The sequence below is a fragment of the Bos grunniens genome, chromosome 25 (genome assembly GCF_055505025.1).
Source record: "Bos grunniens cultivar Pamir isolate PY7600 chromosome 25, Bosgru_T2T1.0, whole genome shotgun sequence".
NCBI classification, from domain to species: domain Eukaryota; kingdom Metazoa; phylum Chordata; class Mammalia; order Artiodactyla; family Bovidae; genus Bos; species Bos grunniens.
Genome location: NC_141189.1, coordinates 11021005 through 11165183, shown reverse-complemented (window position 1 = coordinate 11165183; position 144179 = coordinate 11021005).

Here is a 144179-nt window from a genome sequence, read left to right as displayed (position 1 = left end):
TGGGATCTTCGTTTCCCCACCAGGGACTCAACCCATGCTCCCTGAAGTGGAAGGGTGGAGTCTTAACCACTGGACCACCAGGGAAGCCCCCCAGTCATAATTGTTGAATGAGTGAATGCTGGAAATAAGATAAGTGCTCTAAATATTCTGATTTCCTTAAAGGTCACATGACACATGTCCACGGTGGGGATATTAACAATAGCATCTTTTGTGTTTTAGTGCCAGGCATGGCACATATATTATTTCCAATCCTCATAATAATCCTTCAAAGTAGATTTTAAAAAAAGATGCCAGTAATAGCTCAGAATAGTTACCACATCTTTAATGCAGACACCAGACTGAGTGCTTGACATGCAATTTATTCAGTCGCTCAGTCGTGTCCAACTCTGGTGGCCCCGTGAACTGCAGCACGCCAGACTTCCCTGTCCTTCACTGTCTCCTGTGGTTTGCTCAAACTCATGTCCATTGAATCAGTTATGCCATCCAACCATCCTGCCTTTTGTCATCCCCTTCTCCTCCTACCTTCAATCTTTCCCAGCATCAGGGTCCTTTCCTAGTGAGTTGGCTCTTTGCATCAGGAGGCCAAAGTATTGGAAGTTCAGCTTCAGCATCAGTCCTTCTAATGAATATTCAGGGTTGAGTTCCTTTAGGATGGACTGGTTGGATCTCCTTGCAGTCCAAGGGACTCTCGGGAGTCTTCTCCTGCACCACAGTTTGAAAGCATCAGTTCTTTGGTGCTCAGCCTTCTTCATGCTGTTCATGGGGTTCTCAAGGCAAGAATGCTGAAGTGGTTTGCCATTCCCTTCTCCAGTGGATCACGCTCTGTCAGCATGCAATGCCTGGTTTAACTCTCACCACACTTCTAGGAGGCAGGTTCTGTTCTGAGTCCTGCTTTTCTAGATGAGGAAACTGAAGCTAAGCAAGATTTGGTGACTTGTTCAGAGTCACAGATGGGTAAGAAATTGCTCTGGATCTGCTCTGAGCATAATCATCTGGTGGATGGGGCTGCAGAAAATGTTGCTCACAATTTCCCAGGCCTCTGCTATGAAGCAGACGTCTGGGGACCTTCAATGATCCTTTAAGGTTTTGGTGGGCTATTTTATGTCCTTTTTTCCCCCTGTGGTTTTATATTTTCCCTGTAAATGGTTAAAGCCTCAGTGAGTACCAGACTTTGGAAGGAGACAGGATATTTGTTCTAATTATCTTAAATAATAAGGTCTGGATGTTTCTGTTCAGGTCATTGTTTTTTTCTCTGCTCCCTTAGGGAGATGGTCCAGGGTGATCCTTATGACAGCGAACACTGGAGTCAGACTATCTGGTTTCAAGTCTTGATTCTAATTTCATGACCTTGGGTACGTTACTTTCCTTCACTGTGCCTTAGTTTCCTCAAACACAATGTGAAGGGAAAAAAATAGTGCTTCTCTCCTAGGGTTGCAGTAAGGACGGTATTTTCAGGCGTGCGGAAGGCAGCTGTAAATTTGAACCTCTAGATGTATTGACTGTGGTAAGATATTGCTGAACTGGCCCGATTTGGCATCAGAAGCTGTATAGTGAATACTGACATTAAGATGGATTTTGTTTCCATTTCTCAGCATCAAAGGGAGACCTTGGGGCATCTTAGGTGTTCACTTTTCCTGTCAGAATCTTGAGTGCTTCCCTAAAATGGGTCAGGATCTCTATCAAAGTCATGAACCTTTGTTGTTGTTGTTTGCCCCTCAGGATCCACTCCTTTCTCTTCTTAGGGCATGAGTAGCCAGAACTTTCTTGGGGAACTTCTTAAAAATGCAAATTCTTGGATGCCATCTGGGTCTACTGCATCAGAAGTGTGGGGTGTAGGACCCAGCAATCTTCATGTTCTTACAAGATATTCCAGGTGATTCTGATACACAGAAGTCTCAGGATCACTAAGCTGGGGCCTTGCTACGCCAAGTGTGGTTGCTCAGATCAGTTGCTCCATCATGACCTAGCAACATGTTAAACATGCAGAATCCAAGGCTCTTTCCCAGACAGACTGAATAAAAGCCTATATCTTAATAATATCTCTAGAGGAGATATTATTTCATCCTCCGTCACCACCTTCTCCTTTTGCCTTCAGTCTTTCCCAGAATGAGGGTCTTTTCCAATCTGTTTGCACTAGGAGGCCAAAGTATTGGTGCTTCAGCTTCAGCGAAAGTGCTTCCAAAGAATATTCAGGGTTGATTTCCTTTAGGATTGACTGGCTTGATCTTCTTGCAGTCCAAGAGATTCTCAAAAGTCTTCTCCAGCATTACAATTCAAAAGCATCAATTCTTCAGTGCTCAGCCTTCTTTATGTCCAACTCACTGGTTCTCAAATGTGGCTGAAAATTGGAATTACCCATAGAGCTTAAAGAGCCTGGTGGGCTACAATCCATGGGGTCCTAAGAGTCAGACATGACTGAGCATGCATGAGAGAGACAGAGAAGAGCTTAGAAATCTACTGCCAGCCAGGACTCGTTCTCAGAGATGCTGGTATGATTGATCTGGGGAATAGTCTGGATAACAGGACTTTAGAAAAACAAAACAAAACTCTCCAAGTCACTCTCACTTGAAGCAAAGTCTGAGACCCTCTGACCTAGGGTGGGATTCTCAAAGTGTGGTCCCTGACCCAGCAGCACCTGTCTCACTTGGGAATCTGTTAGACATGGAAATTCCTGAGCCTTATCCCCAGACCTACTGAACCAGAAACTGTGGGTGTTGGGGCCCAGAAACCCATGTTTTATCCAGCCTTTCAGGTGATGCTGGTATAAGTGAAAGTTTGAGAACTGTGATCTATGGCTTGGGAGCCTCCGTATACAGCTGACAGGTGATAGTAGGGGTCAGAGGGGATCACTAGGATGACCTACCAGTCCTGTTTGCCAGAGACTAAAGGATTTCCCTGGTAGCTCAGTCAGTAAAGAATCCAACAGCAATTCAAGAGACTGCCTGCAATGCAGGAGACACTGGTTAGATCCCTGGGTTGGGAAGATCCCCCGGAGAAGGAAATGGCAACCCACTCCAGCATTCTTGCTGAGAAATCCCATGGACAGAGGAGCCTGGGGGGCTACCTTCCATGTCATCTCATGGCTTAGCGACTAAAACAACAAACCACCAACCAAAAGATTTCCTAGGATACAGGGCTTTCCGTGGTAAAATTGGGACAGTCCTCGAAAAATTAAGATAGTTGGTCACCCTAGATCATGGAAGACTATTTTTTTTTTTTTTGAGGACAGAAAAATTTTTTTTAATTGAGGTGTAATGGACATATAGCATCATTTTCTGGTGTACAACATGCTAATTCAATATTTGTAAACGCTGGGCTGGAAGAAGCACAAGCTGGAATCAAGATTGCCAGGAGAAATATCAATAACCTCAGATATGCAGATGACACCACCCTTATGGCAGAAAGTGAAGAGGAACTCAAAAGCCTCTTAATGAAAGTGAAAGTGGAGAGTAAAAAAGTTGTCTTAAAGCTCAACATTCAGGAAACGAAGATCATGGCATCTGGTCCCATCACTTCATGGGAAATAGATGGGGAAACAGTGGAAACAGTGTCAGACTTTATTTTTCTGGGCTCGAAAATCACTACAGATGGTGACTGCAGCCATGAAATTAAAAGACGCTTACTCCTTGGAAGGAAAGTTATGACCAACCTAGATAACATATTCAAAAGCAGAGACATTACTTTGCCAACAAAGGTTCGTCTAGTCAAGGCTATGGTTTTTCCTGTGGTCATGTATGGATGTGAGAGTTGGACTGTGAAGAAGGCTGAGCGCCGAAGAATTGATGCTTTTGAACTGTGGTGTTGGAGAAGACTCTTGAGAGTCCCTTGGATTGCAAGGAGATCCAACCAGTCCATTCTGAAGGAGATCAGCCCTGGGATTTCTTTGGAAGGAATGATGCTAAAGCTGAAACTCCAGTACTTTGGCCACCTCATGCGAAGAGCTGACTCATTGGAAAAGACTCTGATGCTGGGAGGGATTAGGGGCAGGAGGAGAAGGGGACGACAGAGGATGAGATGGCTGGATGGCATCACTGACTCAATGGACGTGAGTCTGAGTGAACTCCGGGAGTTGGTGATGGACAGGGAGGCCTGGCGTGCTGCAATTCATGGGGTCGCAAAGAGTCAGACACGACTGAGCGACTGATCTGATCTGATGTGATCTGATATATAGTAAAATGGTCACTGTAATAATTCCACTTAACACCTGGCACCATACACAGTTACATTTTTTTTTTCTTGTGACAAGAACTTGTAAGGTTGACTTTTTTTCAACTCTTAAATATACAGTACAGTTTTGTTAATTGTTGTCACCATGCTGTGCATAATATGCCCATGAATTTATCTATTTTATAACTGGAAGTTCACCTTTTATTCCCACCATACACACAGCAGTTTTAAAATGTCTTTATTTCCCACAGATTCTCACTTCAGCTTCTTTTCCTTGGGGGCTTTAGAGATTCTGTTATATCTGTCCATAGTCTCTTGCCACCATGGATCCATAGGTTTACAGTCTCCGTGCAGTGTTCACACACCACGATAGCCATCACTTCCTTCCATGGTTTCCACTCTTTCCTGTCTGACCTCCAAGTCAGGTGAGATTGAAACCTGTCTCCCACGAAGCCCACAGAGATGGTAGAACATTATAAAGAAGTTCTATTCAGCTCCTTTTATCCTCAGGGATGGAATCGAGAATTGAGCCCTTTCTTCCTGATCAGAAAGAGGATGGGACAAGGTAAGTAAAATCACTGAAAATGTTCTACATGGAAGGATATTTTTATAGAAATGTGCTTAGTCGCTCAGTTGTGTCCGACTCTTTTCGACCCCATGGACTGTAGCCCACCAGACTCCTCTGTCTCTGAAATTCTCCAGGCAAGAATAGTGGAGTGGGTTGCCATTTCCTTCTCCAGGGGATCTTCCTGACCCTAGTATTGAACCTGTGTTTCCTGCGTTGGCAAGCGGATTCTTTACCACTGAGCCACCAGGGAAGCTTGTTATATTGGAGTATATCCAGTTAACAATGCTGTAATAGTTTCAGATGGATGACAAAGGGACTCAGCCATACATACACAAGTATCCATTCTCCCCCACACTCCCACACTCCCCTCCCATCCCGGCTGCCACATCACATCGAGCAAAATTCCCTTTGCTCTACCGTAGGTCCTTGTTGATTATCCATTTAAAATATAGCCCTGTGTACCTGTCAGTCCCAAACTCCCTAACTATCCCTTCCCCCATCCTTTCCCCCCATTGCCCCTGAAATGGGAAAGTTTTAGAGGAAGAGCTAGCCAGTCTCTGCCACAGCTCTTCACGCTCAGCAGTGATCTCATCCTTTAAGCATGCACCAGGGATGCCAAAGTTTAAAGATGCCTCTAAAAAGTGCTTGTTAAGAAAGGATAGACTCTGGCTCTCTCTGGGGATGCTCTGCTCGCTGCTGACTTGTCTCTGCCAGTGCTCTGATTGTGACATCAGCATCTGATATTAGCAGTTCAACAGGAAGGAAAAAAAAAAAATACCCCAGCGCTTCCCCAGCAAATCTGCTTCCTTTTTGCAGGAGGGCTGCAGCTGGGATGTGACGGAGTGAGCATATGGCTTTAGGGAGGCCCATTTGGTTCACTTAGCAGAGTTCTGTGGCCTGTGAATGTTCAACACATTTTAACATTAAAGTCGTCAGGCAGCTGGCCCAGTTCCTGCCTCCCTGCGCTGGCTCCGTGCTGAAACAGAGGCGGAGGGCAGAGGATCTCCGGCGAGGCTGATGGACAGGAACAGAGCAAGGGGCTTTCTGAATGCATCACTCGCTCCAGAGCATCTCAATTCGGTCTTTATGCAAATGTCATGTCATTTGCTGAGGCGGAGAGGAGGTTGCACTCCTTTGAATAGGAGAACCAGCCTTCTTTGGTCAGGAGGGGCTTCTTTGAGGCAAAAAGAAATTAGGACACATGCCAGGAAAGCCTTGGCCTGCAATAAGGGAGAAAAGACAACCTCTGGGGTACTTTTGAGCAGGATTTGCAGATGGGAATGCAGTTGGATTTCTCTGGCTGGCAGGGTTTTAGGAAGAGTAATTTTTGTCTCCCCAGACAAAGCCCCCAAGAATCCTAGTCTTTCTGACCTGTAGACAAGGAGGCCTCATGGGTGGTGAACAGAGCGCTGGACAAGGACCAAGAAGACTTGGGCTCTAGCTATTGTTCCCCGCTTCCACACACTGGTTGGGAAGCCCTTTGAGTTACCTCGGCTTAGGCAGGAGCCGCTGGGGGAGAGATGGGGCGTAGTGAGTGTCAGATGCCTAGAAAGATGCAGAGGGGCCCTAAACCCAACAAAGCAGAGTTTCCAGGTGTCAGCAGAGCAATGGGAGTGTGCACACTTACATACAAAGTGTAAGGGCCAGAAGGTATGTGTGTGGGGGACGAGGGGAGGGAGGGCTGGAAGTCCTTGCCAGAATCTGATGAAATTGATGCACTATATTCTCATATGTGCTTCCCTGTAGCTCAGGTGGTAAAGAATCTGCCTGCAGTGCAGGAGACCCGGGTTTGATCCCTGGGTCAGGAAGATCGCCTGGAGAAGGAAACTGCAATCCACTTCAGTATTCTTGCCTGGAGAATCCCCATGGACAGAGAAGCACTGAAGTGGGCTTCAGTCCATGGAGTCGCAAAGAGTCGGACACAACTGAGCAGCTAACAACACAATACAATATATTCTCATATAGGAGTCCCTTTCCAAGGACAGTGAGCTCTACCTGGAGAGATGAAGCTTGGTCTCTCTGAAAAGATCTTTTCTCTTAGGCATTTTTAGGGAAGGTATTTCTTACTTTTTTCTAAATGTGAAAGAGAAATACTTTTGTCTTTTTCTTCTCCTTTATTCTTCCCATCTATATTCTTTTCCTGAGGCTGCTATTACAAATTACAACAAATGTAGCGGCTGAAAGCAATACACAGTTATTCTCCTACAGTTACAGAGGCCAGAAGTCCAAAATCAGTCTCACTGGGCTAAAGGTAAGGCGTGAGCAGCGCTGATTCCTGCTGCTGTCTATAGAGGAGAATTATTTTTCTTATCTCCTCAATTTCCCATGGCTGGCTGCATTCCTTGCCTCTTGATCCTTCCTTGAATCATTCCAGCCTCTTGCTTCCATCCTCACATCCCCTCTTTCCTCCTTGGACCTCCCTGCCTCCTCCTTATAAGCACTCTGTGGTCACACTGGGTTCACCTGGATGGCCCAGGAGCCTCTCCCCTCCTCAGGATCACTAGCTTAATCACATCTTCAAATCCCCTTCGCTAGACAAGGTAACATTCACAGGTTCTGGGGATTAGAATGTGGATAAGTCTTGGCAACCGTTGTTCAGCCTACCAGGCTTCCCTGGTGGCTCAGAGAATAAAGAATCCGCCTGCAGTTCAGCAGACCTGGGTTTGGTCCTTGGGTCTGTAAGATCCCCTGGAGAAGGACATGGCTACCCACTCCAGTATTCTTGCCTGGACAGAGAAGCATGGCGAGCTACAGCCCATGGGGTCACAAAGAGTTGGACATAACTGAAGCAGCTTGGCACGTGTGCACAAACACATCAGTGCACTTTGATATTAGCTAATTTAATTGAATATGAACTAAGGCTCCTGTGGCAACTGAGAGGGCGTCTGGGCACAGACAGCTCCATCCCCCACTGAGGCGCCCAGCTGTAGCATCTCTCGATGGAGCTCAGGAATGCCATAATCGAGAGCTGGTCTGGAAAAGAGTGGTCCAGTAGTCTGCATTGTTCAGGAGAGTAGGTCTTGGGGGAAGTAGGGGCTGTGGGAGAATGCAGTTGTCTAAAATAATTTCCCAGAGGACATCATGGTACTGAACATATATGACTAGCTAGGAATCATGTTCAGTTCACTTCAGTCGCTCAGTCCTGTCCGACTCTTTGAGACCCCATGAACTGCAGCACGCCAGGCCTCCCTGTCCATCACCAACTCCTGGAGCTTACCCAGACTCCTGTCCATTGAGTCTGTGATGCCATCCAACCATCTCATCCTCTGTCATCCCCTTCTCCTCCTGCCCTCAATCTTTCCCAGCATCAGGGTCTTTTCAAATGAGTCAGCTCCTCGCATGAGGTGGCCAAAGGATTGGAGTTTCAGCTTCAACATCAGTCCTTCCAATGAAAACCCAGGACTGATCTCTTTAGGATGGACTGGTTGGATCTCCTTGCAGTCCAAGGGACTCTCAAGAGTCTTCTCCAACACCACAGTTCAAAAGCATCAATTCTTCTGTGCTCAACTTTCTTTATAGCCCAACTCTCACATCCATACATGACCACTGGAAAAACCATAGCCTTGACTAGATGGACCTTTGTTGGCAAAGTAATGTCTCTGCTTTTTAATATGCTGTCTAGGTTGGTCATAAACTTTCCTTCCAAGGAGTAAGCGTCTTTTCATTTCATGGCTGCAGTCAACCATCTGCAGTTCAACGTCAGCATAATTTGAATGGGAAGTCCAGTAGATGTGAAGGGTAGATCCCATGAATGGACAGTCGTCAGACAGAGCCAGTGTGATGGGCATGATGGACAGCCCATCTATCAAGGTGTAGAAGGTGTAGTTGAAAGAAAAGGAGACCTTTACTCAAATATCTAAGAGGTTGCCACATAGAAGGAGAAAAAGACTTAATCTGTGTGACACCGGGGCATCACCTAAGACGGATGGATGAACAGAGTAAGATTTTAGGTCAAGAAGAGGAAGGACATTCTAAAAACTAACACTAATAATAGGATGAGCTAGGGGAGAGTCTTCAGAGAGAAACCAGATCACGTGTCAGAGTTATCCATTCAGATAATTGGGCTGCTGTTCTTGTTTAGTTGCTAGGTTGCATCTTGCTCTCTCACGACCCCACAGACTGTAGCCCACCAGGCTCCTCTGTCCGTGGGATTTCCCGGGCAAGAATACTGGAGTGGGTAGCCATTTCCTTCTCCAGGGGATCTTCCTGACCCAATAATGGAACCTGTGTCTCCTTTATTGGCAAGCAGATTTGGATTCTTTACCACTGAGTCACCAGGGAAGGCCAACTGGGCTCTTACTGTATACCAATCACTGTTGGGGACATAGAAGTGAGGAAGACATGGTTCCTGTCCTTTGGTAGGTAATTTTGGAATCCAAACAAGATCTCTGATCATAATCAGAGAAGACTGTTTTGCATAAAAAGGATTCCAACAAGATACTCTGAGACCCTTGAGGCATGGCAGTTGAATTAGCTTGACTTGGGGCTCAGGACATATCAATAAAAGGTGGGCACCAAGCTGGGTCTTGAGCATTGGAGGGAGCTTGAGAAAGGACATTCCTTGAAGGAAAGCAGGTCAGCAAAGGTCTGTGGGTGGGAACGTGCGGGAAGTGGTCGGCACCCTGTGAACTGTCTTCTATAGCCAAGGACCAAGAAAACTCAGGAAGACAGTGTGGGATGGCCTGCGTGTGGCATGTGAGTGGCTATAGCAAACCTTGTTTGATTCCCCCATCCTGCCATACCCCTCTTCTGGAAAAGGCTGTCTTCTGAGAGTTCAGTCTCAATAGCAACATGTAATGAATAAAAGAAAGATGTGTGTTCTCAAAAAGGCAGACTGTCTCCCAGGCCAGATTGAGACCTGACGGATTGCTTTAGCCCATCTAAATAAAGCGTCGCCCATTAGCCAGTCATGCGAGCATGATGGGCAGGTCGCTGAGCGAACACAGGCAAGGCTCCTGTAGGATAGTATAGTTCCATGGAGAGGGACCTTGACCTAAAGAGGAAATGGGTCTGTTATTGATGACATGGGCAGCTTTGCCATGGAGATCGTTCAGCTTATGGAACCCAATGTCTAGAAACATACTGATCCTAAAACAAGCAACCCTTGGTTTGGCCTCCGTCCTCCAACGTGTCTGTAGATGATTCAGGTTGCCTTACAGTTTTCATACAGGGAAATGATGTTCAGGCCTCTCCATGTCTCGTCAGCTAGATTGTTTCTCTGTTTTTTTTTGTTTTTTTTTTTAATAGCAGCTCATTAGATGAGTTTCATCAGAGTGAATATTTCTGGGGATCAGTAATATATGGTCAGAGGAAGACTCTGGGTCATATTGAGGGCCAGATGCTTCACCGTAATGAATTCGCTGAGGCTCTGTCACTCTTTGACCTCCTGGATGGACTCTTCCTAGTGACAGTAACCTTGCCTCATGGCCATCTGTGCCAGTCATTTGCTTATTTGACCCGCCCTTCTCTCACTCTGCAATGTATCAAAGCTACGGTTCTCAGGTCGGGAGACCACGTGGCTTCTAGCCGGGCTCAGCCAGCAGGGGGCGCCAGAGGGAGACTGGAGGGCATGGGGCAGGAGCGGCCGGGTAGCTGCTGCTGCTTCTCCGTCACTGTATTGCTGCCATCCTGGTCGCAGGCCCACCGTGGCTCCAGCTCCTGTCAATAGACCTGACTCTCGGGTTCTAATGTGTCTGCCTCTTCCCTTTGCTTCCTGCCCTGGGTGGTGGTGATAGCGGCGCTGCTTCCCGCTGGGACCGTGTCTTCCTTGTCTCACTGTCAGGGCGTGCCTCAGCTCTTCCATCCCCACTGTGATCAATTCCCTGCGTAAAATTCCTGGAGTGTCTTCTGTTTTCCTGAATCATCTTCCTCTCAATGTTCTAGATTGTCTCTGCACGGTGGACCCTCAAATCCTAGTCTGAGAGGTTTAGAATTTAACTCACGAATTCCTCCTTCTCAATTTAAAACGTTAAATAGCCACTGTACATTTTCTTTGGTCATCAATTTTCCCTGTAGACTGAGGATGAGCAAAATACCTGTGCTTTTTTTTAATACAAACATAGGTACATTGTAGCACAAAAGTCATATGATTTTAAGATAAACATGGTGATATCAAAGTATTTTTGCACTTGTAAGAAGCCAAGCATGAATGCTTTTTTTGGTTTGAAGTACTTTGGAGGAAAAGTGTTAAAAGCCCCACTTTAGACTGGAAAACTTTTCCTCTAAGGGGCCGGATGGAAAATATTTTATGCTTTGCAGGCCATGTGATCTCTGTTGCAACTATACAAAAATGCGGTGAAGCAAAAAAAAAAAAAAAAAGCCACAGACCCTACATAAATGAATGACAATGTCTGTGTGCTAATAAAACTTTATTACAAAAACAGGGGGCACACTGGACCTTGCCCTGATCCTTATACAAAGTAATGGCAGTGATGGGGTTAAAGGGTGTTAGAGATTCCACGTGACTGAATCTGTGATGTGGGAAGAGTGATAGCCGTGAGCGTGTTTACTTGGAGGCAGGAGGTCAGGTAAACAACCATCCTGATGTTCAAGTCTAGTGGTCACAGCAAATCTAAACCAAGTCCAGACAGTCTGTTTGGGATAGATGTCGACTCTGTTCCTCCCTGCCCTAATCATCACCCCAGTGTTCCCTCCTCTCTCTGAATTTTAGAAGCCCCTTTAGGCCGTTATTGGGCTTCCCTGGTGGTTCAGATGGTAAAGAATCTGTCTGCAATGCAGGGGACCCGGGTTCAATCCCTGGGTCCGGAAGATCCCCTCAGAAGGAAACGGCAACCCACTCCAGTATTCTTGCCCGGGAAATCCCATGGATGGAGGAACCTGGTGAGCTACAGTCCACGGGATCACAAAGAGTTGGACACAACTGAGCCACTAAGCACGAGCACAAGCATGAAGCCGTTATTATCCCATTCTTTTTCCCTTGGCCCCCAAAACTTTCGCCAGAACCACCTCTGTTGCCTCATTCTCTTCTCTGAGGTACCACGCGGAGCAGAGCTGGGCTCTGAGCCACTGACCTTCCTGTTCCATCAATAGAGTGGCTCAGGGCTTCTCTTTCGTTTCCAGTGACTGTCGCGTTCCGCATGGGGTATCCCGAATGAATGCAACTAATTAGTATTTGCAGAGTGATTCCTGTGGCTGAGGTGAGAGCCACCCAGAAGGGCCAGGTATAATCACTGTTATATCTGTGGTTTACATAATTCCTCGTCCACCCTGGAATGATTTTTTAAGCCGTGGTAATTGGCGAATTACAGTGTGAGTGCTGAAAACCAGCTGTGGTTTGAAGTGCCTTGTACGCTTCTGTAGGTGGTGTAGAGCTGGGCGTAAATGTTGACGGATGTGTTAGCAAAATTACAGCTCAGGTTCCCGTGCAGCTGCTTTGGGGCCATTTCTAAGCAGATGCGCAATCAGCAATTAGATGATTTAAAAAGTCATCTGATCAATATTTATGGCTGGGTAAAGAAAAGATATTCCTTGTACTTCTGTGATCTGAGTAAAATCAGAACATCAATTTGAACTGCCTGTAATAGGCTCCAGGGCTGGAAGTTAAAAGACCCAGAAGCAGCAAAGCAGAAGTCACAGTATTCTACATCTGATAGGTGCTTAATAAGAGTCTGTGAATGAATGAATGAATGAATGATGCTATTGAGCCCCTATCGATTTCAAAGGTCTATTACTTGAGAAAGAATTTTTCACTAAGAATTATTAGACAATAATGAAGCTCTTTCACTGAACAAATGTTCCCAGGTATACCTATTCCAATTGCTTGATACATTTAAAAGAGATCCACTTGCCTGGCTTGTTGGGGAATAAGTCCTCAGCTCTGACTGTCTGCCTAGTGAAAGTAAAGTCTCTGGGAGACTTCAGAGGGAAGGAACCCAACGCTTATTTGCTCCCCTGGGAGCCGGGCACTGTGCCAAGTGTTAGGTGCTCAGTTGTGTCCCACTCTGTGACCCCATGGACTGTGGGCCAGTGGGTTCCTCTCTCCATGGGATTTCCCAGGCAAGAATACTGCAGTGGGTAGCTGTTTCCTCTTCCAGGGAATCTTCCCGACCCCAGGCTCATTATGCAAGAGCACCTGTAACTTCCCAACCTTGCTATGACTCACGTCATGTCCCTTTCATAGCTGGGAAGTGGATGCTTAGAAGTGACATTTCCGCAATCAGGCAGCTACTAAGTGACCGAGTTGAGGACGGACACCCAGGTGTCTGTCACGCTAAGCCAGACACTTGCCACCTTCCAGGATTACAGACCAGTAGTCTCTAGACAGTGGTCCAAGGATGGATTTTTCAGAATAACAGTTCTTTTCCAGGTTGAATGTGTATGCTCTTTGGAAGGGTGTGTACTCCACATTTCCCCTGTGCCTCACCCTCCCTGTTATCTTACAAAGGCTAGTTTTCCACATCTGTCTTATCTGTCTGGCCCTGGAGGTATCCGAGTTTCCACTTCCTGTGGAAGATGACTTGTGGGCTCTTGGTTTTCCCTCCAGGGGTCACAGGGACCTCCCCCCCACCCCGCCCCGTGCCATCCTCACACCCCAGTGAAGGGATTCCTCTGTTCTCTTCTGCCACTTCCTGACACTTCTCCCAAAGGCAAAAAGGTCTAACAGCTCCATGAGCACCGGGTAGGAACTGTAACCATCCACACTTCATCTCTGCAAGAGAGAAATGATCACCCCTCAGATTAAATGGGCATGGTGTTCAATCTGGTGTGTAACAGGGGCTGCAATGCCAAGATATCCATCAATGCAAGAAATAAAACATTTGTTCGAGGAAAGCTGGCCAACCCAAGGGGAAGTGGGGGCTGAGGGTGGAGGTGGGGGCCAGGGACCTGACAAGGGTGAAAAAGGATGTTGATGGATGTGACCTGAAAAGACACGGAGAGGCAATGAGCCTGAGCTGCCAGCCAGGCTGTGCCAGACAGCTGCGCAGCTGACAGCACGGCCCCTGCCTCCTCTCTCCGTCCTCCCTTGGGCAGGGCGATTGGTGCCCAGAGCTTTGACAGGTGCAGTAGAGGGGCAATCAGGGCTGGACTTGGAGGAGAGAGCTGGTCCCTTTTTTTTGGCTCATTGTCAGTCAGTTGACACATGATGATGCTTGAACGTAATAAATAAGGCAGACTGGCACTTCTCATGGAACCAAAAGCCATTCATGACTCCCTCCTCTTGAAGGGACCCAGCAGGAGGAAGCAGTGGCAGTGGGAACAAGTGGACACTGTAACTGTAGGCCCTCAGCTCTGCTTGTCCTTGGAGGTTCCTTCCCCCAGGCTTGCACTTTGTTCACCTGCATTAGCAGCTCACCTCCAATAAAGCCATCTCGAGGATCATCAGCTTTGTTCTCTATGCAGACATTCTGGCTTAGGGCTGAACATGGACTAATGCCTAGAGCAGGAAAGAACAATGATGACATTCATGAGTCAGCGTTAGCTCAGTACTGCTGCTGTCACGGCTGATTATTTGTTGCTTTTAAGAGAGATGCTTTGCCTGCAGCAAAACCGCCAGCGTGCCTGTGCGTGCTAAGTCGCTTCCGTCCTGTCCGACTCTTTGCAACCCCATGGACTGTAGCCCATCAACCTTCTCTGTCCATGGGATCCTCCAGGCAAGACTACTGGAGTGGGTTGCCATGCCCTCTTCCAGGGGATCTTCCCGACCCAGTGGATCCGGAACCCATGTCTCTTTTGACTCCTGCATTGGCAGGCGGGTTCTTTACCACTAGCACCACCACCCACAGGTAAAGGACACGCATGTGAATTTGCCCTGGTGTGTTTGAATTTTACATCTTTCATTTCTTGGCGTTCTAGGCAGTAAGACTGAGGGGACTGGACCACAGTGCAGCCATCTGCTGGTGAGGAATGCACCCAATCCTGCCTGGATTGGGATCAGCTCATGCCTTCCTGCTGTTGCCCAGAAGGCTGCTTGGAGTTGAGGCAGAGAACTCCTAGTCTGGAGTCCACAGGTTCTTAGTTCCAGGAGAAATCATTAAGGAGGCATCCAGCAGCTTCAACAGGGAAAATCATTCCTGACCTTTTTGGCAAAACAGAGTTTCTATTGGTGCAGTCTTTCTAAGAAGAATTTTGTGCAATATGTCAGATGCATTTACAATGTCAGGGCCCTTTGATCCTTTAACTTTGTCTTGCTGCTCAGTTGCTAAGTCTTGTCTGACTCTTTTGTGACCCCATGGACTGTAGCCCATCAGGCTCCTCTGTCCGTGGGATTTCCCAGGCAAGAATACTGGAGTGGGTTGCCATGTCTTTCTCCAGGGGATCTTCCTGACCCAGGGATTGAACCCATGTCTCCCACATTGGCAAGTGGGTTCTTTACCACTCAGCCACCAGGGAAGCCCCAGTCTTATGTCTATTAGGTAGAAAGAAGTCAGAGTTCCTTGGAAGGTTATGATGAGAGGCAGGAGCTGAATGAGGCTTGCCCTCTTTCTTGGTGAAGCTGCCCACACTCGGGAGCTGTTGACAGCACAGCCAACCCCTCTGACCTGGGTACTGCATGAAAAGTACCTTTAACCAAAAATAAAAATATTTGTCCAAGTTGGACTTCAAAGGGTGCTTTAACTATTTGATCTTATAATTGCTCTTCCTGGTTAAAGACAACTTCTGGTATACAAGTCACCCATTCAGTAGACCAAATAAGTATTCGTCAAAACTGCCTGTTCAGTATTCTACTCAAGCTAGGAAAGCAAAAATAGGAGCAGAAATCAATATAGCTTGTTCCATTTTGATAGATGCCCCAGAACAGCATGTTCGTCGATGGATGTGCACACACCGAGTTCTTGAACATCTCCCTTTTGCAGAGTGAAACACTGAGGCAGAGGAATCTCAGTCGGTTCCCTGGGGGGCCCCAAACAAGGGAAAGAACAGCGGAAAAGAGACCGAAGTCAAGGCCTGCCCTGCTCCAGCTCCTGGCCAGCAGCTGTTTGTCAGGTGTTTACATTCTGCAGGGCCTGGAGAAACTTGAGCAATTAAAAACAAAAGCCTTCTATCCATCCATAGCATTCCCCGGGCCTAGCTGGGTTTGCAGCTTGTAATGTGTTATTTATTTTTGGTTTTAATTGCTGGCAGTCCCAGAAACATTAGTGTTATATATAGTGCTGGGCTCAGCAGGAGTAATTAAAAGGCGGGGGCCCTCGTGGTCGGTAGTAAAATACCAAGTGCAGGCTGTTTAAGAAAAATGTGCCATTGATTTGCCATCAGCAAAACACAGGGTGTAGCGAAAGGACAACCGAGTGATGCCAGGCAGGAAAAAATCACCCCGAACAGGAAAGGTTTATACACAGGCTCGTGTGTACCGAGCCTTAGGAAAGATATAACTGATTTGGATCTATCTTCTAAGCAACATCCAGCTAGAAAAGAACCTGTGTGTATTGAACGCAGTGCCAGGTACTTCAATCTGCATCGCTCTATCTTGCTCAAAAGGAAAGCACAGCACGGTGTTTTCATGGACCCTCTTGGGGAGGTGGATCATGGGTGGATTTTCTTCCTTCTCCTTTTGCTCTGATGCTCTGGGGGAGAGGTGGACAGAGAGAAGGAAAGCAGGGTGGTAAGGGTGACAGAAGAAAGAGAGTTTGTATAGAGACTTGGAAATAGGAGGGGAGAGAACAGGGAGACACACTAAAAGAGACTTGGAAATAGGAGGGGAGAGAACAGGGAGACACACCAACTGTGTTGTCTCATGTGGTTATTACTGGTTTTCATAAATATGGAGAATGAGGCTCCCAGTTTAAAAGAAGCTTTTCATAGCATGTGAAATGTGGTCCCATCTAGGTACCCATAAAACATACATTAATATGCACATGTATGAGGGGCTTCCCTGGTGGCTCAGATGGTAAAGAATCCACCTGCAATGCAGGAGACCTGGTTTCGATCCCTGGGTTGGGAAGGTCCCCTGGAGAAGGGAATGGCTACCCACTCCAGTGTTCTGGCCTGGATAATTCCATGAACTGTATAGTCAATGGGATTGCAAACAGTTGAATGTGACTGAGCAAATTTCACTTCACTTCATGTATGATACGGTCCTATTTATGCAAGATCTGATTCTTAGCTCTAAGGCCAAGTAGGAAGGGCTGACCCATATCCCTCACTTGAAATTATTTTGTGGCTTCCCAAAACTTTTTTATATGTTTTTATTTTTTATCATGGCTAAGGCTCAGATGCATATTTTTTAATTGCTTGTTTATTTATCTGTTTGGCTGTGTTGGGTCTTAGGCGTGGCACTTGGGAACTTCGTTGCCCCATACGGGATCTCTCATCGCAGCACACAGACTCTCTAGCTGTGGCATGCGGGCTTAAACCTTCTAAGCAGCATCCTAGCTAGAAAGAACCTAGGTGTTTTGAATGCAGTGCCAGGTACTTCAATCTGCATTGCTCTATCTTGCTCAAAAGGAAAGCAGAGCATGACAGCTTTATGGACCTTCTCGGGGAGGTGGATCATGGGTGAATAGTTGCTCCAAGACTCATGGGATCTCAGTTCCCCAACCAGGGAATCAAACCCATGTGTCCTGAAATGCAGGGCAGGTTCTCAACCACTGGACCACCAGGAAATTCCCCCAAATTTTATTTTGAACAGTTTTCAACCACGCAGGAATATTGAGGGCTCATAGTAGAACAGTTCATGGCATGTTATTATAAAAGACCTTCATGAGATAATCATAATAATAATAGCTACATGTTATGTATCATAGGGAGCAGGTTCTAGTCTTAGCGCACTTTGTGTGCTAACTCAGGGAATCCTCCTCCAGACTCTGTGAGGTTACTATTATTGTTCTCCCTTTGCAGGAGAGTTAACTAAGGCACAAATTGTATAAGAAACTTGCTCAAGCTTTCATGACTAAGAATGGATGGAGCAGGAACCGCAAGGTAGACAGCCTGACTGCAGAGCAAGGTTCTTGGTTTCTCCACTCTACTGGTGACAGTTATTCATAATCGTGGGCTTCCCAGGAGGTGAAGTGGTAAGGAGTCCACATGCCAGTGCAGGAGACATAAAAGATAAGGGTTCAATCCCAGGGTTAGGAAGATCCCCTGGCGGAAAAAATGGCAACCCTCTCAAGTATTCTTGCTTAGAAAATTTCATGGACAGAGGAGGCTGGTGGGCTATAGTCCATGAGGTCGTAGAGCATTGGACACGACTGAGCACACACACACACACACACACACACACATACATTAACAATCTTTCTAGGATCCTGAACGCTAGCCTCAGGGGACTGGAAGAAGGGCAGCCTGATGGGGTCAGGGGTCAGACAATGGTATCTAGTCCAGATAATGCCCCAGAGAAAGCAGAGGGTTACCGATGAACAGAAGTCCAGGTTATTTTGGAGGCTAGAGGCATCCTGTCAATGGACTTTTCAGCAGCAAGTGCCTTGGAAAGAGTCTAGGAAGGAGCCAAGAAGGGTCACCATTGCCTGAAACGGAGCCACCGCGTAGAACAGGTTGTGACCTGTGTAAAGACAATGGCTATGGAGCGGTGGGGTTGATGACAGTCCGGGTTCTATTTGCCAAAGAACCAGAGGCTCCCCAAGACCCCTGGAGCTCTACCTGCCTTGAGGGGCACCTTTTCTAACTTGCATAATGGAATTCTACAGACTAGCCCTACCAAACAGAGTAGGGTGCTCCCCTGCAATTCATGAAGATAACCAAGGCCTAGGGATTCTCTCTCCTTGATGTTGTCTCTTTGGCTCAATCCATCTCTAGAGGTTGCTTAAGGGCCTGGCCTGGGGCCAGTGATGGGTTCCTAACTGGAGCTGCTGAAATGAAAAAGCTAAAAAGAAAAAGACTTTAAGTTGACCTGCAATTAAAATCTCTATCCTACATTGGGTCTATCTAAAGACCCACATAGCAAGCTTAGAGTCTGCTCTGCCTGGATGAAATTGATGCCAAGTCATGGTTGGAGGCAAACATTAAGATGTTAGAACCAGCTCGGTGCATCAGCAAAACACGAATCAAGTGTGCAGGCTGTCACATGTCAGGAAACAGATCTCTCCAAGAAGTTCAAGAAATAGTTGGATACAGACTGGTAGTCAGAGCATCTCAAAAGCCAGTGGTCCCAACAACTTGGGAGAATGGAGACCAGGGTTTTAGAAGGCTGGGTGTACCACTCACTCCTGGCCCACGAGTTCTGTGTTGCTTTTGTCTTGTGACCTTCACTCCTCTTCTTTCTCAGCCAGTGCCTAGCACAGTACCTGGCATAGATGGGGCCTCCCTCGCCGTTTGCTGCCTGGGCTGTGTGTGCATCACTGGTCTGTAACAGTTCCATAACAGGCTCCATCCTGCTGGGCCCTTCCCCGTGCCCAGCCCCAGCAAGCGAGGGGTTGGAACACGAACATGACCCACCACTGAGTCTTCCAGGCTTGTCAGTCTGGGGCCTTTAACAACCCAGTGGGGAAAAGCAAATGCAATTTCTCCTCTCAGTTTTGCCTCAGATGCATCACAAATTGGAATCACTTCGTGTCCGAATGCTCATTAGAAAATGTTTCTGAAAGGCAGTGCAGCCCATTAAGGCTCATTCTGAAGAGTGATTTTATGTTCTTCACATTTGTGTCTATATTTGTTAAAGATCAAGTTCAATTTTTGAAATTGCCAGATGTCTTGGCTCAGCTACAGATCTAAGCCAGAACTCTTGGGGGATACCCTACTCGGTAATAATAAAGTTTCCCTCCCCTTCTGAAAGCCCGGCATTTTAGCCAAGGGAATCATTATTGCTGCTTAAAAACCAGAATTGCAGATTGAATTAATTTCATCAAAATCATTTTCTGTAAAATGACTGATCTCAAATTTCAGTGAATTTAATTGATCTCAGCTGTTTCATTCCATACCCATTGGTAACAGGGTAACTTTCTGGATGTAAATTCTTGGATTTATTGCTGGAATTCTCTTCTTCCTTCTTCTCACCTCTCTTTCTTTTCTTCATCATTTTCCATCACTAGCATTTTAATCTTGGGTTGTACATTTTAGAGACTTCCCTGGTGGCTCAGTGGTAAAGAATCCGCCTGACAATGCAGGAGACAAGGGTTCGATCTGTGGGTTGGGAAGATCCCTGGATCCTGAAGAAGTAAATGACAACCCACTCCAGTATTCTGGCCTGGGAAATCCCATGGGCAGAGAAACCTCGAAGGCTGTAGTCCATGGGATCGCAAAAGAGTCGGACATGACTCAGTGACTCAACAAAACATTTTAGAGTTTAATCTTTTAACATAAACTAGCATGGTGTATTGTGATCTCCAGTTTGCTAGGGGGAAACTAAAGCAAAGTTAACAAATGAGGCCAAGTCCTCCTGACGTCCATTAATTCCACATCCCTCTTGTAGTGAATCAGGTCAAGCTGTCTGAGACCACGGCCAAGGGTGTCCTGGGAGATTAAGCTTGAGTGGGTGGGTGGCTCCTTGGAGTGGCCAGATGCTTATGAAGCCGAGGACAAATGGAAATTGTGTGTGAGAAACAATTCTGAGAGTGAGAAATATAGAGGCCTAGTGCCTGCTCAGGACCAATGGCAAGCAAGGGCCTGAAGAACCATCACTGAGCCAAAAAAGGTCAAAAGACAAATACAAGCTGGGATGGGAGAGGGATGCAAAGGACGGTGGGGGAATGTTGCCATCTGAGGGCTGATGTTGGGCCACAGCTGTGCTGGGATTTCCACTGCTGTCTTCTGAGTCCTGGTCTGGCTAATGGGTCTGCCTGGGATCAATAGTCTTGTTAGACGCAGTGGCCTCACCGTGATAGCATTTATTAATAGACTAGAAAGGAGTTTTCAGGCCCTTAGAGTTTGCCATCTAGAAAGCAGTCCAGTGTTTTATCTGGTGGAAGTCTTTTTTTTTATTTCTTTAAAGATGTATTGAGGTACCATTTCACGCCAGTCAGAATGGCTGTGATCCAAAAGTCTACAAGCAATAAATGCTGAGGAGGGTGTGGAGAAAAAGGAACCCTCTTACACTGTTGGTGGGAATGCAAACTAGTACAGCCACTATGGAGAACAGTGTGGAGATTCCTTAAAAAACTGGAAATAGAACTGCCATATGACCTAGCAATCCCACTGCTGGGCATACACATCAAGGAACCAGAATTGATAGAGACACATGTATCCCAATGTTCATCGCAGCACTGTTTATAATAGCCAGGACATGGAAGCAACCTAGATGTCCATCAGCAGATGAATGGATGAGAAAGCTGTGGTACATATATACAATGGAGTATTACTCAGCCATTAAAAAGAATACATTTGAATCAGTTCTAATGAGGTGGATGAAACTAGAGCCTATTATACAGAGTGAAGTAAGCCAGAAAGAAAAACACTGATACAGTATACTAACACGTATTTATGGAATTTATCAAGATGGTAATGATAACCCTGTATATGAGACAGCAAAAGAGACACAGATGTACAGAACAGTCTTTTGGACTCTGTGGGAGAGGGTGAGGGCAGGATGATTTGAGAGAATGGCATTGAAACATCTATATTATCATATGTGAAACAAATCGCCAGTCCAGGTTTGATGCATGATACAGGGTGCTTGGGGCTGGTGCACTGGGATGACCCTGAGGGATGGGATGGGGAGGGAGGTGGGAAGGAGGTTCAGGATGGGGAACACGTGTACACCCGTGGTGTATTCATGTCAATATATGGCAAAACCAATATTGTAAAGTAATTAGCCTCCAATTAAAATAAATAAATTTATATTAAAAAATAAAAAAAGTAAACATTAAAAAATATGTATGTATTTATTTGACTGTGGTGGGTCTCTGTTGCTGTGCCTGGGCTTTCTCTAGTTGCAGCGAGTGGGGGCCACTCCTCATTGTGGTTCTTGGCTTCTCACTGCTGTGGAGCACAGGCTCTAGGTCTGTGGGCTTCCACAGCTGCAGTGTGTGGGCTTGATAGTTGTGGCACACAGGCTTGGTTGCTCCGAGGCATGTGGGATCTTCCCAGGCCAGGGATTGAACCCATGTCCCCTGCATTCAAGGCAGATTCTTAACCACAGGACTATCAGGGAAGTCCATGGTGGATGTTTTCATTCACTAGAAGCAGTTGATCACAGAAATTTTCCCAGGAAGGTAAGCCCAGAAGCCTTTGAATCCAACCAACCAAACAAATGAACAAGCAAATGAACAAAGAAAGGAATAAGCAGTATTGCAAGTTTAATAGATAATAGGAGTTCTGAAAACCATAGCGCTTAATGAGGCCTTTAGAAATTACTTCTTCCAATTAAGCTCATTTTACCCAACAAAAGGAACAAACTCCAGAGACCCCGTGACACCAGCTGGTTGATGATGCTTCCTGGACCTATGGCCAGTTTTCCCGCCTGTTTTAGATTTCTTGATTGCCACCTCTTTTAACAAAGTTTTATTCTTTTACCCTGTTTACATGCCAGTGGTGTTTGTTTCTAATATAGACCCAAACTCTCAGTGGAAACAGTCTTTAGAAGTCCTGCATGTTGGCAACATCACATTTTGCAACTGCCTGTGAATGTAGGCAGAGTCATTCTTTATACTCTTTAGAGGCAAGGTCTTAAAGAAAGGTCATCTGTATCGACATGCACCCTTTCTCCTTCTGACCTGGTTCTAGAAACGTTTGTCTCACCTTTTAAGAAACCAGAAGGAAACAGTGGTTCATGGTCTTGGAGATAGCTGTTTCTGGATTCGAAATGTGGCTGGCGCTTTCTAGACAGGGGAGCAGTGGGTGAGGTTCTTACCCTTTGTCTGTGCATGCTCAGTTGCTCGCTCATGTTCAATTCTTTGCGACCCCACAGGCCACAGCCTGCCAGACTTCTCTGTTCATGGAATTTTTCAGGCCAAGAAATACTGAAGCGGGTTGCCATTTCCTTCTCCAGGGGATCTTCCTGACCCAGGGATTGAACCCATGTCTCCTGTGTCTCCTGCATTGGCAGGCAGATTCTTTACCACAGAGCCACCCGGGAAGCCTGTTTTCTTAAACTGTAGCCCCTGCCAAATAACGAAACAGCAGGGCTCACATATTAGTGTTTGGGGGAGGTTTAAAGGTAAAACACATGCAGAAGCCCTCAGCTCTGTGTCTGGTCCATAATGGCATTTAAATGTATTGAGTAGTTCGTGTTTTTGTTTGTTCCTGTAGAAATTCAAATTTGAGGATTTAAGGTTGTTAATGAGGATATCCAAAAATTGTCTCAAAGTGGTTTCCTGAAGACAAAGACACAGTAACACCTGTTCACAAGTTGCTATCTGCATTTGTTATTTTTCAAACACGAAGTTGTGGCCAACTCTTTGCGACTCCATGGACTGCAGCACACCAGGCTTCCCTGTCCTTCATTGTCTCCCAGAGTTTGTTCAAACTCATGTCCATTGAGTCAGTGATGTCATCCAACCGTCTCATCCTCTGTTGCCCCCTTTGCTTCCGGCCCTCAATCTTTCCCAGTGTCAGGGTCTTTTCTACTTGCATAACTTGAAGCAAGTTTCTTATTGTTTGAAGCCTCAGTTTTCTCAATTGTCTAACACGATGCTCTCTCCACTTGTTGGGAAGTTTCAGTAAGGCCAATGCTTACTCCAGATATTCAAAAGTTCCCCTCCCCCTCCTACCTCCTTAACATCCCCAAATCATTCCCCGAGTGATTTGTTTTTTTGTTTTTTTCCTTTTATGACCTCGGACGTTCCCCCTTCTGGCAATATATCTTTCTCCCTCCCTATACACGGCCTGACTCCAGGACAATTTAGTTGGTCTAGCTCGTCATCCCTTGCATCCTGGGCAGGACTGGATGGTTCTCCTCTGGTCTGACCCAGGACCATTACTGTGGGGAGATGGAGGGAAGCATTGCTACTCCATTACTGAACGGGGCTGGGCCTTGGGCCTTGGGTAGACAGGGCCGACAGGGCTGGCCTCACGGGCATATAGTGCATGTAGTCTCACGGGGTCCAGAAAGGGCTTCCACTTGGTTTAATGCTCTAATGATGCTGTCCTGAAATTCTTTTTCTTTTCTGAGGGTACAACTCAGTACTGCATATTTATTTGGCTGTGCTGAATTTCAGTTACAGCATGTAGGATCTTTTATTTGCAGCATGCGAACTCTTAGTCACAGCACACGGGATCTGGTTCCCTGACCAGGGATCAAACACTGGTCCCCTGCCTTAGGAGTGTGGAGTCTTAGCCACTAGACCACCAGGCCTGTCTTGAAATTCTTAACGACTTTTAATTCGTATTAGATTCTCAATAATTTTTGAATGTGTGTGCGTGCGAGCTAACTTGCTTCAGTTATATTCCTTAAGACCCTATGGACTGTAGCTTGCCAGGCTCCTCTGTAGGATTCTCCAGGCAAGAATACTGGAATTGGTTGAATTGCCCTCCTCCAGGAGACCTTCCCAACCCAGGGATCAAACCCGCATCTCTTATATGTCTCCTACATTGGCAGGTGAATTCTTTACCACTAGCACCACCCGAAAAGCCCATTTTTTGAATAAGAGACCCCATATTTTCATTTTGCACTGGATCCCAAAAATTATGTAGCCCATCCTGAGAGTAGGTGTGATGTGAAGATGTGGTGAAGCTGGGTTTATTGATCTCTCCCTACTTGAATAGCCTATGCCTGGGGACAGGATTTGTTGGTGAGGTGGACCTGGAGAGGAAGGGTGCTTTGGAATCCACAGTGGAGGGTGTGCCTCAGTAGCCATTGCAGGGAATACTGGCCTTATTGTTTTTAACAGTTTTTAATTTTTGGCTATGCTCTGGCATGTGGAATCTTAGTTCCCTGACTAGGGATAGAAACTGTGCCCCCTGCGTTAGAAGCGTAGAGTCTTAATCACTGGATCACCAGGGAAGTCCATGATTGTTCTTTTATAAGGGACTTTTTTCTTTGGAGTCAGAAGACATCTGATTCTTCAGGGGATCAGTGTTCCTCTCAGAAGAGGCTTGTAGAAAACAGAGAAGAGGGCGGATTCTATATCCATGAGAACAGCCAAGTGTTTACAACACCTAGCCCCATGTTCTTTGGAGCAACTGGAAGGTTTCACTTAGGAAGATTTTAGGGCTTTGCTGGTGGCTCAGATGGTAAAGAATCTGGCTGCAGTGCAGGAGACCTGGGTTCGATCCCTGGGTTGGGAAGATCCCCTGGAGGAGGGCATGGCTACCCGCTCCAGAGAATCCCATTAGGAAAGTTTGATTATGGTCAACTCAGACACAAAGAAGCTTGCCCAATCAGGGCCTGCATGGTTTCTTGGACCTGGACAGGTTACAGATCTAAGGTTTGTCACAGGAGCCAAGGTGCTTGACCAGGAGTCAGATTCAGGATGCTGATGAGAACTCTAGGAATCTTGCACACTGCAGCCTTTCATTCTCCAAATTTCTGTTGCACATGGGTCTGTGTGCCTGGGAGGACTCCCTGAGCCCCTAGGGCATGTTGAGGACTATTGAGTAATCATCTAGGAAGACTAAATTTACTGATCACTCCCTCTTTAAATGGCTCAAAAGTGAAAGTGAAGGTGTTAGTCGCTCAATCCTGTCTGACTCTTTGTGACCCCATGGACTGTGGCTCACCAGGCTCCTCTGTCCATGGAATTCTCCAGGTAAGAATACTGGAGTGGGTAGCCATTTCCTTCAGGGGATCTTCCTGACCCAGGGATTGAACTCAGGTCTTCTGCATTGCAGGCAGCTTCTTTATCATCTGAGCTACCAGGAAAGCCCTTAAATGGCTCAAGGAGATGACAGATTTCTACCTTTCCTTGATAGGGAGGAAAGTTCCTCCTCCCTTAAAGTAACTGGTCTGCCATTGATCTCATTCCTGCAGCCACTCTCTGCAGTCAAACTATACATCTTTCCCTCCTGCTCAAGAGTCTTAGTCTCAGAACAAGATGATGTTACAAGAGAGCTATTGTGGAGATAGATCTTTATGTCTGAAAGCATGGTGTACTTAAATGCAATCAGCTATGCCAAGCAGATGGATCTTTCAAATCAGATTTGTTGGAGGAGGGTGTGTGTGTGCACAGAATGATGTTCACTTGACAAGTGGCTTTAGTGAAATTTCTTCATGCAGTTATTTTACCTGGCATATTTAAAATATATAGTTTCATTTATAAGAAAAATGAATTTATATTCCCTTCCTTGAGAAACCTTTTATTATTGCATGGGATAAAAAATCCATTTGTAGAGCAAAATGTGGTGGCTAAAGGACGGCTGGTGAACAAAAAGGGTTTTTTTTGTTTTTTTTTAACCAGGATTTCTCAATAGCTGGGCGTTGAAATGAAGTGAGGATAAAAAAATAATACTAATTACACAAGCACGCCACAAATATATGCGTGTGTGTGCCAAGTGGCTTTAGTTATGTCCGACTCTTTGAGACCCTACCGACTGTAGCCCACCAGGCTCCTCTGCCCATGGGATACTCCAGCCAAGAATACAGGAGTGGGTTGCCATGCCCTCCTCCAGGGGATTGTCCTGACCCAGGGATTGAACCCATGTTCCTGGGGCTCCTACACTACAGCTGGATTCTTTACTGCTGAGCCACCGGGGAATCTCGCCATGGATATATAGATCTATGTATGACATATCTATCTATCTTGTGTGCGTATATATATATATATAATATCAACAACACAGAACTCAGAGAGTACAACTGCTGAGTTTGTGCTCTCCCAGACCATTTGATATGCATTAGTCTGTCTGGAGGACATAAATCTCACCACACAAATTCAGATGTTGAAGAGATACTGTGTTTCTCACTTTCTATCACTCAGGGCAATATCTGTCTCCAAGCCTTTGCTCTGTCAAGCTGGCAGAAAATTTAATTGCCATCACTTTGGACTACCTGGTAGGTTTTATGTAGTTCTAAGGCTTGGCAAGTGCCCATGGGGTTTTGGTCATTGTTACTTCTCAGATGTCCCTTGTCCCTGCCCTTGTCGTTTCCCTAAATTATGGCCCTTTCTGCTGCCCCCCACTCCACACAGGGCTGGAAAGTCTGCAGGGATGACAGAAGCTGAGAGTAAGGACCAGCCCATCCCACCGTCTCCCCAAGTTTCTGCTGCATCCCCCACAGGACTGCTGAAATCGGGGACCTGCTTCCCAGTCCAGACCCTGCAGACTTCTCTCTTCCTCCTCAGCCTGGGCAGGGGATGGAGGTGTCCTTTCTCTAGAGATACACTGCTATTATCCTGCTCAAAGACCCCACATCATGGCCTCAATAAGGTTCCATCAGTCCTTTACACCATGAGACCCATCCTTGAACTGCAGACAGGCCTCCCTACACGGGTTCCTCCCATAGTTTTCCCCACCTCAGTTAATGGCCTCTTCATTCCTTCATGTACTTTGCAAAAAAGAAAGCCTCTTTTTCTGTACTCCATGTTCACGCCATTGTGAAATCCTATTGGCTTCACCTTCAAAATGCAGCCAGGATTCAACCAGTTCTTCCCAGTTCCCCTGCTGTCATTCCAGCCCAAGTCACCAGTGTTTCTTACAGGGTCATGTTTTAGGATCCTAACCAGTCTTCCATAAATCTCCATTCCTGCTCTCCAGTGATCTGTTCTCAACACAGTAGCTGGAGTGGCCTGGTTGAAGGTGAACTCAGATCATGCTTTGCCCCGTGGTTCAGTGGCTTGTTGATTCATTCAGGATGAAAGTTGAAGTCATCAGAATGGCCTCTGGGGACTTCCATGGTGGTTCAGCAGTTAAGAGTCCGAATTCCCAACGCAGGGGCCCTGGGTTCAATCCCTGGTCAGGGAACTAGATCCCACAGGCCACAGCTGAGAGGTCGCATGCTACTGCTAAGACCTGGTGCAGCCAAATAAGTAAATATTTTAAGAAAAAAAAAAAAAAAGAATGGCCTCTGAAGCTCTGTAGGAAGTACCCCTCCACCTCTCTGTCCCATCCCTTCCACTCCCCTCTTCCCTGACTCTGCCCCATCCCAGTCACTTTGCCCTTGGTAATTGTCGCTATTGTTCAGTCACTCAGTTGTGTCTGCCTCTTTGTGACCCCATGGACTGCAGCACACCAGTCTTCCCTGTCCTCCGCTATCTCCTGGAGTTTGCTCAAACTCATGTCCGTTGAGTCAATGATTCAATCCAACCATCTCATCCTCTGTTACCCCCTTCTCTTCCTACCCTCAATCTTTCCCAGCATCAGGGTGTTTTCCAATGAGTTGGCTCTTCACATCAGGTGGCCAAAGTATTGAAGCTTCAGCATCAATCCTTCCAATGAATATTCAGGGTTGATCTCCTTTAGGATTGACTGGTTTGATCTCCTTGCACTCCAAGGGGCTCTCAAGAGTCTTCACCAGCACCACATTGCCCTTGGCAATGGCTCTTCCTTTTGCCTGGAATACTCTCCCCCTAGATGGTCACAACACCCTCACCTCCTTCAGGTCTCTCTGCTCTCTCTGTCATTCTATTCAAATAGCAATGTCCCTGCCCCAGACACTCCTTCCCCTCTGCCCTTACCATCCCATGGTCTTATTTTTCTTCAGGCTTTTATTTTTCTTCAGGCTTCTTCCCATCATCTTACTTATTTGCTTCACGTCTGTGTCTTCCTCCTATGATGGAAACTCTGGGAGGGTAAGGATTTTTGCTATTTTTTTACTGTGGATTCTCCAGCACTCAGGACATTGCCTGGCACATAATAGGAGCTGACAGATAACTGTTGACTGGCTGACTGACTGAATGAATGGATTGCACAGAGATGGAGTATTTTCTGCCTCTGTGTTTTACACCAACTCCATCACACTATAGCAGTGTTTCTCCAACTTGCTATCTTTTTTTCTGTTTAATAATGGATTTTGATGGTCTTTCCATGACAGTACATAAAGAAACACACCATTCTTTTTTAATGGCTGCAATCGGATTCCACAGTACAGCTATAACAAAATGTGTTCAACCAGTCTTTTACTGATGGACTCGTTTGCAATTTTTCTCCATTACTAACAACACTGACTCTTTGTGCATTCAGAATATTTCTCTAGGATAAACACCCAGAAGTAGAATTGCTTGGGGGAAAGAAGTGAAGCAAATTTTGACAACCTCATTTGCATTTCTACTCTGTTTCCCTTCCTAGGTAAGAATGTTTATAGTCCTGTGCTTTCTTCTTCCTTCTGCCTTTTTTTTTCCAATCCCTTACACTGGGTGGGGAGAAAATTTCAATAATCTGCTGGTGGAAGTAGAATGGGTGGCAACACACCATTTTCAGCTGTTGTATACATAGGAGCCATGGTTGGAGTTTTTGCAGAATCAGCTGGGTTGCATTTTCCCCTTCTCTCCCTTCCTTGGGCATTTATAATCTATTCTGCCCAAATTGGGGCTTGATTGTACATTCTCTCATATTGTTCTATGGAATGAATCTTATTCCTCAACTAGACGACGGTTAACTCTTTGATGGAGAAGCATCTGTTTGTCCCTTAGATTTTTGCAATCCCCTCCGAGTTTGAGGGCCTTCCAGGTGGCTCAGTAGTAAAGAATCCATCTGTTAAGCAGGAGACATGGGTTTGGTCCCTTTGGGAGGATCCCCTGGAGAAAGAAATGGCAACCAGCTCCAGTATTCTTGCCTGGGAAATCCCGTGGACGGAGGAGACTGGTGAGCTACAGTCCATGGGATCACAAAGAGTCGAACATGACTTAGCAACTCAACAACGACAGTAACAACTGGGTTTGAGAGTGTTCACTGGATGCTGAGACAATTGTGTCTTCAACGCAAGTAAACCTGTGGATTTCAGCGTAGTTGGAGCTTTTGGGCTGGCCTTTGTGTTTGAGCAGAGCCTTTATAGAAGAACAGAAGTTTTCCAAATAGATCAGGGATTAATGTTTCAGAGAGAGGAGAAGGAGTATGCAAAGCTGTGGAATTGTGAACAGATATGGTGGGTTTGGGGAAACCCTAAGTGCTGCTCCAGGATTAGAGTTTAGACATCACTTTGCTGACAAAGATCCATAGAGTTAAAGCTGTGGTTTTTCCAGTAGTCATGTATGGATATGAGAGTAGAACCATCAGGAAAGCTGAGTGTCAAAGACTGATGCTTTTGAATTGTGCTGGAGAGGACTCTTGAGAGTCCCTTGGACTGTGAAATCAAACCAGTCAATCCTAAAGGAAACCAGCCCTGAATATTCATTGGAAGGACTGATACTGAAGTTGCAGCTCCAATACTTTGGACACCGATGCAAAATAGTTGACTCACTGGAGAAGACCCTGATGCTGGGAAAGACTGAGGGTGGGAGGAGAAAGGGGTGGCAGAGGATGAGGTGTTTGGGTGGCATCACTGACTCAATGGACATGAGTTTGGGCAAACTCCAGGAGATGGTGAAGGACAGGGAAGCCTGGTGTGCTGAAGTCCATGGGGTCATAAAAGGTCTCCCTTTGATGCTGAGAAATGGAAACAAAATCCATGTTAACATCAACATTCACTATAGAGCTTTTGATAAGGGCCAAACCAGGCCCGGTCAGAAATATCTCACCATTGTCAATACATCTGAAAAGTGAAAGTATTAGTCGCTCAGTCGTGATCCCATGGACTGTAGGCCACCAGGCTCCTCTGTCCATGGAATTCTCCAGGCAAGAACACTGGAGTGGGTTGCCATTCCCTTTTCCAGGGGATCTTCCCAACCCAGGAATCGAACCTGGATCTCCTGCACCCCTACTCAAAAGCATCCCAGCTACATGGTGACAGAGGAAGATCTCACACCATCTTTCTAGCTTTATGATCATCACATAAAAGCCCTGTCTCTTCTCAGATTCGGGTAAATGAATCATAGGGAAATAATTAACCTTGGACCAGGATCCTCTGTCTTTGATCATTGTCTGAGGAGGGGGACAGAGCCATGAAACTTCTATTTGAACTTTTTTTTTTTGGAGAAGTTCCTCAAATAAACCAAAACAAAGAAGGCAGCTCATGGAGCACCCTAATTTGTACTTGCTCTAATTGATGATTAAAGATTTGGCTTCTTTTCAACATTCTGAAATGAAGATGTAGAGGGACTTGAGTCCATTCTGTTCCCTAGTGTGTCCAAGCAGCTCTAGTCACCAATATTTGGCATACATGAAGCAATTCATTAAAGAGAAGCACCTCACTTTCCAAATCTTTGAAATTAAAACCCATTTAGTGTCATTTTAAGGATTATGAAGAGCCACTGCTGCCTTGAGATGTGGCTGCAGTCTTTTCTCCTTCAAGAAGGCCTGAGGCCATTCTCCTCCCCTCAGCCATGCCAATTTTGATGTAATAAGTTGGTAAGGAAAGGCAGACTCTTGGCTTTTTATTTCTTTGACCTCTTCCCTCTGGTATCTAGTTCTGTAAATGCGAGGGTGATTGAATACCTGTCTTGAGAAAACACAGAAGAGCTCCCCTAAAAAATTAAGGAGGGGCATAATTCTTTTTTTTTTTTTTAACTTTTTATTTTGTATTGGGGCATAGCCGATTAACAATGCTGAATATTTCAGGTGAACAGCGAAGGGACTCAGCCATCCATACACATGTATCCATTGAGGGGCATAATTCTTTATTACTTGATCTTGAGATAGGAAAAATACAACTGTATACTGACAATGAAGGTGATGAAATCACCTTTTAACTAATAGAACCTTGTAGGTTTGGAAAGAGTGCTAGAATATCCAAAGATCTTGGATTTTTGTCACAATCTCATTTTGTCTTGATTAACAGTCTTGGGTGGGAAGCAGAAAGCTTTTGTCCAAACTTGGTAGATCAGGCAGCCTCTGAGAATGGTTTGGGTACCTTGGAGATCATTTAGTTCTATCAATGCTCTTTTATATTTGATCTTCTCAAAAGTTGACTAAATGCTCCAAAGCAGCTGACCCCAACCTTCTTGGCACCAAGGACCGGTTTCGTGAAAGACAATTATTTTCCATGGACCAGGGGTCAGTGGGGGATGGTTTCAGGATGACTCAAGAGCATTACATTCATTGGGCACTTTATTTCTACTATTATTGCATCAGCTCTACCTCAAATCATTCAGCATTAGATCCCAGAGGTTGGGGTAAAAGTGAAAGTGATGGTGTCTCAGTCATCATGACTCTTTTGCGACCTGGAAGCCCACCAGGCTCCTCTGCCCATGGAATTCTCCAGGCAAGAAGACTGGAGTGGGTTGTCATTCCCTTCTCCAGGGGATCTTCCTGACCCAGGAATCGAACCCAGATCTCCTGGACCCTTGCTCAAAAGCATCCCAGCTACATGGTGACAAAACCAAGGCAGGAAGCCGGGTTCCTACCCTCACATCCGAGGGGCTGAGTCACAAACTGCTGCCTCCTTGCCAATGTCTTGAGTAAGAAGTCAATATAGAATAGAAGACCTTGGTCTTGGGCACCACAGAGGGACCCTGGGAGGTAGGTGGGGAGACGGCGGTGGCAACACAGCTGCCAGCCGCTGAGTTCGAGTAAAAATCAAAGATGAAATAAGAGAAGTGACAGCAGAGAACATAATGAAGTATATAAACCTGGATAAAGCAGCACACTGGGTAATAAAAAGTGAAATAGGGCGGAGGGGGTGACTGGATTGCAGTCACATATATCACGAGCGCATTAAGCAGAGCAGACAGGAAGGCAGGCAGGAGGAGGGAGCGGGCCATCTTGAGGAAGTCATTAAAAGAGTTTCCAAGTGCTCTTGACAGGAGCCCACTGTCTCTCTGGTTGACAGCTTAGGGTATTGGCCTTTCTGCTGTTTTCATAAAGCTCTCTGTGCCCTCAGAACTGGGAATAGTGCCCGATTTCCTACTAAGGGTCGTGTAGACTTGACTTCAGGTCAGGGTTCCTGCCAGTTTGTCTGAACTTGCTGTGTCTCTCAAGGAGACCCCAAGCTATCACCCACCCTGGACTTCTCAGGAACCCCAGGCATTTCCTGTGACATTAATTAGCACCAGCCCACCAGGTTTGAGTTTTTTGAATGCCTCAAATTTGGTACCACACAGAGTTCAACCAAAGGGCCATTTTTCAATAGTTATTTTTAATGTTATTTTGGGGGGAGGGGTATGGAAATAATCTTTAACCAAGAGACAAAGAGCTGGCACATAAATCTTCCTAAGCCAACCCGTGTAAAGTACTGATACACTTTATAAGCTGTAAACTAGGCTTTTATTAGCCATTTATGAGCCATTTTTTATGATGCAAGTTTAATATTAAACTATAAAGTTCACAACGCACTTATAAAGACAGATAGACTCATTCACTTTATAATTCTTGACGTGGCTGCCTGACAAAAGCCGAGCATATCATGTCATTTCAGGAAACTGGCCCAGATGGGACTTTGGAAACTGGTGTAGGATTAGGTCTGGGAATTGACAGGCACTGGGGTATGTTGGAGGCAGAGGTGGGAGGGAACAATCAACCATGGCCATAAAAATAAATGCGCAAGCTGGGAGGTAATTTTTCTTCTGACTTTTCTGGAGCGTGGGGCCTTTATAGTCATTTAGGAAGGGAGAATTCTCTAGAGTAGCAATTCTTTTTTAGAACAGCAGCAATATATTGCCGTTTGATTTTGTGCAACTTACCTTCTTCCTTGTAGATAAGCACAGGCTGGATTTTTTTTTTTTTTTTTTTTACTAAGTGTAATGAGAATTAAGTTTGTTGTGGGAGCTCAAGGCTGAGTCACTAATGTAATAGGAGATAGCTGGAAGTGTGATCAGTTTAGGATTACAAAGTTTATTTTCCCTAGGAAGGAAATATTTGGCATATAGAATGTAGATGGCCTTTGGTACACCTCATGCTGAATATATGAATTATCAATGGGGGATTATTCTAATCACAAGCCACACACTGCATTAAATCTCCAGCTTTCTGTCTTTGAACTAGACTTTTGAATGTGTGAGTGCTAAGTTGCTTCAGTCGTATCTGACTCTTTGCCATCCTGTTGACTATAGCCCACCAGGCTCTTCTGTCCATGGATTTCTCCTGGCAAGAATGCAGAAGTGGGTTGCCATGCTCTCCTCTAGGGGATTTACCCAACCAGGGATTGAATCCATGTCTCTTAGGTCTCCTGCATTGGCAGACAGGTTCTTTACCATTAGGGTCACCTGGGAAGCCCCAGACTTTTGAATACTAGGAGGGGTCTTCTGGAGGGAGTGTGGGGCACACTAGAAAGGATCAAAGACTCAAAATAAGGCCAAATCAATCAATGGTAGTTCATGGTACTTTCACTGCTGGAGAACCACACTATCCCATTGGACTATAGACACATTGCCCCTCAATACAGATGGTGGCCCTTCTCTGCTAGTGACTTTATGATGAGAGTTTATTCCTCCAACCTTTGTTTTGAGGCAAAATTTTCACATATTTCAGTAACTACTCCTGCAATTTTTTCCTACCTAAAAGATTAATTAAATAATGTACTTGTTATTTTTTTTTGTAAGGAACTATTTTTATTTTTCTGAAAACATTAGGAACTATGAAAAACAAGCTGAATATCTGGCCATATCAAAAGCAAAATACAAGTAAAAACAACATTGAGAAATCATGTTTAATCACAGAGAAATATGTTTAAAAAAAATCAAATTTAACATTTTCCTCCATAAAGCAAAACAAGTTTACTAAACCACAACACTGAAGTGGAGTTTAATGCATTTGTTCTTAAGGGTAAATTATATGCTAGATTATCTTCCGGGCACAAGAGACATATTGAGGAACTTCAGTTTTGTCTTTGTCACCATTTACTAGAAACTTTTACTCCTACAGGGCTCCCCTGGTGGCTCAGTCGGTAAAGAATCCACCTGCAATGTGGGAGACTTGGATTCAATCCCTGGGTCAGGAAGATTCCCTGGAGGAGGGCATGGAAACCCACTCCAGTATCCTTGGCTGGAGAATCCCAAGGACAGAGGAGCCTGGAGGGCTACAGTCCATGGGGTAGCAAAGAGTTGGACATGACTGAGCGAATTTCACTTTCTTCACTTTACTCATATAAAGTCCTATTCTACAGTTCTATGAAGATGTACAAGACCTAGAACTAACACCCCAAAAAGATGTCCTTTTCATTATAGGGGACTGGAATGCAAAAGTAGGAAGTCAAGAAACACCTGGAGTAACAGGCAAATTTGGCCTTGGAATACAGAATGAAGCAGGGTAAAGGCTAATAGAGTTTTGCCAAGAGAACACACTGGTCGTACCAAACACTCTTCCAACAATACAAGAGAAGACTCTACATATGGACATCACCAGATTGTCAATACTGAAATCAGATTAATTATATTCTTTGCAGCCAAAGATGGAGAAACTCTATGCACTCAGCAAAAACAAGACTGGGAGTTGACTATGGCTCAGATCACGAAATCTTTATTGCCAAATTCAGACTTAAATTGAAGAAAGTGGGAAAAACCACTAGACCATTCAGGTATGACCTAAATAAAATCTCTTACAACTATACAGTGGAGGTGAGAAATAGATTCAAGGGATTAGATCTTATAGACAGAGTGCCTGAAGAACTATGGACGGAGGTTCATGTCATTGTACAGGAGACAGGGATCAAGACCATCCCCAAGAAAAAGAAATGCAAAAAGGCAAAATGGTTGTCTGAGGAGGCCTTCCAAATAGCTGTGAAAAGAAGAGAAGCAAAAAGCAAAGGAGAAAAGGAAAGATATATCCGTTTGAATGCAGAGTTCCAAAGAATAGCAAGGAGAGATAAAAAAGCTTCCTGAGTGATCAATGCAAAGAAATAGAGGAAAACAATAGAATGGGAATGATTAGAGATCTCTTCAAAAAAATTAGAGATATGGAGGGAATATTTCATACAAAGATGGGCACAATAAAGGACAGAAATGGTATGGACCTAACAGAAACAGAAGATATTAAGAAGAGGTGGCAAGAATACACAGAAGAACTATTCAGAAAAGATCTTCATGACCCAGATAATCACGATGGTATAATCACTCACCTAGAGCCAGACATCTTGGAATGCAAAGTCAAGTGGGCCTTAGGAAGCATCACTACAAACAAAGCTAGTGGGGGTGATGGAATTCCAGTTGAACTATTTAAAATCCTAAAAGATGATGCTGTGAAACTGCTGCACTCAATATGCCAACAAATTTGGAAAACTCAGCAATGCCCACAAGACTGGAAAAGGTCAGTTTTCATTCCAGTCCCAAAGAAAGGCAAAGCCAAAGAATGCTCAAACTACTGCACAATTGTACTCATCTCACATGCTAGTAAATTAATGCTCAAAATTATCCAATCCAGGCTCCTACTGTATGTGAACTGTGAAATTCCAGATGTTCAAGCTGGATTTAGAAAAGAGGAACCAGAGATCAAATTGCCAACATCTGTCATATCATTGAAAAAGCAAGAGAGTTCCAGAAAAACATCTGTTTCTGCTTCATTGACTATGCCAAAGCTTTTGACTGTGTGGATCACAACAAACTGTGGAAAATTCTTAAAGAGATGGGAATACCAGACCACCTGACCTGCTTCCTGAGAAATCTGTATGTAGGTCAAGAAGCAACAGAACTGTTACATGGAACAACAGACTGGTTCCAAATAGGGAAAGGAGTATGTCAAGGCTGTATATTGTCACCCTGCTTATTTAACTTATATGCAGAGTACACCATAAGAAATATTGGACTGGATGAAGCATAAGTTGGAATCAAGATTGCCAGGATAAAGATCAATAACCTCAGATATGCAGATGACACCACCCTTTTGGCAGAAAGTGAAGAAGAACTAAAGAGCCTCTTGATGAAAGTGACACAGGGGATTGAAACAGTTGGCTTAAAGCTCAACATTCAGAAAACTAAGATCATGGCATATGGTCCCATCACTTCATGGCAAATAGGTGGGGAAACTGGAAACAGACTTCATTTTTGGGGGCTCCAAAATCACTGCAGATGGTGACTGCAGCCATGAAATTAAAAGATACTACTCCTTGGAAAAAATGTTATGTCCAACTTAGACAACATATTAAAAAGCAGAGACATTACTTTGCCAACAAATGTCCGTCTAGTCAAAGCTACAGTTTTTCCAGTAGTCATGTATGGATATGAGAGTTGGACTATAAAAAAGCTGAGCACTGAGGAATTGATGCTTTTGAACTGTAGTGTTGGAGAAGACTCTTGAGAGTCCTTTGGACTTCAAGAAGATCCAACCAGTCCATCCTAAAGGAAATCAGTCCCAAATATTCATTGGAAGGACTGATGTTGAAGCTGAAACTCCAATCCTTTGGCCACCTGATGGGAAGAACTGACTCATTTGAAAAGACCCTGATGCTGGGAAAGATTGAGGGCAGGAGGAGAAGGCGACGACAGAGGATGAGGTGGTTGGACGGCATCACCAACTCAATGGACATGAGTTTGAGTAAACTCTGGGGGTTGGTGATGGACAGGGAGGCCTGTCATGCTGCAGTCTATGGGGTCGCAAATAGTTGGATAGGACTGAGCGGCTGAACTGAACTGAATTATTCTGCTCAGTGTTGGACTCTCCAGTTAGCTCCAGCATCTTTCCAAAAGATTACTAGAATGGTTTACGTAGTCACCTGTGGGAAAACTAAATGATTATTTCCTTCCTTCTGCTTGTTTTGTGTTTTGTTTACTCTTGTCTAGTGTCATATGTTATATCAGGTTATTGATTTGATATTTTAATTTTTTTATAATATCCACATTTATAGTGACACATTTATCACTAACTAAGCCATGATTCAGATATGCAGATGATACCACCCTTATGGCACAAAGTGAAGAGGAACTCAAAAGCCTCTTGATGAAAGTGAAAGAGGAGAGTGAAAAAGTTGGCTTAAAGCTCAACATTCTGAAAACGAAGATCATGGCATCTGGTCCCATCACTTCATGGGAAATAGATGGGGAAAGAGTGGAAACAGTATCAAACTTTATTTTTTTCAGTTCCAAAATCACTGTAGATGGTGATTGCAGCCATGAAATTAAAAGATGCTTACTCCTTGGAAGGAAAGTTATGACTAACCTAGATAGCATATTCAAAAGCAAAGACATTACTTTGCCAACAAAGGTCCTCTAGTCAAGGTTATGGTTTTTCCAGTAGTCATGTATGGATGTGAGAGTTGGACTGTGAAGAAAGCTGAGTGCCGAAGAATTGACGCTTTTGAACTGTGGTGTTGGAGAAGACTCTTGAGAGTCCCTTGGACTGCAAGGAGATCCAACCAGTCCATTCTAAAGGAGATCAGCCCTGGGATTTCTTTGGAAGGAATGATGTTAAAGCTGAAACTCCAGTACTTTGGCCACCTCATCTGATGCTGGGAAGGATTGGAGACAGGAGGAGAAGGGGACGACAGAGGATGAGATGGCTGGATGGAATCACCGACTCAATGGACGTGAGTTTGAGTGAACTCTGGGAGTTGGTGATGGACAGGGAGGCCTGGCGTGCTGCGATTCATGGGGTCGCAAAGAGTCGGACACGTCTGAGTGACTGAACTGACCTGAAGCAGTGACTTGGCATCATCTAGTAAATTTTTGTATGTTGTGTCTTTATTTTCATTTATCTCAGTGTATTCTATATTTTCCCTTGTTTTCTTCTTTGACCCATTGGTTATTTAGGAGAGTGTTTTTTTAATGTCCATATATTTATAAAGTTCTCAAATTTCTTTGGGTTATTAATTTCTAATTCAATGTGATTAGAGAATATACTTTATACAATTTAACCCTTATCAATTAATTGAGGTTTGGTTCATGGCCAAGCATATGGTCTATTTTGCATCATGTTCCATGTGCAAAAAGAAGTGTATCTGCAGTTGGTGGGTAGAATGTTGTATAAAAGTAAATTAGGTCTAGTTGCTTTATGGTGTTGCAAAATCGTTGTTTCCTGGTTGATCTCCTGCCTAGTTGTTCTAGCCAATATGAAATTGGGAATTTTGATGTCTCCAATTATCACTGTTGAACTGTCTGTCTTTCCCTTCAATTCTATCGGTTTTTGCTTCATGTATTTTGGGGCTTAGTTATTAGGTACATGTGTGTTTTTAATAGTTATGTCTTCCTGATGAGTGATTCTTTTTAAGTTTAGAATAGCTACTCCAGATTTTTATGGTTATTGTTTAAATGATATATCTTTTCCCTTTATCTGTTTTAGTATCTCTGAATCTAAAATTAGTCACATATGCCTGTGTGCATACTAAGTCAGTTCAGTCATGTCTGACTCTGTGCGACTGTAGCCTGCCAGTCTCCTCTGTCCATGGGATTCTCCAGGCAGGAATACTGGGGTGGGTTGCCATGCCCTCCTCTAGGGGATCTTCACGACCTAGGGATCGGACCCAAGTCTCTTGCACTGGCAGGAGAGTTCTTTACCGCTAGCACCACCAGGGCCTAGTCATGTATTGGTAGCATGTAATTGGATCTTATTTGTTTATTCGAACTGACAATCTCTCCCTTTACGTTGGATTATTTATTCCTGTCAATTTAATGTTATTATTGATGCAGTTTGCTATGTATGCCATTATAACTTTTGTTTTCTATATGTCTCATTTCTCCTCTTCATTCCTTTCTTCCTTCTTTAGTTCTTCTATTTCTCTTATGTGACTATTTTAATGTAACATTTAGTTCATTCACTTATTTTTTAAACAACGTATTTGTTTAGTGGTTGCTCTAACAGTGTACATTTTAACTTGTCAGAGGCTACTTCAGATTTATACTAACAAACCCAGTGCTGTATAGAAATATTACTTTTATATAGCACTGTTCCCACTTCTGCATTATAGTTGTTATATGTATATTTACATCTATATGTGTTATAATATATGTGTTACAAGCCCAAGAATTCACTGTTACATTTATTAAGGGTAAGGGTTAGTTTCTAAGTCGTGCCCGACTCGTACTTTATATAATCTTACCATATGATGTCACTTATATGTGGAATCTGGAGAAGGCAATGCCACCCCACTCCAGCACTCTTGCCTGGAAAATCCCATGGATGGAGGAGCCTGGTGGGCTGCAGTCCATGGGGTCGCGAAGAGTCGGACACGACCCAGTGACTTCACTTTCACTTTTCACTTTCATGCATTGGAGAAGGAAATGGCACCCCACTCCAGTGTTCTTGCCTGGAGAATCCCAGGGACGGGGGAGCCTGGTGGGCTGCCGTCTGTGGGGTCGCACAGAGTCGGACACGACTGAAGTGACTCAGCAGCAGCAGCAGCACATGTGGAATCTAAAATATGTCACAAATGGACTTATCTGTGAAACAGAAGCAGACTCACAGACAGAGAGCACACTTGTGGTTGTCACGAGGGGTGGGTAGAGGAAGATGGATTGGGAGTTTGGGATTAGCAGATGCTCACTATTATCTACAGAATGGATAAACAACAAGGGCCTACTGTATGGCACAGGGAGCTATACTCAGTATCCTATGATAAACCATAATGGAAGAGAACACGAAAAAGAATACATATAGTGTGTGTGTATCACTGCATCACTTTGCTGCACACCAGAAACTAAAAAAACATTGTAAATCAACTATCTGCTGTGCTAAGTCGCTTCGGGCATGTCCGATTCTTTGTGAACCCTATGGACTGTAGCCCACCAGGCTTCTCTGTCCATGGGATTCTATTGGCAAGAATCCTGGAGTGGGTTGCCATTTCCTTCTTCCAGGGGATCTCCCCAATCCAGGGCTCACACCTGCATCTCTCATGTCTCTCGCATTGGCAGGCGGGTTCTTTATCACTAGTGCTACCTGGAAAGCCCACGTGTGTGTACACACACACACACGCATATATAGTTTGTGAGGTTAATCTTCATATTTATAGCTTTGATCCTCTTCATATGTTTTGTAGATTTTCTTATTCTAATACATATTTGTTCCCACCCACCACTTTTGTGATTTTGTTGTCAAATATATTATTTTTTAATATGCCTTAGGTCCAGCACTACAATTACAAGCATTTTTTATACTATAATTGCTTTTAAAATCAGGTAAGAGAGAAGAAGTATGCAAATTTTATAATTATTATCCTCATGATTTTTTTTTTTTTTACCAGTGCTCTTTGGGGTATGTGTGAGTGTATGTGAAATTACTGTTTAGGGTCCCTTATATTTCTTATGAGGCGGGTCTGTTAGCAACTGATTCTCTGATTTTTGTTTACTTGGACATGGTTTTAGTCTTCCTGTTAGAAAGGTAGCTTAGTTGATATAAGATTCTCATTTGACAGTTTTTTTCTTTTCTGTGCTTTGAAAATGGTATCCAAATGCCTTCGGACCCCCTTCAGTATAATGAGAAGCCAACTGTGAATTTTTGGGGGGTTCCTTTGTGTATGATGAATCATTTTTCTCCTGCTACTTTCAAAGTGTTCTGTTTGTTTTTGTCTCTCTGCCTTTTTAATATGACATTTCTGGGTGCAGGTCACTTTGCAATTATGTTACTTGGAATTCATTAAGTTTCTTGAATATGCATTTTAATGTTTTTCTTCAAATTTTGGAAGTTTTTGTTATTTCTTTAAATATTTTTCTATTTATTGATACCCTTTATTTGATGAGATATTGTCATCATGTCTTCTTTTACTTCTTTAAGCATGGCTTTCTTTAGTTCTTTGAACATATTTATGACAGTTTCTTTGAATCTTTGTTTGCTAATCCAACATCTGGGTCCTCTCAAAGGCAGGTTCTGTTACCTGCTTTTTTCCTGTGTACAGGTCACACTTGCCTCTTTCTTTGGGGGTCTCATATTTTTGTTGTTGTTGTGGAAAGCTGGACATTTCAGATAATACATTGTAGCAACTTTAGATATTGATAGACTCTTCCTCTCTCCAGGGCTTGTTAGTTTTGTTCTTTGTGTGTTTATTTGCGGGTTTTTTGTTGTTATGTTTTTGGTCTTTGCTGGACTATTTCAGTGAAATCTATTCCCCGCACAGTGTATGACCTCTGATCTAATCTCAGTCACTGACATTTTAAAAATCAGTGAATAAAAATACAGTTTCTCATCTTACTCATTTTTAGGGGGAAAAAACCCTCCTCTTTTACATTACACATATATTAGTTTTACCCAACTTTGATAATCTTTTTGCTTGTTTAATATGTGACCGAGCTATTATTTTGAAGATGCAGGGGAATTATGTGAAAGCTGAGTTGGAATAAATGATGCCACTTCAGTGTTCTATTTCAGTTCTAACAGAGCCAATCTCCTATTCTATTTAATATTGTGCTTTTGTTAAACATTTCCTTTCCTCAAGGAGCGCGTGGTTTGGCTTTGAAAGAACTACGCTGCCAGATGGAGAACCTGTTTTAAATTCTGTCTCTTGAGCTCATTGTGTGCCTGGGGCACTGGTGGTTTTATCAGCAACGTGGGCATGATAATGTTTCCCTTCCCGACTTAAAAGAATATTAGGTGCTTAGTGATGTCAAGTATACTTTGAAAGTATGGGGAACATATTCACACACATGTAAGGCATTGTTGTTGCTATTATTAATTAGGACAAATATCTTCCCTGGTGGCTCAGAGGTTAAAGCGTCTGCCTCCAATGCGGGAGACCCGGGTTCGATCCCTGAGTCGGGAAGATCCCCTGGAGAAGGAAATGGTAACCCACTCCAGTATTCTTGCCCGGAGAAGCCCATGGACTGAGAAGCCTGGTACGCTACAGTCCACGGGGTCGAAAAGAGTCGGACACGACTGAGCGACTTCACTTACTAAGTGCTAAAACAAATATCATATATTAACACATATATATGTAATCTAGAAAAGTGGCTTAAATGATCTTATTTGCAAAAAGGAAATAAAGACACAAACATAGAGAACAAACATATGGACACCAAGAGGGAAGGAGGTGTGTGTGACGAGTTGGGAGATTGGGATTGACACATATACACTGTTGATAATATGTGTAAAACAGATAACTAATGAGAAACGCTGCGATTCATGGGGTCGCAAAGAGTCGGACACGACTGAGCGACTGAACTGAACTGAACTGAACTGAATGAGAACCTGGGGCTTCCCTGATGGCTCAGTGGTATAGAATCCTCCTGCAATGCAGGAGACATGGGTTCAATCCCTAAGTTAAAGGAAATGGCAACCCACTCCAGTATTCTTGCCTGGGAAATCCCATGGACAGAGGAGCCTGGCAGGCTACAGTCCCTGGGGTCTCAAAAGAGTCAAACATGACTTAGCCTCTAAACAACAGTAATAAGACTCTAGCTTCCCTGGTGGCTCAAAGGTTAAAGCGTCTGCCTGCAATGAAGGAGACCTGAGTTCGATCCCTGGGTTGGGAAGATCCCCTGGAGAAGGAAATGGCAACCCACTCCAGTATTCTTGCCTGGAGAATCCCATGGACAGAGGAGCCTGGTGGGCTACAGTCCACTGGGTAGGACACGACTGGGTGACTTCACTTTCACTTTCAGGGTACAGCACAGGGAACTCTGTTCAGTGCTCAGTGGTGACCTGAATGGGAAGGAAATCCAAAGAAAGAGGGGATGTATGTATACGCACAGCTGCTTCACTTTGCTGTGCAGTGGAGACTAATACAATGTTGTAAGGCAACTAACTATATTCCAATAGAAATTAATTTTTTAAATGACAGAATTTAAAATAAATCTCAAATGATCATTGAATCTCAAAATCAAAATCAAAAATAAAATGGTGTTAGTCATGCTTCTGGATCCAAATGTAAACAAACACATTTTGAAGAAAATATTTGTCAAGAAAGATTTGAATCCATGCCCATGTCTTTACGTTAGCAAACAACCCATTCATTCTGGTATTTGAGTTTCCTGCTGCTAAAATTCACCTTTTGTGAGAAAGGAAATGTAGTGGAAAACCACTTGCTTTAAAATGAATAATTTGAAACCAAATCCCCATATTCCTTATTAACTCTGTCTAATCTTGCCCCAGTTGCTCAATCCTTAGGAGTCTCAGTTTCATCCTCAGCTAAATGGACATCTTCTTTCATGGTGCTGTGGGGGACATTTTGTCAAAAAGCACCCCTTGTTATTCTGCAACACAGTCCCTAGTAAGTTTTAATAGTAATTTTTATCTCTAGCATTTACCAAGATCCTCCCTCATGAAAGATTTCCCATATTTTGAAGCTTCCTATAGTTCATGACTTATTTTGAATCAGAACTTTATAGTAAAGACATCTTATCTGAGAGATGGGTTGAATTGAATTGCATTCACCTGATATCTTCATTTAGCTTATGAGAATAACTGGTAGAGCACAGGACTCTAAGGATATGGCATACTGCAATGATAAGTATTGGAGAGAAAAATGTGTATAGAATGGGAAACAGTCAGATGGGGCTTACTGCAAGGGGCTTACTGCAAGGGGTTCCCTTGACTACTGGAGATGACCTGGGCATATGGGTCACTTGGAAGTGAGTTAGGGATGAACAGGAAGAACGGGACCCTAGGGAAGCAAGACAAGACTACCAGAACCATTTCTGAAACTCTGAGCTTTTGATGTATTGTGCCAGCATTAAAAGTTAGTACAGAGAATCCATACCAGTGGTCCCTACCTTGCATGCCATCAAGAATACTGTTTTGCACAGAAACAGACTTACAGACTTAGAAAATGAACTTACAGTTTCCAGGGGGAAGGATGAGGGGAAGGGAGAGTTAGGGAGTTCGGGATGGTCATGTATACACTGGTGTATTTAAAATAGATAACCAACAAGGACCTACTGTAGAGCACAGGGAACTCTGCTCAATGTTATGTGGCAGCCTGGGTGGGAGGGGAGTTGGGGGAGAATGGATACGTGTATATGTATGGCTGAGTCCTTTGCTGTCCACCTGAAACTATCACAACATTGTTAGTTCAGTTCAGTCGTTCAGTCGTGTCCGACTCTTTGCGACCCCATGAATTGCAGCACACCAGGCCTCCCTGTCCATCACCAACTCCCAGAGTTCACTCAAACTCACGTCCATTGAGTCGGTGATTCCATCCAGCCATCTCATCCTCTGTCATCCCCTTCTCCTCCTGCCCCCAATGCCTCCCAGCATCAGTCTTTTCCAATGAGTCAACTCTTCACATGAGGTGGCCAAAGTACTGGAGTTTCAGCTTTAGCATCATTCCTTCCAAAGAACACCCAGAACTAATCTCCTTTAGAATGGACTGGTTGGATCTCCTTGCAGTCCAAGGGACTCTCAAGAGTCTTCTCCAACACCACAGTTCAAAAGCATCAATTCTTTGGTGCTCAGCTTTCTTCACAGTCCAACTCTCACATCCATACATGACCACTGGAAAAACCATAACCTTGACTTGACGGACCTTTGTTGGCAAAGTAATGTCTCTGCTTTTGAATATACTGCCTAGGTTGGTCATAACTTTCCTTCCAAGGAGTAAGCATCTTTTAATTTCATGGCTGCAGTCACCATCTGCATTGATTTTGGAGCTCCCCGAAATAAAGTCTGACACTGTTTCCACTCTTTCCCCATCTATTTCCCACGAAGTGATGGGACCAGATGCCATGATCTTCGTTTTCAGAATGTTGAGCTTTAAGCCAACTTCTTCACTCTCCTCTTTCACTTTCATCAAGAGGCTTTTTAGTTCCTCTTCACTTTCTGCCATAAGGGTGGTGTCATCTACATATCTGAGGTTATTGATATTTCTCTTGGCAATCTTGACTCCAGCTTGTGCTTCTTCCAGCCCAGCATTTCTCATGATGTACTCTGCACATTGTTAGTTGGCTATACTCAAATACAAAATAAAAAATTCCATATAAAAAAAATACTGTTTGTTACTTCTGCTCTGTAAATCACCCCTTGAAAAATTTTGTCTACTAAGCACAGTGCATTTAAGTAATATATTAATTGATCTCATTTTTATTCATCTGAGATATATCCATCTGCCAAGGAGAATTTCTGGTTTCTCTGAAATAAAAAGCAAATGACTCCTCTATAAATGCTCCCTTCTTTTTTTCCTTTCTGCAGCACCCACACCTTCTCTTCTCTCTGAGTTTACCTCCTTGATCCCCATCAAGGCTATATTTACAAGCACACTGTATGAGTGACAGACGTTAAATCCCGCTGTATTCTGCTTGTCTGCCGCTGGTGAGTGCTGTGGGTTCTGTATCCACAGTGCAGCCTGTCTGCTGTGTTACTGCACCCGTGAGGCTTGCGTTGTCTGCGGTGTCCAGGGACTGTTCACTGCGGGCTTCCGGTGAAGCGAACGTGTTCTTGCATTCAATAATTATTGACACTGTCATTGAAGTGGCACTTCTGTGTAGTGCCTCTGATTAAAAAAAAATAGGGTGTAGGGATCTAGAGAGCAGTGTGCTTTCTTTTATGTACATCATTTTGCTGGAAGGGACTTTTTTTGTAAATTAGAGTTGTGATGTAATCCACAGCTCTTTATAGGAAGTTATATGTCTTTCATCAAATTTGGAATATTGACCATTTCTTCAAAAATTTTTTCTACCTCATATGTGGTCTGTTTTCCTTTTGAGACTCCGATTACACATATGTTAGACTAGTTTACATTACTTAATAATTTCCTGAAACTCCGCTCATTTTTTTGGTTTCTTTTCTCTTTGTTTTTAACATTGGATAGTTTTGATTAGACTTTCCTCAAGTTCACACTCTTTCCTGTGTCATTGGCATGCTGTTAGACTTATCCAGGGACTTAACAATTTCCAGGTATTGTACTTTTCATTTACAGACTTTTCATTGTTCCTTTTTCATTATTTTTATTTGCCTATGGTAACTTTCTTTTTGATTATCACCAGCATGTTTTATTTTATTTTATTGAGGATAGTTAAAATGCCTGTTTTAAAATTCATTTTGCTAATTCTAGGGTTGACCACAGGTCATATTTTTTTTTCTCATATGTTCCTATTTCTTTGTATTTCAGATTTTGTTTTTTATTATATCCTAGAAATTCTGACCAGTTTGGAAGTTTTGGATTTGTTTATATTTCCCAAATAAGTGTTTGTTGGTCTTGTTTTGTTGGGAGATTACATTGGTGGGACTTGAACTGTAATCTTGGCGTTTTAATTGTTGGGTCTGATCTCAGTTCAGATCCGTAGTCTTTAACTGGGTGGCTTTGATTCTTTTCTCTGTGTGCATGGTTTACAAGTTAGCCAGAGCTATGCGAAGGCAGAACTGTGGGTTTATCTCTGGTATTTTGTCTCTCTCTAGTGACTACTGTTGACCCAGATTCAGTGGTTCCCCAAGACAGAGAGCTGTGGTTTTTCCATGGATACACCTAGTCCCCCATGCTCCATGTCAGCCATGTTTGACCTCAGGCTGAAAGCTTGGAAAATAACAAGTAACCTCACACAGCTCTCCTGTGGGCATGGACTCCCCAGTGGAATGCACTTGCTTCTGTATACTCTTCAGCACCTTCAGGTGGCTGTTTGTTTTTTACGACATCCACACTTTATAGCTGTTATCTGGGAGTGGGCTGGTCTGGTTGGATCAGCCATTATTATTATTACTTAGTCATTATTTCCCATTAACATAATTTTGTACATCAGGTTTCTGCTTGACAAGGCTGTACTCAATTCCTGATAATGACCTTTTAATGATGATCTTCTCAAATTTTTGATAGTCACTATTGGCAAGAAAATGTATTCATACTGGTAGGTGATAAAAAATTTAAAACCATTTTTACAGCTATTCAAATTTTGCCATAGTTGAACATGAATTTAAAGGAGCTAACCACTTCTTTTTTTTTTATACTGGCAAGTGTACTGTTGAAATTTCTTGTGATAATGCAAATGGGTTTCAAATCCAGCAGAATGTTTTCATATCAAGTATTTCAAAATAATGATGATGCTCTAATTAGAAGAAAACATATGCATTGTTAGAGTGCTCACCCTGAAGCTAGCCTGGATGCCACTAAAAGGGCATATTAGCCACAAAAGCATCTAATGTGTGTGAAGGCAGAGACTCAGGATCCCCTGGAGCTACTCACCAGGAACACCTGCTTATCCCTCAGCTTCTTCAACTCTAACTCCTGTTCCTTTGCTTGTGCACCTATGCTGCGTGTGACCCCATGGATTGTAGCACGCCAGGCTTCCCTGTCCTTCACTATCTCCTGGAGTTGGCTCAAACTCATGTCCATTGAGTCAGTGATGCCACCCAACCATCTCATCCTCTGCCATCCCCTTCTTCTCCTGCCCTCAATCTTTCCCAACATCAGGGTCTTTTCCAATGAGTTGGCTCTTTGCATCAGGTGGCCAAATTATTGGAATTTCAGCTTCAGCATCAGTCCTTCCAATGAGTACTCAGTGTTGATTTCCTTTAGGATTGACTGGTTTGATCTCCTTGCAGTCCAAGGGACTCTCAAGTGTCTTCTCCAGCACCACAATTTGAAAGCATCAGTTCTTTGATGCTCAGCCTTCTGTATGTACACATGAGTGCTTAGGTATTTGGAACCATAAACACACTACTGAAGTTTAGGTTCCAAATACCCAGGCTACAAGTATGACCTTTGGAGTTGTCGGCATATAAATGGTGTTTGAAGCTCCAAGTTTGGGAAAAAGTGTAGAGAGAAGAGACTGGGGATTAAGATCTGGGACACTCTAATCTTAAGAGTTTGGGAAGAAGAGGAATCCAATGGGAAATTGAAAGCCAATGTGGGAGGAAACCTTGAGGGTGTGGAGTGTTGGAAGTCAAGTGAAGAAGGTGGATTGGTGAAGAGGAACTGAGTAACTCACAAATGCCGCTGACTCATGAAGTACCTGGTGGCCCAGACAGTAAAGAATCTGCCTGCAATGCAGGAGACCGGGGTTCGACCCCTGGGTCAGGAAGATCCCCTGGAGAAGGGAATGGCTGCCCACTTCAGTATTCTTGCCTGGAGAATCCCATGGACAGGGGAGCCTGGCAGGCTGCAGTTCATGGGGTTGAAAAGAGTTGGACACAGCTGAGAGACTACAATTTCACTTTTCATGAAGTACCAAGGAGACCAAGGGTGAACCGTTAGATTTCATGATGAAGGTTGTCAATGTTTTTGACAAGAGAAGTTTCTAGAGAGGGGAAAGCCTGATTGGAGTACGTATATGCAGAGCACTGGAGGTGAGGAATTGGAGACAAGGAGTATATACGTGGGGCTGATTGGGGGGTGAGAGATGCACAGGTGTGTGCATAACCCTTGGGGACCTGTTTCTCTGCCTGTCCTGGGTCATATCTGGACACCTGGGTGTCATTCTACCGCATTCAAGGAAATCCTTGGGGACTCACTAAGCCCCTGGCTGCCTGGAATGATCTTGCAGCTGTTCCTTCTCTGAGGACTGCCTATCTGTAATAGCAACTGCTATGAGTACTAAAAGGAATCACGCTACATAAAAGGAGTCTTGCAGAATATGGCTGTCAGGAAAGAAGATAGCTCTCTAAGTAAATAGCAGCCTGCTGTTTAAATTTCTGCCCTCATTCTCTGTGGTTGACTGATCTTGGACAAACCTATCAGTAATCAGCATTGAGTCTAACATCAAATGTATCATAATCCTTTTGGAAACTTTTAATATATTTGTTCTGTACAGCTTCTTAGAGAAACAAGTTTGCATCTGTTTCTTAACAACTGTATAAAGAAATGCTGTAGGTTTTTTTCTGTCCTAAAATTATCTTGCTCATGTTTGAAAATGGAAAGAAGGGGTGGGGATAGCTGATTTTACACGTAAGTGAACATCTCAGCTATCATTCTGTGCAGCAGAGATGCAGAGATTGGAGGAAGCGCCCTGCGCTTTGTTCCCTGATGCATTGTTGTAGAAAGCGTTTGTTTTCTTCCAACAGAACATGATTGTAACTTGATCTGTCTATTTCCACTCTGTCTTCGGAGACAAGTCATACAAGAAGTGGGTTGCAAGACATCAATTTTTCTGATAGGACCAACAAGCTCTGTGACAAATGCTGAGATCGCTGAGGATCTGCAAAGATCAGGACTTCTGGTTTTGTCCTTGTGTTTTAGATGATGTCTTACCCATTTTTCCGTTGATGAATTCAACCCACAAACAGTAGGCTTTTTCTCTGATTTGATGCAGCCAGAAGTGGCTGTTTCCTAGGTTCTGCTGTTTTCCTGTGTCTCATTATCTGCTTATACCTTAAAGAGATCTTTGCTAAGTAGTTGGTCTCTCCTTCCTCTGCTCACCATCAAGCGCATGGTCACTGGTCCACTGTACATAGATGCTTTGTTTTGGTATCTGACTCTAATCTCCAGACTGTGAACTCTGGGGGGGGTCAAGGTCAACAACTTCATTTTTATTCACAGCATCCAGCATATTGTCTAATCAAGGCTTAATTCTTGAGCTATGTGGACACATACATGACAATAGCAGTTACTACCATATCAGGGACAGGAGAGAGACTTTTCATATAATAGAGCAGGATGGGATGTACAGATGAATATTTAGGTCCTTCAGTGTAGTGTCAGTTTTATCTTTTGTATGTCACAGGCTGTCCATTGATTCAGACTTCATGGTTATTTTGACACTGTCTGAATAAGGTTCAATCCAGAAACAGTTTCTGAGAGGAGGGGTGAACACACACGGTTGGGTAATAGGGAAGTTAAGGAGATCAAGCCAGTCCATCCTAAAGGAAATCAAGTCTGAATATTCACCGGAAGGACTGATGCTGAAGCTGAAGCTGCGATACTTTGGCCACCCGATGTGAAGAGCTGACTCATTAGAAGAGACCCTGATGCTGAGAAAGATTGAGGGCAGAAGGAGAAGGGAAAGACAGAGGATGCGATGGTTAGATGGCATCACCGACTCAATGGACATAAAATTGAGCAAACTCTGGGAGATAAAGAAGGACAGAGGAGCCTGGCATGTTATAGTCCATGAGGTCATAAAGAATCGGACACAACTTAGCAACTGAACAGCAACAGCAATGAGGAGGTCGTAGGTCATATAAGGGGGGAGTGGAACTCAGGCAAAACCCCAGCTACCACTGTGGGCAAGTAAGCTGAAGCCTGCAGGAAGGCTTCAGAAGATGCTGTACAACATACCTTGCAATCACCCTAGTCAAGGAAAAAGGAGCGGGAATAGTTATACTTCCACATGCTTTAGTCACTGTTTCAGTAGTTATACTTCCAGATGCTTTAGTCATTGGTTCAGGGATATGAACATTCTGAGAAGATGTTAGCTCCCAGTCACTCCCACCCCACTACACACACATCAATTTTGCAAGCCCAAGGCCAGCCAATAAAGAGAGAGTTGCCAGCTTTTAGACTAGTAGCCACAGGAATGGTAATGAAATCTGAGCCCTTATAGGATGAGCACAGACAGGACTTGCCACAAAGAGCACAAAGTGCTAATTCACAAATGAGCATTCACTGCATTTATCCTTCTCACTCTCGAGATGAACCTCTGTTAATGTAGGAAGATGCCCTTTGATGTGTGAGATAATATAGGTGAAAGCATCTTGGGACACATTTTATAAACTGTAAAGTGTGGTACAATTATATTGCTATTATCATTATTGTCATTATTATTGGTTTGATAGCTTGATTATAGTTATCAGCACTCGAGAGGGGCAGTAGAATGCATTTCTGAGAATAAAAAGTGAGATGAGAAATTTAAATACAACTCCAGTTACACATAATCAATAATTGTCCAAACCAAGGCCTAGCACCTTGCTTGAGTAAATTTAGAAATAAAAGCAGAAAGATCATTTGTACATGTGTTGATTGTTTCTCCCTAGGGGAGCAACAGCTGAGAGCTTTACCAGGGGCTTGAATGTACATAAACTGTCTTAAATGGTGTGTTCGTGGGGAATAGGCTGTTAGATCTGAATTGACCTCTAGCTCTTTCATTTGTTTGCTTTAAAACTGATTGATCCTGCTTTGCAGATTTAATCGTACTTGAACCAAAACAGGGACCTCAAAGGCATGGTTTTGACTTACACTTCATGTTGATATAACTGCTGTCCAGGATCATGCCTTCACTTTTGACCCAGTCTCCTTGAATCAGACCATTCAGATAAACACTCTGATTTTGATTTATTTATCTTACATCTGTGACATTTTGTGACTTAAAAAGCAGAGACATGACTTTACCAACAAAGGTCCCTATAGTGAAAGCTATGGCTTTTCCAGTAGTCATGTACAGATGCGAGAGTTGGGCCATAAAGAAGGCTGAGCGCCAAAGAATTGATGCTTTAGAATTGTGGTTCTGGACTCTCTATTGAGAGTCCCTTGGACTGCAAGGAGATCAAACCAGTCAATCTTAAAGGAAATCAACTCTGAGTATTCATTGGAAGGACTGATGCTGAAGCAGAAACTCCGATACTTTGGCCACCTGATGCGAAGAGCCTACTCGCTGGAAAAGACCCTGATGCTGAGAAAGATTGTGGGCAGGATGTGTGCAGAGTGTGGCAGAGGATGAGACACAATGGACTGACTCAATGGACATTATTTTGAGCAAATTCCAGGAGACAGTGAAAGACAGGGAAGCCTGAAGTGCATAGGGTCTCAAAGAGTCGGACTTTGTGACCGAACAACAAGAACAACCTGCTAACCCATCTCTGGCAAGTTTCATTCTACTCACTTAAATCAGTTTTCAAAGCTACCGCCCTACTGCCTTCAACTCATTTGTTCCTCTCTACTTGGAATTCCAGAGTGCCTTTTGGCTGGAGCTACCTACCATGGGCTTCTCTAGTGGCTCAGCTGGCAAAGAAACTGCTTGTAATGCAGGAGACCTGGGTTCGGTCCCTGGGTTGGGAAGATCCCCTGGAAGAGGGAAAGGCTACCCTCTCCTGTATTCTGGCCTGGAGAATTCCATGGTCTGTATAGTCCATGGGGTCGCAAAGAGTCGGACATGACTGAGCAACTTTCACTTCACCCACCCTTGACGGTTCTTACTTAAATAGGAGAGATGTCTGAGGAAAGCAGAGGAAGGCGTGAATAGGAAAGCTATGTGGGTAATGGAGTTGTTAGGGTTTGTGACTGATTGGATGTGGATGCAAGATGTAGGGGCCAAAGATGATGGACTAGGTGAACGTTGATGTCCTCAACTGAAATAAGACATATGAGGAGAGACCAGATTAGAGCTAAAAGATACATAGGTACAGATAGATTTCTCCCCCCACCCCCACTCTCTCATTAAATAAAATGTAGCCAGTGGCAACTGTGGGTAAAGCCAAACCTGATCATTAGATTGTTTAAATTGATAGCATGGTTATGGACAAGAGGTGATTATTTTCCTGATCATCCTAACAGAGCTGGAATTTATTGACATTCAAATAACTCATAGGGAAGATTTTCTATTGAAACCTATTTAGAGTCTTAAGCAGATTCTCATATGGCGAAAGGCACACAGGAGCCATTTCATGGCTGTGAATCAACCCTATTCAATTAGAAAGAATAAAACCTCACTGCACTTAACCAGGAAGACTCCTAGAAGTGTTAGATTGGGTATAATCCAGCCCCATTTCCAAGGGTTGAGCCAGGAGACCTGGGGAAGGATGTCTGGTGGTGCTGACTTTCTGTACTAACCGAACTGGCATTGCTGAGTCAATTAGATTTAATTTGATTTCTTGCTTGATCCTCTGGCTGCCCCATAACTGAAAACCTGAATATTTGCTCATATTACTATTGTCCTCAGACAAAGACCTCTTCAATTCACAGCGCAATCTATAATGTAATTATCCATTTCCCATCTGCTCTGTGTGTACCTTAACTGATAGCTATTCAGACATTTATTTTAGATAGCAGTGCCTGTGATGAACTGAGAGTTTCTTTGAATCTGGGCTTTTGAGATCCAAATTGGTAGCCTTGGAAATTTATTCTTCGACAAAGGTCTCTTGAGAGCTCTTCTCATCTGGAAGAGGAAGAGGGAGAAAAAAGAAGGGCTCACAAAAAGCCTTCACAATCCTTTCATCTACAGAATTACCAAAAAATGTTCTTGGAAGAATGGCCCATGCAGACTCACCTGACATTTCACTGGTATAAGTAATTTCTGATTATTTCTAGTTTCTCTGTTTGAATCTGTGTGTGACCTAACAGAATCATTTTCCGCTGAGTGGAGATGATATGATTTCAAGTGAGATAACAAAAGGGGAAAATGAATACATCATCTAAGTGCTTCAAAGAAGCATCAATTCTGTTCTTTGGAGGGTGCAGCCCAAAATGAGGGCATTGTCAGTGGAGAGGCAATCTTGGGATATAAATGGTCAGAAAGCCCTACACACCATAGCTTAGAGATGAACAGCAGGGAATATTTACAGAGGCATTAATTTGTGCTGGATACTGTTCTAAGTATTCTCTCTATATTATACCATCTAACAATTTAGGTCTTATTATCTTAAATTTATAGACAGTGTATCTCTTGGGATTCTCCAGAGAAATAGAACCATATATATTATATGAAACTGACTCAGAAGAGGCTGAGAAATCCCATTATCTACATTTGGCAAGTTGGAGACCCAGGAGAGTGAATTGTATGTTTTGGTCTGAATCTGAAGGCAGAAGACTAGTGTCTCAGCTTGAAGACAGTCAAACAGAGGAGTGAATTCTTTCTTCCTCTGCCTTTTGTTCTATTCAGGCCTTCAACTGATGGGATGAGGCCCACCCATATTGGGGAGGGCAGTCTGCTTTACTCAGTCTACCAATTCAAATGTTAAGTTCATTCAGAAACATCATCACCAATACACCAGAATAGTTTTTAATCTGGGCATCTGGTAGCCCAGTTGAGTTGACACATAAGATTAATCATAGGAAAACTGGGGCATAGGGAGTAAGTTACCTGACTTAGGCCACACAGCAAGCACATAACCTCAGATCTGAACCCAGCTTGTCTGATTCCAGAGCCAGTGCTATAATTACTATGGGACATTGTTTCTCTGTGCTGTGGTCTAGAACACATGTCAGAGGCATATTAGTTGGGCTTCCTCTACCCTGTGAAGTGAAATCTCTTTCATGTAGGACATGGAATTGAATTCAAAACCAGTGGTCCCCAATCTTTTTGGCACCAGGGACAGGTTTCATGGAAGACAGCATGGATGGGGGTGGGGTCGGGGGTGGTGTGTTTCAGGATGCCTCAAGTACATTACATTTACTGAGTTCATTGAGCAGGAAGTGGAGCTCAGGCGGTAATCCAAGCGATGGGGAGCAGCTGTAAGTACAGATGAAGCTTTGCTCCCTCACCTGCCACTCACCTCCCGCTGTGCAGCCCAGTTCCCAACAGACTTGGTGGTTGGGGACCCCGATATGAAACCATTAAGGAAAAAAAGAAGGGGGCTTTATTAACACCATCAAAATGTGAATTGTAAAGACAGGGGTAAAAAATGATCTTCTAGTATTTAATCATGGTATTTACTCAATGTTAATTCTTTTGAGTGAGTGAATTTATTTATTATTGGTAATTTTTTTTACAGTTTTATTATGAACATGCCCAACCCCTCCAAGCAGTTAGGAACATATACGTTTCTGTATCTCCCACAAGGATTTACATGGTTTATGGGATCACATAAGGAGCTCAATAAATATTGGTTGGTATGATTAGATTGGTGACTGAAGATGTTAATCAATTGTGTGCTAATAAGTACATTGCTTTTTTTAAGAATTGAAAGGGACACTAGAGATGTTATGATTGAATCAAAGTTAAATATTTTGCAGTAGGAAAAATTCTTTCATTTTTTCCAAGCAGAGGGAAAAAAAGTCCGCCCCGCCCCCAACAATCTCATCCTGATTTGGAAATGGGGGTGAGCAGAACCAAAGTGGATTGTAATGAGGAGAATGACTTAAATGGTGGAATGTTCGGCTCTTGTCTACAGGTTTACAGAAATGAAATTAAACTTGGGCTTTCTATTGCAAAACAATAAGCAAATTGAAGGCCAATTATACCAGCTCATCAGAAAAAGCTGGCGAACGAGAGAGGATTTTGCATTTCTGAGTAGAACGACTTTTCAGATGAAAGAATTTATTACAAGAAATTGAGAACATCTGGGCCATCAAAGGCAGAATGCAGTGAATAATTGGACAATCATAGACTGGCATCCATTTGAATAAGAGGCACTTCTTTGGTTCCAACTAAGGGATGTTTTTTGAAATTCCTCATCTAGAAGGAAATGAAGCTCAGCTTTTAAAACATGATTTTTTCCTACCTGGTTGTTACTTGGTTATGAAAGAAATCTATTTTGGGAACCTCAGTTCTGTAAAGTTATCCTTGTGACCAAAATTAGGGGAGAAGAGCAGAAAAGCGGTCAGCTCTGTTCTCTGTATTTCATCCATTGGCTTAAGTCTAATCCAGTATCACCATTTCTGATTCTGGCAGACATCACACTCATATGTCCAAGTGTGTGTGCTAAGTTGCTTTAGTCGTGTCCGACTCTTTGTGACTCTATGGATTATAGCCTGCCAGGCTCCTCTGTCCATGGGACTCTCCCGGCAAGAATGAATACTGGGGTGGGTTGCCATGCCCTATTCCAGGGGAATTTCCCAGCCCAGGGATCAAACCTGAGCCTCCTGTGTCTCCTGCATTGGCAGGCAGGTTCTTTACCACTATCACCACCTGGGAAGCCCCACACTCATGATAGCCCACAATAATTCTGCTTCTCCGCATTCTCTCTGATATCTCTCAGCTAAGAGCCACCTTGCCTGCAACCTTCAAGTGCCAGGCAGGGTGCTAATGGCGGGGCTTGGTCCCAATGGAGGGGGTGAGCCTTTGGGCTGTCCACATGAGTGGGGCTGGGTCACCCAGTCCCCACTCCTCTCAGTGCCCCATGTTCTCCTTATCTCCAGCAGTGAGAACATCACACATCATGATGCCCTTCTTTGGCTTAAACACTGAACTAGATTTTTTTTATACATTTGTCTTAAAATTTTTTTTTAATTTATTGTGGTGCAGGGGCTTAGTTGCCCCATGATATATAGAATCTTCCCAGACCAGGGATGGAACGCATGCCCTCTGCACTGGCAGGTGGATTCTTAACCACTTGACCACCAGGGGAGTCCTTTTTTAGATGTTTTACATACATATACTATTTCTAGTAGCTTTCATAGTCCCTTTGGGTAGTAATGATTATCCCATTTTACAGTCAGGGACACTGAAGATCAAAGAGATGATATAGACAGTTAGATAATCCAGATCACACTGTGTAATAACTCAGTGTGTGTGCGCTTAGTGCTCAGTCGTGTCTGACTCTTTGTGACCCTTTGGACTGTTGCCCACCAGGTTCCTCTGTCCATGGGATTTTTTAGGCAAGAATATTGGAATGGGCTGCCATTTCCTCCTCCAGGGAATCTTCCTGACCCACGGATCAAACCAGCGTCTCCTGTGTCTCCTGTATTACAGGTGGATTCTTCACCTGCTGAGCCATTGGGAAAAGCGCAATAACTCAACACTCAGTAGCTTAAAACCACAAAGGTTTCTCACTCATGCTTCACATCCCCAGTGGGATGGCAGGGCGCTCTGTTCATTGTAGTCAGCTGGGGACTCAGGCTGAATGAGTGGCCACCATCTCAGATAATGCCAGTCTCAGTGCTTGAGGAATAAGAAAGCTCCATAGGAGACTTTTGCACCAGCAGTGAAATGCTTGCCCTAGAAATGACATTTATTATTTCTGCTTGCTGTTCATTGCCAGGTGCCTGTTACATGGCCCCACCCAACCATGAGATAGGGGTGGTAGAAAATACAATCATATTCTGGATGCCAAAGTATGGAGCGCTGGAAGTATTCATTGAACAGAACTGGCAAGAAGATGTATAGCCTGGCAATTATGATGGTGGGTTTAAATTAAGGTTCTACCAGTTTTGTGGTTGTGGAAACTTTCACAAATTAATCTCATCAAGCTTCAGTTTCCTCACGTTTTAAATGAGGAGATAATTATACCTTCATCAAGAAGTTTTAATAAGGAGACAATAAGATAGCATATTCACAAAACTTAGTACAAATAAACTGGGCAAAGATCAGCGTGAGGCCAGCTCAAGTTGTACAAACCTGGGGATCATTTGTCCATAGCTTTTGGAAATAAAATAACCAAAATTATGTCTGAGGAAGAATGCAGGAGATGCATATACAGATATGTCAAGAAGAAAAAATTCAGAGAAGATTGAAACCTTGGCATGAAGAGTCAGAGCAGCAAAGAGACACTCAAGAAGAGGAAAGTGAAAATTTTAAAATGTGGCTGTAGGTTAAGATTCTGCACTTCCAATACAGAAGGCATAGGTTCGATTCCTGGTCAGGGAACTAAGATCCCACTTTCCACAGGGCATGACAAAAACAAACAAACCAACCAACCAAAAACACAGCCACAAATTCTTCCATGCTTTCCTTTGGAGAGGTGAGGTCTCTGTTCTCTCCTCTTGCATCTGGGCAGTATGGTGACTGCTTTGATCTTTAGAGCCCAATGGAAGTAACGCTGTGTCATTTCAGTGTTATGCCAAGTGGCTCTTATCTTGTCTGCTGAAACACTTGTTCTTGGATCTCTGAGCCACCTCTGACCACCCTGAGGTTGCCACGCCATGAGGAAGCCCAAGACATGAGAGGCCACATTGAACCAACATTTGCCACTGATGCCAGTCAGAGTCATTGCAGGCCAGGTACCAGATATGTGATTGAAGAGTCTCCACGTCATTCTAGCCCTCCTATGCCACCCTTGCCATCTGAGTCGTCCCAGCTGAGGCCCTAGGCATCACAGAGTAGACACAAATCATTCCTGGTGTTTCTTTGTGATCCCATGGACTGTAGCCCACCAGGCCCCTCTGTTCATGGAATTCTCCAGGCAAAAATACTGCAGTGGGTAGCCATTCCCTTCTCCAGGGGATCTTCCTAACGCAGAGATTGAACCTGGGTCTCCTGCATTACAGGCAGATTCTTTACTGTCTGAGCCACCAGAGAAGCCCTCTGGATGTAAAATAACCATGGGTCATGATGTGCCAAGAGATGACCAGAAACATGAGAGTAGGTGAGGATGAGTATAGGTGAGTAGGCAATTGTCTGAATTGGTGCTGGAGACAAAAGCCTGTATACTTATATATGCTTTCCTGGGGGAAATGGGTCCACTTAAAGGTCTGATGTCAGTTTCCCTTTGGCTTTGCCCACCAGGGTTGGGCTTATACACTGTGCTCTGCCTTGGTACCTCCCGTCGGGCCAGCTTCATTCATAAGCCTGGCTATACCGCTGCCCCTTCTCTTCCGACAGAAACCTGATTTTAGCATCTTGTCCATGTTCTTCTGCTCACCCTCTGGTTTCAGCTTTGGGCAGCCTCATTGTGCTGATTTAGCAAAGTTAGCCTAACTGCCGGAGAAGGCAAAGGCACCCCACTCCAGTACTCTTGCCTGGAAAGTCCCATGGACGGAGGAGCCTGGTAGGCTGCAGTCCATGGGGTCGCTGAGGGTCGGACACGACTAAGTGACTTCACTTTCACTTTTCCTTTCCATGCATTGGAGAAGGAAATGGCAACCCATTCCAGTGTTCTTGCCTGGAGAATCCCAGGGACGGGAGAGCCTGGTGGGCTGCCGTCTATGGAGTCGCACAGAGTCGGACACGACTCAAGTGACTCAGCAGCCTGCCTGCGCATCCTCTTTCCCTCCTTTCCCTCCTTTTCCTCCCCACCTCCATCGCCTTCGTTTTAGGGGACTGGTCAAAGAGTAGTACTGGCAGCTCACAAAGCTCTCATTGAACTTTCTCAACGCTGCCTCCGCTTGTCACAGCTAAGACCCCTTTGAGAAACCCCAGGCAATCAGGGAGGTACATTTATCTACAGTAGCACAGCAATGGCAACCCACTCCAGTGTTCTTGCCTGGAAAATCCCAGGGACGGAGGAGCCTGGTGGGCTGCCTCTATGGGGTCACACAGAGTCGGACACGACTGATGTGACTTAGCAGCAGCAGCACTGCCCAAGGGCATCTCCTGAACAGCTCAGAACCCTCCCTTCCAGGTTGACTCCAATCTTAAGAGAAGAGAGGAGATCTCCACTCCCCACTGTGAAGCCCATCTCTTCTCTCACACCTCCTGGGAGCCTCTCTCCTGACTCATGGACCAGGAATATGCAGCACATCAGGGAGGATGATGAGGCCACCACAGAGGCTCGGCACCCTCTTATCAGTCCTCCTCAGCAGGTGAGGACAAAACACCCTTTTTGTAGGTGGAAAAGTCCTGACCTTAACTTTGTGTGCATGTGCTCAATCGTGTCCAACTCTTTGTGACCCCATGGACAGTAGCTCGCCAGGCTCCTCTGTCCATGGAATTTTCCAGGCAAGAAATACTGGAGTGGGTTTTAATTTCCTTTTCCAAGGGATCTTCCAGACCCAGGGATCAAACCCACATCTCTTGCATCGGCAGACAGATTCTTTACCACTGCACCACCAGGAAGTCCAGATCTTAACATTACAGCCCTATTTTATTTTCCTTCAATTCTTTCCCACATGTGGTTTGGTTATCAAAATATTCAGGACTTTTCTAAAAGCTGAGTTCCCAAAATTGTGTCCATTTTATACCTGTTTCTTCAGTTCAGTTCAGTTCAGTCACTCAGTCGTGCCTGACTCTTTGTGACCCCATGAACCACAGCACGCCAGGCCTCCCTGCCCATCACCAACTCCCAGAGTTCACCCAAACCTTTAACCTGTTTCTTAATGAGTTTGATACCATGATATTCCTGCTTGTGATAATCTCTCTTCATTTCCTCTTTCCTGAAAGTTCACTTCCTGTTTCCCGTTCCCTGTCTCTCACGGGAGTTCACACTGCATCAGGAACTCTTGGTCGCCTTTCTTTACTTCCTTTGAATAAATTAGAGGTTATTTAGCAAACATCCCTGAAATGTTGCTAACCTCTGTAGCGGAGTTTGTCAAATGTGTTCTGACCCAACAGAGAGGAAAGAATAGACAAAAGCTCTACTGGCATTTATCAATAAAATCAGATTCCAAATTGATCTGTCTTTTCCTTTCTGGATGATATCAGCTGCTTTTGATTGAGTCAATTAAGAATCTCTGACAAGATGTACATTTAAAAAAAATTATTATTCATTTATTTTTGGCTGTGCTGGGTCTGTATTGCTGCGCAGGGACTGCTCTCTAGTTGCAGTGTATGAGCTTCTCGTTGTGATGGCAATTGTCATTGTGGAGCATGGGCTCTAGGGCACGCAGGCTTCAGTAGCTGCAGTCCCTGGGCTCCAGAGCATGGCTCAATAGTTACGGTAAACCAGCTTATTTGCTCCTTGTCATGTTGAATCTTCTCATGACAGGGATCAAACCTGTGTCTCCAGCATTGGCAGGTGGATTCTTTACAGCTGAACCACCAAGGAAGCCCAAGATGTACATTTTTAAGCTGTTTCAAAGCCTCTGTCTCCTCAACTGTAAACTAATGACTTTGACTGTAGATTTAAACAAGATGTCATATATAAAGTACGACCATTGCATGACACTTAGTTCTCAAGAAATGCTGCTTTATTATTCATTGCTCCCCTAAGGACACCCCCACCCCTTCTCTGGAGGCCTTAAAGTATCCTTGACTGTTCATCTGAAACATTCTAAAAGACTAAAACTTACATTCTAAGCACTGAAGTTTCAGCTTTCACTTTGGGCAGGGTGACATGAGGATGTGACATCAGACTGGGTCTGTTTTCAAAGACTGATAGAAAAATGACCTGGGTTGGCTCCCAGAATAGGTCAAGAGACACTTTTCCATCTTCCTCCCTGTTGATGGGCTGCTGTTAACCTTGTGCAAAGCTCTGACTTAGGTAGTGCTAGCAGATTTATCAGGGCTGTGTTGGAGATGCATGAGAATCAGCAGTTTTGCTTCACTGGGGTTTCCACGAGAGTCTGCTTTTGCCTCACTTTATCTGAGTTCACCAGAGTGGAATAATTTCAAGGAAACAGCAATTTAGACCCTTGAATTTCTCATGGCCCTTGAACTAAATTGTAAGTCAACTCTCGCTCATTTAAGTGGAGCCCCCACCTCGATCTTCCAGAAAATTGTGAAGAGTGTAGCAGACATTTTGGATAGGACTGAAATTTCCAGACAGATTGCTGGCTTTCTGCTTCTCTTTGCTTATTTAATCCTTGCTACTAACGGCTGAGAATAATGAAGCATTTATATATTTTCATTTCAGAGGTCAGGAAACTGAGGCTTAAGGAAAGGAAGTAACTTAAAAAATATTCTGCTTGTGCAGTCGTCTGGACCACAGCTCAGATCGCTCAATTTGCTGTTCCAGTGCCGTTTCACCTTCAGGCTTCCATTCTTTTGGTAAAAATAGTTAACATTGCAAATTATGTATCAGGTACAAGGATATGAAGAGTGGATTTGTCAGAATGCAAAAACCAGAACTGAAAACTGTACGTGAGTGAAACGAAAGTTGCTCAGTCCTGTCCAACTCTTTGCGACCCCATGGACTATAGTCCACCAGGCTCCTCTGTCCATGGAATTCTCCAATCAAGAATACTGGAGTGGGTTGCCATTCCCTTTTCCAGGGCATCTTCCCGACCCAGGGATCAAACCCAGGTCTCTTGTATTGCAGGCAGATTCTTTACTGTCTGAGCTACCAGGGAAGCCCTGAAACTGTATGTAGACACATATAATTAAATAATCCATATTTGAGAAAAGAACTGAATCTAGAAAGGATGGAGATTTTCAGGTTCTCTGTTCAAGTATTTAGGTGTAGAGTCTTCTGGATGGAGGATAGGAAGGAAACTGAACTGTGGGGTCGATCGGGTACATTCACATGGCACAAAATGAGCAATTTCATCACTAATAAATTATGAAACTCTTAATGTCAGGGCATTATGATTATTTCAATGCTTCTTTCCAGTAAAATGACAATCAGCCCATGTGACTGATAGTCGCTGCCCCTGCAAAGTAGCTTCCTGTTACTACAGTCCCTCCCCTGGGTCACCTAACAGTTGCCCTACCTCTAGCAGCTAAAACAATTAACATCTGTCACAGGAGGAGACTCCCAGGAACCCTTCTGTGCCAAGACTAGCATCTTATCTGAATATTGCATTTTAGTTTATTATTAATGTGTATTATAGTTATGCGTCTCCAAGTTCCTTGCAGAATGGGGTTGTATACTAATGTAAGTGAAAGTGTTAGTCGCTCAGTCGTCCCTGACTCCTTGTGACCCCATGGAATGCAGTCCACCAGGCTCCTCTGTCCATGGGATTTTCCAGGCAAGGATACTGGAGTGGTTTGCCATCTCCTTCTCCAGAGGATCTTCCTGACCCACGGATCAAACCTGGGACTCCTGCACTACAGGAAGATTCTGTACTGACTGAGCTACCGGGAATAATGAAATATAAAACATATTGTTCTTCCAGTGATTTCAAAGAAATATATGTTATATGCCTTAGTGTAAAGTATAGAAATATGAAAGCCTGTGATAGCCATCATTTTGCCAAAAGATGAAGAAACAGATTCCTGTGATGTGAGTTTGGCATAGAGCTACTGTTTCTTTAATAGTGATTGATAATGGAATAGCCAGCCACCCTGCCTTCTGTCCATTTTGCTCCATTTAACTGATAATAAGGATCTGAAGACTCGGAAATATTCATTGCGTATATTAGACTCCAGATATCATCTATGATTGAAACATAACGTAATTTAGGAGGAAAATATCAGACTCTTTTCATTTCAGACTCCATCTATCAATTATGAAAGGCAGGGGTCTTAGTGCATTTTTTCAGCAACTCTAATGTTTAGAAGGTTACAACCATCGGCCCTCCCTCCTTTTTAAAATGAATCTCAAATCTGAATGGGCATCAAAATCACCTGGATGTCTCATTAGACCACAGATTGCTGTTCCCCACCCCTAGAGTTTCTGATTCAATGGATCTGGGCTGGGACCCAAGAATTTGTATTTTAAGAAAAGATGCTGATGCTGATGGTCCTGGGACCACACTTTGAGAACCACTGACTTATAGTCATGTGACTGTTGGGTGAGTGCCTGGATGAGAAATAGGAAGATCAGATCCTTACTTTAGGAGATAAGGACTTTATTTATTTTTTCTTTTTTAAATTTTATTTTATTTTTAAACTTTACAATATTTATTAGTTTTGCCAAACATCAAAATGAATCCGCCACAGGTATACCCATGCTCCCCATCCTGAACCCTCCTCCCTCCTCCCTCCCCATACCCTCCTTCTGGGTCGTCCCAGTGCACCAGCCCCAAGCATCCAGTATCGTGCATCAAACCTGGACTGGCAACTCGTTTCATACATGATATTATACATATTTCAATGCCATTCTCCCAAATCTCCCCACCCTCTCCCTCTCCCACAGAGTCCATAAGACTGATCTATACATCAGTGTCTCTTTTGCTGTCTCGTACACAGGGTTATTGTTACCATCTTTCTAAATTCCATATGTATGTGTTAGTATACTGTATTGGTGTTTTTCTTTCTGGCTTACTTCACTCTGTATAATAGGTTCCAGTTTCATCCACCTCATTAGAACTGATTCAAATGTATTCTTTTTAATGGCTGAGTAATACTCCATTGTAAGGCCTTTATTGTGGAAGAGTCTAAAGACTCCTTTACTAAGGTTTGAGCAGAGGACCAAAGCTCAAAGGAGTGACTTCATGACTTCAGCCGCTAAGTCATGTCTGACACTTTGCAACCCCATGGACTTCAGCATGCCAGGCCTCTCTGTCCTCCCCATCTCCTGGAGTTTGCTTGATTTCATGTCTGTTGAGTTGGTGATGATATCTAACCATCTCATCCTCTGCTGCCCCCTTCTCCATTTGCCTTTAATCTTTCCTAGCGCCAGAATATTTTCCAATGAGAGGGCTCTTCGCATCAGTTGGCCAAAGTATTAGAGCTTCAGCTTCAGCATCAGTCCTTCCAATGAATATTCTGGGTTGATTTCCTTTAGGATTGACTGGTTTGATCTTCTTGCAGCCCAAGAGACTCTGAGGAGTCTTCTCGAGCACCACAATTCAAAAGCATCAGTTCTTCAGTGCTCAGCCTTCTTTATGGTCCAATTCGCACAACCTTACATGATTACTGGAAAAACCATAGCTTTGACTATATAGACCTTTGTCAGCAAGGTGATGTCTCTACTCTCTAGGTTTGTCATAGGTTTCCTTCCAAGGATCAAGCATCTTTTAATTTCATGACTGCAGTCAATGGCCACAGTGACTTTGGAGCCCAAGAAAATGAAATCCCTCACTGCTTCCACTTTTTCCCTTTCTATGTGCCATGAAGTGATGGGACCAGATGCCATGATCTTAACAGACCTAAAAATGTCAGGCCACTTCTGGCCCAAGAAAAGTGAAGCTGGACTTCAGTAAAGGAAAATCTGGAGATCTAAACTGCTCTCAGGGGTGATCTGTGGAAAATGGTTATGTGTGGAAAGCAACACAGCTGCAGGCACTTGGCCCTCCTTGTTGGGTATCACCACCATCCTTGTAATCAATATATTCTGATTACTCATTCTACTACACCTGGGGTGATACCTCCCCCATCTTGTTTTTGGCTTCATTCTTTTCTAACCATTCTCTAAATAGGTATTTGTGTGGTTTAAATCAATAGTCTCTCTTGGGTCATCTTGTTCTCTCATGCTTTCATTTTTTTTGTAATTGTTCGGTTGCTAAGTCCTGTCTGACTCTTTGTGACCCCATGAACTGCAGCATGCCAGGCTTCCCTGTCCTTCACTATCTCCTAGAGTTTGCTTAAATTTATGCCCACTGAGTTGGTGATTTCAATTATAATCTACTGGTATGAAGTTGACTGAGCGACTTCACTCACTCACTCAGGGAATCCTGGCAAATTAGGACCACTAGAAACAGCCATATGAACAACTCTCTCTTAAACTTCAGAACTGCCTTTTCTAAATTCTTCAAACATGTATCTTCTAGGCTCCAAATATTCAGCATTCCAATATTAAAATGTTGAGTCCACAATGGACCTACCACGCAGTTCAGTTAACAATTTCATCCACCAAATTGCCCAAGCAAAAACCCTAGACATCCTCCAAGTCCTCCTTTCTCCTTCATTCTGCTCCATCCACCAATTCTCCAGACCCTGACAACTCTACAATGCAACCATCTCCTCTTCTCCATTTCCACAGCCTTGCCTGGCAGCCAGGCCCTCATTAATGCCTTCCAAGACTACTGAAATAACCCCTCAGTTTCCTGTGTCAACCTGCCACTCTGTCTTCAGCCAAGCAACTTCTATTCCTATCATAATTTTAGTTTTTCTAGCACAAAAATTTCAAATGTGCCATACCTCCTCCATTATTTACCCCAAACTCCTTAACAAGGCATCTAAGGCCTTGCATGACATAAACCCAACCTACTTTATCAGCCTCCTCTTCCTCTTCTTACTCACTTGCCCTAAATTTCAATGAAAATGAACTAACATTGTTGCTGAATTTGCTATGTTCTTTCACTCTACTGGCCTTGACTAGTTGCTTTTTCTGCATGAAATGTCTTTCCTACACTTATCTGCTCCATAAATCTTATTTGACCTTTCATACCCAGCTGGCTTATCATTGCCTGGTTGAGTGGGTTACTCCCCACTCTGTGGTTTCTGGGCCAATCAGAAGTAGCTTGATGACACACACAATTAGAATCATTCTGTATCTGTGTCCTTCATGAGTACCTCCAGGGCAGTGCCCACACCTGTCCTGACCTCAGCATCTAGCACCGTATCTGGCACAAAATGGATGCCAATATATGTTTGTTGAATGAATGCTCTAATTTCATGCCCCAAGAAATACAACCCAAAGGGATGTCAGTACTACACCATGATGTGTCTTTGTGTGAGTAAGAGACAATTCACTATATAATTTTCACATTTTTCAGCAGCATAAAATAAGCAATGTTTGGGCATTACCTAGGAAATGTATTCAATTTTCCTCCTGTCTGGATCACTTCCAGCATGTATTCATGTCAACTAGTCCTCTTGTCTGTAATCCTCCTCTTGGAATAAGATGTTCATTTCATACTTTTATTGCATTCTTGTCAGGAGTTGTAAGCTCTATAAAAGAAGCTCCCCACATTTATCATAAAACTGGAAGCTATAATTAGGAAATATACAAGCACACTGGGATAGACTCCAGGCAGGTGACTGCCACCGAAGAGACAAACCAAGAATCTGCAAGGGAGAAAGACACTCCCATCTTATTGGTGGGCAGCAGGGAATCCCGGCAAAGTAGGACCACTAGGAACAGCCATGTGAACACCTGGGGCTGGAACCTAGGCCTTCTCTTGCCATGCTAACTCACTTCAGTCACGTCAATTCTTTGCAAACCTACAGACTGGAGCCCACCAGGCTCCTCTGTCCGTGGGATTCTCCAAGCAAGATGCTGGCGTGGATTGCCATTTCCCCCTCCAGGGGATTTTCCTGACCCAGGGATCGAACCCATGTCTCTTACATTCCCTGCATTGGCAGGCAGATTCTTTACCCACTGAGCCATGGGTCTGAACTCTCTCAGACATTAGATGTCTGTTATCAAATTCTGCAAAGGTGAGCAAGTGAGAAAAGACATAAAGCCTTTTATTCTCAGAGGTCAACATTAGAACAAATGAGTGGAATTCATAGAGAAATAAGATTTCGTCTTAAATTAGGGAGATTTTCCTGAAAGCTGCTGATGTGCTCAGTCATGGTTGACTTTTTGTGACCCCATGGACTGTAGCCCGCCAGGTTCCTCTGTCCATGGAATTTTCCAGGCAAGACTACTGGAGTGGGTTGCCATTTCCTTCTCCAAGTCCTGGAAGCTAAATAAGTTCAACTCTGTTCAGTGAGTTAGGATGCTCCCGTTACTGAAAGATAGCCTAGAGTAGAGAAAAACAAATATATGTTAACTCATATATATGGACAGAGGAGGCAACGGTAACCCACTCCAGTGCTCTTGCCAGGAAAAGCCCATGGATGGAGGAGCCTGGTGAACTGCAGTCCATGGGGCCACGAAGAGTCGGACACGACTGAGCACCTTCCCTTTCACTTTTCACTTTCATGCATTGGAAAAGGAAATGGCAAGCCACCCCTGTGTTCTTGCCTGGAGAATCCCAGGGACGGAGGAGCCTGGTGGGCTGGCATCTATGGCATCGCACAGAGTCGGACAGACTGAAGCGACTTAGCATATATATGGAATCTAGAAAAATGGTTACTGATGAACCTATTTACAGGTAGGAATAGAGACACAGACCTAGAGAATGGGCTTGTGAACCTAGCAGGGAAGGAGAAGGCAGGACGCACTGAGAGAGTGGCATTGACGTATACACACTACGCATGTGAAATAGGTAGCTGGTGGGAAGGCACTGTGTAGCTCGGTGCTCTGATGACCTAGAGGACTGGCAGGGAGGCTCAGGAAGGAGGGAATATATATACACTTCTAGCTGATTCATGTTGTTTCACTAACACAGCATCATAAACCAATTATTTTTTAAATTCTCCAATTTAAAAAATATCCTATGATAAACTATAATGGAAAAGAATATTTTAGAAAAGAATGGGTATATGTGTGTGTGTATGTATACCTGAATCACTTTGCTATGTAACAGCAATTAACAACATTGTAAATCAACTATACGTCAGTGAAAAGTAAATTAAGCAGTGATAGCCTGGATGGTGATTTGCCCCATCCGGTAACATAAAGACGGGGCTTCCCTGGTGGCTCAGTGGTAAAGAACCAACCCGCCAATGCATGAGCCGCAGGAGACGTGGGTTTGATCACTGAGTCAGGAAGATCCCCTGGAAGAGGGCATGGCAACCCACTCTAGTATTCTTGCCTAAAGAATCCCATGGGCAAAGGAGCCTGATGGGCTTTAGTTAGTCTATAGGGGTCCAATATTTTGGCCACCTGATGTGAAGAGCTGACTCATTTGAAAAGACCCTGATGCTGGGAAAGATTGAAGGCAGGAGGAGAAGGGGACAACAGAGGATGAAATGGTTGGATGGCATCACCAGCTCAATGGACATGAGTTTGGGTAAACTCCAGGAGTTGGTGATGGACAGGGAGGCCTGGCATGCTGCAGTCCATGGGGTCACAAAGAGTCAGACACTACTGAATGACTGAACTGAGGGGTGCAAAGAGTCAGACATGACTCAAGTGACTTAGCACACACACACAACATACAGATAACTTGTCTTAGGGGAAAAATACACAGGAGGTGACCTGGGATTCTATGAGGCAGATCATTCTGGATAAGCCTGATCTCCTTACTTCATCTCTTGGCCTCCAGAGAAAACACCACCATCTCTAGACTTAGAATGGTGGCTGTGCATTCTTTGGACAACCGCCATCTTGAATTTGAGCTGCTATGGTAAGTGTTCCCCTCTCTCTCTTAGATACAAGGATTTGAGTGGGTGTTACAAGGATGAGCCTCCTGTAAGAATTCTCCAGGCAGAGATTCGAGGGAGGAGGATTCAAATAGCAGCAGAAATGTTCAGTTTTGTCCTGATTTTCATGGCTTGTTGCACAGCCATTCACATGTTTCTTTGTATGAGCAATATAATAACCAGCTTTCAAAAGGACAGACAGCATAATGAATGGATTGTAAAACATGCTCATAAAAACAGTAGAGTGCGTCTAGAAGTGTGTGTTCTCTGCTTTTGATTTACTGTGTACCCTGTTTTGCATTTTCACATCATTTGCAAGTTTTCTATTAAAAATAAGCATCTAATGGGCATGCAATTAATTTTAATTTTTCTTTCTCTTCCCCCCAAGGTGATTAAAAAAAAAAAGTGTGTGTGGTGATTGGGGGAAGACATTTTACAGTCCTGACAGAACATGGATATCACAGCCATAGAGTTCATTACAGGGTAATTAATGCATGTTAAGGATCTTGTAAATATTATGTGGTAATAGCTCTAAATAAATACGCACTCCACTTGGAAAGAGCTGCTCCACCCCTGCCACGGGGAATGAGATGTTCCTAATTAATGCCTTTAGAAGAGGAGCCTGTGTCACCTTGGACAGTCTTGGGAAATTACAGCTTTAGTTTGTGGAAGGCAGCAGTGAATGGTTAATTACAGAATCTTGACATGCCTGGTGCCTGTCCCACCTGGACTAAGTGGGTTGGACAGGCCCACCTGGCTCGCTCTCTTCTTCAGGAGGCTTTGTTATTAGAAAGCGGGCTGTGCAGCTATAGTGGTTCTGCTGGGAGCCTTTCCAGCTCCAGGAAGAAAAGCTTTCCAGGAGGATCTGCTGGCAAACACTTGATTACCTTGGACTCTTTACTGAGCTCTTCAGTCCAGGATGGGGGACTCTGTCTGGGAAGTGAGAGTCACTGCTGCTGTTGATGATATTGATGAGTATGGGTTTAAATGATATTTCCTGTTTGACCTGCTGCTCGGTTTAGAGATGGCCTCTGCCAGATGCTGGTGTGTGGGGCTTGGGATCCCTTCTTAGCACCTGGCTACAGTTATTATCATCAGGACTGCAAGTGTCTCCATGGTCATCCCCCCAGAGGCCTTCAGATTTTAGGAAAGTGACAGAAAGGCTGTTGCGTCTCTGGATCCATGTCTTTTTTCAAGTCAGCTGGGCCCAGGCTGATGTGTTATGGACTAAGACCATGGCATCAAAATAGTCATGGGGTAAAGGTTTAGCCTAAATCAACTTTCACTCGTACCTTGCCACTTCTGCACAGTACTCTGATCTACATTTTTCCAAAGTTGTTCATATATTGACTTTTCTATTCATGACTTCTATGCTCTTCTGGGATGACAGCCTATGGAGATGAGGTTAACTGTGCAGAGTGAGCTTTTATGTGCCCCAGCAAAGTCCTCCTTTGCTACCTTTGAAATGGTACCTCTCCTTAATTTCTCATCTCTTACCTGGAATTCCTAAAGAAGAAATTCAAGTCTTAACACCCTCAAAGAGAGAAGTGCATCAAATGCCAACCTCTGGAGTTGAGAATCACACCCAGGTAAACGCAGATATAGCCTAGAATCTTAGCCAGAGTTTAACAGTAGTGAGATCCCAAAGGCTTGAGGTTCCTGGGAATAATCATTCTTAGCATAGGGGACAGGGACCTGCTGGTGTGACTGAAGGAGTCAAAGACAAATTTCATCCACTTCAATTTGAGGAAGTACTGAAATACCATGGACATGGATATTCATGTTACTGATGATGCCAGCAAGAAAATGTGATGAATTCCCTGAGTATCAAGGTAAATAGACCAACCAAACAAGGATACTGAGTTCTTGGTGTCAGTTGCCAACAGGGACTGCTAAAAGTCTGGACTGAAGTATGGGTCAAGAAGGTACTTTTTATGAAGGACTTAGTGTAGAACCTCACAAAAGTGAACATTCAGTATAGGCTGTGTTGTCATTATGAAGGAATGTGCCTTCTTCTCCCAGAATGGTAATGAATGCTAGAGAAAATCACACCTCTTGTTCTGATGGAGACATAGAGGGAACCTCATGGAGATAGGTAAGGGCGCACAATGTTTAGTATTGTTACAGAAAAATCATTCTGACATTTGTTCAAAGTGGCATGGAAGACTTTATTCAAAACTATTGCAATGGGGAGAGAGATTGAACTCAATTCCAAATACAACAGGGAAAGTGGGGATGTAAACCAGTGGGCTTGGTGACGGAGTGCATAGAAAATTACTAAGAGGAACTTGGTTAGGTATCAAGGGTTTTGGAAGAGGAACTTGAGTGGATATCAAGAGTACGGGAGTCTCAGAAAACTGTCTTAGCAGGATTATTTACTAAAAGTGGGCTCAAGCAGGCAATGACTAGGTCTAGTTAAGAAGCAAGCTTGGCTTGAAATGTGCTGGGGAATGGAGTCTGACCTAATAAAATAAACCATGTTAGTTTAAAAAAGAAAGTAAGTTTTAGACTTCCCTGGTGGTCCCATGATTAAGAATCTACCTGCCAATACAGGAGATATGAGTTCTGTCTCTGGTCTGGGAAGATCCTACGTGCTGTGGAACAAGTAAGTCCATGGACCACAACAGCTGTATTCTAGAGCCCATGCTCTGCAACAAGAGAAGTCACCACAAAGAGAAGCCTGCACACCAAGCTAGAGAAAGCCCCTGTGCAGCAACAAAGACCCAACGTTGCCAAAATTAATGTGTAAATAAAATAAAATAAAGCCTCTTTACAAAAGTAAGCTTAAGGGACCAGGATTAAAGTTTGGTCAAGGAGGAAGACTTTGTTAATTCCTCTTCTTAGTCAAGGAAAGAAGAGTCATTATTCTTTCCTCTGGACAATATAAGTCTATTTGTGTTTGACCAGCTTTTATTCATTAAGGGCCAACTGACCTCATGCGAAGAGTTGAGTTGACTCATTGGAAAAGACTCTGATGCTGGGAGGGATTGGGGGCAAGAGGAGAAGGGGACGACAGAGGATGAGATGGCTGGATGGCATCACTGACTCAATGGACGTGAGTCTGGGTGAACTCCAGGAGTTGGTGATGGACAGGGAGGCCTGGCATGCTGTGATTCATGGGGTCGCAAAGAGTCGGACACGACTGAATGACTGAACTGAACTGAACTGACCCATCTTTTGAGACTTGCTGGTAGAGGATATTTCCTGGTTACTTTGAGCCATCAGACACTTAAAGAATACCTACTTTTTGGAAGAAACTTGGTTCCACTTTGAAGATGGGAATTTGCTCTTAGAACAATAGTTTACATCACACACACGTCAAAATGTATCAGCCAGGATTCAGCCAGAGAAACATAACCAGTAGGGAGAATATATTTTAATTAATTTATTGCAAGAAATGGGCTTATGTGATTGTGGGGGCTGGCCAAGTCCCAAATCCATTAGACATTCATGCCACCAGGGAGGGAAAGTCATGGACAGGCTGAAACTGTAGTTCACAGGAGGAATTTTTTCTCTCCTGGGGAAGCCCCAACCCTGTATTTACATCCTTCCAGTGGATTAACTCAGGCTCCATCCAAATCATCCAAAACAACCTCCCTTACATCAAGTCAGCTGATTAGCAACACTTAGATTAGGGTTTGATTGTAGCTGGGGACTGTGGTTGAGTCAGGATGGCAAATAAAAAAAAGAATGTCACCTCTAGTAAAGCTTTTTTCAAAAAAAACGCAAAACTTGGAAATCAGGCGAAAAAGCTGGGTATTCTGACCTTTGCACACTATGTTGGGACACTTTTCTAATATGTCCACAATGAGGGTTATCTGACTCTCTTGGGTTTGTAACTGGATTTGATCAACAACTGACAAAACCCAGGTATTTCACAGTCTTATTCAGTTAGAGGCCAATTTGTGAAAAACTGGTGAGGCATGTTGATTTTCCTTTTTATTTTTCTTGGAAAAGGAGAAAATAAGCCCAAACGTTTTATGGCCCTGAAGGACATTAACTAGTTTGGTACCTAACCTGTCATTCTTAGTTCAGCCTTCTCTTGCCCATGGTTCGTATAAATCCTAATTTCTCATATTCCATCAAATCAGTCCTGTCATCCTGCTGGCTTCCTCAGTAAAGAGTTAAATAAAACTCTGACATGTATTCATTATCTGTCTGTATGAAAATTGTGTTTGTAATGATTTGAGAATTATGCTCTGACAGGTTCGGAAGGTGGGTATAGGTAGGGATGGGGCTGCTGGGGAAGGAACGAGACCATGGGGAGAAAGGAAAGAGAATGGGTGTCTGTGTATAATGGGCTATGTTTCAGTTCAAGGGAAACAGAGCAAGTGTCACTGGCGGGATGGAGACAGACCCTTGATTTAGTGATTCAGAGGAGAAGACAGGGCCTGTTAAGACTGACTGTTGGGACTTCCCTGGTGATCCAGTGTGAAGACTCCATGCTCCCAGTACAGGTGACCCGGGCTTGATCCCTAGTCAGGGAACTAGACCCCACATTCTGCAACTAAGAGCTCATATGCCACAGCTAAAGATCCTGTGTGCCACAGCCAAGACCCAGTGTAGCCAAAATAAATAAACAAATATTTTAGAAGAAAGACTGATTTTTGTGGAATTAGCCAGCAATAATTGCCCATAAAAATTCCCTTCCTGCCAACCCAGAAATCAGAGAAGAGAGAGAGGGAGGGGAAAATACTCTCATATAATTTATATATAAACAAAATAGTGGACCTCTGCGGTGGTAGAGTGACAGTGGTATGATGGTGTAATTGAAGGTCAAAGACAAAACATACTCTGGACTGTAGATTCTAATGCTTGTGAAATTTCTACTGCTAATTTTTCCTTTGACCTCAGGCTTTGACACACTTGATTAAAAGCATGGGATTATCAACCACTCAGGGCTAAATCCTAATTGGTTTTTTTTTTTTTCCAATCATGTGAAATAACCTCATATTGGACTTCCCAGATGGCACTCATGGTAAAGAATCTGCCTACAAATGCAGGAGACTTAAGAGACTCAGGTTTGATCCCTGGGTTGGGAAGATCCCCTGGAGGAGGGCATGGCAACCCAATCCAGCATTCTTGCCTGGAAAAACCCATGAATAGAGGAGCCTGGAGAGCAACAGTCCATAGGGTTGCAAAGAGTCAAACATGACTGAAGCAATTTAGCATGCATACACACACAACCCCATATCAACACAAGTGTTTTTGTGGTGGTGAAAGTGTAAGTTGCTCAGCTGTGTCCAACTCTTTGTGACCGCATGGACTATAGCCCACCACGCTCCTCCATACATGGAATTCTCCGGGCAAGAATATTGGAGTGGGTAGCCATTCCCTTCTCCAGGGGCTCTTCCAGACTCAGGGATGAAACCAGGGTCTCCTGCACTGCAGGCAGATTTTTTATCGACTGAGCCACCAGGGAAGCCCTTTTATGGTGGTGGTGATGGCAAAACACACATAACAGAATTTATTGTTTTAATCATTTTAAGTATATGATTCCATAGCATTAAGTACAGTCACCATGATATACAAATTTTGTCTCTAATTTTTTCCAGAAGGTAACATTTTTACCCCGGAGGAAACTTTACCTGTTAAAAAGTTCCTAATCCTTCCCCCAGTTCCTAGCCACTACTAAATTGCTTTGTCTCTCTCTGCTGTGGATTGTTTTTTTGTGCCCTCCTAAAATTTATACGCTGAAACCCCAACCCTCAAAGGGATGATATTAGGAGGTGGGGCCTTTAGGATATAATTCAGCTTAGATAAGGTCATGAGGGACTTCCCAGGTGGCTCAGATGGTTAAAAATATGCCTGCAATGGAGGAGACCTGGGTTTGATCCCTGGGTTGGAAAGATCCCCTGGAGAAGGGAATGGCTACCCACTCCAGTATTCTTGCTTGGAGAATTCTACAGACATGAGGGTCATGCCCCCCGTAGTGGAGGTAGTATCCTTATAAGATGAGAAAAAGAAGAGAGCTCTCTGATATCTTGGCCATGAGAGGACACAGCCAGAAAGCAGCTAGCTATCTACAAGCTAGGAAGTGAGTTCTCATCGGACATGGAATCTGCTAGCGCCCTGTCTTTGACTTCGCCTCCAGAATTGCAAGATATGCATTTGTTGTCAAAGCTGCTGGCCCTATGGTGTTCTGTTGTAGTGGGCTGAGCTGACTGAGACACTCTGCATTTGTGTATCCTGATTATGTCATATGAATGTGTGGCCTTCTGTGTAGCACATGGATTTTTTCAATTTATTTTTTTGTTGTAGTAGAGTTAATTTACAATGTTAATTTCTGTTGTATAGAAAAGTGATCATATGTATATATGTATAGACACACACAGATATAGATAGATAGATAGATAGGTACCACTGAAGGAGGGCATGGCAACCCACTCCAGTCTTCTTGCCTGAAGAATTCCATGGACAGAGGAGGCTGGAAGGTTACAGTCCGTGATGTCACCGAGTCAGACACAACTGAAGTGACTTAGCACGTATGCATATACATGCATATATTCCCTAGTGACTCAGACAGTAAAGAATCTGCCTGCAATGCAGGAGACCCAGGTTTGATCCCTGGGTTGGAAAGATCCCCTGGAGACAGGAATGGCTACCCACACCAGTATTCTTGCCTGGAGAATTCCATGAACAGCAGAGCCTGGTGGGCTACAGTCCATGGGGGGTCACAAAGAGTCAGACATAACTGAACGACTAACAGTTTCACTTTCACTTTCATACATTCTTTTAACAACTTCTTTCCCATTATGATTTATCACAGGATACTGAATATAGTTCCCAGTGCTATATAGTAGGACCTCGTTGTTTATCCATCCGATATATGTTTGCATCTGCTAATTCCAAACTCCCACTCCCTCTCTCCCCTAGTCCCCTCCCCCTTTGCTACCACAAGTCTATTCTCTGTCTGTGAGTCTGTTTCTGTTATGCGGATAAGTTCATTTGCATCCTATTTTAGATTCCACATATGAATGATCTCATATGGCACTGGTCTTTCTCTTTCTGACTTACTTCACTTAATATGGTAATCTCTAGGTTTAATCTAGATAATCTCCCATCTGCTGCTGCTGCTCAGTCACCTCAGTTGTGTCCGACTCTGTGCAACCCTTAAGACGGCAGCCCACCAGGCTCCCCCGTCCCTGGGATTCTCCAGGCAAGAACACTGGAGTGGGTTGCCTTTTCCTTCTCCAATGCATGAAAGTGAAAAGTCAAAGTGAAGTCGCTCAGTCGTGTCCGACTCTTAGCGACCCCATGGACTGCAGCCCACCAGGCTCCTCCATCCATGGGATTTTCCAGGCAAGAGTACTGGAGTGGGTATGTTGCTGCAAATGGCAATAATTCATTTTTTATGGCTGAGTAGTATTCCGTTGTATATATGTACCATATGTACCACATCTTCTTTACCCATTCATTTGTCAATGGACATTTAAGTGGTTTCTATGTCTTGGCTCTTGCAAATAGTGCTGGTATGAATGTAGGAGCAGAACACATGTTTGGGATGGAAGGAAACGTGAGCATTGGAGAGCAGAATCCATGTCAGAGGAAGAGCAAAGAGGGAGTGAATGAGCTGGAAGAAAAAGGTGTGGTCAGAGGTAGCTTACAGAGCCCGTCTTCAGGTCAGGAAGGAGAGGTGTGGTGGTGAAAGCCCAGGTGACCTTAGCTTATTTCCCTGGTCTACCTCCATTTGTGATTTCTGAAAAGAGATGCAAATCTCCAGTGGGAACATCTTGGGCTGCACGTGTTATTTTTCTGAGTGATGCAGAATAAAAGTGACCCATCTCTGAGTCCACTGGGAAGGCGTTGTTCATGATCTGGGCAGGTACCTGCCAGGTGAGTCCACACACAGGCTCTGAGCTCAAGGTAAGAGGATCCTGAAGCCTCCTTGACACTAGAGACCTCTTTTCCCTTTCTCTGACCCAAGTAAAGAAAGTATTCCAGGGAATTTCCTGGCCATCCAGTGGTAAAGAATCTGCCTGAAATGCAGGAGATGCAAGAGACTTGTGTTTGATCTCTGGGTCGGGAAGATTCCCTAGAGGAGGAAATGGCAACCTATCCCAGTATTCTTTTTTTTTTTAATTTATTTATTTTTTGTTGAGGGATAATTCTTTACAGAATTTTGCTGTTTTCTGTCAAACCTCAACATGAATCAGCCATAGATATACACATATCCCCTCCCTTTTGAACCTCCCTCCCATCTCCCTCCCCATCCCACCCCTCTAGGTTGATACAGAGCCCTTGTTTGAGTTTCCTGAGCCATGCAGCAAATTCCTGTTGGCTATCTATCTTACATATGGTAATGTAAGTGTCCATGTTACTCTTTCCATACATCTCACCCTCTCCTCCCCTCTCCCCATGTCCATAAGTTGACAGATGAATGGATAAAGAAGTTGTGGTATATATACACAATAGAATATTACTCAGCCATAAAAAGGAACACATTTGAGTCAGTTCTAATGAGGTGGATGAACCTAGAACCTATTATACAGAGTGAAGTGAGTCAGAAAGAGAAAGATAAATACTGTGTTCTAACACATATAACAGAATCTGGAAAAATGGTATTGAAGAATTTACTTACAGGGCAACAGTGGAGAAATGGACATTCCAGTATTCTTGCCTGGCTAACCCCATGGACAGAGGAGCCTGGTGGGCTACAGTCCATGGGATCACAGAAGAGTTGGACACAACTTGGTTTAGCGACTTAAGTCACCACCATCAGTGCTTTAGACTTTGCCTTTCAATGCAAGACTTCCCTAGTAGCTGGTAGGAAATCTGCCTGCAGCGCAGGAGACATAGGTTCGATTCCTGGGTCAAGAAGATCTGCTGGAGAAGGGATAGGCTACCCATTCCAGTAGTCTTGGGCTTCCCTGGTGGCTCAGCTGGTAAAGAATTCTCCCACAGTGAAGGAGAGCTGGGTTTGATCCCTGGGTTAGGAATATCCCTGGAGAAGGGAACAACTACCCACTCTAGTATTCTGGCCTGGAGAATTCCATAGACTGTATAGTCCATGGGGTTGCAAAGAGTCGAACATGACTTTCACTTTTCAGTACAGGGGTTGGGGTTCAATCCCTGTTCAAGAAGCTAAGGACCTACATCCCTTGTGGCCAAAAAACCAAAACAGAAATTTTTTTTTAATGTAGACCATTTTTAAAGTTTTTATTGAATTTATTACAATATTGCTTCTGTTTTATATTTGTCTTTTTAGCCACAGGCATGTGGGATCTTAGCTCCCCAAACAGGGATTGAACTTGCACCTCCTTCATTGAAAGACAAAGTCTTAATCACTGGACCCAGAGAAGTCTCCATACGAAATCAAGCAAGCACAAAGAAAGCATTCCTTTCAATGATGTACATCTTCATCCCTCAACCTGCAAGTACGAAATCCCACGACTGAATTGCCAGGCAATCTGGAGCCCTGCTGCTTCCCCACGATTCAGGCAAAGCACATGGGAGCCCTTTCAGGAGCCAGGCATGCTTCAATCAAGCCACTCCACGCACAAGTCTCTAACAGTACAGTAGTCAGTGGTAATCACCCATACAGTTTATGTACAGGAGGGCCTAATAGGATTCATGCCTCTGTGGTGAATACATTTTCATTTATAGGACTAAATGCAGGCATACATTACCTGTTTAATTAAAAATTCTCCAGCCAACAATTTGCTCCCTCTCCTGGGTACATGCTATATACATTTCTATATACATTACTGATGTCTCCTTTAAATCTACTGGTTACCTCTTCCTCCAGTCACTTGTCATTTTGTGTGACTGCCGACCATTTGAGAAGGTAAACCACTGAGGAACCAAGGTCCCTGCCTGTTACTTGTGTGCATGGATGACACCGGTTCAGGTATCCAGATAGGAGATGGTCCCTCGGAAGTGCAGGGTGTGAACACAAGATACCAGAGGGCAGTGCCTGGCCAAGTGAAGCCAGAGGAATAATCACATGCAGCTCATGATTTATAGGGGTGTTTTTTTTTTTAAGATTTTTTTGATACAGACCATTTGTAAAGTCTGTATTGAATTTGCTAGAATATTGCTTCTGTTTTATGTTTTGGTTTGCCACGAGGCATGTGGCATCTTAGCTCCCCAGCCAAGTACTGAACCTGTCCCACATGTATTGGAAGATGACGTCTTAACCAGTGGCCTACCAGAGAAGTCCCTGTAGGAGTCTTTTAATAATTCTTTCCTTTTTTTTTTTTTTCCCCCCAGGTTCTCTTCTCTTTCACTCCTGTCATGGATGCAGGCAGCTGCTGATCAATGCATATACATTTGGGGTGCTTCTCTCAGTTAAGGAAAAGAGACTCTCAAAGAAATAGATGACTCAACGGATAGTTTTGCTGAGCCCCACATACGAGGAGATGGACCAGGGTTGAAGGGACTAACCTGAACGCTGGGTCAGGTGGAGAAATCTGCTGTCATGGGGCCCTGACGACACCCAGGGACGCTCTTCCGTGTCCGCGGTGCTCTCAGAGGTACTGTGTTTCCGATCTTGAACTTCTTCCTTTCACAAATGCTCTGATTCATTTACTTAGGTTATTAGGATGACACGGGAGGACACAACTGCCTTCCTTGAGTGGTGGGGTGGAGGAGGGCAAAAAGGTTAAAAGGAACAGTCGAGTAATTTAGTGTGTTTTCTATAGAAAATGTTGAAGGTGATGTAAAAGAGTGGTTACCGTACAAGGTGATAAAGCTGATGCAGGATGAGATGTAAGAGTAAAAAGATGAGGGCCATGGCCTGGAGGCAGGAATGGTGAGCAATTAGGAATTTTAAACCCAAGCTTTACTGCTTTTCTTGTTTGTTTGTTTTTAGCAGTTGCTTTACTTCTAGCTTCTGTTTGCTTATCCATAAACTGGAAGTAATAAATATTTGGCAAGACAATATTTTGAAATATCAACTCAGGTTTATCCCCTGGTCTTCCTCCCAGCCTACTCACAAGGCTTGGCCCTTGGCCAATGGTCTGGTAACTTGGATTTGGGGAGGTTCCCACCACTTTTGCCAAAAAAGAGCCGTCTCACTGGGTCTAAACTGTTCGGATGAGCAACATGGTTTATACCGAACAGCTGCTTTCTTTCTGGAAGTCTGGGATTTGGGGCCGTGTGAAGCAGAGGGTGCCTGCCTGACCAGCCCCCAACAAAATCCTCCAGCACTGATTCTCTAACAAGCTTCCCTGGTAGACAGCACTTCACATGTGTTTTTGCGACTCATTGTTGGGAGGATTAAGCATGTCTTGTGTGACTTCCCTGGGAAAAGACTCTTGGATACTTGCACTTGATTTCCCTGGACTTGGCCCCAGGCCCGTTTTGCTTTGTACGTATCCTTTTATTTTAACACACCACAGCCATGATTGTGAATATATGAAGATTCCCATTGCAAATCACTGAGTTTGGGAGTGATCTTGGGGACCCTCCCCCACCACTCAGTCAGCTAAAATAGTGGTATTTGCTCTGAAAAGGGATGGCACAGTGGGTATCACTCAACTACTGAAAGTATCACTCAACTATTTACTTTTAAGTCTCAAAAGCCTAGGATGAGAGCCCCAGATGTTCTCTGGTCCTCATGAGCACTCACAATCAGCCACTCCCTCCCCTCCAAACCAAGACTCAAACGTATTCCCAAGAAGAGGGAAAAGAAGGAGGGAAGGAAGAGTGGACACTGAGAGTGGAGAGCCTGACGTTGATCAGTGCCCTTCTCTCCCTGGAGCTGAGGTCTCCGTGATAGTAATAGGAAAACATGGACAGTTCAAGGGGATCTGGAAGCAAAGGACCTGGATCTCCTCTGATGGACTCTGAGGAGGTCCCAAGACTCAGGGTGGAGTTGGGAGAAGAGGTCTTGGGCAGACTGGCCTGACACAGCCTTGCCTGTGGATTAGACAGAAGACCATGCCGAAACAAAGTTTCTTTTTATTTATTTGGCTGTGCTGGGTCTTTGTTGCTGCCCATGGGCTTTCTCTTGTTGCAGTGAATGGGGGCTACTCTCTAGTGGTTGAGTGTGGATTTCTCATTGTGGTGGCTTCTCTTCTTGTGGAGCACAGGTTCTTGGGCATGTGGGCTTCCGTAGTTGCAGCTCGCCGGCTCAGTAGTTATCACACATGGGCTTAGTTACCTGCGGCATGTGGAATCTTCTGCGACCAGAGATCGAACCTGTATCCTCTGCACTGGCAGATGCACTAGACCACCAAGGAAGTCCAGAAACAAAGACTCTTTAATGGAATGCTGGTCAGGACAGATAGACTCACCCAGGAGCAGAGCCCACCCCTTTCCTGCCAGCCCGGGCTGTCTGCTGACACCTTGGCACCAAGGAAGCCCTTCACAGCACAGACACTGCCCTGGGAATCTGAGAAGACATAGAAATATAGAATGCTGTAGCTTGTGCACCTGAGTTTGTGACATGCAACTGGTAAGAAGTGACAGAGCCAGAATTCAAAAGCAGGTTGGTAAGTGACCATTCAATTAGATCCAAGTGTGAACCTCTTTGGCTAGAGGATAAAGCATCTGCCTACAATGCAGGAGACCTGGGTTTAATTCCTGGGTCAGGCAGATCCCCTGGAGAAGGAAATGGCAGCCCACTCCAGTACTCTTGCCTGGAAAATCCCATGGACGGAGAAGCCTGGTAGACTACAGTCAATGGAATCTCAAAGAGTCGGACATGACTGAGCAAGAGCAACTTCACTTTGTGAACCTCTTTACCCACAACCACACCTGCTCATGTCTAAATATGTATTGCCTTCAACCTCAGCCGAGGTGTGAATGTCATTCCACATCTTTTTCAGTGTCTACTCAACTGCCTGTCTCAGCCCTCACAGCAGACACTCAGCATCTGTACCTCTCTCTTCAAAAGCATTTGCAGGCTGATGGATTGCATGAATATAGGCTGAAAGGATTAGAATGTGTTGTCAAGAGTGGGTGTAAACCAGTGGCCCCTTGAGTTTGGGCAGGTTAGAGACAGCAGCATAGCCATAAGAAGACGGAGGCAGTGTAGACTTCACTTGTAGTCAAGCTGATCAAGGCTTCTTAGAGGGGACAGGATTCAGTTGAACCATGAAGCATAGATAGGATGTTGCTGGAAGGTGATTAGGTAGCTCTTAGAACAGGAGGGGAAGTTTGGAGCAAAAATTTTTAACCTTTATTTTTTAAAAAACTATTTATTTATTTAGTTATTTCTTTGGTTGTGCTGGATCTTAGCTGTGTCCTGCAGGATCTTTAATTTTCACTGTGGCCTCCTTAGTTGCAGCTTGCAGGATCTAGTTCTCTGACCAGATATTTGACCTGGGCACCCTGCAATGGGACCATGCAATCTTAAGCCACTGGACCACCAGGGAGGTCTCCAAACTTTAAATTCATGCTTAAATTGTGTATAAATCTAGTTTAGTTGTTCATATTCTATTTAAATTTCTCTAAAGCGCTCATCCATTCATTATTTTGCTACCCCTCCATCTTTGTCATTTGCAATCTCCTTTTTATCCCTATTCCAACCCTACACCTGTCTGCTACACTCTACCTAGCCTGCGCATAGCTTTAAATACGAGGGCATTTCTATTTTGACCCTCCAGCTTCGAAAAGAATCACTAAGAAGTATCCCCAGGACTCCACCAGAATGACTGGTACAAATTTATCTCTCTGTTTATCTCCAGATAAACAGATACATAGATATAGCCTCTTTACGTTTTGACTTTATCTAAATACAACTTTATCCCTATAGAAAAATACTGAAAAAAGAAACTATTAGCCTAACCCAAAATTTCTTTTCTTTTCTTACTTTGTCATTATTTGTTTTAAGTTAAAGCATTCTTTTTTTTAATTAATTTAGTTTTTATTGACGGATGATTGCTTTACAGAATTTTGCTGTTTTCTGTCAAACCTCTACATGAATCAGCCATAGGTATATATATATCCCCTCCCTTTTGAACCTCCCTCCCCATCCCACCCCTCTAGGTTGATACAGAGCCCCTGTTTGAGTTTCCTGAGCCATACAGCAAATTCCTGTTGGCTATCTATTTTACATATGGTAATATAAGTTTCCATGTGACTCTTTCCATACATCTCACCCTCTCTTCCCCTCTCCCCATGTCCATATTGATCAGTTTTAGAAAACATATTTTGATCCCCCAACATAAAAGATGAAGAAACCAGGGTAACAATATTACCTTTCAACTGATGTCTTTTTGCTTTTATTTTGGCTAATTATATGCTTTCTAAGTTGTCATTATTTATAACATTTCCCATTGTTTTATGCTCAGTTCTGTTGAAAATTGGATTCGATTCCAGTATTTTTGCTAACATTTCTTCACTACTCACTTCTTGGCTGAAGTTTATTGGTAGCTTATTCAAGAAAGGCTCATGCGAAATGTATTACCATAGCTCCTGTAGGGTCAAAACGCTTGTGTTTGTGTAATTGAGTGAGAGTTTAGTTGGGTATGACATTCTTAAGTTAAACTCTATTGGTATTTCTCAAGTGTTTTCTAGTGATGAACCTTGGTATAAAGTGATGAGAGGCCATCTAATTTCTCTCTCTTTATAAAATTTGATATATATATTTTTAAAACTCTGTTTTGCTTTTATCTGCTTTCTTTTTCTTTGAAGCCTAGTAACTTTATTATCTGAGTAATATTGATTCTCTAGCAAGTTTTTCCTGGGACACAGTGTGCATTTTCCATTCATGAGTTCTCAAAGCTTTTGTTTCTCCAAGTTTTCCTTGAATCATTCCTTTAAATATATTTTATGTTCTTTGGTTTAATTCTTTTCTCTAGATTACAAATCATATTTATGCTGACAAGCAATGTATTAATAGCTACTTAATGGCTATATAAACTTAGGCAAGTTGCCTAACCTCTTAGTGTCTCAGTTTCTTTTTCTAAAAGTTGAATAATAACCCTCAGAATGTTTATGCAGTGAAGACTGCATGCGTGCATGCTCAGTTGTGTCTGACTCTTTCCAACCCCATGGACTCGTGCCAGGCTTCTCTGTCCATGAGATTCTCCAGGCAAGTATACTGGAGCAGGTAGCCATTTCCTTCTCCAGGGGATCTTCCCAACCCAGGGATCAAACCCATTGCTACCCAAAAGCTACCACTCTTTTGTCTCTTCAATTGGCAGGCGATTCTTTACCACTGTGTCACCTGGGAAGCTATTATAGGCTAAGAAACCCAAGTCTTATTTTATCTTTTTGAAACAGCCAGTTTGACCACACATAAAATTTCGTTCCCAAGATTCCTTTTTCACAAAACTTCCACAACTTTTTAGCATTCATGCAGATTTTGTTCTATTTTTGTTTCCTCTGTCTCATTCTGGAATAATCAATCATCTTACTTTTCTTTCCTACTTTTCACACAGTTGTTTCTTTTCGCCCTTACTGTTTTTAAGTAGTTTTAATGACATGTAATGTAATTAAAGATTGCAAATATTAATTTTAAAGATTAGAAATCTTAACCCTTAGAATCTTTAGTTCCTAGTGAAAACTAAGAATATTACACTAGCCTTCTGTAGACTGATAAATTTCTTGATTTCATAATTTTTAAAAGTATATTCTTCCTCATAGTGGATTTTTCAAAGTGGCACAGAACACATTTACTGAGAGACCCAATCTTTATCTTTTTTCTGTAATAGTGAGAAGAATTAGGTAAAACCTATGTTGATTAATTTATGTTTCAGTATTTTACCTTATTTGGAAATGACCTGGATAGTCAATTAATTTCCACCATTGACTTAACTCAGCAAAACTCTAAGGTTTCAAGTTACCAAAGGATTTTAAAAACGATGTCTTGTAAAACCTCATCACTTTTCAAAAGTTTACTTATAAACTTTTATTTTCCTATATCTGTTTAACTTACTTGTTAAAACCAATCATGTTTAGATTATTCATGAATATTTCACAAGACATTAAACATCTAACCATCATCTTAAAAGTTATTTTTCCTGCTGACAAATTTAGTAACAGAGCTAAGTCATTTGACTAGAAAACCTTAGTAGAATAAAGAAAATCCTAGTGGAATAAAAGTTGCCAGTCTGCACTAAATTTAATGCTGCTAGCCTTGAAGACATGCCTATTTTAATTAAACCAACAAACTTACACTAGCTTTTATTTACTGAAGATTATCCTAGATCATGTAAATTTGAAAAACATTTGGGTTAGTTTCTATTTTCTGAGAGAACAATTACTTTGATAAGCACTTATTTTTCTTTAAGCCAGTAGAGCTCTTTTACAAATTAATTTTGGCAATACCATCTGGACATAGAAAAATGTTATACATTCATAACATATATACATAAGTATACATAAACATACAGACAGATGCAGAGATGTTATAGCTTTTGTTTTCAAATTTCAGCCATTGAGATAGGTATGATAATGTAAAACTCACTAAAGAACAGTTGGATCCAAATTGTGTTTCTGGCAGATGGAAGTTTATCTGCTCAGATGGCAGATGGTTCAAGCTTTTCACTAATATTTGTGGAAGAGACTTAAAATTTTTCACAGGCATAATTTTCAATATAACCTTTCCCTTTTTTTTGATAAAAAGTACCTTGGTTCCAAGAAACATCTTGTTATTGTTGTTCAGTCACTAATTCACGTCCAACTCATTGTGACCCCATGGACTGTAGCACACCAGGCTTCCCTGTCTTTCACTATCTCCCAGAGTTTGCTCAAACTCATGTCCATTGAGTTGGTGATGCCATCCAACCATCTCATCCTCTGTTACCCACTTCTTCTCCTGCCCTTAATCTTTCCCAACAGGAGGGTCTTTTCCAATGAGTCAACTCTTTGCATCAGGCGGCCAAAGTATTAGAGCTTCAGCTTCAGCATCAGTCTTTCCAAAGAGTATTCAGGACTGATTTCCTTTAGGATTAACTGGTTTGATCTCTTTGCTGTCCAAGGGACTCTCAAGAGTCATCTCCAGCACCACAGTTCAAAAGCATCAATTCTTCGGCACTCATATTTCATTATAGTCCGACTCTCACATCCATACATGACTACTGGAAAAACCATAGCTTTGACTAGACAGACCTTTGTTGGCAAAGTGATGTCTTTGGTTTTTAATACACTGTATAGGTTTGTCATATCTTTTCTTCCAAGGAGCAAGTGTCTTTTAATTTTGTGCCTGAAGTCACTGTCTGCAGTGATTTGGGAACCCAAGAAAATAAAATCTGTCATTTCTACTTTTTCCCCACCTATTTGCCATGATGCGAATCCCATGAACAGTATGAAAAGGCAAGTAAAGTCTAGTCACAGAGAAAAAATGCAAGTTTCATAAAGAAGAAACTGTTCCCAAAGCCCAGATCTTTTATAACATATGCAAGCCTTTTGAGATGAATAGGGGAGGTTTGGGGATTGATCAAAATGGTAAGTGGGATTTAAATTGTTTCTAGATCCTCATTTCTGCTCTTGTAAAGACTAAATTTATAGGACAAGTGTAGTGGTTTTTACTTCCTCAAAGAATTGGATTGCAACCTGAATGATAGAGAGAGTGACACACTCATCCAACTATGTTATCTTCAGTTTGCTTTTTATATTAAGGAGATCTTCATCTAAGATGCAGATCAAAAGTTTCCCATATTCTAGATTTAGAGCTGTGTGTCTTAGAATGTTTTTCTTTCTTTTTGAGTGCATGCATGCATGCTAAATCACTTCTGTTATGTCCGACTCTTTGCAACACTATGGACTGTAGCCTGCTAGGCTCCTCTGTCCATGGAGTTCTCCAGGTAAGAATACTGGAATGTGTTGCCATTTCCTTCTCCTGGGGAATCTTCTTGACCCAGGGATCAATCCCACGTCTCCTGCATTGCAGGCAGATTCTTTACCATCTGAGCCACCTGGGAAGTCCAGAAGAGAGAAACTGATAAACTGTATTAAAAACCTTAAGAGTTTGTTTGAGCAAAAATGGGTTCAAATCAGGCAGCATCTAATCCAGCAGACCACAAGGAGCTCCAAGGAACTGTACAAAGGAGACTTTATTTATTTATTTTTTTATGTTTTCTCTTTTTAAAATTGTTATTTTATGTAATTATTTTGCACTGAGATGGGTCTTCATTGCTATGCACAAGGTTTTCTCAAGTGGCAGCCATCAGGGGCTACTCTGTAGTTGTGGTGTGAGGGCTTCTCATTGCAGTGGCTTCTCTTGTTGCAGAGCACAGGTTGTCGGGTGTTTGGGCTTCAGTAGTTGCTGCTCCCAGATTCTAGAGCACAGGCTCAGTAGTTGTAGGGCACAGGCTTAGTTGCTCCATGGCATGTGGGATCTTCCTGGTTCAGGGATTGAACTTGTGTTTCCTGCATTGGCAGGTGGCTTCTTTATCACTGAGCCACCAGGGAACCCCTTAATCTTTTATTTATTTATTTATTTTAATTGGCAGATAACTACAACATTGTGTTAGTTTCTGCTGTACAATGACATGAATCAGCTATATGTAGACATATAAAAAGGTGACTTTAATAGCCAGAAGGGAATGGAAACAAGGAAATTATTATCCTGGAGTGGAGGGAGGGGGCAGGCAGGTTGCTTATTGCAAAGTTTCTTTCCTTCAGGGAATGCAGGGATCCCACAGGCAGATGACCTAACTAGTGCTGATTAAGGCTTTCCTGATTGACTGGTTTAAGACTCCATGTCTGGGAGATTAGAAATGATAATTAAGCCTCAGTCTGGTGATGTGGGGCTTGCCATCAGTGGCTCCATTTGGGGTCTGTTGTTTTTTAACAGCACTAAGTGGGATCAATGTTAATAAGGTGTAATCCCTCTGCTCAAGAAATTCCAAATCTTGTGGGTAGATATAAAGCAATTATAAATTATTATTTTATATTTTATTGCTACTTTCAATAATTAAAACAAGAGCTTAGTTGAGGAGTGAAAAGTAAAGGCAGATTCACAAAAGTGCTAAATCAGAATTGAACTTGGGTGTGGGTAACATTTGAATGAGTAAAAGGTAAGAGAAAGAATGTTCCAGGAAAGTCATGGTGAGGACAGTTAAAATGCTTATTGCTTTAATTCAGAATTTGCATAGAGTAAGGATGCTAGCAGGGCCATTAGTTTGACTCTTAGGTGGACCAGGCATAATATGGGAAAATTCAGAAACCACACCAGCCAGGTAGGCAGTGGGAACTTGGTCTTTACTTGTGGACTAGGGCAAGGCAAACCTTTTAGCAAGTTTCACTTGAAAGAAATGAATAATGTGTATGTGTGTGCACTCAGTCCTGACTCTTTGTGACCCGATGGACTGCCAGGCTCCTCTGTCCATGGAATTTTCCAGGCAAGAGTACTGGAGTGGGTTGCCATTTCCTTCTCCAAGGGATCTTCCCAACCCAGGGATTGAACTTGCGTCTCTTGTGGCTCCTGCATTGGCAGGTGGGTTCTTTACCAGCAGAGCCATTGGGGTAGCCCACTTGTGAATGAGGGCAAGGGAAACCTTTTGGTAAGTTGTAGAGGAAAGTAGTGAATAATAGAAAGTTCTAAGTGTTGAATGAATCAGATAGGAATAGTTCCTCAAGCTGCTTTAGATAACAAGTGGTAAGACTCCTGATCAAAACAAAGCAAAGTGCTCAGCATTGAGGCCAGGATATAAATTGGAGAACAGAAAATTTCGTAGCTGAAGGGAATCAGAAGTCAAGCATGAGAAATAGCTTGAGGAGAATGATGCAGAACTAGAGATAAATGTTGAGTTGCTGTTTTTTTGTCTTTTGTTTTTTTAATAACTTATGGTCAATTTTGTAAATGCTGCCATAGCCTCACTGAGAAGGGTGACAGGGCTGAAAATACACAGCACAGCCAGTAAGGATCCACTTTATCTCCCCTGTGTGATCTTGAGGAAGTTCTAGGTTTTCATACCTCCTGTTGATTGATTGCCTGGGCACCTTTGCAACCAGAGAGTTGGTTTGCCCGATCAAACCCGAGTCTCCTGCATTGCAGACAGATGCTTTACCGTCTGAGCCACCAGGGAAGCTTTGAAATGGTATAGCTAAGTTATTTGTGTGTGTGTTAATGAACCATCCCATTTGCTTTTATTTTTCTCCTTTGCTCTCATGCATGAGTGTTCTTGAGTGTAAGGATGCCTTCTGTGACTCAGGGCTTCCCTGGTGGCTGAGACGGTAAAGAATCTGTCTGCAATGCTCAATCCCTGGGTCAGGAAGATCCCCGGAAGAAGAGAATGGCTACCCACTCCATTATTCTTGCCTGGAGAATTCCATAGACAGAAGAGCCTGTTGGGCTACAGTCCATGGGGCCACAAAGAGTCAGACATGACTGAGTGACTAACACTTTCTTTAATTCATCTCTCACAATGAGATCCATTGAGGAGTCAGAAATGAAACGGTAGAGTTCAAGAGTATTTTGAGTATTATCCTTGTCTTGCAGCAATTTATTCAATAGACACTGCAGGAAAATTTCTGTGGACAGATGGAATGAAAGGAAACCAAGTGTAGAAATAAACAGCGTTTGTCATTTGAAGTTGGCACTTGTAAGGATTGTTTTTTGAGTTGAGGAGCCTGAGCTGATGACACCAAGTAATTGAGGCAATATTTCAAGTGATATACACATATTCCTACTTGATAGATCTTCCTCTCTAACTAGCCATCATCCTATTTTATAATGTTATCATATTTTTAATTATATTGTACATACTTGTTTACAGCTATTTGCTATATATCCATGATGACATTACGGTAAATTAGTTTTTACCCATTGCCTCTGACTGTTCTTCGCTTCAAACTGAGCCATAAATATCGCACCTGAGAAAGCTTGTTCTCAGATTATTTATCACACTGGTGTGTGACCACAATAGTAATGCCCTAAGGCAGAACGTCCTAGGAGCTGACTTACAGGAACCCTTGGAGGGGGAATGTCTACATGCACACAGAAGTTTCCCACATTAATACATGCTCAGGGAGTAGTGTTGACTGCTTGTATGACTGAGTATTTGGGAAGACATTTATGATACCAATGCTCAGTGCCATCCATTGACTGCTGCAGAGGTTGGGACATGGAGAGTGGAAGGCAGTTGGTAAACCAAGAGGAATGAAAGTTAAATACACCTAGCATGGTGGCTGGTGTATAGGAAGTTTCAGGAAATGGTAGTGTCTCCCCTTCCTTCTGTATCAGCAGAGGGAAATAGACCAGAAACAGACATGGCCAGGTTATTGAAATGCCTCACCTTGGCTACGTCTAGTTGCAGCCAGAGTCTCTATTTAATACTCAGCTAGGTAGGGATTGGACCATGTTTTCCTTATTTCTCCAACTGCGGCTTCACTGTGTTAGGAACTGGGCTCCTTCCTGGTCCTGTGTGGTCACGATCCACTTACAGTATCAGTTATAATAATAACGGCTGTTTGAATTTACTGGGTATGTTTTACGGGCCAGACAATGTGCCAAGTGCTTTGTAGAAAACATATAATCTTTATTTGAGTCTATGAGGCTGAGACTCAGAGGTGTTGAGTCTTTTGCTCAGTGTCACTTAGTGACTTACCTGCGGAGCCTGAGTTGGTCCCCTCAACACCACTCTCTCAACAGGGGTGTTTCATTTCTGTATCACCAACACCCACGACTCCATCCTCACTCCTTCCACTTGCTTTGCCTTCCAAGCCTCAAATACCACTCCACGACTGACCTGGGGGAGAAGGATGCAAGAAAAGGGGTGTCTTGGGCTCCAGTTGTGGCAACTATCCATATATCACAAGTATGGTAGAAGGTTACCATATATTAGAAGGTTACCCTATGATAGCCAGCTACCCAAGGAACTAGAGAACGCATGAAAAAGAGGCATGGAATTTAGAGCAAAACTGAAATTGGCTGTATGGAGGGCATCATAGGAGAAGTGTAGGTATTAGTTTCTGTTTTGGAAGTAAGAGAATTAAGGGGCAAAGCTATGTCGAAAAGCCAAGTAGTCATTGCTGTAAAATAGGATCGATAACTGGGAAGTTGGAGAGATTAGAAGCAGATGAGGGGCAGCCTGTCTACTTCTTTGGTGAATCTTAGGGTTCTGGTTTGGACTACATTTTTAGGACTAAGAGTTTTCCTAACAGGGGACCCTCTTACTGCTGTGTGCTCAGTCGTTCAGTCATGTCCAACTCTTTTGTGACCCCCTGGACTGTAGTCCACCAGGCTTCTCTGTCTGTAGAATTTTCCAGACAAGAATACTGGAGCAGGTTGCCATTTCCTACTCTAGGGGATCTTCCTGACCCAGGGATCAAACCCTAGTCTCCCTTGTGTCTCCTGCATTGCAGGCAGATTCTTTGCCACTAGTCCCACCTGGAAAGACCGTCTTAGCACCTTAGCACCTCTCGTTTCATGAGCACTTGAACTCATGAAACTAGAGGTCTGGATTATTGGACTTCCTTGTCCAAAAGTTTAAGAACACAGGTCAAGTTCCATAGCCCTCCACAGAACTCAAAACCACCCTATGTGCATAGTAGGTGTTTAATATATATCTCATTGACTTACATGGATAAAGAATGGCACCAATTCCATGCCCTCAGAGGAAAATTATAATACTCCCCATGGGAGCAGTGGGGCATCAAAAGGATGTTTGACATTTTAAGAGCTGATTTCAGATGCTCAGAGAAATCTGGTAATGCATTGCTTTTCTGACCCAGCAGTGTCTATGATATATTCACAGCATGTAACATCCTGCAAAACTCTCCCATCACATGGGGTGAGCTATTTGAGGGAGGCAGGTAGAAATTCCGACAGAAGTTTTGGCCAAAGAGAAATGTGGAATGGAGAATCACTTGTTATGGAACAAAATCCCTGGGCACAAATAGGGGAAAATTGAAGGAAGATTGATCAAATATACCAGCAACTAAGCTTGGAGATGGAGAAAGCTAGAAAGAGCACTGCTCCCACCCTTGCAAAAGAAAGAATCCAGACACACTGAAAATTAAATGCTTTTCATGCAGACTTCCCTAGTGGTTCAGTCGTTAAGACTTCACCTTACAATGCAGAAGTTGTGCATTCGATCCCTATTCAGAGAGCTAAGATACCACATGCCTCACAAGAAAACTAGAACATAAACCATAGAAGCAATATTGTAATAAATTCAATAAAGACTTTAAAAGTGGTACACATCAAAAAAAAAAACTTTAAAATTAATTGCTTTTTTCTTAAGCTCATCATAAAACTGAAGATGGCAGGGCAAGCAACTAATCAAAATCTGGACAGAGTTGTATGTCTGTAGTAAGAAGTAAGATCTGAGCATTTTCCTACCTGGGCAGATGTCACATAAGTGGATCAGAAGATTCAGTTAGAAATTGATTTTGTTGTTGTTCAGTCAGTATCTGATTCTTTCCAACTCCATGACTGCAGCACACCAGGCTTCCCTGTCCTTCACTATCTCCTGGAATTTGGTCAAACTTATGTCCATTGAGTAAGTGATGCTATCCAACTATCTCATCCTCTGTTGCCTTCTTCTCCTTCTGCCTTTAGTCTTTCCCAGTATCATGGTCTTTTCCAATGAGTCATCTCTTCGTATCAGGTCCAAAGTATTGGAGCTTCAGCTTCAGCATCGGTCCTTCCAATGAATATTCAGGGTTGATTTCCTTTAGGGTCGACTGGTTTGATCTCCTTACTCTCAAGAGTCTTCTCCAGCACCATAATTTGAATTTGAAAGCATCAATTCTTCAGCACTCAGCCTTCCTTATGATCCATCTCTCACATCTATACATGATTACTGGGAAGAGCTTTGACTATATAGATCTTTTGGAGAAGGGCTTGGCAACCTGCTCCAGTATTCTTGCCTGGAGAATCCAATGGACAGAGAAACCTGGTGGGCTACAGTCCATGGAGTCTCAAAGAGTTGGACACAACTGGAGCAACTCAGCATGGCACGACACAGCATGGCACAGAGAGACCTTTGTCTGTATGTTGAATACAAATTACTAAAAATTGTTAGTGCGGGCTAGATTGCTAATGGGACATCATTGGGTACTGAAGATACAGGGCTAGATTGCTAATGGGACATCATTGGGTACTGAAGATACAGGAAGTTTAGCCCAGCCTGCAGGATTTTCTCCAAGAGTTCCACCAGGCATTGGAAGGGGAAAAGCAGGGCGGGGGGTTGGGGGCAGGAAGGGTTTGCATCCTGAGGATTCCCCACCACCACCATGATTTTGGCTGAAGGAGGGAACAGTAGCCACTGCTGGAACTCCATCCAGACCTGTCCACCTCACCTCTTCTGAGGAACAAAAGTCTTAATCTGCATCAGGATAGAATAACAAAAACTTCTTTAGCACTTCCCCTAGTAGTCCAGTGCTTAAGAATCTGCCTGCCAATGCAGGGGACATGGGTTCAATCCCTGGTCCAGGAAGATTCTGCATGCCTCCGAACAACTACTGAGCTCCACAAAAGAAGCCTGAGCACCGGAACTGGAGAGTAGTCCCTGCTCCTTGCCACTGGAGCAAGCTTGTGCAGAGCAACAAAGACCCAGCGAAGCATAAAATAAATTAAAAATAAATAAATAAAAACTTCTTCAGGGCACTGGTCCAAGGGCACTGATGGTAACCCATTGTAGCTTGGGGAAGAGAAGAGGAAAATGAAAAATCTCAATCCCTCTAATAGGGGTATGATTATCTTAGCACAAATAGAACCTTCACTCTCTACTGAGAAGAAGGGTCTTCTTAGAGCTACATTGCAGTGATTAGGGAAGTCAAACTTTGCTCAGAACTGTTAAGTCACAGGCAGCACCTTTGTCCTTGCGTGTTCTGTAATCCAGAAATTGACTTAATATGCTTCTTTATGGCCGAAGAATTGATGCTTTTGAATTGTGGGGCTGGAGAAAACTCTTTGAGAGTCCCTTGGAGAGCAAGGAGATCAAACAAATCAGTCCTGAAGAAAAGCAACCCTGAACATTCATTGGAAGGACAGACGCTGAAGCTGAAGCTCCTATACTTTGGCCACCTGATGTGAAGAGCTGACTCATTGGAAAAGACCCTCATGCTGGGAAAAATTGAGGGCAGAAGGAGAAGAAGGCAACAGAGGATGAGATGGTTGGATGAGTCATGTCCATTACCAACTCCATGGACATGAGTTTGAGCAAGCTTCAGGAGACAGTGAAGGACAGGGAAGCCTGGTGTGCTGCCTCCCATGGGGTCACAGAGAGTCGGACCCAACTTAGTGACTGAACAGCAACAACAACAATGGCTAGATGAGGTTAAGGGGCCCTTTTTGTTGGGAGACCATGAAGTTCCTATGTTCCTTTAAATTCTTGGTCTAGTCTCCATTCCTTTTGCCTTCTTTGTCATCTAGAGCTATGACCTTCCTCAAGAAGGAAAGCAAGATAAGTAGAAGGAGCCTCTGGAATCTTCCCCACCTTAACCTCTCATGACCACTCAAGCCAGAACAAGAATCCTGGTTTGTCTGCTTATGACCCCAGGGACACCCATTAAAGTTTACTGATTGGGTTTCCCACGTGGCTTTGGAAGCAAGAAGTCTCAAGCATGTTGTAAAGGCAGGATCCTACTGAGATGAACTTGGGGGTGCACATTGATGAACAAACACAGTCACACAGGATAGTTACTAGCATCAGATGACCTGTTCACAGAGTTTTCTTCCTCCCTTGGAGGAAAAGGAGCCCATGCAATCAGAATCAGTCCTTTCTTTCTTTCTTTCTGGCTTGAGCTGTTGTAGAATGTTTTCTTTTCTTTTCTTTTTACAAAAATGTATTTATTTATTTGACTTTGTAAGATCTTAATTGCTGCACACAGGATCTTTGTTGCATCATGTGGGAGCTTTCATTGTGGCACACAGACCCTCTAGTTAAGGTGCATGGCCTCCGGAGCATGCAGGTTCAGTAGTTGTGGAATCCGGGCCTAGTTGCTCTGCAGTGTGTGAGATCTTAGTTCCCCACCCCAGGATCGAACCCAAGTCCCTTGCATTGCAGGGCAGATCCTTAACCATTGGACTACCAGCAGAGTCCCTTGCATGTTTTCTAAAGAACAGGTATTTTTAAAATGTGGAATGCATGTTAAACATGCCCATAAACACACTCACACATGCACACAAGGACCACAATTGCAAGGTTTCTTCCTCCAATTCCCTGGTGGCTCAGAGGGTAAAGAATCTGCCTGCAATGGCAGGAGACTTGGGTCTGATCCCTGGTGGGGAAAGATCCCCTGGAGAAGGGAATGTCTACCCACTCCAATATTCTTGCCTAAAAAATTCTATGGACAGAGGATCATGGTGAGCTATAGTCCATGGGGTCACAAAGAGTCAGACACAACTGAGCAGCTAACACTTCACTTTAGCAGGAGATACGTGTGCCACTTGGCTACTTCAGTCAAGTCCCTCATGCTTGGTGAGCTCAGTGCCACTGTGAAGATTTGTTTATGTAACACACATTTTACACATAACTTCATGCATAACTTTGCTATCAAAACAAATAAAGAGCTGGAACAGTTCACTCCCCAAAGGAGAGAACCAGCTTTCTTTGCTTCTTCCTATATAGTCTGGCAGTGCCCAGAGCATCGTCTCATTGTCAGTCTGAGCCTCACCTGGAACTGGCTTATTTTTCCCTTGATAGAGATTACCTGCCTGGTGACAAGGCTGAGACTCTTTGTTACTATTGTGGCAATTGATGGAACCTTGGTCTGAAGCTTTAGTCTCACCTACTTGGGGACAGATGAGCCACGTGTGTCATTTAGCTCATAGACAATGGTGGTTCATCCGTGTTCAAGATCTGCAGTTGAAAAAGTTGTTTACAGTATTAACTTCACAGAGTTGTTTCAGGAAGCCATATTCATAGTCCTGGTGTGTGCGTGCCTGCAGTGCAACATTCTCTGGGAAGTCCACTTATTTTCACAATTGAATGCTATGTTCTTTTTTTCTTGTCACAGGGACCATCTTCTTTATTATTAACAAACTACCATGTTTAGAACATTTCCCTGGGGATTAGGAGGCAGCTGCAGCAGCAGCAACAATACCTTTCTAACTGAGTAGCAATGGTCGCTTCAAACCCATCCTTGATAATACTCATGCCTTGAGCTGTCTCCATGGAAACAGGGAGGGGCCACCTATACTGAAACAGCCGCTGTATTTGACCAGGCACTCTTATGGCCAAAGGCATGCATGCGTGCTCAGTCGCTAAGTTGTGTCTGATGCTTTGCGACCCCACAGACTGTAGCCCCCCAGACTCCTCTCCATGGAATATTCCAGGCAAGAATACTGAAGTGGGTTGCCATTTCCTCCTCCAGGGGATCTTCCCTACCATGGGATTGAATCCTTGTGTTCTGCACTGGCAGGTGGATTCCTTACCACTGAGCCACCTGGGAATGACAGATTGTATCCGTGGAACACCTTCACTCTGCCCTATATCCATGCCCTCTGCATGTGACTTTCTTACTCCTCCCATAAAGTGACAATATATTCCTGGCTCCTTGATTTCTGGTTTAGGCGTTTGAGCCTAAATTTGGCTTGTAGGGTATCAGCATACATGACGCAAGAGGAAGTTTTATTAAAGTGTCCACTGATTGCACACTGTCCATTGTTCAATGGACATGAACTTGGGCAAACTCCAGGGAATGGTGAGGGTCAAGGAGGCCTGGCTTGCTGCAGTCCATAGGGTCACAAAGAGTCAGACACGATTTAGCGACTGAACAGCAATAACAATGATTGTACTTGGACTAGGACATCTCTGCCATGCCCATGAGAAGGACATGCCTGGGCTAGCCTGCTGGTCTGGGAGGAAGGTGAGAGTCCTGGGAGCAGAATCTCAAGCCTTCATCTAAGCTCAGCTGGATTAGCCACCCACTTCCCAGATGAGCCAGACTCACAGAAGGCTCAGCCTCCACGAGCCAATCTTTAGAGACAGAGATAGCCTAGGTAATTTGCCAGAAATCCTACATATTTTTTTCTGATTCCGAAGTACCTGATCTCGCCATGTTAGTCTTTGTTGTTGTTTTTTAGTTACTAAGTTGCGTCCAACTCTTCTCAACCCCATGGACTGTAGCCCACCAGCCTCCTCTGTCCATGGGATTTGCCGGGCAAGAATACCAGAGTGGGCAGCCATTTCCTTCTCCAGGGGATCTTTCTGACCCAGGGATTGGACCCATGTCTCCTGCATTGGCAGGTGAAATCTTTACTGCTGAGCCACCAGGGAAGCCCAGTCCCAGGCCCAGATGTTTGCACTACAAATGTCTGTAGCGTGATTCTCAGATCAAATCCAAATTCTATTCTGCTCTGTTTCCTTCTTTCCTTTTCTCTTTCATTGATTCATTCAGTCAATACTATTCTAGACATTGGATATACAGTGACAAACAAGCTAGAAAAGATCCCTGCTTCCCAGAAATGCATAGTCTGGAGAGAGAAACAGATACGAAACCAGTATAATACTTCTGGAGACAGATGAGTGATATGAAATAGGCATATAGAGTAGTATTTGGATTTGATCTGAGAATAGAACTAAGGACACTTGTAGTGCAAACATCTGTGACTGGGATTAGACCTGAATATGTGCCCAGAGTTTAAGTAAAAGATAAAGTCAGACAGAAATATGTGCGCGCTGCCGAAGTGTGTGTGCTGAAGTCACTCAGTCATGTCCGCCTCTTTGTAACTCTATGGACTGTAGCCCGCCAGGCTCCTCTGTCCATGGGATTCTCCAGGTAAGGATACTGGAGTGGGTTGCCATGCCCTCCTCCATGGGATCTCCTGACCCAGGGATTGAACCCATGTCTCTTTTGTCTCCTGCATTGGCAGGCAGGCTCTTTACCATTAGCACCACCTCAGAAACCCAGAGAGATAAATAAAACATAGGTATTAGCAAGCACTCCAAGCAACCTGAAGAAACTTGGGCTTTATGTCTAAATTAAGGTAAAATTTACCTTAAACAAGAGGCGCAGGTCTTAAATGTTCAGTGTAATAAGTTTTATCATTATAGGCTATCCCAAATTAGATGGGTGATGTTTCCATGATGCCAGTAATTTCCCTTGATCCCCATTCTAGTCTGTTGCTCGCTACTCACCATACTCTTCCCCATCGCGGATTCCCATCAGCAGATTTAGGTTCCCTGTCGCTGGACTTCATAGAGACAGAATAATGCAGTGTGCTCTTCTGGGCCATGTCCTACTCACATGATGGTGAGATTAATCCAGGTGAATAGAAGAAGAAGGCTGTCAGCCATGCATTGCTAAGTAGCTCTGTTATGGGTAGACACTTGGCTTTTGATTTTTATTTATTTATTTTTCAGTTTGGAGCTATTATGAATAATTAACATGGCTGCTAAGAACATTCTGGTATGAGTCCTTTTTGTGCTTACATGTTTTCATTTCTCTGGGGTGAATACTTGGAAGTAGGATTGCTCAGAGCCTCAGAAGGTAAGATCCAAAGAAGATCCAGAGAGACAGTCTACGGGAAATACAAATGTGTAGGGGGTCGACTCGTGTACCACCACCCCCAAACAGTATATCCAAGTTATAACCACTGGTACCTGATTGTGCCCTTTGCATAGGTCTTTGCAGATGTTGTGAAGTTAGGATGAGGTAATCATGCCATAAATCCAGGGACTGGTATCCTTATAAGAAGAGAGGTCACATAAGAGACACAGATGCAGAGGAGACAGTGAGAGAGACGAAACCATGTGAGGATGGAGGGAGATGTTAAAATGTTGGTTCTGCAGCACTAGGAACCACCAGGAGACAAGGAAAGGTGAGCGAGGAGCCAAGGGAAGGTGAGCGAGGAGCCAAGGGAAGGTGAGCGAGGAGCCAAGGGAAGGTGAGCGAGGAGCCAAGGGAAGGTGAGTGAGGAGCCAAGGAAAGGTGATCGAGGAGCCAAGGAAAGGTGAGTGAGGATGCTTCGGAGGGAGCCCAACCCTGTTGACCCTTGACTTCAGACTAGTAGCTTCCAGAACAATGAGACAGTAATTTCTGTTGGTTTAAGCCACTCAGTTTGTGTTCATTTATTATGGTTGTTCAAGGAAAGGAGGATCAGGTGGTTTCTCCCAGAAAGCAGAACTAGAGTTGAAATTACAACCACTTTTATGATTTATACAAATGAAACTATGTGTATATGTGTGTATATATATATATATATATATATAGTGTTCTTTTTGAGATTTCTCCTGTTCCTCAATTTTATCTGGACTTTCTTTTCCCATACCCCAGTTATCCCTGTCCTGCTCAAAACTGGGTTCTACTCCCAGAAATTTCTCATCAATAAGGAGTTTTGCCCAGTAGAGGGATTCTTTTTAAGAGTTTATGGGGCTCAGGTTGCTCCAGAAGCTGCAGACCCCCTATTAGGCTGCTTCTTCTTCTAAGTTTGTGTTTTGGCTTGCTGGGTCTTCCCTGTGTGGGCTCTCTTTGTGGCGCCCAGGCTTTTTCTGGCTGCAGGGCACAAGCTCTCGTGTGAGTGGGCTCTAGCTGAGCACGCAGGCTCGGTGGTCGGGGTGCACGGACTCCTCTAGTTGTGGTGTGCAGGCTTAGTTGCCCTGTGGCATGTGGGATCTCAGTTTCAGGGACTGAACCTGTGTTCCCTGCATTGGAAGGCAAATTCTTAACCACTGGGCCACCAGGGAATCCCTTGGGCTTCTTTCATGCATCCATGAATTGGATCTTACAAAACTCCCAGGTATAGTGATGCTCTGGTGTTAGTGGGTAGTACTTTTCAATGGGTAGCTGTTTGATATTTTGAGTTTCCCCTTTTCTGGGAGCCATCCAACGCTTTATTGCCCTACTTCTGCTTCATTCCACAAAGATGGCTTAAATTCAAAATTTGCCATTTTGATGTATGGAAAAACCAATACAATATTGTAAAGTTAAAAAATAAAATAAAATAAAAATTCTGTAAGTCTGATGGCTGCTACTGCTTGCCTTTTGGAGCATATTGGGGTATCTTATTTGTAGGTCTTTGATTTGCCATCTTCATTGATGTGTCTATGTTTAGGGGAGGATTCAGTGAGATTAAAAACTATGTCACCACCCCCATCTTCTAAAAACCCCCTCCATTATCATTCCAGAGCCACTCCCTGACTCATCTGCTCCAAGGGGTAAGTATAGTCTCCTGCTCTGTTGATATGGGGCTTGGCCATGTGCAAAGTGAGTAAGGCCACCGTTTGGCAATTCTGAGCCTAAATTCACAATTAAGGCAGTTCAACAGCCATTGCATTTCCTTCACTCCTTTGGGATCTTCTGAGCTTCACAATGAGACTATGCTCCAAGTAGTCACTGCCCTCTAGTTGGGACCCCAAAATGAGCCATGTGGAGCAAAAGACCCCAACCAGTTCACAGGCCTATAAGTATGAAAGCATCCCCCTTATTTTGATGACTGATGTGTATCTTATGAAATAGAATAAGACTGGGCCAACTATAGCCCCTGAGTCAAATCCTGTCTGCAGTCTGTTGTTTTTGTTTTTTAATTAAAAAAAAATTATTTTTGGTCGTGCTGGGTCTCTGTTGTTGCCCACGGACTTTCTCTAGTTGCGGTGAGAGGGAGCTACTCTGTTCCTCAGATTTTGCAGGAACTATGCTGTTGTTCAGTTGCTAAGTCGTGTCTGGCTCTGTGACCCCCTGGACTGTAGCCCGCCAGGCTCCTCTGTCCATGGGATTCTCCAGGCAAGAATACTGGAGTGGGTTGCCATTTCCTTCTCCAGGGGATCTTCCTGATCCAGGGGTGGAACTCGAGTCTCTTGTGTCTCCTGCATTGTAGGTGGATCCTTTACCACTGAGCCATCTGGGAAGCCCTAAGGTTTTACAGGAACTATAAAAGATAGTTACTTGTGAAATATGTTTTGATGATATCAGTACCTTCACACTTGTATAAGCTCTGACAAATAATAATTACAAAGATGAGCTAGACAAGAGTTCCTGTAACAGAGACAACATTCCCTGAAGAAGAGACAGTTAAACCTGTGAGCCTGGAAGAAGGGTAGAGGGAAGCAGCCTGGGTCTGGGTAGGATAGGGCTGTTGGATAGGTAGCCTGCATTTATTAGCCCTGTTCCCTGCCTCAGGGAGCTTTGTGACTCCGACTACAAATTTCTAATCTATGAATAACTGGCACAAGCAAGGGAAAAAACCCATGGTGTGTGTGTGTGTGCATGTAACATCTGATTTGACTATAGCAGCAAGAAATTGATCTTTTGTGAATTGATGTGATTTAGAGACGCCTACAAAATAAAAGTATGGTACTTCAGGAAGAGATGAATAAAATACCAGTGTTTTATTGGAACGATGCTGTGCTACTGAAAAATTGTTGAGTTTTGGAAATGGAGAAATTGCATCTTTCAGAATGCCAGCCTGCGAGAGTATACCCTGGAAGTATGCTATTTGGCTGCACTTCAGCTCATAGGAAACATACCTAATATTTTTCTGTCTCTTCTACCATGCTCTGCCAACTGGGAAAGGCTGCTGGGGAGGGTGTTCACCAGCAAGGTTGGTGACTTGGCTCTGGGAGTGGAATACATCCCATTCTACCCTTAATGTGATTCCAAACAAGTGACTCTTTTCTTCTGTGGAGGGAAACTCAATCTATTTTAATTCTGTGTAAAAAAAAAAGTTGAATGATTAAAATATGAACACAAATCTTCCCCAACCCACATTTTATATGAGGAGTATCTGCTTGGAATTTGTTTCCTTGAGGTGTTGAAGGAAATAAATGCCACGTTCCCAGAGAGCAGTAGTTTCTCTTTTGTAGAAGGTGAATCAATATGGAGATTATTAATGAGGCCAAGGTATGTTTCCTCTTCTTGAATCTATAACTTAGAGTGAAATGCTGCCCTTCTTTTGTTGGCAGTTTACATTTGTATTTGAAATAGGCAAAAGGTAATATTCCGTATCAAATTACTGTGACAACTAAATTTCAAATGTAGATCTGATTCCTATAAAGACTCCATTTTTAGTTAAAAAAAATTCTTTTTCAGCTAATTTTTAAATCAGGTCCATATTCTCTTTGCAGCTGAATAAGACTTAAGCTCTAGTGAGGGAATAACACGTCAGGGTTACCTAATTTTCCAATTGTTAGGGATGATGTGGCCTTTTAGACAGGGCCTTTTTTCAAAGTTGCTACAGAATCTCTTCTTTCCTGTTAAATGTTCTTTCTGGAAAAGACAATCATGGGTGACTTTTTAAAAAATTTGGATGGCATTGAAACATGTATAATATCATATAAGAAACGAATCACCAGTCCAGGTTCGATGCAGGATACAGGATGCTTGGGGCTGGTGCACTGGGATGACCCAGAGAGATGGTACGGGGAGGGAGGTGGGAGGGGGGTCAGGATGGAAAGCACGTGTACACCCGTGGTGGATTCATGTTGATGTATGGCAAAACCAATACAATATTGTAAAGTAATTAACCTCCAATTAAAATAAATTAATTTAATTTAAAAAAAGGAAAAAAATAAAAAATTTGGAGTATAACGGCTTTACAATGTTGTGTTAGTTTCTGCTAAACAATGAAGTGAATCAGCTGTAGGTATACATATGTCCCCTCCCTTTTAAGCCTCCCTCCCACCACCTGCCCCCACCTCACCCCCCTAGGTCATCACAGAGCACGGAGCTGAGCTCCCTCTGCATGCCGCAGGTTCCCACTGCTGCTGCTGCTGCTCCTAAGTCACTTCAGTCATGTCCGACTCTGCACGGTACTGGATATATTGTATATATTGCAGTAATCATATAATGTGTATATTGGGGCTTCCCTGGTGGCTCAGCAGTAAAGAATCTGCCTGCAATGCAGGAGACACAGAGACACGAGTTCGATCTCTGGGTCAGGAAAATCCCCTGGAGGAAGAAATGGCAACCCACCCCAGTATTCTTGCCTAGGAAAAAAAAAAACTCCCATGGACAGAGGGTCCTGGCAGGCTATGGTCCATGGGGTTGCAAAGAGTCAAACATGACTGAGGACTAAACAACAATGATGTCTCTATACCAAGGCTATTCTCTCAATTCATCACACCCTCCCCTCCCCACACCGTGTCTGCATGTCTGTTTCCACATCTGCAGTTTTTTCTTTTTTAAAAGTCTTCAGTAGCACTAAACAGCCTCGAGACCTTTTCCTTAGTGATGTTTTTGGTACTTTATAGTGAACAAACAGAGAAGGTGGGAAGAGAATGAAAGTTGAGAAGAAACGTAATTTCAATCTATGTCCCATGGAGAGGACTGAATGAAACAGGGCTTTGGAAAGTCCCAGTCCCTTGCACAGCCCTTTGGAGAATGTCACATCGTTTTGTCTGACCTCTGGGTCATTCCTGCATGGCAATCGTCACTGAGCTGTACTCCCACTGTGCTTGCCACAGCCCCACAAACAGGACTCAGAAAATATAGGGGCAAGGGACATGCCTTTGAAATGTCAATGTGGAAACTCTAGGACCAGAGAAAGAAGTTCCACTTCACAGAGTGAAGAACTCCACTCAAAGAGGTAGAACTGGGAGAAATACTTACACATGTTCCTTTTATGCTTGGCTCAGGGCACTTTGCTGAACTGGGGGCAAATTTTAAAGTGACTGAGCCTGGCTTGGCAACTTTCATGGTTGGATCCTCACTATTAAGGCTGAGAAGCAAGACAGAGTTTCACATTCTTGCAGCATAATGCCACCCAAGGCGGGTCGATTGAATTGATTCAGGGATTGTGTGTTTATGTGGGACTTCCCAGGTGGCTCAGTGGTAAAGAATCTGCTGGCCAATGCAGGAGATGCAACAGACGTGGGTTCGATCCCTGGGTTGGGAAGATCCCTGGAGTGGGACATGGCAAACTGCTCCAGTATTTGTGCCTGGAAAACTCCATAGACAGAGGATTTGAGTAGGCTACAGTCCCTGGTGGGGCGAAGAGTTGGACACAACTGAGCGACTGAGCACACACATGTACATAAGGCAAAATCCTTGCCTAAGGAAATATCTGGAACAATTAGGGAGGAAGATGAAGATTTTGCCCAGCCTGGAACTGTGAGTCCTGGGAAAGTCATACAAAGACACAGAGACGTGGATATTGTTTACAGAGGAGGAGGGGACAGAGAGGGCTTTTTTGGCTGCAGTGAGTGGCTGGAGGCCGTGATACCAGTACAGGTGGTAGTGAGTGTCCATTGGCACAGATAGTCTACAAGCAGAATCCTGATAGACTTTGGCTGAACTTGAAACTTCTGGCCTTCCTTTTCTTTTGCTTATTTCCCCAAGCTTAGTTCCCCAACCTTCTCGTAATTTTCCCAGGTGGTGTTAGTGGTAAAGAATCCACCTACCAACGCAGGAAATGTAAGAGATGTGAGTTCAATCCCTGGGTCAGGAAGATCCCTTGGAGAAGGTCATGGCAACCCACTCCAGTATTCTTGCCTGGAGAATTCCATGGACAGAGGAGCCTGGTGGGCTACAGTCCATGAGATCACAAAGTGTCAGACAACTGAAGTGATTTAGCATGCTTCCATACCTGTTCACAATTTTTCTCTTTCTTCTTGGGTTATCTGGGCTTCCCTTGTGGTTCAGTTGGTAAAGAATCCACCTGCAATGCAGGAGACCTGGGTTCGATTCCTGGGTCGGGAAGATCCCCTGGGAAGGGAAAAGCTATCTACTCCGGTATTCTGGCCTGGAGAATTCCATGGACTGTATGGTCCATGGCGTCGCAAAGAGTCAGACATGATTGAGCGACTTTCACTTCTTGGGTTATCCAGAGTCAGCTTCTGTCCTTTACAGTCAAGAATCCTGACTGGAATGATTCTGATTAGAGTTCAGGAATAAATACGTGGCTCTTTGTGGCATGCAATGGCAAGACACAATTATCACTTGTGGTCATCCAACCGAAGATCTTTGGATGACCAAGTGATAGCTACAATGGAGTCAGTGTTAAGAACCTTAGAAATTCAATGTCTTCTGGGAGAAGAGCTGCTTCTAACAACAGCTTGTTCCCAAAAGAGGATGACAAACTGAAATCCCTAAATTCTTGGTTCTAGGGCAGACTAAACAAAGATTCCATGATGGCTGGGTTAAAGAAAAAACAAAACAAAACCTCTTAACTCCTGCAGCTGCAGATCTGAGATAGCCAAAAATTAGAGAAAGAAATGAATTCTTTGGTTGCTGAGTGTCAGTGACATTTGAATTAACAGTCTCGCTGGGTTTCTTATATGAAAGTTGAGGTATGGTTGGAGACAGATTGGCATGTCAAAAGCAAGAACATGGATTTATGGGATGATTCAGAGTATTCTGAGGATATGCAAACTCCAAACCCATGCTTTTTATCCTCTGCCAGCCAGAGAGGTCCCTTCCCCTCCATTTTAAAGAGGCTGTTTATCCTTTTATTGATGACTCTGTAATTCTTTCAACTATCAGAGTTCCCAGAGCTGTCAACTCAGATCCCACCATGACCCAAGGCACCAATTACAGTGTCAGAACTGTAAGGAGAATGATTATATAACAAAAGAATGACAGAAATTTGTTACTTTATAAAAGAAAATAGCACCAAGGAAAATAGGTGAAAATGGATTCTCAACGAGCTTGACCCAGGAAGGAATCCCACAAGATCAGATCAGTCTGAATTCACTAACATGAGCCGAACTCATCAGAGCTCCTGGATTCAATTTGTTACTTCAAAAGTTAGTCCTAGTTCTAATTTTTTGGTTCTTGCTCTTGTTGGGTGATTGAAATGTTAACTCAATATTTGCCCATTCTGGGTGAAGTTTAGATGTGAAAAACTGCTTGATGACTTCAGGGCATAGGAATTTAGCAACGAATTTATCAAATGACTTCCAACCAACTCCCTAATAATATCAGGGCAGCCTTGTGAAAAGCTAGGGCAAGAGAAATCTTATCCTAGCCGTTGACAAAAGGATGTGTAACCACTGAGAAAGATAAATGTGCTTGCTCTTTGGGAATTATTAAACAATGGCTCTGAGTTACTACTAATCCCAGGACATAAGATGTTATTACCTTCTAGCAGTTAGATTGGAGGTTTTTTCCTTTTGGTCACATGGTAGGTGGGATGTTAGTTCCCCATCCAGGGTTGGAACCTACACCCCGTACAGTGGAAGCATGGAGTCTTAACTACTGGACCGCCAGGGAAGTCCCTAGAGTGGCGTTTTAACCCAAGTCCATCTCACAACTTTTCCCTGGGCTCCTAAAACATTACTGAGGTTATATTTCCAATTCATGTGTGTTAAAAATAATTATCCATATGTGTTGAAATAACTATATTTGGCAATTAGAAGAACGGGCTGAACAGATGTCCCTGAAGTCCCTTTTATTTAACCAAATAGCAAACCATTTCTGAAAAATGGAAAAGAATGTTGCCACTATCAATGACACGAGACGACAGAGGTTGGGCGAATACCAGAGATGGATGGGTTTCAAAGAATTGCAATAGATCGCTGGAAATTGCATCAGATGGTCATTCCAATTGCAGTTGCTGGTCCTGATGTAATTTTCTTAATGGATCAGCTCTGTATCTGGCAAATGTTTTATCTCAATCTCATTAAGAACATCAGAAGTACTTATCTTCCTCCTACTAGGGTTATCAGTATGTCTTCATAATCTTCCCTTGAGTTTAAATCATCTTTCTGACTCTACACTATTTATTCTTTAGAGATATTATCTTACATACGGGTTCACAGCTTTGATGAGTGAAGGTTGATAAAAACTGAGAGCAAGAACATTTTACTCAAGAAGGCCATACAGACTCATGGGTAGGGAAGTTCCTGTGTCTTTGAGAGACTTGACAGGGACTGTCCCCTGAAAACCAGTGTTGATGGGCTTATGGGAAAGCAAAAAGAGGTGGCTGCATTTAATCATCAGAGTTAAGGTTTATGTAATTATTTTAGGCTACACTAGAAATTAAGGTCCCTTGATTTATAGGCTTCTATTATGATGGTTAGATGTGGTATTTCTTGGGTTGAATCACCTGCCTATGTTGTCACATGATTTGTGCAATCGGGAAAAACCAGATTTGATAAATAGAAGACTCACAATGGTTTCCAGATCTAAGTCAGTTTATACAGAGCCAATTGTTTGAAAGGGAGTCTAGGTGCCCTTAAGGAAACACAAACAAGGAAACAGAAAGAGGACCTACAATATCACTAGATAGATAAATGGATAATTAACAGGTAATTAATAGAGGTAGATACACACATGCATATATATATATATATATATATATATATATGCGCGCATGTGTATCCTCAAATTCTTCCTAAAACAAATCTTTGCCAAGGTAACTGTACACTAAAAAAAAAAAAAAGGATAATGCCTAGATTTTGGAGACTATTAAACGAAAAGTGAAACTGATACCAGGAGATCTGATAAGCTATCTGAGTGCCATAGGTAGAGTGGGAGATTATGGAGATCAAGTGATGAATTTGTTTAATGAATCAAGTGTAGTTCAATAGGCCCTCAGATCTACACGTGGTTATGTCATTAGTTCTTAAATATATAACTGCAATTTATAGATTTAGCAGTGAGTGAGTGAGTGAAGTTGCTCAGTCATGTCCAACTCTTTGCAACCCCATGGACTGTAGCCTACTATGCTCCTCCATCCATGGGATTTTCCAGGCAAGAATACTGGAGTGGGTTGCCATTTCCTTCTCCAGAGGATCTTCCCAACCCAGGGATTGAACCCAGGTCTCCCGCATTGTAGGCAGACACTTTACTGTCTGAGCCACCAGGGAAGTCATAGATTTAGCAGACTAGTGGTAAAGACCCCACCTGCCAAAGCAGGAGACTTAAGAGACGCGGGTTTGATCCCTGGGTCAGGAAAATCCCCTGGAGAAAGGCATGGCAACCCTCTCCAATATTCTTGCTTGGAGTATCCCATGGACACAGGAACCTGGTGGTCTACAGTCCATAGGGTCACAGAGTCAGACACGACTGAAGCGACTTAGCATGGCACATAGGTTTAACAACTGGTAGAAGTCTCAATTTTATTTTCTTACCTGTGGATTAAGGGTAATTATATTAGGAAGGGCTAAATGGACCCCCAGTGACATGTTAAGAAGTAGTAATTCCTGGAAGAATTCCAGAAATCAGTGCTAACATCAAATACTTGAATGGTGCAGAGGTGGAGACTCAGGGATAGAACCTAAGTCTCCCTCATTGCAGGCAGGGCTTCCCTGATAGCTCAGTTGGTAAAGAATCTGCCTGTAATGCAGGAGACACAGGTTTGATTCCTGGGTTGGGAAGATCCCCTGGAGAAGGGCTAGGCTACCCACTCCAGTATTCTTGGGCTTCCCTTGTGGCTCAGTTGGTAAAGAATCTGCCTGCAATGAAGGAGACCTAGGTGTGAGCCCTGGGTTGGGAAGATTCCCCTGGAGAAGGGAAAGGCTACCCACTCCAGTATTCTGGCCTGGAGAATTCCATGGACTGTTAGTCCATGAGGTTGCAAAGAGTTGGACACCACTGAACAACTTTCACTTCACTTCTTTACCGTCTGAGCCACCAGGGAAGCCTGATGTTGGAGATTCCTGGGATGAATAAGGAGCCTGGGAGGAGCCTTTGGAAAGCCCCACAAGTGTCAACACAGACCCTTAGAATTCTAGAAGAAAATCATGACTTTCAGGACAGAGAACCACCTTCATCCATGCTACCTCTTGAGATGGGCTGCTGCTGCTAAGTCACATCAGTCACGTCCAACTCTGTGCGACCCAATAGACAGCAGCCCACCAGGCTCCCCCGTCCCTGGGATTCTCCAGGCAAGAACACTGGAGTGGATTGCCATCTCCTTCTCCAATGCATGAAAGTGAAAAGTGAAAGTGAAGTCGCTCAGTCGTGTCTGACTCCTAGAGACCCCATGGACTGCAGTGCACCAGGCTCCTCTGTCCATGGGATTTTCCAGGCAAGAGTACTGGAGTGGGTTGCCATCTCCTTCTCCAATGCATGAAAGTGAAAAGTGAAAGTGAAGTCACTCAGTGGTGTCTGACTCCTAGCGACCCCATGGACTGCAGTGCACCAGGCTCTTCCGTCCATGGGATTTTCCAGGCAAGAGTACAGAAGTAGGGTGCCATTGCCTTCTCCTCTTGAGATGAGGGAGAGAGGCAATACAGGGATGAGGAGTGGGAGGCACAAACAATTGGATATAAGATAGGCTCAAGGCTGTACTGTATAGTATGGGGGATATAGCCAATATTTGTAATAACTGGAAATGGAAAGCATCCTTTAAAAGTTGTATGCCATTTTGTTTTTTGTTGTTTTTTTTTTTTAAAGAGAGTCTCTTAATATCACATGACTTTAGCTGTTTTCTTTGCCACCACAATGACCAGCTTCATTGGGGCTCACAAGATTCCATGACCTTTCTTGTGAAGAAGGGAGATCTCTCTAGAGTGTGCAACATCCAGCAGTATTTCTTACCATCCAATTTGGAAAGTGATTTGTCAAGGTGATTTAGGACTGGATGAAACCAAGGTTACAATATCGATGGCAAAGAGTTTAGGAGAAGTCATAGATTTCCCAAAATGGACCCAGAATGTAAAAGATATTTGTGTCTCACGTGAAAGCCCACAAAAGGCCTTTCCTCCAAAGCTGTCAATAATTAGGAATATGTTAGTCATCTCCTTCCTCAATTCTTGCTTAAGGAACTCAAGAACAAATGACCACAGAGGCAAGCAATATAGTATATGCTTTATATAAGAACTTGGACTTCACCTCTTCATATTTGATGTGGCTTCTGCCCTGCCCAGTTAATCAGTGACCAGCACTGAGTCCAAGTGTTGAATCATAGGCAGAATCCTAGGTCTGCTGTTTACTAACTGCCTGACCATAGACAGTTTATTTAATTTCTAGAGACTCAATTTGCTCATCAGAAAAATGTTGTCATTCTCTATGTCTACCCCATGAACTGCAGCACTCCAGAATTTCTTGTCCCTTACTATCTTTCCGGGTTTGCTCAAACTCATGTCCATTGAGTCAGTGATGCCATCCAACCATCTCATCTTCTGTTGCCCCCTTCCCCTCTTGCCCTCCATCTTTCCCAGCACTAGGGCCTTTTCCAATGAGTTTGATCTTCATGTCAGGTGGCAATGGAGATACTATTTCTATTGTGAAGATCAAAATGTTTGTAAATTCCCTCACACCCTATCTCATCACAGGTGCTCAAAAGTTGCAAACTGCTTTTATCAATAAAGAATACATTCTCTGAAAGCGGACTGCGTGGGAATCAGCATCAGCTTGATTATTTATTAAGCTCAGAATCCTTCGGTCATCTTTGCACTTTGCATAGGTAGAACACTGTAGGAATGCTTCAGGCAGTAAGCAGAGACAAGAGCTCTGAATATTTGAGTGATGAAAAAATTGATAATGTGTATTTAATACTCACTGATCATTTCCTAGGGGTCAGGTACTGTACCAAGGTCTTTTGCTTGTTGGTTTGTTTTTAATTGGTGTATAACTGCTTTACCATGTTGTGTTGATTTCTGTTATACAACGAAGTGAATCAGCAATATGTATGCATGTATCCCCTCCTTCTGGGACCTCCCTCCAACCCCAACCCAGTGCCAGCCATCTAGGTCACCACAGAGCACCCTGTGCTTGACAGCAGGTTCCCACTTTTAGGTGGATTACAAGTTTAATCTTTACTCCAATCCTGGGAAGTAGAAAATTCTTTTAGAGTGATTTTATAAATGAAAGTTATTTTATTAACAGAGAGGTTAAGAAACTTGCCTATGATCACCCTGCTGGTGGTGCCAGGTGTGACTCCCAATACTTGGACTCTTGAGCCCATATCTGCCTTTTGCTTCTCAAACTTATCATGAGGGAGACTTACCGGGGGATCTTGTTAAAATCACGATTTTGCTTTTGGTGTTCTTTATAAGGTAGACCCCCTGTGTGTGAGCATGCCTGCTGAGACTCAGTATTTCTAACAAGTTTCTGGGTGGTACCAACAGTGCTGGCCTGGGGACCACCCTTAATTGTAGAAGGGGCCTGGAGAGGAAATCCAAACCAGATCATACTTGTACACATGGATTCACATGACCCAGGCCACCTTCTAGCTCCTACCACTTCCTGCCTGCCATTCCCACCCTCATCCCATGCCACCCACCACCCTAAGTGCCACACTTAAATTCTGTAATTCAGCCACACTTCAAATATCTTGTGCTGGTATGCGATTATCCATCATGTCATGCGCTTTCACGCATCTAGGCCTTCATCCTGGCGTCTTCTGCTTGAAAGACCCTCATCCTCAGAGTGTCTCTGTGATAACTGCTGTCCTGATCTTGCTCAATTCGGTGTTAGGTGTTCCTTCCTCTTTGCTCAGAGAGCACCATGTCCAGACTCTCATCAGCACGTATCATTTTGTACTCTACTTATGTGTTTGAAGTTCTACCTCTTCCACCAGATGGTAAGCTATCCAAGGGTGGGTATGCTGCTCTGTTTATCTACATATCCTTAGCACTCAGCAAAGGCTTGTCACCTACAAGGTACTCACTAAATATTTGTAAAGTAAATGAATAAGTGAAAGAAGGATTGGATATATGAGTGAGTGAATAAGCAAAAGATGAGAGGCCACATCTTTTAGGCTGTGATGGTAATCTATGAACGCTTCGGATTATATGTGCTGTGCTGTGCTTAGTCGCTCAGTCGTGTCCAACTCTTTGCAACCCCATGGACTGCAGCCCGCCAGGCTCTTCTGTCCATGGGGATTCTCCTGGCAAGAATACTGAAGTGAGTTGCCATACCCTCCTCCAAGGGATTTTCTCAGCCCAGAGATTGAACCCAAGTCTCCTGCATTGCAGGTGGATTCTTTACTGTCTGAGCCGCCAGCTCCCTTTGGACTATATACATATATACAATTGAGCAGGCTTCCTGGGTGGCTCAGTAGTTAAAGAACGCGCCTGCCAATGCAGGAGGGCATACGTGGTATGTCACTTCAGTTGTGTCTGACACTTTGTGGTGCTGTGGACCGTATGTGGCCTGCCAGGCTCTTCTGTCCATGGGATTCTCCTGGCAAGAATACTACAGTGGGTTGCCATACCCTCCTCCAGGGGATCTTCCCAAGCCAGGAATCGAACCCATGTCTCTTATATCTGGTGCATTGGCTGGCAGGTTCTCTACCGCTAGCACCACCAGGGAAGCCCCAGTGCAGAAAACAGGGGTTCAGTTCCTGGATCAGGAAGATCCCCTGGAGAACAGAGTAACAACCCACTCCAATATTCTTGCCTGGTAAATTCCACGGACAGAGGAGCCTGGCAGGCTACAGTCCATGGGGTTGAAAAGAATCAGAAACGACTTAGCAACTAAACAATGACAACAAAACAATTGAGCAAATATCATATATGTGCATACACATATGTTATTGTATTATCTTGCATACCTTTTAAAAAAAACATATAGATTAAGAAATAGTAATCAAAAAATAAAATAAATATGCAATTTAATATATGATTACCACACCCCAGTGGAACGTCCTGTATGCCCCACAGTGAGGAATATGCACCCACCTCAGAGACCCCTGAACTAGAAAAACAGATACATGTACTGAAGTTACTAAGGGAAGGACTTACTTTAATGGTGCTCAAGTGAATATGAATCAGAAGAAATTAATAAGGAGAAGAGAAACAGGTCCAGCTAAGTATAGGATTTCCAGCTCCTGAGCCTTTAGATTTCTCTGGAGAAGGAGCCAAAAATTATACAGGGTGACCTAAAACCCAACACCAGAGGTCTCTGAGACTTGACAGCAAAGTGCCTTCTCCTCTGAGAACTGGTGACTGGATCGTGACACTGAGAATGGAGAGAAGTCAGGCCCCGGGGGCCCAAGAAGATAATTCAAAACACACCCCACACACTCTGGCTGAAAATTAAAGCACTTTATTTAGCAGCAGATAATTTGACACCCGAGTTTAATGGTCTTTCGTAGATAGAGGTCCCCCTGCTTTCATTTTACTTCATTACTGAAATTAAGTATTTAAGCCTTGAAGGGACTTGTGTCCTTGCTGGATGAGCAGAAAAGTCTCTTCAGGACAAGGTCCAGGTCAAGAGCAGAAGCAGGAACATCCGATCCAGCTGCTAAGGATGCAAGGCCAGGGTGTGCAGACCCACACTTTTTCTGGCTCCCAGGCAAGTTTTGGCAGCCTGAATGAATGAGGCAGATGCTTCCCCAAATGACTGTACTTGCTCATGCATATTCAAACTGCAGAACTGGGTGACCTGCCTTGGTAATCCACTGTTCTGCCTCAATCCTTTCCTTCTCCTGCCTGTCCCTCAAGAACCCGCTGGGCGACACCCTGCCTCCGGAAAGCTCATAGTTCCCTGGTGAGCCATAGCTCTAGGTGCTGCGGTAATTCTCCTTGGAGGATCTGGGGGTGGGGGGGGGATGGGGAGCGGGGGGAGGAGGGTCCTGATGCCCATGGAGGATATCCATGGCTCTGAGAAGCTATATGATGTGGACACTGTAAGTGAGACTCCAGCTTCAACATTCATGCCTTGACTTGAGTGTAGGTCATTGAAGAAGGCTTCCCAAAGGTACCCAAGGGTTATCCCCTACTCACTCACTGCCCTCTCTTGTCCTATAGGTTTATTGACACAGGAGATGGCAAGAGTGAACATTGATATTTTAGGAATCAGTGAACTAAATGAACGGGGATAGGCAAATTTAATTCAGGTGACCATTATATCTACTACGGTGGGCAAGAATCCCTTAGAAGAAATGGAGTAGCCTTCATAGTCAGCAAAAGGGATCAAAATACAGTACAATCTCTTGGGTGCAATCCCGAAAATGATAGAAAATGATAGAGGATAGGACTGGCGTAAATATTTGTGAAATGGGTCAGTGAAGCCACAAATTGTTAAGGAAAGGGGACCTTAAATTTTTACTCTTTTTCTAGAATAAAACATACTTTCTAAAAAAATTTTACATACTTATCTGCCCCCTAATCATGATACAATTCTGATCGATAATCAGTATTGCTCAAATCTGTATTTCTAGCATCTATCTTGTTACACACCATATCATCCCACTTTGCCCATTCAGTTCAGTTCAGTTCAGTTGCTCAGTCATGTCTGATTCTTTTCAACCCCATGGACTGTAGCACGCCAGGCCTCCCTGTCCTTCACCAACTCCTAGAGTTTGCTCAAACTCATGTCCATGGAATCAGTGATGCCATCCAACCATCTCATCCTTTATCATCCCCTTCTCCTCCTGCCTTCTATCTTTCCCAGCATCAGGGTCTTCTCAAATGAGTCAGTTCTTCACATCAGGTGGCCAAAGTATTGGAGCTTCAGCTTCAGCACCAGTCCTTCCAATGAATATTCAGGACTGATTTCCTTTAGGATTGACTGGTTTGATCTCCTTATAGTCCAAGGGACTCTCAAGAGTCTTCTCCAACACCATAGTTCAAAAACATTACTTCTTCAGTGCTCAGCTTTCCTTATAGGCCAACTCTCACATTCAACTGTGAGAGTTGGACTTTGCCCATTAGGCATCACTAAACACCCTGTAAATTATGGAGAATTTAAATGGAACCCCAGCTAGTGATTCTGAAAGCAAAACCAAAATGACTGTCCCCCCACCACTCTGCCACTGCCCTCTGCCACACTGTCTCCCCCTACCACTCTCCTGACCTTCATACTGTAAGTGGGTTCAGTCCTTCAGATTCCTGTAGGCTCTGATCCTGCTGAAGGGTTGAGAGTCCATGGCTATAAAGTAGGAGCTGGGTGACCTCTCCCATGGAAACCAGAACAGACTGGAAGGAAGAATAAGGCCTCAAATAACCAAGTCAACTCTATAAGCTAGAGCAGCCTCAGCCCTGTTTCACAAGAAGATTATACATTTAGTGCTTCAGGGGGTCATAATAGTCCGCTACAGAGTGGGAAAACTCTTCAGTCCATGCAGAGTCAATTGCAAAGAAAACTATTTAATGCTTAAAGTTTATTCTGTTGTTGTTGTAAAGTTTGGTGACAATGATGTCTTGTATCAATTAACTCTGAGTTAAATTACTTATGAACCCTTCTATCAAAAGGAAAGGCTCATCATCTGAGTGAAAAAGTCAATTCGTTGTGATTATCCGATTCTGCTCAAAGAATGTGATTAGGGACATTTTAATAGCAGTATCCGGGGCCCTGACGATATGCTTATAATTTTCATTAACGAAACTTCATGCTTGGCTAGCAGGCCTTGAACTGTGATCAGTTGCAGTAAGAAAGCATTGCTTTTGGATCTGTTAAATCATTAAGACACCACACTCTTAATTAGACATGTTAGCTAAAATGTGTGTTTAAACATTGAAGCTACCGTTAACCCTTTCTTCTTAATTTTTTTCCCTTATAAAACACAAACATGCCATTTCCTGCCTGAGTATTTAGGGGAGAGAGCTGAGGGTGAGATAATTTAACCATCAACCTGCCATTTATTTGCAAAACTACTGGTTGAATTCAGACAAATTGACTATTAGCTTGTTGATTGAGTGGGTTTCCATTCTGTTGATCCTTGAATCGACTATAGCTATTTTCTATCTGGTTCTGCAGACACAGTCCACTGATGAAGGCATCCTTGAAGATGGTCTGGGCATTGTCTTAAAGAAAACAGACCCACTGGACTGCATACACCATCTAACCTTTTCATACACTCAGGGCTGTCTTTCTCATGTCATCACAATGCTTGCAGGTTTAATAGCAAGCCATATCTCCTTTCCATTTTGCTCTGATATTTAAAAAGTGGCATAAACAGTGGGATAAATTCCAAACTTAAATTTATTTTCTCAGTATTTCAGATAGGGTTTAATGATTAGTGCTCCCAAACCTGTGAAAACATATGGGCACACATGTTTGCAAAAGGCTCCAAACGCAAAGTGCTTTTCTCATCTCGAATCTCACAGTTTGGGTTAATCAATTTAACCTACCTCTCACAGTTGTGTGTATGGTTGGGAAAAAGTGCTCCAGAGGGCATGAAGACACGTGTTTCTCTGATCACAACGTGTGTGTGTGTGTGTGCGCTTAGTTGTATCTGACTCTTTCTCAACCCCAGGACTGCAGCTCAGTAGCCTCCTCTGTCTGTGAGATTTTCTAGGCAAGAATACTGGGATGGACCACCATATCCTTCCCCAGGCAATCTTACCAACCTAGGGATCAAACCCAAGTCTCCTGCATCAGCGGACAAATTCATCACTGCGCCACCTGAAAGATACAAAAGCAGAGGGAGTCATCATTACCATCTTTCTAAATTCCATATATATGTGTTAATATACTGTATTGGTGTTTTTCTGACTCACATGGAATTTAGAAAGATGGTAATGATGACCCTACACACAAGACAGCAAAAGAAACACAGATATAAAGAATAGACTTTTGGACTCTGTGAGAAAAGGTGAGGGTGGGATGATTTGAGAGAATAGCATTGATACATGTATATTCAGTTCAGTTCAGTCACTCGGTCGTGTCTGACTCTTTGTGACCCCATGAATCGCAGCACGCCAGGCCTCCCTGTCCATCACCAACTCCAACTTCACTCAAACTCACCTCCATCGAGTTGGTGATGCCATCCAGCCATCTCATCCTCTGTCGTCCCCTTCTCCTCCTGCCCCCAATCCCTCCCAGCATCAGAGTCTTTTCCAATGAGTCAACTCTTCACATGAGGTGGCCAAAGTACTGGAGTTTCAGCTTTAGGATCATTCCTTCCAAAGAAATCCCAGGGCTGATCTCCTTCAGAATGGACTGGTTGGATCTCCTTGCAGTCCAAGGGATTCTCAAGAGTCTTCTCCAACACCACACTTCAAAAGCATCAATTCTTCAGTGCTCAGCCTTCTTCACAATCCAACTCTCACATCCATACATGACCACTGGAAAAACCATAGCCTTGACTAGATGGACCTTTGCTAGCAAAGTAATGTCTCTGCTTTTCAATATGCTATCTAGGTTGGACATAACTTTCCTTCCAAAGAGTAAGCGTCTTTTAATTTCATGGCTGCAGTCACCATCTGCAGTGATTTTGGAGCCCCAAAAAATAAAGTTTGACACTGTTTCCACTGGTTCCCCATCTATTTCCCATGAAGTGATGGGACTGGATGCCATGATCTTCATTTTCTGAATGTTGAGCTTTAAGCCAACTTTTTCACTCACCTCTTTCACTTTCATCAAGAGGCTTTTTAGTTCCTCTTCACTTTCTGCCATAAGGGTGGTGTCATCTGCATATCTGAGGTTATTGATATTTCTTCTGGCAATCTTGATTCCAGCTTGTGCTTCTTCCAGCCCAGCATTTCTCATGATGTACTCTGCATATAAATTAAATAAGCAGGGTAACAATATACAGCCTTGACATACTCCTTTTCCTATTTGGAACCAGTCTGTTGTTCCATGTCCAGTTCTAACTGTTGCTTCCTGACCTGCATATAGATTTCTCAAGAGGCAGATCAGGTGGTCTGATATTCCCATCTCTTTCAGAATTTTCCACAGTTTATTGTGATCCACACAGTCAAAGGCTTTGGCATAGTCAATAAAGCAGAAATAGATGTTTTTCTGGAACTCTCTTTTTCAATGATCCAGCGAATGTTGGCAATTTGATCTCTGGTTCCTCTGCCTTTTCTAAAACCAGCTTGAACATCTGGAAGTTCATGTATATTACCATATGTGAAATAGATGACCAGTCCAAGTTTGATGCATGAAACAGGGCACTCAAAGCTGGTGCACTGGGACATCCCTGAGGGATGGGATGGGGAGGGAGGTGGGAGGGGGGTTCTGGATGGGGGACACATGTATACCCATGGCTGATTCATATCACTGTATGGCAAAACCCACCACAATATTGTAAAGTAGTTAGCTTCCAATTAAAATAAATAAATTAATTTAAAAAATGAAAAGATAGCTGGAACAGAAAAAAAAAAGCAGAGAGAAAATGGGTGACCCGCAGCATGTTCTTGTAGAAGGGAACACCAGTGAGGACCAAGATGAGAGACCTGTGAAAGCAAGCCAGGGATGCTCCTGGTGATCCAGTGGTTAAGACTCTGAACTCCCATCGGGGCCGCGGGTTTGATCCCTGGTGGGGAACTAAGATCCCACTTGCTGTATGGCATGACCAAGAAAAGAAAGCCAGTTCTTTCTGATGAAGTCCACAAAGATTTAGCATTTGAAGTCACAAGTCCCTCAAGAGCCCCACCCACCCAGGGGGCTGAAGCATGCTCCCTGTCCCCACAGAACAGGAGAACTGGATTCTTTGGAGAAACTGAACTGAAGATGCTTCCAACTGGAAGCATCTGTTACAGAGGAGGGCATCTGGAGAATTAAGTCAACCTCTCTAAATAAATCCAATCATTATCTCTCAACAATCTTCAGGACGCTAGCAGCCAGGCATATAACCCCCTAAACAGCAGAAAAGAGGCTCTTTCACCAGAGAAATTGAGTTTCCTCAGAGAAAAGATATATAGATACCAAGATGGAGCTTCGGGACTTTTTTTCAACAAAAGTATCAGCTGGCTACTCAACAGTGAGGTCAGTCTGCTGAAAAGCTTCATCCGTGCTCGCAGAACTTCCAATCTGTTTTTCAATGTCTTGCCCTTAAATTAGAGCAGATGGTCAAGGGTCGGGAGGCTTATAGGAAAAATTTCCTATATGCAAAAGAACAAACTAGAAGAAAAAAAGAATTGGAAAAAAAATGCAGGGAGGAGAAGTTAACTTTAAGATGACAATACTTGATATCATCAGTGAGATGAGAAGAAATGGTATCCTTGAAATACAAGGATGCTCTAAAAAGGAATAACTAGAGAATCAAAAATGAGCTCTTGGAAATGAAAAATGTAAGCATTTCTCTGGTGAGAGCACAGAAACAATCTGGAGACATGGGTTCGATCTCAGGATCAGGAAGAGTCCCTGGAGAAGGAAATGGCAACCCACTGTAGTATTCTTGCCTGGGAAATCCCATGGACAGAGAAGCCTGGTGGGCTACAGCTCATGGGGTACCAAAGAGTCAGACACAACTTAGAAACAACAACAACAAAGCACTTAAAAAAAAAAAAAAAATGTTGGTCAATACAATCAGAGAATTCCAGAATGGAGAGAAGAAAGAGAAAGAGACAGGAAATAAAATTAGAGAATCGGTTAGAACAAAGAAAACAGCACAGAGGAAATGATCAAAGAGAAGATGTAGAAAAATCTCCAGGTATAAACAATTGTCATGAAAATTCAGAATAATGGGATGAAAATAACTATTTTTAAAAGCTTCCGGAAAGCAAATCAAAGGACTACAATGATTCATGTCAATGTATGGCAAAACCACTACAATGTAAAGTAATTAGCCTCCAATTAAAATAAATAAATTTGAAAAAAAAAAAGCATCAGAACTTCTAAAACAGTACATTAGAAACTGAAAGACAATAGAACAATACCTTCAGAAACTGGGTAGAAAATTATACCTAACCTGGAACTTTATAAGTATCCACATTAATATTATTCAACTATTGGAGAGCTCAGTATCCCACAGAAGAGAGAGGTGAAGAATTTCCAGGACGGACGAGGTCAAGTCCACAATGACAGTGATATAGAAGATCTAAAGATACGAAATAATTTCAGACTGGAGCTGGGCTCCAGAGAGGATACCCTAGAAAACAAATGAAACTCAGAGATGATCAGAGAGTTTTAAAAACTTGTTCTAAGAGACATATCTCAGAGGTGGGGTAGAGCATGGTAAGACATGGCCTTAGGCTCAAGGAAAACCAAGCCAGTGGAAAAACAATGATTAAATACATGGCAGAAAATTGTTACAAGAGAAAAAGGAGGTCACAGTGTACTCCTCAGCTCAGCAGTGATCATTATTGCCATAATAATAAAAACAAGGAATATGGATTTAATAAAAGTTGTAATATAAGTGTATTGAACAGATTAACTGGGAGACAGGAGAACTAGATCCTTATCTATCAAAAGCTGAGGTTGCTACATTATTCTTTAAAATGAATTACCAGAGACTAGTAGATATATCTTATTTAGAAAAAAATAGAGTTAATGGAAAAAAATAGCTAAAAGTGCTAGCAGCTGATTGCTTCCATAGAATGTGTGCGTGTGTTCGTCAGTCAGTCATGTCCGACTCTTTCTGACGCCATGGACCATAGCCCTCCAGGCTCCTCTGTCCATGGGATTCTCCAGGCAAGAATACTGGAGTGGGTCGCCATTCTCTTCTCCAGGGGATCTTTCCAACCCAGGGGTTGAACCCAGTTCTCCTGTATTGCAGATTCTTTGCCTGCAATGGAGATTACCCACAGGAGATTCATTGCAGGCAGATTCTTTACCATCTGAGCCACCAGGGAATGGCAGAGGGAAATCTGGGAGCCAGGACACTGATGTTTTTAACACAGGTCTTTTTGAGTTTTGCTCTTCTAATATTTATGTATTTGTTTCTGGCTGCACTGGGTCTTTGTTGCTGCACATGGGCTTTCTCTAGTTGCTACAAGTGAGGGCTAGAGCTCGGGTTTCAGTAGTAGGCACCTGGGCTTCAGTAGTGGCCCATGGGCCTCTTTGCTCCAAAGCATGTGGGATTTTCCTGGGATCGATCCCGTGTCCCCTACATGGCAGAGGAATTCCCAACCACTGGATCACTACGGAAGTCCGGTCTTTTAGTTTTACATAACTTTTAAGACCACACTTTACTTAATACTTTGACACATTGCAGGCGTTTTCTTTATGAGCTGAGTTACCAGGGAAGTCTAAGAATACTGGAGTGGATAGCCTATTCCTTCTCCAGCGGATCTTCCCGACCCAGCAATTGAACTGGGGTCTCCTGCATTGCAAGCAGATTCTTTACCAGCTAACAGGGAAGCCAACTTAATACTTTAGAACATTTAAAAATACTTATAATGAATAATATGCACTTAGTCACTCAGTTGTGTCCGACTCTTGATTCCATAGACTATGGCCTGCCAGGCTCCTCTGTCCAAGGCATTCTCCAGGCAAGAATACTGGAGTGGGTTGCCATTTCCTTCTCCAGGGGAATCTTCCCAACCCAGGGATCGAACCCGGGTCTCCTGTGTTGCAGGCAAACTCTTTACCGACTGATCTAATGAATAATACAGTGAAAAGAAAAATGAAAGTGAAGTCGCTCAGTCGTGTCTGAGTCTTTTCAACCCCATGGACTGTACCCTACCAGGCTCCTCCATCCATGGAATTTTCCAGGCAAGAATACTGGAGTGGGTTGCCATTTCCTTCTCCAGGAGATCTTCCCGACCCAGGGATTAAACCCTGGTCTCCCGCATTGTAGGCAGACGCTTTACCATCTGAGCCACCAGGGAATAATACAGTAAATGAAAATATATCTAAATTTTCAGTTAAAACTGGTGGTGTTCTGGGAGCACTTGCCACATTTGTCCTGCACCATCCTCTTCCTCCTCAGCACATGATCAGATATGCTTGGGGTCTGCATACCCCCATTTAAGAAGTTTTGGCCTAGGCTCTTTCACAATGAGTAAATATGTTTTACTCATATGTAAATTAGTTTTCATTAGACTTTTGAAAATATTAGCAACAGCTGGAAGACACCGTGCTTGCCTTTTCAGACCCTTCTTCACTGCTAAGATGTTTCCATGTCTTCTCTATTAATGATTCCCTGTGCGGCCAGGAGAGTCTGGGGACCCCGGAGTTGATACCATTAGCCCTGCTTATTGTTGTGGTTCAGTCACTCAGTCGTGTCTGACTCTTTGTGACCACATGGACCACAGCACACCTGGCTTCCCTGCCCTTCACTATCTCCCAGAGTTTGCTCAAACTCAAGTCCATTGAGTTGAACGCCATCCAACTAACTCATCCTCTGTCATTCCCTTCTCCTCCTGGCCTCAATCTTTCCCAGCATCAGGGTCTTTTCCAGTGAATCGGTTCTTCCCATCAGGTGACCATAGTATTGGAGCTTCCGCTTCAGCATCAGTGCTTCCAATGAATACTCAGGGTTGATTTCCTTTAGGATTGACTGTTTGGATCTCCTTGAAGTCCAAGGGACTCTCAAGAGTCTTCTCCAACACCACAGTTCTAAAGCATTAATTGTACCCCAGCTTGTACTGATCATGAAAGCAAGACTCACAGGTAGTTAGAGACTGGCTGTGTCACCTGGCTAGTCATTACTGTTTCTAAGCTGGCCATTCCAGCACTGGTTGCTATGATGCTTCATTATAATCCAGGCCAGGTATGTCTATTTATATGTACTTTAAATATTTCTCAGCTAGAGGCTGAGTGGATGGAGAGACGTTGAGCACCAGCTGTCTACAGTTTTCTGTTGTTAATTCATTACACTTCATGCTTTATCCTCTCTGGAAATCACTGCCAATCCTGCTTCCCAGGAAACAATAACACTGGGGTACTTGCTGCTGCATTTGCTGACAATATCAATTATTTAGTTTTCTGCCAATTCCTATTAGACTTTTTCTAACTGGAGAATTTACACTGTGTTATTGAATTAAAAACAGTGGAAAGCTTCTGGGAATTGAAACTAATTAGCCAGCATTTGTAAACCCCTTTGTTCGGGATAATTTGTTTACATGACTAATTCAACCTTTTAATGAAGGGGGCCTACACGGGCCATGGAAGGTGCCACGGCAGCCATCCTTGGTTGGGCACGGGGATGCCAATGTGGTAAAATTCATCTTCCTTTGTGATGAGGTACGATGCCCCAGCTCCCTGGCACCTAACCCTGCCTATTAGCATGTTTATCATTACCCTTGGGAGATGCTTGGAGCGTCCCAGGCTTCCAGCGGTGCCTTTTCCTGAGCAGTTTCTTTCTCATCCATGTCATTAGGGCATTAGGGCATCTCCTAATAACTGCACCATCAATTCTGCACATTATCATAGCTGTTGCTGCTCCCACCCCACCTGCATGTATTTTTTTTGAGGGGGGGGCATCCCTTTGTCTTTCAGAGGTCATGATTGGATTCTTAGTGCTGAAATGTTTTCATGCCCCCTCTATTAGTGATTCTATGTACAGCCCATAATTGTTTTTTTTAATATTTTTATTTATGTATTTATTTATTTGGCTGAGTTGAGTCTTAGTTTCAGCACCTGGGATCCTTTGTGGCAGCACACGGGCTCTCTAGTTGTGTTTTGAGGGCTCCAGAGTGCAAGGGCTTCAGTAGTGGCACGCAGGCTTAGTTGCTCCCTGGAATGTGGGATCTTAGTTCCTCAGCCCGGGATCCAAACCTGTGTCCCCTGGGTTGCAAGGCAGATTCTTAATCACTGGACCACCAGGCAAGTCCTACCCATAATTGTTAATTACCCAATCTGTGCTTTTGCATCAAGATAACAGCATGGCTTGGGGTAAATACAGCTGAATTTGCCCTGGTAAAGGGGGCCAGAGTTGACTGACATCCACTATGCCTATGCTGAAACTGATGGTGTGGTTCTGGCCCATATACAAAGAATTAGAAAAGAACTAGGTAAATATTTAACTTGTGTTTCTTTGTGGTCTTTCGATATGGGGGTACCTAAACGCAACTTTCTTGATGAGAGTGGTTGGAACACGGACATCTATTTACTGAGAATGATGCTGAAAAACAACATCAATTCTTGCATTTCAATTAACTAAGTACTTTTGTTAAGATCTAAGGACCATCTTGACAAATAACTTTAGGAAGAGCATTCAGTGTAACTGCAGTTCCTGTGTATCCTGCATGAATTTTCTGCCTTAGCTGCTCTCTGCTAAAATGTTCTAAATCTTAAAGAAAATGTGGGCTGATAAATAATTGAACCTGTGGATGAAATGTTTAAGCTCTTCCCATTTCCTAGATCCAACGAGTAAACGATTACCTTCAAGATACAAGTTAATATCCGTGGCAAGTATTTAAAGCCTTTTACCTGCATTTACAGGCATGTTTCAACCTTTCTTAAACACAGACTCACTTAGGTGAGACATATTATCTCCTTGGGGGCTTCCCTGGTGACTCAGCTGTAAAGAATCTGCCTGCAGTCCAGGAGACGCAGGAGACTTGGGTTCGATCCCTGACTGAGGGGAAGATCCCCCGGAGGAGGGCCTGGCAACCCACTCCAGTGTTCTTGCCTGGAGAATCCCATGGACAGAGGAGCCTGGTGGGCTAGAGTCCATAGGGTTGCAAAGAGTTGGACACGACTGAAGTGACTGAGCACGCATGCTCGCATTATCTGCTAGGCATCTTACTGGAATAAAAGAAGCCATCTCTATTTTGCAGTATTTATACTCCCAATTCTTTGTTCTGTGTGGAAGTAATTAAGGTTTCTTTTGTCCCCCTGTAAAACAGTGGGGCTGGCAGAATGTTGAGGCCCCGTGTTAAAATTCAAGGAGGGTTCTGCTCTCACTTCCTCCTGATTGTATCCAGGGAGAACGGTTTTCAGTTAATTTCCACATGTTTGTGCTGATGTACAAAAGGAAAGCTCTCACTGTAGCCAGCCTACGTGGCCTGCTTTAAAGGCACTCCATCACGCCATTCTACATCATCCCTAATGGGCAGGGTTTCTTCTGCTGAAAGGGACAAAAACCAACTCAAAGTGATTTGAGTAAAAAGGGCCTCTATGGCTCCCAGAGTGGAAAAGTCTAGGAGTAGATTTGGCTCCACACTTGCCAGAATCAGGTGTTTGAAGCTATTTGCCATACTGTAAATCTCAGCTGGACTTTCTTATATGTTGATCCAATTTCAGGGAGGTTTCCTCTAAGGGGGGTGGGGGCCATAACCCACATATAGACACAAAGACTGTTATGAATTCTCTCAGTATTTTTTCTATGAAGCAAAACATTGTAACTGCCCTTCAGCCAAAGGCCAAACAGAACAGAGTTAGAGTGGAACAAATTGGATGCCTTGCTCATTGAAACAAGGTTGAACGTGCACCATGGGGAACCCTGGGGTTCTGAGTAAGAGGGTGTTAGACAGGATTTATTATATGATTTGGGCCTTGATTAAGTGATTTGGGGGGAAGTTTATGAAAGACTGGCTTTACTCTGGATCGGATGCTGTTGGGAAGTGGGGACAATTTTATGATGGGTTATCTTTTTTTTTTTTTTTTTAATTAATTTTGGTTGCCCTGGGTCTTCGCTGCTGCAACTGGGCTTCCTCTGTTTGCAGAGAGCTGGAGCCACTGTTCCTTGCATAGGCTTCTCACTGCAGCCTTGTCCACGACAAGGATCGGGTCATTGTGGGAATTGCAATTAAGGAAGTTTGAATGAAGGGAGCATGGGTTCTCTCTTCCAGAGTCTCCCATGCTTGCCTCATTGCAGAGCTTCCTGGGATGGGTGGTAGTTTTATTTACTTTTTATTCTTGATGTGGGTTTTATCCTAAAGTCTTTGTTGACTTCATTAAATTTTACTTCTGCTTTACGTTCTGGTTTTTTGGCTTCGAGGCATGAGGGATCTTAGCTTCCTGATCAGGGATCGAACCCACACCTCCTGCATTGGAAGGTGAAATATTCTTTAATTATTATTGTTAATTTATTATTATTATTTTTAACACCAAAAACATTTTGTATTGGGGTAGAGCCGATTAACAATGTTGTGGTTTCTGGTGAACAGTGAAGGGACTCAGCCATACACATACATGTATCCATTCTCCCCCAACCCCTCGTCCCATCCTGGCTGGCACACAACATTGAGCAGAGTTCCATGTGTTAGACAACAGGTCTTGGTTGGTTATCTGTTTTAGATATAGCAGTGTGTACATGACCTTCCCTAATGAGGAAGGTGAAGTCTTAACCACTGGACCACCAGGGAAGTCCTGGGATGGTAGTTGTAAGTATCTAGTAGTCTCCAATAATCACTGCCAGACACAGAGTAAGTCAGTGTCAGGTGGGCAGGGACAAGCCTGATACTCATGTAGGAAGTAGAACCTTGGTGGTGCATGGGCTGTCCTGGGAATATAAGGATACTATACCATAATAGAAATGAGCCCATTTTCTGTCCATTTTATAAGGACTCCTATCAGTCGCTCAGTCGTGTCCACCTCCTTTATGACCCCACAGACTGCAGCACGCCAGGCTTCCCTGCCCATCACCCACTCCTGGAGCTCACTCAGACTCATGTCTATCAAGTAGGTGATGCCATCCAACCATCTCATCCTCTGTCGTCGCCTTCTCCTCCTGCCTGCCCTCCTATAGTGGTCAGGGAATCTTTTTTGTTTTTAAATCCATTAAATGTCATGAGTTAACCTGCCACCATTTACTTCTAATAGTGTACATATTTGTTCTTTCACCATTCATGAGTCGTTAGGTTTTGGCAAAGAGTAATCCATTTAGCCTACAAAGCTGATTGAAATTCTGTGAAAAGTCTAAATTTTGAGTAAATCCAACTCTGTGTAGTAGAGTCTCTTGGCAATTTTTAGTTTTTTCTTTATAAATATGAACCATCAATAAATAGATTTAATCAGGAATATCCCAAAAAAAGTTTACAGAAGGTTTGAAAAAGGCATGACGTGTTCCCTAAACAGGTTTCTTTTCTCCAGACAAAAGAAAAAACTAGATGATAGAAAACCAAGAATTGCTTATTTTTTCTATGAATATTCATCTCATATCATTTTAATAACTTTGATGAGAAGAAATAAACAAAGATATTTAAATATATATTATCTAAAAACAACTGTGTAATTTGTTAATCTATTGTAATTTTAAGAAATAAGGGTAAATTATGTTTAATGACCAGTTTTTTTGTATCTTTTTATTTAAAAACTGTCCAGGCATCCAAGATCATTAATTAATTAACTGAAACCTTTGTCTAAGGTCTTAAAGTTAGTCACAGTTCTGAAAATTACAACTTGGCTTATACATTAGCTCCTGTGATTTGTAGCCTTGTAAGAATTTTATAACATTAATCCCTTTAATGATACATCATTATTATCATTTTCTTTAGGTGAATATAATTTTATACCCATAAATTTTTAATTTTAAACAAGCTATGGAGACAGTTGTAACTTAAGTAACTCATAAAACCGCAGGCAGTTTAGAAAGTTTAAATATGAGACATGTAATTCTGTACTTAGACAAAATTGTGTGCTGTCAGTATTTTATAGGACAAACTAATTTTTAAAGACTGAATCGTGCCCCATACTCTTATTTTATCTTGGAGCTAAAGTCATTTTTCTTTTCTTTCCTTTTTCACTTTTATATTAGATTGGAGTGGATTAACAATGTTGTGATAGTTTCAGGCAGACTATAAAGGGACTCAGCCGTCCAGATACATGTATGCATTCTCCCCCAGAGTCCCTTCCCTCCAGCCTGCCACATAACACTGAGCAGAGTTCCCTGCGCTCCAGCAGGACCTTGTTGGTTATCCACCTTCAATTTCACAGTGTGTACATTTTGATCCCCAAATCCATGCTTATCCCTTCCTCCCATTCTCCCTCCCTGGCAGCCCTGAGTTCATTCTCTAAGCCTGTGAATCTGTTTCTATTCTGTAAATAAGTTCATTTGCATCATTTCTTTTTAGATTCTGCATATAAGGGACATCATACAATATTTCCCCTTCTCTGTCTGACTTCACTCAGCACAACATCTCTAGGTCCATTCCTGTTGTAAAGCCATTTTTGCTTACCTCATAGCTATAGCAGCAAAGGCTTTTATATAGATATGCTTTTCCAGGTCTGCAAAAAGAAACACTCTTAAATTCTCTCTCTCTCTCTCTTTTTTTTTTTTATTTAAGACATTGCTGAGTGCTTATTTGGGCTAGATAATCATAGAGTTCTAACATAACAACTGAATGATTTTTTGTTGTTGTTGTTTTACTCTTTAACCTTTCTTTCCCCAAGAGACGAAGAGAGAGAGACCGCCGGCTTTAAGCAAACCTGAAATTATCACTCTACAAGGCTAATTATGTTTTCTCTACAAAGAGAGGACAGAAAGTTTAGATGTGGGAAAACAGATTTTGACATATCAGCTCACAGAAGAGAGGCATGCAGCCGGCTTTGATACAACTTGTACACACTTAACAGTTTCATCAGCCCCAACAATTAAAAAGTCAGCAATTATCAATTCCCAAATACTGAAACGAAGGAGGGGACACTGGGCTAAGCAAAGTGCTCCCTCTCACACACAAACAAGACAGAGATCGCCTCTTGAGGATTTCTTTACTTTTTTTATGCAAAGGTACCTTTCAAATGAATGCTCTCATACCTGTCAAAACCTCTGCAAAGTGGCCACTGCATTTATGAACTATTAGTGATGAAATTATGCCAGTTAATGAGATAAGCATGCAAGGTAGCATGATGGTGAGAGAACAGCAGGAAGGCGGAGTTTGGCCTGGGTGGAGAGCCCCAGTGTGGACAGAGCACGTGGGTGGTACTGGTGTCTCTTCATGGTTCTGTGGCAGGAAAAGAGATGGGACACACGCCCCAGGTCAAGGCCAGGTTCCTGGGATGGCTGCCAAGTGTAGGTTGGCCTCATGCAGGAAAGAAATCCAGAGTGAGCCATAGCACAGAGAAAGAAGATCTGTTCAGGGAAGAAACACACTTCATAAACAGAGAGTGAGGTATTTTGGGAGGCAAGAGAGGCCTCAGGGTATGATGTTGTCAATTTTTATAGGGGTGGGTATTTACATAGGCTAAGGAGAGACCCCTGGTGGCTCAGTGGTAAGGAGTCTGCCTGCCAATGCAGGAGATGTGAGTTCTATCCCTGGGTTGGGAAGATCCCCTGGAGAAGGATATGGCAACCCAGTATTTCTGTATTTCAGTATTTTTGCCTGGAAAATCCTATTGACAGAGGAGCCTGCAGGCTACAGTCCATGGCGGGGTTTGCAGAGTTGGACACAACCTCATGCCTAAACAAAAACAAATAATGAGTAGGAGGGGCATTCCAGATATTTTAGGGAAGGAGTGGGGATTTTCACGAATTGGGCCATCACCTACTTTTTGGTTTTTATGGTTCAGGCGGCTGGGGTGTTTTACAATGAGTGTATACTGAGGCTCGAGGTCAAGTGGAAGTTGAGTCTGCTCTTGGACCTCGTTGGTTCTAATCAGGTTATGTAGTGTCCTTGGGTGATGTCATCCTTTTAAATGTTGTGCCCTCCCTTCCCTTTTCAGCTCTGGGTCCCAGCTGAAGGTCAGTTATCACCCAACCAATATCAGAGAGCAGGGAAAACCTCCTGACTCCAGGAGGACAAAGAAAGTCCTCAGGAACCCTAACTCAGGAAACAACCATATAAGGCTTTATAATGATGACCCAAGTCAAAGTTTGTCTCATTAAAAAGAAGTCAGTTTTAGGAGACACAATGAAGTCCCCTGGGCCTGACTTGAGGACAGATTTATCAGACCTAGTTCCATATCTTGTCTGTGATGATCCGTCTTATATGACAACTTGGTTAGGCTATAACTCAGTTAGTCTGGGTCTTCTCAGGTGGCTCAGACAGTAAAGAAAGTGAAAGTGTTAGTCTCTCAGATGTGAGCACTTTATGACTGTGCCACCAGGGAAGCCCTAGACAGTAAAGAATCTGCCTGCAATGCAGGAGATGCGGATTTGATCCCTGGGTTGGGAAGATCCCCTGGAAAAGGGAATGGCTAACAGCCTGCCTCCCCCAGTATTCTTGCCTGGAGAAGTCCATGGACAGAGGAGTCTGGCAGGATACAGTTCATGGGGTGGCAAAGAGTCAGACACTTTCACTATCATTACTCCAGTTAGTCAGGCTAAGGCTAAACTAGATACTGCTGTGAAGATGTTTTGTAGACATGACTAAAGTCTATAATCAGTTATAAATTATAAATCCATAATCTTGTTGTCAGTAAAAGAGATTATCCTAGATAATCTCAGTTTAGTTCAGTTCAGTCACTCAGTCATGTCTGACTCTTTGCGACCTCATGAATTGTAGCATGCCAGGCCTCCCTGTCCATCACCAACTCCCGGAGTTCACTCAGACTCACGTCCATTGAGTCAGTGATGCCATCCAGCCATCTCATCCTCTGTTGTCCCCTTCTCCTCCTGCTCCCAATCCCTCCCAGCATCACAGTCTTTTCCAATGAGTCAACTCTTCACGTGAGGTGGCCAAAGTACTGGAGTTTCAGCTTTAGCATCATTCCTTCCAAAGAAATCCCAGGGTTGATCTCCTTCAAATGGACTGGTTGGATCTCTTTGCAGTCCAAGGGACTCTCAAGAGTCTTCTCCAACACCACAGTTCAAAGGCATCAATTCTTTGGTGCTCAGCTTTCTTCACAGTCCAACTCTCACATCCATACATGACCACTGGAAAAACCATAGCCTTGACTAGATGGACCTTTGTTGGCAAAGTAATGTCTCTGCTTTTCAATATGCTATCTAGGTTGGCCATACCTTTTCTTCCAAGGAGTAAGCATCTTTTAATTTCATGGCTGCAGTCACCATCTGCAGTGATTTTGAAGCCCCCAAAAATAAAGTCTGACACTGTTTCCACTGTTTCCCCATCTATTTCCCATGAAGTGATGGGACTGGATGCCATGATCTTCGTCTTCTGAATGTTGGGTTTTAAGCCAACTTTTTCACTCTCCTCTTTCATCTTCATCAAGAGGCTTTTTAGTTCCTCTTCACTTTCTGCCATAAGGGTGGTGTCATCTGCATATCTGAGGTTATTGATATTTCTCCTGGCAATTTTGATTCCAGCTTGTGCTTCTTCCAGCCCAGCATTTCTCATGATGTACTCTGCATATAAGTTAAATACGCAGGGTAACAATATACAGCCTTGACATACTCCTTTTCCTATTTGAAACCAGTCTGTTGTTCCATGTCCAGTTCTAACTGTTGCTTCCTGACCTGCATACAGATTTCTCAAAAGGCAGGTCAGGTGGTCTGGTATTCCCATCTCTTTCAGAATTTTCCACAGTTTATTGTGATCCACACAGTCAAAGGCATTGGGATAGTCAATAAAGCAGAAATAGATGTTTTTCTGGAATTCTCTTGCTTTTTCCATGATCCAGTGGATGTTGGCAATTTGGTCTCTGGTTCCTCTGCCTTTTCTAAAACCAGCTTGAACAATTGGAAGTTCACAGTTCACATATTGCTGAAGCCTGGCTTGGAGAATTTTGAGCACTACTTTACTAGTGTGTGAGATGAGTGCAATTGTGTGGTAGTGTGAGCATTTTTTGGTATTGCCTTTCTTTGGGATTGGAATAAAAACTGACCTTTTCCAGTCCTGTGGCCACTGCTGAGTTTTCCAAATTTGCTGGCATATTGAGTGCAGCACTTTCACAGCATCATCTTTCAGGATTTGAAATAGCTTAACTGGAATTCCATCACCTCCACTAGCTCTGTTCATAGTGATGCTTTCTAAGGCCCACTTGACTTCACATTCCAGGATGTCTGGCTCTAGGTCAGTGATCACACTATCATGATTATCTGGGTCGTGAAGATCTTTTTTGTACAGTTCTTCTGTGTATTCTTGCCACCTCTTCTTAATATCTTCTGCTTCTGCTAGGTCCATACCATTTCTGTCCTTTATCAAGCCCATCTTTGCATGAAATGTTCCCTTGGTATCTCTAATTTTCTTGAAGAGATCTCTAGTCTTTCCCATTCTGTTGTTTTCCTCTATTTCTTTGCATTGATCACTGAGGAAGGCTTTCTTATCTCTTCTTGCTATTCTTTGGAACTCTGCATTCAGATGCTTATATCTTCCTTTTCTCCTTTGCTTTTTGCTTCTCTTCTTTTCACAGCTATTTGCAAGGCCTCCCCAGACAGCCATTTTGCCTTTTTTGCATTTCTTTTCCATGGGGATGGTCTTGATCTGTCTCCTGTACAATGTCACGAACCTCATTCCATAGTTCATCAGACACTCTATCTATCAGATCAGGCCCTTAAATCTATTTCTCACTTCCACTGTATAATCATAAGGGATTTGATTTAGGTCATACCTGAATGGTCTAGTGGTTTTCCCTACTTTCTTCAATTTCAGTCTGAACTTGGCAATAAGGGGTTCATGATCTGAGCCACAGTCAGCTCCTGGTCTTGTTTTTGTTGTCTGTATAGAGCTTCTCCATCTTTGGCTGCAAAGAATATAATCAATCTGATTTCAGTGTTGACCATCTGGTGATGTCCATGTGTAGAGTCTTCTCTTGTGTTGTTGGAAGAGGGTGTTTGCTATGACCAGCGCATTTTCTTGGCAAAACTCTATTAGTCTTTGCCCTGCTTCATTCCATATCCCAAGGCCAAATTTGCCTGTTACTCCAGGTGTTTCTTGACTTCCTACTTTTGCATTCCAGTCCCCTGTAATGAAAAGGACATCTTTTTTGGGTGTTAGTTCTAAAAGGTCTTGTAGGTCTTCATTGACCCTTTCAACTTCAGCTTCTTCAGCATTACTGGTTGGGGCATAGACTTGGATTACTATGATATTGAATGGTTTGCCTTGGAAAGGAACAGAGATCATCTAGGTGGGCCTGATTTAAGCTGTTGAAAGGTCTTAAAAGCAGAGAGGTTTCCTTGAGGAAGAAGCTCTGTCTTTGGACAGGCTTCAGCAAGGCCTCCCGGGTTTCTGTGCTCCTGATGTACTCTGGATTTTGGTCTTGCCTAGCCAGCCTCATGATTGCATAAACCAGTTCATTGCAAGAAACCTCTTAATATAGATAGCTCCTACTCATTCTGTTTCTCTGGTTGAACCCTCACAGATACATCTCCCTACAGATGTTTCCTGTTATAGACAAAGAACACTCAAGACCATAGACAAACAGAGAGACTGCAGGAGCAGGTATTAGAAGATTAGAAAGCAATTTCACTAAAGAACACTGTAGAGCTGATCAGATTTTTTTTTTAAAGGTTGGAAGGGAACATATTCCCAGGAAAACAAGATAAATCTAATGGTGAAATACTTAACAAAATATTGGAGCTCAGGTTAGTACAGACTTATCTTTCAGCCACAGGCAGGGGGCATCTCGAACAGGTAAACACAGAGGGTCTCGGGTGTGAACACCAGGACTGGGCTCCGGATTTCTGTCCAGGACAGCGAGGTTTTCAGCTGAATCTTGGTGGCACATCCCTCTCAGCAATGCCTTCCAGCCAAACACCATAGAAATACAGCTGTAATGGACTAAGTTGGGTTTATCACTCACTGCAACCCAGGAGAATGTACACCATTTGGGAAGTGTTGGGCATCTCAGTAAAAGGTGTTTGAAAGGGGCTTCCCTGGTGACTCAGTGGTAAAGAATCCGCCTGCCAGTGCAGAAGACACAACCCCTGATCCAGGAAGAACCCACATGCTGAGGAGCAACTAAACCAAAGTGCCTCAACACTTGAGCCTGTGCTTTAGAGTCCAGAAGCTGAGACTACTGAAGCCCACATGCCCTAAAGCCTGTGCTCCGCAATAAGAGAAGCCACTTCAACGAGAAGCCCGAGCACCACAACTGCAAAGTAGCTCCCGCTCACAGCAACTGGAGAAAAGCCTGTGCAGCAACAAAAACCCAGCACAGCCCCAAATAAATAAATAAAAAGATAAATAAAATTACTTTAAAACGGATGTTAAAAAAGACTGATTATCGGATTGATGGAGGAGCCTGGTAGGCTACAGTTCATGGGGTCACAAATGAGTGACTTCACTTTCTTTCTTTCTTTCTTTCTTTCTTTCTTAGATAATTGGGGAGGACTACTCCAAGTGGAACTTACTGTGGGTTAAATGGTGTTAGGAAATGGGGCAAATCTATGATTAGTTATCTTAATAAATCTTATCTGGAAGGAGAGGAGAGTGTGTTTAAAGGTGTAATTGGTAGAGAATCAACAGTCACTCATACTAACTGAGAGAAGATGATATTTGGTACTTTTGTGGTTTCCACAATAATTTCCACTATAGACTGTGACCCCCCCCCCCCCATCCCAAATTTTGAAACCTCTGTGTGATGGTATTAGGAGGTGTTGCCTTTGGGAGGTGGGCTTCCCTGGTGGTTCAGTGGTAAAGAATCCGCCTACAATGCAGGAGACACAGGAGATGCTGGTTTGATCCCTGGGTGGGGAAAATCTCCTGGAGGAGGAAATGGCAACCCACTCCAGTATTCCTGCCTGGAGAATCTCATGGACAGAGAAGCCTGGAGGGCTACAGACCTTGGGGTCAAAAAGAGTCAGACATGACTGAGCGTGAAAGTGCAGAATGTACAGTAGGCATGAGGGTGGGGCCCTTATGAATGAGATTTGTGCCCTTATGAAAGAGACCCCAGAGGGCTCCCTTGCCTCTCTGCCATATGAGGCCACAAAAAAAATTTGCCATCCAAGAACAAAGAAATGGGGCCTCACCAGACACCAAATCTGTCAGTCCCTTGGTCTTGAACTTTCCAGACTCCAAAACTGTGAGAATTAAATGTTTGCTGCTCAAGCCACCTGGACTATGGTATTTTTGTCATAGCAGCCTGAGTTATGACATTTTTTATTTTCTCTGTGCTTATAAAAGATTCTGAAATGGCTTTGTTTCCTTGTTTTTGTTTTGTCTCACAACATAGCATAAGCACAGACTGCGTATCATTGTCACACAGCAGAGCATCAGACCCGTGGTCTGGTGCTGTCAGTGAGATTGTTGCTACCCAAAAAGACAGCAGCATGGCCTGGCCATGAGCACCAGGCCCATCCTGGGTGTCAGAAGCTGCTCTTCTCATTCTGGCTCTGTAAGTTGAAATGGATTTTAATTTTCTGTGGTCTGGGAATTGTTTTTTTGAATGTAGAATGAACTACAAACTGTATAATTATTATATCCAATTTACCAATATACATAACATAGTGTGATCATTACTAAACATAAATACTGATTTATTTAATTTTGGCTGTGCTGAGTCTTCATTGCTGTGCATGGGCTAATCACTGCAGTGGCTTCTCTTGTTGCAGAGCATGGGTTCAGTAGTTGCAGCACTCAGACTAAGTTGCCCCATGGCATGTGGGATCTTTCCGGAATAATGAGCAAACTGGAGTTCCCTGCCCTGGCAGGTGGATTCTTAACCACTAGGCCAGTAGGGAAGCCTTAAACATAACCATTTTATTAGAAGTTACATCTGTTGATGAGTAAAAAGAAAGTTTTTATGTAGGTCACTCATTTATGAATAAATATTACTTATTTCTTAAATGAAAATAGTTGGTATCAATTGTATTCCCATTTTGAATTTTTATTTATTTAAGTGCTGAGACAACTTACGTCCTTAAATGCGTCGATGGGAACAGAATTTGAAAACAAAACAGAAAATGACATGAATTGTGGAGATTATCTGCAAAAGGCTCCCTTTGATTTGCCACTAAAGACTAATGTTAATGATCTGCCTGTTTGCAGTCCCAGAGTCCTCAAATCAGAAGCAGAGAATCAGAAACTAGCTGACTTGCAAGAGGGTTTGTTTTGCAGTCATTAGAGATTACGTTTCCCCAACCCCAAGAGCAGCATTTTAAGTTTTTCTTCATTCAACACCTCAGAAGTTCTGTTTTGTTTATGTTTTTTTTTTAAAGAGTATGAGTGGCGATGGGTGAGAAATATGTCTTTTGTCAAATGTGAGAAAGGTGATTGTTGAAAGTAGGGACTGAGAATCCAAGTCACCTCAACTGGAGGTGAATTCTCAGTTAAAAGAGTCTTAGTAAAGATTCTAAATGCCCAGTGAGAATCTGGAAACTGGTTTTCTAAAGCTGAATGCCTCCAGTATTCTCAGAATCCTTCGCGCTTTGAAGACTCCCCATGTGATCTGCAGATTGCTTTCTGAGAATAGCTGGTGCATCTATACAATAGGATCATTATGGATTGAAATGGTTTTGTTTATGGCTTAGTGGAGAAGGCAATGGCACCCCACTCTAGTACTCTTGCCTGGAAAATCCCATGGACGGAGGAGCCTGGTGGGCTACAGTCCATGGGGTCCCTAGGAGTCAGACACAACTGAGCGACTTCACTTTCACTTTTCACTTTCATGCATTGGAGAAGGAAATGGCAACCCTCTCCAGTGTTCTTGCCTTGAGAATCCCAGGGATGGGGGAGCCTGGTGGGCTGCCGTCTATGGGGTTGCACAGAGTTGGACACGACTGAAGTGACTTAGCAGCAGCAGCAGTGTTACCCTTAAGGTTCCTATGGTGCCTAAAACAGTGACTGCACACAGGAATGGCTCCACATTATTAGCTGTAGTGGAAGAATCCATTGTATTGCTCTAGGTGAGAAAACACAATTACAAATGGCAGCCCTCCTGTCAATGGAGCCTCACTCCCGGACATAGCTCCTGCCAATGAGGAAGTAGTCAATCATTACTTACTGATTTTTTTTTTTAATGTTCTATGTGGGTCTTGGTTGCTGCATGCAGGATCTTCACTGTGTCACGTGAGTCTTTTGTTGTGGTGCACAGACTCTCTAGTGATGGCCTGTGGGGCCCAGGGCATGCAGGCTTCAGTAGCTGCAGCACATGGGTTTAGTTGCCTACAGCACTGTGGGATCTTAGTTCCATGACCAGAGGTGAAACCCTCAGAGCCTGCATTGCACGGCAGATTCTCAACCACTGGACCACCAGGAAAGTCCCACCTATTCTTTTAAGTCTTTATTGAATTTGTTACAATATTGCTTCTGTTTTATGTTTTGGTTTTTGGCCATGAGGCATGTGGGATGTTAGCTCCCCAATCAGGGATCAAACCTGCACCCCTTGTATTGGAAAAGTGAAAAAAGAAAGTGCTAGTCTTTCAGTTGTGTCTGACTCTTTGTGACCCCATAGACTGTAGCCCACCAGATTCCTCTGTCCATGGAATTCTCCAGGCAAGAAAACTGGAGTGGGTAAGGTGAAGTCTTAACCACTGGACTGCCAGGGAAATCCCAGCCCTACCTGTTGATTGATTAATATCAATTATCATTTATGAAATACCTCTGGGGCCTGGGGCTTAATATGTGTGCATGGGTGTACACACACGATATGGCGGCCCCACAACTTATATATTGTTATCTCCTTTTTATAAATGAACAGTTCAGCACGGTAATGTGACTTTCCCAAGGCATACAGCTAATACATGGTGTGTAAACATTCTGATCTAGTTCCAAAGCACCTGCTGTTTTCATCACCACACACTGCCTCTGAGTCACACCTGGACTCATGTCCTGTTTACGCTGGGGAACAGGAATAATATCTTTTTTAAAAAGGTGCATCTCTCTTTTCTTACACTTAGAAGGAGGAAGAGCAGGCCTGTCTTGTACTTGTGAGATAAAATATATAAAATACCAACCCAGTGCATGGGGCACTTTTAGAAATTTAATAAATGTCACCTCCCTATCTCGTTTGAAAGGAAAGAAATAAAAATAAATCTATAGAAATCAAAATGGGTACCTTTGGCTTTTGACTTGATCTGGTGACCTTTTGAGTGAGACAAAGCATGATGCAATTGCCCAAGTCTCAACCATCCAGACCAGACACCTGGCTATTTTGAAAGTCCTTTTTAATGCAAGCCTACTTGGAAACAATTCAGGGAAGATAGATTCAGTCTGAACTGCAAAGATTAGAAACACTCCACAATTTTCTATCATTTTGAGAAGCAGAACATAACCTGAAGATGGGCTATAATTGGCGCACAGGAGCATCTCTGAGCTGCCTATTTTACCCTCATTTCCTCAGGAACTATTCATATTTGATCTCTTGGTGCACACGTGGGAATTAGAGCTCTTCACAGTCTGTCTTTGAAATAGGCAGAGAGCAGCAGCCTGGATGACGTGCACACTGTTGAACGGCATCAAACTGATAATCTCATCTTTACCAGTGAACAGTCCCTCGTCCTGTTAAAGGCAGAAGATATTCTGTAACAGGAAGACAAGAATGTTGCCAAACCAGTTCCGTTCTTTGAAGAACGTCTTACCTGTAGATTCAGCCATGGGATTCTCAAGAGTCTGTCTACTTTTATTGACTTCTGTTATATGTTTTGTGATGAGGTAGGCTTCAAGCTTTGTATGCCAAAGTTCTATGTATGCCAAACTTGTAAAGCAGACCTTGAACTGAAAGCAAAGGCAGAGCTGGAGAGGCAGCTGGCATTTGAGAGGCAAGTTGGCATTTCATACCAGTCTGGACATCAGGAGGGTGTTGACAGGCCTTTTTCCTTTTCCCTTCCTGCCAAAGTGTTGAATGGCTGTTAAGAGAATGGGTAAAAGGACTGGGGCCATCTAAATGTTCCCTCTGTTAGCTTAGCCATGCCTTCAAAGGGTTAAAGGGGTAGCCATGGTGATCGGGGAGAGATATTGAGTTGGCCAAAAAGTCCCTTTGGGTTCTTCCATACGATGTTACAGAAAAACATGAACGAACTTTTTGGCCGATCCAAAAGAGTCGCTATTTCACCTTCCAGACTTGACTGGTGTTCAATTCAAAGTCCCTCTTTGGTTGCTTGCCTACGGTCCCTGAGATGCGTTCTAAGAGGGCAAGTTATTGGGAATGACGTGTCATGAGCAGCACAAGTCATCTTGCTTTCTTTCTAAGTCTAAAATTATCCTAAGATAAAAAGTCAAAGCTAAATTACAGCAGGAAGGTTGTGCTGGCAATTTTTCTGCACTGATTCTCAACACTTGAGTTGCTCTTGTCCTGAGATTGAAGGCATGATGTCCCTTGAAAGAGTAAAAAGTCCCCACCTTTGCCTGGCAGTTAGAGTTTTCCATGTGTTTTCACAATGATTTTCCCATTAACTGTGTGAGTGATAGATAGGGAGTGAGAGCGATTTTTTAGATCAAGAAACAAGATGTTTGTGGAAAATAAATGACATGGATTAATCACCAGGCTTTCTGATTTCAAGACCAGTGCTCTTCCTATCAGAAAAGGCAATGGCAACCCACTCCAGTACTCTTGCCTGGAAAATCCCATGGAGGAGGAGCCTGGTGGGCTGCAGTCCATGGGGTCACTAAGAGTCGGACACGACTGAGCGACTTCACTTTCACTCTTCACTTTCATGCATTGGAGAAGGAAATGGCAACCCACTCCAGTGTTCTTGCCTGGAGAATCCCAGGGACGGTGGAGCCTGGTGGGCTGCCATCTATGGGGTCGCACAGAGTTGGACACGACTGAAGCGACTTCGCAGCAGCAGCAGCAGCTCTTCCTATGCCAGGTGGCTTGCCAGTATTGCTATTTATTTGTGCTTTGTAAACATTAAGGAATTGCAATCTTGGATTTGAAATTCGGCTCTCACTCTTTTTTCTCTAAATACGTACCAAAGCATCTGGTTTTCACCTTGGTTAGGCATGCCACAGTTCCAACAGACCCACCTACAGAGTTTCGTTCCCCTCCTAACTTTGCAGTCTTCAGAAAGGGTGAGGGTAGAAACCTTCTCTTATTCTGATATCACATTTTAAAGAACTTGCAAAGTTCTGCAAGTCTGCCTGATTTGCATGTGCCTAAAAAGCTGTGGTTTACCCTTTCAACTCTTCTTGATCATCCAACACAGCCACAGCATGACAGGGTCGATTCAAGTTTTGAATTTATGGATAATTCAGGGTTTCCAAGTTTCAAAAAGCACCTTTGATGATGGAAATATCGTGGGCAAGGGATGTGGGCAGCGGGAGAGATAAGAATTTCTGTGGGCTGGAGCTCAAACAGTCCTGTTCATGCCCATGTTTTGATGTGGTAACTTCATTTGCTGCTGCATCTACATCTCATTTGGGGCTGTAGGAGTCTATTGGCAGCCTGGGTGAACTTTTTTTTTTTTTTTAATGCATTCTATGGCGCTAAAGGACCCTTTCTTCCCTTTCTCAGACACACCCTAGTGATGGAGGAGACCAGAGCCTGAATTAGCCTGTCGGGGCTGCCATATCAAAGTACCATGGACTGGCACTGTTTTCTCATAGTTCTAGAGCTTGAAGTTCAAAATCAGGGTGCTGGTGGGATTGGTTTCTTGTCTCTTCTGATGCTTCTGTCCTTGACTTGTAGACGCTGTCTTCCCTTGTGTTTTCATATCACCTTCCCTCTCTATGTGTCTGCACCCAAGTTTCCTCTTCTTATAAGGATGCCAGTCACATTGCATTCAAATGCACCCTAATGCCCTCATTTTAACTTAATTCACTCTTTAAAGACTATCTCAAATATAGTTATATTCTGGGATACTGGGGTTAGGACTTCAATGTACGAGTGTTCAGAGGCACCCAAACAGCCCATTCCTGCAGCTTTGTTACAAGCAAGAATGCAGTCAATCAAACACATCCAAGAAGGCTCCGTATACTTCATGGTGGCCATTAGCATTCTTCAGTCTTGGTTTAGTTCTTCATTACACCTTGGGGGCCTGGAAGTGAGGGGCAATTCTGCTTGCATTTGCTACAACCACAGCCAGGCTCCTCCGTCATACAGGTGGCCATATGGGGTGATCTTGGTGCCATGGGATACCCCACAACATTCACCTCTTTTCACTCCTATGCTCTGTTGTGTTCCTTTTACATAGTTCTGTGGAGGGGAATTGCTGTCTCCCAATGATATAAGCCCCCCATCTGCAGGAAATGTTTCTCACCCTGTTCCTCGTAATGCATCTAATGCTCCACTTCATTATTCAACTTGTGCTGTCAGTTTCTGAGAGTTCGTGTTTTTCAAGAAAGTCAACATAGATTTTCTAGGTCTTGGATCAGAGGGCAATAGGAGGGGCTGTTGCATTATTACTCGGGTATTGTGAGGCCAAGAAATCAAGAGATGCTTTCCAATGAAAAGATTGTTTGTTACAGTTCCCAAGAGGAATGGGAATGCCACACTGTGCGAGGCCAAATAAGGAGGCACCAGGACTAGACTAGGGGCAGAGTGAACAAGGGGAAAATGTGGGCAAGGATGTTTATTGTGGTTTCTGTAGATAGAAACAGGTGAGTCAGGGTGAGGAGGCTTATGGTTGGCTAGTTCAAATCATTTCAGCAGGCTCCGAGGTGCAGTGACTATCCTAGGTTGTCTAGTACCTGGCCCTGGGCGATTAGGAGAGGGGAAAGCAGTTCAGTTCAGTCGCTCAGTCATGTCCAACCCTCTGCAACCCCAAGGACTGCAGCATGGCAGGCTTCCCTGTCCATCACCAACTCCTGGAGCTTGGATCTCCATCGAGTTGGTGATGCCATCCAACCATCTCATCCTCTGTCGTCCCCTTCTCCTCCTGCCTTCAATCTTTCCCCAGCATCAGGGTCTTTTCCAGTGAGTCAGTTCTTCACATCAGGGGGCCAAAGTATTGGAGTTTCAGCTTCAGCATCAGGGAGGGGAATATTTGCCTGGAATTCAAGAGTCCAATAGAGGAGAAGGTTGGGTGTGGGCTTTGGATTAGTTGGGTTGCATGTAAACCCATCCCATTAGTTGGGATGCACTTGTAGGACAGTCCTTTACTCTCTCTGAGAATGGGCTCGTCCTGGGAAGGGCAGTCTTCCCAAGGTCAGTATGACCCCAGAGGCTAAACAGCCATCTGGAGATATTGATGCTGCAGTGGCGGCCATGCAGTTGTTTATTGTTCACTCATAAATACCCGTGAACAGTTACTATATGCTGGGTACTAGACCCAGAGAATATAGTGATGAGCCAACACACATGGTCCCCATGTGGGGCTTAGAATGCGTTCACCACAGTGCCCTGGTCTTTTGTTATTATTGTGGTTAATATTTATGGACTGTGTAGTGGGGTTGCAAAGAGTCAGATACAACTGAGTGACTTTCACTTCACTTTAATATTTTAATTAAATAATTACTTGCCTGTACCGGATCTTAGTTGTGGCATGCAGGATCTTAAATCTTGTTGTGGTATGTGAGATATTTTGTAGTTGCGGCATGTGTCATCTAGTTCTCTGACCAGGGATTGAACCCAGGCCCCCTGCACTGCAAGCACAGAGTCCTAACCACTGGACCACCAAGGAAGTCCCCAGGGATCTTATCTGTAACTCACAGAGAGCTGCCCAGCATCCTCAGTCACCACCAGCTTGCAGGTGACTACTCCTGGTACCCTAGGACCATCACCTGGAGAAAGTCAGATGCTTGTTCCATGTAGCTGGACCAGAGCTGAAGCCAGAGCAATGTTCTGCCCATCATCGCTCATAAGATACCTATCCTGAACCAGTCACTGTACCGCATGATCTTTAATGCCTCCCAACAACACTGGAAATAAGACTGTAATCCCATTTTATGGTTAAAGTGTTGATTGCAGAATGGGTGAGCAGGTGGCCAAAGTAATCCAAATCCAGCTCCACCTGACTCTAAAGTCAGCGCTCTTTCTAAATCATCAGGCATCTGCAGTCGGGTTCTCAATACAAATGGGAGATGAGTCTGAATCGTTACTCTGATTAAATCACTCTATTTGCTAATAGGTGTTACACCTACTTCTAGATGTGTAGACACATGCTTCTTAGTAACATTTTGACTCATGGTTAATTAAATGATATGGATACACCCCAAAGATTAGGGTATAATTTCCAGTTTTTTAAATTTTAATGAATAAATAACAACTATTCTTTATTTATCTAGTTTAAAATGTTAATGAATAGCTCCCCTTCTAATTGCCAAGCTGAGTATTTAAGGGAACCTGACACTTCATAAATATCGAACTGTGAGGTTTTCGTGTGTTGGTTTTCTATAAACATTGGAATTGAGTAATTACCATCCCTGCTAGTCATTAAAATTCAAAATTAGATAAACAATAAGCAGGAATGTTTTTGTTCATTATCATTCATATCAAGTACTTTGTTTATAATATCCCCGCTTCTTTTCATGGTTTCTTTTGTGTTCTGTCCTTTCTCTTTTGAGCACCAAAAAAAAAAAAAAAGGTCCATCGAGTGGCGAATTCTTTCTCTGATTTTCTTTTGGCTTGTTTTCTTTTTATTTTTCCGAATCACTGTTTTATTTGGAAGGAATTGTGACATCAGAGAAGACTTCTCGGTTTAGGCTCGCCGCTGTTTAGTTGCTAAGTCCTGTCTAACTCTTTTGTGACCCTGTAGACTGTACTGCCAGGCTTCCTCTGTCCATGGGATTTCCCAGGCAAGAACACTGAAGTGGGTTGCCATTTCCTTTTCCAGGGGATCTTCCCGCCCCAGAGAATGAACCTGTGTCTCCTGCACTGGCAGGCAGATTCTTTACCAATGAGCCACCAGTGGCTCAGGGAGGCCCCTGGCTTAGAGTTATAAGACTCTTAGTTCTGGTCTCAACCTTGCAACTAACTTGCAATAGGTTCCCCATGGTACATCACTTATGCCACTGGACTTTGGCTTCCTCATCTTCAACACGGGGAATTTGCACTAGGTGATCATTTATTCATTCATTTTTTTCCCCTGAGACAAATATTTTTGTGTATATATGTGCCAGGATTATGCTAGATACTGAGGTTTTCAAGATGAACAAGATATGATGAAAGTTTATGCCCTTATAGAGTTTTGTCAAATAACCACACAAACCATTATAAGGTCACAATTATGATTATTGCTACAAAGGGGATCATATAGTCTGTGAACCACTGTAATGGTGGGTTGGACACAGAGTTCAGGGGAAGCTGCTCTGGAAGAAGGGATGCTTACACAGATATCTCAAGGATGCATGGAAAAGAAAGAAAAGAAGATAATCCCAAGAGTAGGGAAGAGCTTGGGCAAAGGAGAGGCCAAAAGTTCCACCTACATGAGGGGGAGAGAGGGAGAGAATGAGACTGTGTGATGAGGCTGGAGGGGTAGTTGGGGCCTCATCAGACAGGTCATGGAAAGGAGTCTTCTTCACCCTAAAAGCAATATTGGTATCCATCAGCATATACTGGGTTGGCCAAAAACTTCATTAGGATTTTTCTGTAAGATGGTACCAAACACCCAAACAAACTTTTTGGTCAACCCAATATTTTAATCATATTTCCTTTGAAAGAGATCTTGTTAGATGGAGATTAGATCCCTTTAGTCTTGCTCTCTTCCTTTTCCGGGATCTTCAGAGCCTGCCACACTCTCTTAGGGATGTAGGTTCTAAGGACAGTTTGTAAATACATTGGCAGGTACCAGGTCACAGGTGGGTGATGGTGGCAGACCCGAGGGTTGAGATCTTCATGCTTCTTCCCTTGCTTCCTGCCACGTTTCCTCTGCTGCTTTGCAGGCAGGAAAACTTGGAGAGACACAGCTCTGCACAATCAGGGAATTATCATGGTGCCCTCTTCATAAAGCAACTTCATAAGCTTCAACAGCAATCCTTCATGTCCGTAATTTCACATCCACTAATCTGATTCGCCCAGAAATCAACGAAGGCTCAAAGAACACACAATCTCTTCCTTTGGTGTATTACAATCTACGATTCATATTTCAAGTACTTTGCTTGATGTAATCTATGTGTAATTTTTATTTTATTTCTTAAAAGGAGAGAGGGGGAACTGAGACTGTATCCTGGCAGTCTCCCTGGGGGAAATAGTCCTTCTGTCAGGAAACAGGCTGTGGCATGAGTCTTCATCACCAGTCTTTGACCCCAGAGGCTGCTTTTCATACAGTGGGGAGTGGAGTGATGGTTCAAAGGGAGACTTGAGGGCTGGCTCCATTAGAAGCTGGTCACAGAAAATGCCCCAGGCGCAAATGTTGCTGTGCGCATGCTCAGTTGCTCAGTCGTGTCCGATTCTTTGCGATCACATGGACTGTAGCCTGCTAGGCTTCTCCGTCCACACAATTTTTCAGGCAAGAAGACTGGAGTGGGTTGCCATTTCCTCCTCCAGGGGATCTTCCCGATCCAGGGATCGAACCCGTGTCTCCTGTGTCTCCTGCCTTGGTAAGTGGATTCTTTACCGCTAGTGCCACCACATTACTGCAATTGGTTGGAAAAGTGAGAACATCTTTAAGGTGATGCCCCTCTGCAGGAAACTTAGCTGAGCTAGGAGGAAACATGGTGTCAGAGTGGTCCAAGATATCAGAATGTCCTGGAAGCTTTTTAAGAATGCAGATGCCC